The following is a 143152-nucleotide window of genomic DNA, read 5'->3' on the forward strand; positions in this document are numbered from 1 at the left end:
AGTGTTTTACTGGACCGGCCTCCTGCGAAATTCCGCCTAAAATCCACGTGAATTGGACCGGTCCACGTACAGTAACCCTCCGACACGGTAATGATCTAGCCGCACCCATCAAGTCGTGGACCATCGAACACTCTGTTCGGCAGCTAGCTCCAGCTCCAGTCCAACATTATTTTTCTCTCACACCATTCCAGTCACCAACTCCAGCTCCAGCCAGCCCAATAATATTTTTCTCTCACACCATTTCAGTTCCAGCCTCCGGTTTCACTCTACTGAACGTAGTGAAAATCGGCAGGACACCAGCAGCCAACGGCCCCTTGCACTGCCAGCCACTGAACCGCTGCTCCCCAACTACTACCCCCGATCCTCTCTTGAGGCCCCCCCCCCCCCCCCCACCGCTTGTCCGGTTTCCATCAATGGGTAAAAAAATATTATGCCATTCATGAGGCTGCTGTCCTTTGCACAGTTTAGTTGGTGATGCATTTGATGAATGTCAAACAATTTGTGCCAAGTCCTAGAAGGAAAGCAACGTGTGGTAGCAAAATCTTCTTAAAATTTTGAAATCACCGAGGATTTTAGCAGGATTTGTTGAATCATTGCTTTTCTTTGGGTTTGTGATAATGTTTCCACTTTGCCGTTTATGTAACTAGCCCACATGTGCTTCAATGTTTTTTTTCCCGTTGATTTAATATCGTATCAATTTTAAAAACTGAACCTACAAACTACTAGACCTAAACCTTCGAAATCTAATGTCAAGTGGTAATTTCAGAAACAGAAAAATGTCACTCTCAATCCTCTGCACTCAAGGGACCGGCACCATTACATACAATATGTAAAATGTGTTCCTAACAACTAACATAAACTCACCAAACTTGTACAAAATTCAAGGATACTACCATCTACACTAAATCATATCACTATACGAGGTTACCAGTTATTATTTTACAAGATTGAATCCGCTAATAAATCATTTGCGTTTTGTAGTCTTTACTCATTTAGCCATGATCGGACACTAAGGGTAACCAATTCACATCCCTATAAACATTCACGTTGAATTTCACAATTAAACTAAACACTAGTTGTCTACCCAACCTGCGTATATGTTAGATGAGTGTGAAACTACTATGGAAGCTCGTTATGCAATTAAACTCATGGGAAGTCATTCAAATTAGGAGTCTAGTTAGATGTGGGCAGCTACTTCCTCCGTTTCAAATAAAATGTGTACTTAGACATATGTTATATCTAGATGCATAGCAAACACAATGAATCTAAAAAAGTCAAAACGACCTACATTTTAGAACGGAGGAAGTATCTTTTATGGATGCTCATCGAATAGGATGTTGCTTGTGTGTTTAGAGGGGTGAGTATGCATGCACAGCATGTCTGCAATCTGCATTTGTATCTCTTTTAACAAAAGTGATTTAAAATTGGAAAGGAACTCTTTGCGTTTCCTAAGACGAGTTATCCAAACCAACCGCAAAAAGGCACTTGGGAGTTGGAAAATCACCCCCGGAGTTTGCCAAGGCTCGCACGGCCTCGTGGGTCCCGAACACGATCTCGATGTCGTGGCCGATCCCGGCAAGCCACCTGTCGCGGACGCGCCGAGCCACCTCGACGGCGACGCGGCCCCCCGGGCCCACCGCGCAGCGACCCGAGCCGCGCACGAGCCCGACGTCTCGGACCCAATAGCCGCCCGCCACGTACGCCCCCGCGCCCGCCACGTACCCTGTCACGTGCCCCGCGCGGCCTCAAAAAGATCTGCGCGCTGCGCGCACCTGCGTCCTCGGGTCCTAACGACACCGCACGAGCTGCGACCCGCGAGCACGAGTTCTTGGCGACCTCGCGGGCCGCGGCGTCGTTAGAACCAAGGATTGGGGTTGCCCTCGCCGAGGAGGAGGGAGTTGGTGGCGACGGGGGGGCTCGCGGGGATGGGGATCTCGAGGCCCCTCGCGGTGGCGCTGCTGCTGCTGATCGCCGTCGCCGCCGGGGCGGCCGCCGAGGAGCCGGTGGTGGCGGTGGACTCGGTGGCCATCGCGGTGGAGGCCGCCGCTGCTGCGGCGGCGGCGAAGGCGGAGGAGGCGGCGGCGCTCAGGGCCGAGCTGGAGCAGCTCAGGGCGAAGATCTCCAACTTAGGTCAGTGGCGGCCGGTTTGAAATCGACGGGGCGCGCTCGATTTACCCTCGGGGTGATTTGGCGGGGGGATGGGGGTTGGTTGAAACGTCGAGTTCACGCTTCGAAGCTAGGTTAATTCTTGCCGTTCCACTGGAATTGGAATTGATGCTGCTCTAGCGAGCTGCGGGGTTTAATTGGAGGCCGATTCGATGAGGTGATCTGGGATTTCAGAGATTGCCGGTGAGCTAGCGGGATCTGTTTGTTGGGGGTTTAGCATCTAGGTGTTTCCGGATGGTGCGCGCGTCAGTGCCAGGTTGATCAAGTAGCTCGGTGCCGCGAAATTTTGGTCTGATGTTTTCGTGCTGATTTTGGTCCTGAGTGAATGCAGAAGTGGGCACTTCTCTACTTTTTTAGGAAACTGCTCGTTGCAGGGGGGAAAATTCCGCTCGTTCTGTTATTTACACCACATAGATTCGTTTCTAGTTGTGGTTTTACTTTGCAAAAGCTGTCTTTTACTAGTTCTGTCATTTACTATAGTTGGCCACTGTGTAATAGCAGTTGCTGTGCGTCTGCCATGGCTGGTTATCCCCTGCCATAATTTTTGGGGCTTGAAAGAGATGTACTGAAACTTCCAACCAAACACACCTCACCCAGACAGTACATGCCCTTAAGTCTTAACTTGAATTGAATACAATGCTAATTGCTAACAATGTTAATTGCAGTAAAAATGTAAATTAATAGTGGCCTGAAGAAGCTTCTACTACTGAGGGTATAAATTCAAACTGTGTCCCGACCAGTAAGTGGTATCATTGATTGTGGTGCTGCTTCTGTCACAAGCAAAGCAATTTGCTTAACTTTGTCACTTTGGCATGCTGTGTTAGCTTATCTGACAAAATTTATTCGGTTTTCTAGTCATACGGTTGTAATGATCCTTACTGAACTACTGTTGGTTGTAACTATTGTTTGCACTCTACAGAGTCAGGCATAGCAGAGCGGTCCCAGGAATTGAAGAACAAGGATGATGGCATCACAAAGCTGGAGAAAGCCATTGAGGAGAGGTCAAAGAAGATTGCTTCTCTGCAGGCCGAGATTGCTTCCCTCCAAGTATGCAATCTAATATGTAGCACTAACTACAATACACTGTTCTGCAACTAAGAAATAATTATGGTCTTTTGTGTATCCATGTGCAGGCACAGGGATCTATAGCTGCTGAGGAGAAGGCAGGCAAGGCCAATGCCCGAGCTGTTGAGCTTGAGAAGCAGGTATGGAATACAAAAGTTCATGAACATTTAGAACGTGTCAACTATGTGTTTTGTGATTTCTCATTTTATTTTTCTTCTATTCCAGATCGAGAAGCTCAAAAAGGATATTGAAACACAAAGTAGCCAGAGAACAGCACTTGAGTCTAGGGCTAATGATGCAGAGAAGAAGGTAGAAGAGCTGACTGCGAAGCTTAATGCTGTAAGTGCACAGTCCTTGCCTATCTTGCAGTATTACTGTAACTAAGTGTATCTGTCAAGTGGCTATGCCAGCTGTTTTCCCCTTTTGGCTAACAGCAGTGACAGGATCCATTATCTATTCAGCTACAAGCCTGCAAACACATTCTTAAGACACTAGCAGAGAAAATTATCAAGTGATTTGTGGATCCTATTTCTATACCAGAGTTTAAAGTTCACCCAAAATTTAAAATTATATTGAAGGCTTCTCTCTGTAATGAAAAACATTCAATCGAATTAACATTTTAGATGTTGGATTACATTGCTCTTATTTATTGATTTTGTCCTTGTTAGATCCAAAAGCAAAGTGATGAGCAAAAGCGCAAAATCAAGAAGACAGAACGCGCTCTTAAAGTTGCTGAGGTTTGCAATGCATTTGTTTATTAGTAATTCACTTCTGTCCTGGGAGGCGTGAGGTACATGTTACATATTTGTTCTTTCACATTATAGGAGGAATTGATGAGGTTGCAGCTAGAAGCAACAGAGAAGGCAAAACAGCTGACAGAGGTAAATATATACCCTGTCACTATCACCTGTTGTACTGAATGCAAATCCAGAAATTTCAGCAACGTAATAGCATCCTCTAAGCATAGTTACATGCATATAGGACAGAATTGGGTATGTATTACTAGACAAAGCATGTCGAAATCCTGTACTATTAACTGGTCTATTCTGTCTTTTGTACTCTTTATTGCTGTTTAAAAAGCCATCTCAAGGTAGTACAAGAACATATGAGTTTAACCTACATAAACTCTTGTGGTACCCTAAATGTTAGTATATGCAGTCATCTATTAAGACACTGATTTCCTTCAGTTGGGTAGTTCCATTTTTTTGCTATCGGTTTTAGAGAAGTTTCAACAATTTTTTGTTCCACAATAGCTTCATCTGTTCAAGATGCACTTGGGGCACTATGTGTGATGTGGCACTTCTGCCACTTCACTAATGCATTGAAACTGTTGGAATATAAGTGAATTGAGGGAGCCTCCACGTGAGGGGAAGTGTTGGAATATAAGTGAATTGCCCACCTCTCTCCCTCAGCTTAAGCTTTTGGGTTGAATTGGTTGGTGCATGCAACTCAATAGAAACTTTTAACAGTTACCTGAAACTAGGCTGAGTAGAGGGTGCTTATTGTGATTCTAATGCCTTGGTTGCCATATGGTTGTTTTTTTTAATGGATTTTCTTCAAGACTCCATGTGCACTCTCATTTCCTTTTGCAGGTTCATGGAGCATGGTTGCCACCTTGGTTAGCTGCACAATATGCTCACTACCTGGTAAGGGTGGAACGACAAATGTACGGTTGCAATTTTCATTCTCATGCTCTCACACTGCTATCCTCATCAACATTTGTAGGAGGTGGTCTCAGGCCACTGGAATCAACATGGAAAACCTGCTATGCAGAATTTTTTGCAGAAGGTGCCTCTTTGTACTGCTTGCTTTTATTTTAATTCCAATATGCATTCCACAAATAAACCACCATTTATGTCTGCATATATAATATTTCAGGCATCGGAAAAATCAGCACAAGCTAAGAAATGGGCTGAACCTCATATTGAGACTGCTAAGACGGTAGTGTCCCACTACTCATTAACTCACATTCGTTCACGTACTTTAGTTCCTTTTGAGTTATCTTGCACTGACACTATGCTGACACGATTACATTCTATGGTTTAAGAAATGGATCCCTGTTAAGGAAAAATTGGTTGTCCTCAAGAAAAACGCTGAACCTTACGTACAGAAGGTCTCAACAAGATCAGTAGAGTTGTATGAGTCATCACGGGTCGCTGTGACCCCTCATGTTGTCAAAGTTAAGGAATTTATTCATCCCTACTACCAGGTACTTGTTTCAAGAATCTATACAATTCTGCCTGTCAGTATGAGTTCATCAGTTGTTTGATTACGATACTATGTTGATCCAGGAAGCCAAGAAGTTCTCCAAGCCTTACATAGATCAAGTTGCTGAGATCACAAAGCCGCATGTTGAGAAAGTTCGAACTTGTCTGAAGCTGTACACTAAAAGAGCAGTTCATGCATATGGTTCATTTCTTGAGTCGGCAACCACATACCATCGCCAGGTTTGTGGTTCTTTTCTACTTGCGTTCCAGTTCGTGGTGCGATTTTCAGTGCCTTCTTTGTGCCATAGGATATATAGCTCCAAAACCACACCTCAATCTAGTATCCAACTTCTGTGCTACTGCTGCTCCCCACAGCCTTACCTCTGCCTTTAAGGCTTTAAATGTAGCATGCTGTCTGTTTATGGTTATGGTTTATGCCCTTGTTTTAGTCTCCTTACCTAAAGGGTGCTCCTGGGTGGTTATTTAGCTACTTCTGCGATCTGCATTGTGCCTAGAGATAGCAGCCCGCTGGTGTGGATAGATTGTATGCTCCTCTATTTTTAGCAGCTTCATTAAGTTCATGATTTAGTTTGCATTCTGTCATACCTTTAGCTGATATGTTTAGTTTTTTCTATCATCTAAGACAACCTTTCTTTTTGTGAAGATTGATGTGAAAAATTTCAACATTTTCTTCTCCTTTCCAGGCTCAAGCAACCATCTTGGACTACCTTCACCAACATGAGATAACAAAATCACTCGCGACGAAGGAATTAGTTTGGTTCTTGGTAAGGAAACCTAAAATATTTTCTGAGAAACCGCAGCTTTGTGGTAATCTAACAAACTTATGACCTTTCTGTACAGGCTTCTGCTTTACTGGCTCTGCCTGTCTTCGTTATATACAGGCTTCTAATAGATACTTTCTGGTTAGTTTCTCAAATACTGACAGCTCATGTCAATTCTAATCATCGCACTGTGACCTTGAACTGAATTTATCTCCCATTGCTTCTATGTAGCACCAAAAAGCATAAAAGATCTCGTGGTGGTAACGGTAATCATGGCCACAGGAGACACAAGCGCCGGCACACTGATAAGTAGATCAATTATTGAACACTTTGGGGTGCAGATGTTCAAGCAGGGTTTGGATTGCTTTCCCTCCCTCCCTGGGGCTGTTCTGCTGAGCATGGAGGAAGGAGACTTGGGTCATTGGCCTCATGGGTATCCCTCTTAGCGTGAAAACATTGTACACCGCCAACAATCTCTTCTTTTTTACATTTTCGCCCCAGGTGTAATATGGACTTAAGTTGCAGCAGACCTTTTACCTGCACCTTGCTGGGGTTCAGGGGTTCAGCCTCGGCCTTTGTTTCATTGTTCATTATTGTTTATTGTAACTTGTGAATGCGTTTGGGTTTGCGTGCTTGTTCTTGTTGCTGACCTACATTCAAACTTATGTATACAAACTGGTTGTTTAGCTGCTGATCTGTGCATGGTTGGCGCCATGATCTGATTGAACGGTCGTTGACTGTCAGTGCTGCTGATCTGTTGCAGAAATCCAAGAAAGGCATGTCCAGTTATGAACTTATGATCTGCGCGAGACAGTTCAGTGACCGTATGTTCGTGATAGATCTCCATGCTATTGGACGGTATGCACACTTAAATTTCTGCTCATATCAGTTTCAGTATTCATTTGCTGCTTACAAACCAGCGGGCGGTTTTCTGCAAAATCATCATTTTCTCTTCTTGATGTTGAAATATTTTCGAGTGCAGAGAAGTTTACGCAAAAAAAAAAAAAACGAGCGCATTTACGGTGCAGGAGGGGCGTTCGTGGACCTCGGGATGATTCTGTCCAAGTTTTAGTTTTTTTTTCTTGAAAATTTTCATACACTCACTACAACACATATGGGCTTCTGCAACGTTTCATTTATGTCATTGAAAGTGGTATTTTCGTCGTCTTTCATAATTTGTGACACTTGTGTGACGAAAAATGATTCGTCGCCAATACCATGTCATAAAAGGTCTTCTACGATGAAAACACATTTTTTCGTCATAAATTTTATGACGATTATTCTATCGTCATTAATTTTCGTAGAAAACACATTTTTTCGTCATAAATTTTATGACGATTATTCTATCGTCATTAATTTGTGACGCTTATTTTCGTCATAATCAATACCAAGAAACGTCACAAAATTATATGCTTGGATGATTGTACATGTGCCACATAAGATAGAAAACGTCATAAAATTTTAACGTCATGCGATGTGACGATGACTAAGACATGACATGCAATGTAACGATGACTAAGACATGACGTGACACCTCTGTTATAACGATTTGATTCGTCATAAAATATTAAAATTATCTATTTCAGCCTATTTTTCAATATTCGATATTTCGATTTGGACTGAGATCAATTCAAAACATATTGATTCAAAATACCATGTCACATCACATAATATTTATTAAAGCACGATGTCACTTTTCTTAACACTACCAGATTCATATGCATATCACAGCCCAACATCACTTGTCAAGTCACTTCATAAAAAGCCCAAAAAAAAACAAGTTCACTGAACAGCCAAGACAGCCCTATGAACTCACAGCTAAAAAAATCTCTCCCCTTGCTTCTTCAAAGTTTCAAGCTCTCCCCTTTGGTTCTCCCTTGCTACTTCAGATTCCTGGAACTTCAGGTTCAAGTCTTCCAGCTCACTTTGCTAGTCACCCATTTTCTCACTTTGCTGTTGAACCCTGCTCACCTGTAAGAAAGGCAACAATTAAAAGTACCATAACACAACCATTAATCAAATATCAGACATACATATGTTTGTAACTTGTAGTTATACAAGTGCACATGCTATGTTATAGTATGAATGTGAAGCGTCCCCTCATAAGAGAAGACTTAAATGTGATACAAAACATCAGTCCCAGGAGGCTGATGCCACATTTATTACATCAGATGGTTCAAAACCTTACAAACCTTGGCGGACACTCGATACAGATGATAATAATAATTAACCAGGCTACGACATAACACCAGACTGCAAACCACATAGGGTCTACTACGGGCTCAGAGTACTGCGACAGCGGAGGCATCTCAACAGGGCCGGTTCCACAGGCAAGGTTGGGTGTAGAACGGCAACCCTACTCGGCGTCGTCTGGCACGAAGTCTGGATCCTCTTCTGTAAAAAGTAAGAGTGGGGTGAGTACAAATGTACTCAGCAAGTCCAACCACACCCACGGAGGGGTTAAATCAGAATGATATGCATAGGTAAATCAAGGATAAGGTTACGGTTTAATTTGCAGAAAAACAATATTTTAAGCATGGGTTGATTTGAAAGAAATACCCTTTTAGAAATCAGTTTTTGTAGCAACACGGAGTTCACGTTTTAAAACTGCTACCGGACTCCCCGTCCGTCGTAGCACACGGCACAACTGCCGGACATAATTCCAAAACAACTCACACCAGCCCATCCCAAGAAACACTAGTTGTGAGACCACACCGTAACTCGCCCAATACCGTGGGCACGGACTATTCGAATAGATTCTTAACTCTGCAGAGGCGTGCAACTTTACCCACAAGTAGGATGCCACAACTCGAACACCGTCGTGTCGGTGTAGATCCCAACATAGCCATTACCCACCATAGCTAAGCCCGACTAACCATCACGGGATGCACCAAGGGGTCATCGACCATTCACACAGGTATAACCGGGCATAAGTCACTCTGGGCTTATCCCTTTTCCTTAGTCACCCGTTGCTCTCAGCCCTCCTGATGGTTGTCACACCAACTAGTGGGATTTAAGCTACGCCGTTGCCCATTCAACGGTCGAGTGGTTTGCACGAGAGTGGAGTTAGGTGAGACGTCACACCAACTCGGTCCTTAGACACGACAAGATGGATATCTCCCTTCCTTGCCCTGCCACGTAGGCATAAGCACACCAATCGGCAATTCCCACAGAAATGCCGTCCATCCCGTCTGTACTCATCTTTCGAAAATCCACATTTTAACCCTTCCCACACGCACACATTTTCTTTATAAATCAAATAGTATTATGAGTAAAGTCCTAAGCATTCTAATATCGATTAACGTCCAAGCAAAATCAGACATTAATCTAGGTGGTCAAGGAATGGTCAACACAAATCAAGGGGTGGCTATCCAACCGTGTTTTCATGCAAGTAACACATACGCAACTTTATAAAACAGGCCATTGTGTTGTGTTTATAAAAACTAGGACAGAAACATGCATCAAAGGATGGGATTGAACTTGCCGTCTTCGTAGCCTTTGGGGAAGTCCTGTCCTTCGGGCTCGGGGTCGCGGAACTGATCCTCGTTCTCCTGCTCACCGTACTGCTCGCTAGCGGGCTCTCCTTCGTCCACACCGAGGTCTACAGCACGCACAAACAAGCCTCCAATCAATGCAAAGACCTATCGTTGAGCTCGAATCGGAAACACATAAAATATGGAGATAGAAGGGACATCTTTGGGTGGTTTGGTAATAGCGCGGCCCGAAACTATAATAGAAGTGACATGGTAAAGTTTGGGGTCAATCGGAGTTGTTTCGGCGCATGAAATAACAGGTTTTGAAAGGGTTCAGGGCTAGATCAGGAAGCGGGGGCCTATTTGTAATTATTTTCTTGAGAAGGGAGGGGTCTGATTGTAATTTCCAGAAATATTTGGGTTAAACTGGAATGGTCAAGGGTATACTTAGAATTATGTTTTTAAGTGAAAGGGTTTTCTTGAAAATAAAACAAAGGACAGGGTTCTTTTTGAAAAGAAAGATTATGAGGACAAGGGTCCTTTAATAGAATGGGAGGAGAGGGGGGGCCTAAATGCAAAACGGCCATTCATCCCCTTCCTCCCATTGCAAAACAGGGGAGGGGCGCCGGCTTGCCGGCGGCGGCCATCCCGGCCGCTCCAGGCTCCGGGGGTGGCCATGGACCGGGGAACAAGAGAGAGGGGGGTTCGGGGAATCGATCCCCGGCCTCACCTCGGGCTAGGGTGGCGTGTAGAAGCGGGGCGACGGGAGCAGGCGGCGGCGGGCTGGAGTAGCTGCGGTGGCGGCGCTGCGGGCTGAAAGAGGAGGCTAAGGTCGGCGGTGAGGTGGCGTGGATGGCCGTGGAGCTCGGGGGGGTGTCCTTTTATAGCCCAGCGAAGGCGGTGCGGCGGCGTGAGTAGGTGTGGCCGGTGAGGTGGCCCGGCGAGCGGCGCGGGGCGGAGTAAAGGCGCGCGGCCGTCCGCGTGCGTCGTGACGCGGCGTGCGGCGGGGGCGGCGAGGCCGTCGTCGAGCACGTGGGGCGGCGCTGTTCGGCACAGTGATGGCGCGAGCGGCGAGGCAAGGCACGGCGAGCGGCGCTGCGGGCGCACGTGGGCGCGTGCGGGCCGAGCAGGGCGCCAGCAGCGGGTGTCGCGGCGCCGAGCGGGGGCGGGGGCAGTGGCGTGTGCACGGACGCCACGGCGCGAGCAGCGCGCGCGTGTGCGGGGCCAGGGCAGCGCCAGCGGCGGGCGGCGCGCGGCGTGGCCGGGCGCGCTCGTGGGCTCGGCGGAGCTCACGTCGCTGCGGCCCGGCGCGTTCGCCCACGGTCCTGTGCTCCGTGCGCGCGTGCGCGCAAGCGGGGCGCTGTGCAGCGGGGTGGCGCGGGCGGCGAGGCGGCGGTGCGCGTGGAGCGGGCAGCCTGGCAGCGGCGGGTGGCGCGGCGGTGCTCCGAGCACGCGGTCCACGCGCGTGGACCGGCTCGGCGGGGCGTGCAGGACGAGCGGGGGAGGCGGGGTGCGGCTCGGGGCGGCCTGGCGCGTTCACGCGTGCGCAGCCGGGAGCGGAGATGCGCGCGCAGGAGGGAGGCCGGAGGCGGGCGGCGCGGCTTGGCGCGCGACAGGGGAGGGAGGAGAGGAGAGAGGGGAGGAGGAAAAGAAAGAAAAGAGAAAAAGGGTGAAGGGAAAAAGGAAAAGAAAATAGGAAAAAGAATTAAAGAAAAAGGAAATGGGGAAAGGGAGGGAGAGAAAGGAAAAAGGAGGGGGAGGGCGGTGCGCGCCAGCGGCGACCGCGGCCGCGGTCGGCCACGCGTGGCGTGCGGGCCGCGGGAGGTGGGGCACGCGGTCGGAGGGGAGAGAGGAAAAGGAGGGGGGGGCGGGATTCGCGGCGGCTGGTCACGACGCGTCGCGTCGGATGGGAAGGAGACGAGACGCGGATTGAATTCGGGTGTCGGATCAGATCTCCGGGGATCGGGAGATCGGAGCAGGAGGGTTTCCGGGAAGTTAGGGTTAGGGTTCAAGTCGAGCTCAACAAAAACAAATTTAGCGCATGATTTATTTTGGTGAATTTTCGGGATGTCACAGAATGTAGGTACCATAACACAACCATTAACCAAAAATTTCCATTAATTAGTAACCACTCTAATGAATGTAAGAAGAATAGCAGTACCAACTAACCCAATGTGCTGTAGCAAGCAAGAAAGGTAGACCTACCTTACAATGTGATGTAGATCTACACGAGAAGGCAGCAGTTGTAGCCATACAAATTTACTTGTGTCAAACAATTTATTCATGCTTCATGTGTTTTACTAGTAGAGAAAATGTACTTGTCACAGGTAATAAGAAAAGAAAAAATATCTGCTTGTTGGTAACACATTGTTTTGTGGCCAACTAGTATTGACAGGTCCTGAAGTAACATAATAGAGTGCAACAATTAAGAAACCAACTTGAATTCCATGTATTAATCATAGTAGGGGAGCTTACAGATAGACATGACAGTTTTTCACATCCAGTAAGCAATAACAAAATCATGTGAAGAGTTCCCTTCCAAACCAAAATGATACTGCTAAACCAGGCATATGATCAGTTTAATTAGTAGCTAATTTCACATCTCATCAATTTTGGGCCCATAACACATGCTAGGTAAAATAATAACAAAGGAGCATTTATCAAGATCAGTCTGCAACTTTAGATCAATATGAACCATAAATGCCAAAAACCAGTGCATCATCATAGTGAAATACCTGTTAGCAAAAGTGAAGGAAATTTAGAAGAAATACTATTTGCCACCTATCTTGAAACTGCAGAAAACAAATACACAAGCGAAGTATATGAAATAATGAATATTGAACAAAGTCGGACGTATGTTAAATAGTCTCAATGACAGCCTATCTTTTAAGAGGACCCTCGCAGCAATTTTTGTCATAAATAGTCACAACCTGACATGATAAGCTTAGCCAAATTCGACAAACACAAAAGTTATTAATGACAGGACAGGACACAGTGCCAAACATTTGGTTATTGAACAAAAATGGAATTAAAACACATGCATTGGTTCAGAGAAGTTACTTGATTTAGGAAGCCACACCACCATCAGTTTACCTGAATATGTAAGGCCATAAGATAGAGATTGGTGTCATAATGTGCATTCGGTTGAAATTTGGAGACAAAATATCTGTATAGCAAGAATCTTAGGAGCAGGAACATAACAATATAACCATTATTTAACCTGACCCTTTTTAGAACTGATTCAACCAGACACTAGGCAGAGCTATCCAAATTTATCCCCAATTTTCATCTTTAGTAACAATTCTTTCACAAAGCAAGGCATGATGTACTAAATTGTAGCAGAAAAATTTCTGAACTGCATAATGCACGTAGCTTCAGTTTTCTATATTAGCATGTACAAAGGGAAAGAACACAAGGGATTTACTGTGAATCAGTGAGAAGTGCGAAGGGGCAGCAGGCCACGAGTTCGACGCAGTGGCACAGCTTGCTGTCAACATTGCAGGGGCCTTGCGCTGTGTCGCTGTGGAGGAGCACGGGGATGGCAAGGCCGAGGCTGAATCCTTGTTCCTTTCGCCTCCCTCGCTGCCGTGACACAGCCCTCTTCCAGCTCCAGCACCGACTTGACACCGCAGCCGGGGACGCCGCTGAAGTTGCCCAGAGGCCGAGCCGCCCACGGAAACCGCCGTCGGGAGGCCCGGGTCCGACACAACCACGGCGGAGGGCGAGACGCGGCCGTGGTTAGCGCCTGCGTGGTGGCGGCGGCAAGCTCCTGGAACAGGTAGAGCACAGGCGAATCTGGGAGTGAAGCGCGTACCGCGGTGAGGGAGGCACGGTCGGAGGACGCAGACGAGGTGGCGCAGCGCTGCTGCCCGCTGGCTGTCCCTGCGCCGGAGGGCTGCACCGCCAAGTAGGAGGATGTGAAGGCGGTGGCGGAGGAGTTCCCGGCCGCGGTGAGGCGGAGGACGAGGTGGAGGAGGAGCGGAGCGGCGGCCAGCAGCATTGGGTGAAGTCGGGGCGTCGGGGGAACTATGGCAACGGGCGCATTATCCGCGGGTACAGCATATTCAAACCCGCACCCGCAAGACGATACTCGAACCCGTGCCCGTGCCCGCGACCCGCCACGGGTAATAAACTGTATCTGTGCCCGCGACCCGCGGGTGTGGTGTACCCGCGGGCACGCCCGCCAAGATCAGCTGGTAGCAGATCTGGCGAGCGGCGGCCGGCGAGGCGGTGACCGTCCGGCCGGGGCTTGATGGGTCGGGGCGACGAGCGAGAGCGCAAGGCCTCACCGTCTAAACCCGTCAACCGCTCTAGAGCCTCGGCGTCGTGGTTGGGGGGCGTTGCGCGGCGGACGGCAGCGGGCAGGTGGTCGCAACAGGGGGCGCCGGCGCGGGCTCCTGGCAGCGGCGGACAGCGAGCACTCGGCCGCAGCAGGGGCGCGCGTCCGCGTGAGCTCCGGGCAGCGGGCGAGCTGTGGACGGGCGGTGAGCAGCGACTGCGCTGGAGAATGGGGCGTGCGTTGGTGCGGGCTCCAAGAGACAGGAGATGGTGTGCAGCTGGAGGGGTGGTGCGTTGGTGCGGGCTCCAAGAGCCAGGAGATGGCGTGCAGCTGGAGGGGCGGGTGGGGTGGTCAGGTGGCGGCGGGGCACCACGGGTGGGATCACCTGGGAAGGACAAAAAAATAAGAGGAAGTTCTAGAATTCCAAATACTTTTATTTATTATATACTTGTATGGAAGATCCACGTATTAGAAGTTTTGCGGGTATACGAGCATAACGGGTACGGGTAGAGTTTTTTCAAACCCATCAAATTTTACCCGTCGGGCACAAATGCAAACCCATACCCGCACCCGAGGGCACAAATTAGAACCCGTATCCTTACCCTATTGGGTTTTTGCCCGCGGGCACGCGGGTAATTTGTACCCATTGCCATCCATAGGGGGAACGAAAACTCGCGAAGGGGAGGCCAGGAGGGAGGGGATCAGGGGAATCTGGAATTCTAGGGTTAGACGTGAGACGGACGGGAAAAGACACAACGTACTGGGCTGAGGAGGCACGATCTGGCGCATGAATAGTGTGTCTCGATTGAGACAATGTTTTTTTTGGTAATAACTTCTTTCCAACCGGCCATAATTTTGTTTACCGAAACGGCCGGCTCGATCCGTCGACCATCATTAATTAGAGGGCGCACCTCTGGCATCGTGCCGATTCATTTCTGCTGCTCCTCTCCACCCTTCTGTCGGTTGATTTCGACTCCCCCTCTCTCTAAATTTTCCACTCGCCCCTCCATCCTCCTGCCGCCCCCATTTCTCGTCCAGCTCCGGCCGCCGCGGACCGCCGCCGCCGGCCAGCCACCCCCTCCTCCCCTCTCTCTTCCCATCTCTCCCCTACCTCTCTACCTCCCACTCTACCCCCACAAACCCTAGGTCGCCATGGATTCTAGCTCGTCGCCGGTCGTGGTGACGGTCTTCGTCAGGTCGCCGGACGCTCCTCCCCCGCCTGATCCGCGCGCTCCCGAGTCGTGGTCGGCTTCGCCGCCCCACCCCCACCCCCTAGCCGCGCGTGCTTCCTGTTGGGGTGCATTGGCTTGCCGGGCTGCGGCCATCCCACCACCAGCCGTGGTCGCGGGGGGCCGGATCCGTCGTCCCTGGGTGCGGATCTGCGCATCCCGGCTCTAGGGGGCTTCCCCGTCGGCTGGTGGCTATCAGGGGGCGAGGTGTGGAAGCGCGGATCAGGACAAGGTGAGGCGACCTTGAATAGGTGGTGGAGGTGGTGCCTGCGCGGTGCGATGGGGACGGGCGAAGAGGGCAAGACCAGGACCCGAAGCACCAGGTGCGTGCGTCCCCCTCCCCGCCGTGGGATCCCGTGTGCTGGGCTCGCCGGTCAAGCGCCTGGCGCGGTGGGCGGCCAAGGGCCCGCTCGAGAGGGCCGGCCTGGCAAGGGTCGCCGTGGCGGCCGTTGCTCTGCACCGTCTCGCTCCGCTGCTCGGCCGACGCGTTGGCGGCCACGCCCTGAAGGCTTTGGGCCGGCGTGGTCTCCATCGCGGCCGAGGCGGCTCAAACGAGAAGGAAGGTAGCGGCGGCAGGCAATGAGGACGAGTGCGACCTGTTCGACGGGGAGTGGGTGCGGCCTGACGGCGGCGACCCGCTCTACGACTCCAGGGACTGCCCCTTCCTCTACGTCGGCTCCTGCTGCTCCGAGAATGGCTGCCCCGACGCGTCTTACACCAAGTGGCGCTGGCAGCCGGCGCGCTGCGATCTTCCGAGGTGGGTTGGTTCCGATTTGCTGCTTGTTACTTCTTTGTTTTCCTCCATTGACAGTTGCCACCCTTCCATGGTTCCATTGCCTGCTGGATTTGGGGGTTTAGTCTCCAGAACCTGCGGTAGATTTGGTAAGCTTGTCGAAGCTTGGTTGCCAATTTTCATGATGCACTGTTTGTTGAATCTGTCTAAACTTGACAGTGCTAGTTCAAACTTTCATCTTCCAACGAGGGGTCCTTTAGTACCCCGAAGGGCACTCCTTACATGTCATTAGTTAGTTTTGGATCGGTGGATGTGCAGTTGCCATTACATCATTGCAATCTGCTAACAGGTTCGTCGTCGATCGCCGATCCAGCACTTGTAGGATGGTCGGCGAGATGGGCACCGCCACCTCCGTGGTGCGCGTGAGGGGCGACTACGCCCTCACCCAATAGCACGACGCCATCGGCTACCTGTCGCGCTTCCTGCCGCCCGACAACGACGGGCGCCTGATGAGCGTTGAGGCCAAGTTCCTGCACCGCTTCCCACGTCGTCCACATGGACCTGGCCGGCATCCTTGCTGGCACTGAGCAAGGCGACACGCTCGCAGCCTACTTCTGCGACCGTCAGCCATGGCTTCCTCAGGATCCGCTACATCATGCTCACCACGCTCCACACGAAGTAACAACTCAGGTGCATACACAATATCTCATTTGTTTTCTTTGCCTGTCACAGGTTTGCATTTTTCAGTTTGCATTTCATATTCTTGTTTCTCGGATCAATGTATTATGTGACCCCCTTGACCTGAATCTAAACAAATACCACTTGCAATAGGGTCTCCCTGAGTTGGGAACTTGTTTGGCAAGCGGCCACCAACATCGTCAACAACTTGGTTCACCGGACCCCAGAGCTGAAATGCAGTGATAATACCATCCGGCACATTGAAGCCTTACAACGTACCTCCGATCCACTCCCGGTATGATAAACTGGACGGAAAAACTAGTTGTTCACTGTATTTTCTTTCTGTTAGTTTGTCTTTGAGTGATGCTCCTGCTTTTTATGAATGTTTGCAGTTTACTGATTGGTAGAATCTAGCCTTAGAAGGGTTATAACTGATGACTGATTCTAACTCTATGCTACCAGTTTACTGATGATAGTTTACTGTTAGTAGTTTTTACACATAGCTCAAATAGAAATGGCTGAGCTCTATGCTAGTTCGGAATTAGTGGGTAGTAGGATTTTTTTTCTGGTTGTGATGGGGGAGGTGATACATTCTCCATGCAGCAGTTTTTTTCTTCTACAAATATGTACCATAACGAACACCTCGTCTTTAAGCACCAGTCAGTCTCTCGTTAAGTACACCTTATATGTGTTCCTTTTTCATCACTTTTTTAGTTGTATGAATCTGTTTGTAAATAAAATAGTTATATAAATGCAGCATTCATGCTTTTTTAAGCACTCTTGGTTCCCACTCAGTACTAAAATCTCCCTAGGCAATAACATGGTTTTATATTGGCAAATTTCTATATTTCATTAGGCAAAATGTAAGGTTTCATTAGGCAATTTTACCAGGGAAAGAGGCTCTCAACCTTCTGTTCAGCATCAAGTTTAATCTTGAGGAAAAATTTAGAATCTTCCTGTTCTAGTTCCTTAAAGTATTCACATGTCTCTTTTTAGGGTAACATTGATTCTTTTTGGTGCAATTATCTCTTGCTAAGATAAGATGGTAGTATTTGCTGTTTTTTTCCTGTATGCACTGATAGCAATGATCCCATTTTTACTGACAGCAGCTTTTACTGATTTCAGTATTCTAATGATAGCATGATCCATTTTACTGATTTTTAGTTGTAGCATGATGATAGTTTTTTGCTGTTTATGCAGTAGTTGACACACAGTAGTTACTATTGCCTTCCAAACCTATAGCGCAAGGGCACTTTCAGCACATAAAACACAGCAGTTAGCCCTATTGGCCTCTGTGCAGTCCATTTTTGGATGACTTGTTACAGTGCCAAGGGGCTAGAAGCAGCAACAAGGGCGCCCTCCATCATCCAATGCGGGGTGCTTATGTGATCTTCTTTTTCATTGAGTTTGTTTTTATGCATTCATATTTTAGGCAATAACGTGGTTTATTATCGACAAATTAATGTTCTTCATTAGTCAAATAAACAAGGAACATTAGGCAACCCAATCCATGCAACTAAATTTTCACTGCTATGCGCATCAGCTTTCTTTTACTCGATTATTAGCAACTCATGCGGGTAATCAGCAGGGACAAGTGCAGGTATTACTTAACTTATTTTTGCAGCTCATCCAGCAACAATAGCTTTTGAATCAACTCAGCTTATCAGGTTTGTTCAGACATATTGAGGTACTTAACTGGATGAGCTATTATTTATTCCATTGCCACAGTGATCTGTTAAAGTAGTTGTCTTGCGGTCTTGCCTAGAAGTTGTCCGATTTTTTGTTTAACCCCATGTGTGGCCTGTAGCTTTTTTCCTTGCACTGTTAATTTAATCATCTATTGATTTGTTAGGTCGTCATGCTGTAGTTGTATTGTTCCAGTAGCTAGCAGCTCTATGTTTCCGTATCAGCTAATAACTCTAGTCACAGCCGCAACAGTTATGTGCTTTTTGTTCAGAGCTTGCCTCTTGTGAATTGGCTAATTAGTAAGTTGGTTAAACGGTGCATTATCAGCTGCTTGATTTGCTCATCTGGATTAGCTCTATTGTGCAGGCAGATTAATTCAGTAGTTGCAGCTACCGCTCGATCAACAACTGCAAGTGGACATAAGCAAAATGCTCGGGTTTCACTCAGGTTAGAAAGTAAGAACAGGCAAATAAATGTACTACCATCAAGCAATTTTATCGTAAGGTTAAGGCAAAATAGTGTAAATTGTTGGTCAATTTTTACAACATTCTTTCTTCTCTAATTTCTCTTTATTTTTTCTATTCTTACATTGCAGGTTCCCAAGTTATCCTCCAGGGGAGATCAAGTACAATGCATGAAGAAGACATGATATGCATGTGAACCAGCTCAAGTAAATAAGTATGTAGTGAGAGCAAGTACATTCATTACAATTTTTTTGTCTATATATATTTTCATTAGGCAATAATGTTATTCTAGATTAGGCAAATTATGCAATTATGTTAGGCAATAATATGGTTGTGCATTAGGTAATAATATGGCCAGAAATTTTAGGCAATAATGTGTTTATGTATTAGTAGAAATATGATCATAAATTAGGTTATATAGAACTAGCAATGTTTTGTTACCAGAGGTATTCAGCCTTGCTGATATTTTTACTCCTAATACTATCTGCACTTGTTATTCGTTTCAGTCATACAAAACAATGTTTAGGACCTGAAACCTGATGTGCCTTTTTTCTATCTGCAAGATTTCTCATCGAATCGGCACAATACATGCTCTTCATCTTGGTGTTTGGTGGCCTGAAAGTTCATCATATTGTCATTACCAGCAGTGTAGTTGTAGCTCAACCTCAATTTTTGATTCCTGAATAGCATCGTAGTAGTTGTAGTAGCTCTAATCTTTTTATTTGGTCAGTACAACTATGGAGGCAAGCAGGCAATCACATGTATGGTAGTAGTTTTGAAACTTTGTTAATGCTTAGAATTTAGATAGGTGAAATACGTTTATATATGTTCTAATTTGCTTGCTGTTTTTCAAAGCTTTGCTTATGGGAGAGTAAAAATGAGGTCTGCAGATTTATTTTCTGTATTTATTCTGCCAAGAAGTGCATAATTCTGTTTTATTTGCTTGTATATTTATTCTAATTTGCTTCAAATCAATTTATTCTATTTGCTTGTACATTTATTCTAAACTACCTTGAAGCTTATTATGATATGCTTTCAACTTTTAACAAAAGTACTTTTGGAACACTACGAGAAAAATATCATCGAAACATATTGAGGTGAGGTCTTGTTTTGATCTTTTAGTTAGGGGCAGCGCAATGGTGTGATTGGATTTTAATTTTGATGCTCGGTTGTAAAATTATAGTTTTTTTAAACCTAGGATTGATTTTGCATGTGTTGATGTCATCTATTTTGTCTTTATTGTGTTGTAGTGCAGATTTCACGTAGCAGTGGACCCGCCTTAGAGAAAAGTGGCAGTCTTTTTTGCCAAAAATGAAAAAAGCAGGCCACGTTGTTTCCAAAATAGGCTAGCCATAGCGAAAGATTAAATTACAGCCGGTTGTAATTTAGCCAAGTCCATGTTTTTTTTTTGCCAGCGAAGGGCTGGAAACTTTACAGAATTGTCATTGTCATTTTGTCCGACGTGGATCACCACTTCATTGCACCAGCTTATCGCTGACGTGGACCATTTGGCCGGCACACCTCTTCAGCCCGCTCATCTGGCCCCATGCCCCCTCAAGACACCCTAGCTTTGAGCACCACTAGTCCACTACCACGTCTACACACGGCTGCCACCCGCCGGACTACCTGCGCACCGGCCACGATGTCACCAACGAGCATGGGCGGGCCCAAGCGACCCTGGGCACAGCCTGGGCTCCTTGCGCTCCAGCCCAGTGCAATAATATCATAAGCCGTTGCCAGTCCAACTCAAAACACTCCACGGTCCATCCCAGTACATAAATCAGGTGGAGTTGTCCCAGGCTCAGAAAAGATGCCGACGAGGAGGACCCGTGCACAGTGTAACCCTACAAGTCTACAACACCGTCGCGCGCAAGTCCGGGTCGGGTCATGCGACCATCACCGCCAACAAGCACCCGCTCAGAACCCAGTCTCCTCCGCAGTCGCCGCCTACGCGCGCAGTCCTAGCTCGCGAAGATCCCGTTGGGCGCGGTCTGCATCGCAGGGCTCTCATGCTCCAAAGTGGCGCTACCCGCGCATGTCACGCGCACTCAGAAGGTCGCCAACAAGTTCACACTCTGCCTCCCGAGCAGCGACAGTGGTCGACATGGAGAAGCAACAATTCGGGTTCAGTAGCCTGCTTTTTGGTAGAAAAAAGATATTTATATGATAGAATAAATATGGAGAAAACTCTAGAAATGTATAAGAGTGTATAATGTGGACACATGACAACACCATATGATCCATGGAGTTCAATATGTATGGGGTCACTCCCCTCCCTCAAGCCATGCAAGTAGAAGCCATTTGGAGATGGCATAGGTAGCCACTATGGAGAGTTGAGTGACATGCCATTGAATAGCATGAGTAGAGTGTGATATATATATGATAGCCACATAAAAAGTGTACGTTGTTGCGTTGTACTAAGTTATGGCAAATAAACACTTGGTCTCTCGTATTAGTATCTAGGTGAAGGTATTCTTTATGTAGTGTGGGTATAGGGTCTACGAAAGAAATGATATCATACTATTTATTATACTATTTTGGTACCACTTTTTAGAAGTCGTTGTCAAGATTAGGGACACCGATTTCTCAATATGGACAATTCATCAGTTGAACCCGGTCTGACTTTTTGGTATGATGTGGTCATAGTTCGAACCACAAAAGATATTTTGCTCATTCAGTTCCTTTATGACCGGTGTGCCAATGGCGTGTAGCCATCAATACTGGGGGATGAAGAATGCCATGAGAGCAGAGATTGATCTCACATGCTGTTGGTTGTTCCCGCAGGAGAGAGAGAGCGCAAGGGAGAGAGGGCAGAGGGCAACCTTTTATATCCAGAGCACCTACTGTCTCCACACCTTCGCCCCTCGCCCCATTGGTGTGCTTTCACCGGTGGATGCGCCAGGACAATTTCACACCATGCGTGCGGTCTTGTCTTACCTACCCAATCAGTAATGCAGTTAGAATTTAATCCAAATCTCAGTGCCATCAATACCATAAGAAGCTGTGCAAATTAATACAGAATATGTGATCAATTCAGTAACTAACCATTCTTCTTCAATACATAAGGCCAGTCCCAACGTAAGATTTTATGGTGTTTCATGCACATCAAATAGGGTGCCACATAAGAAATTTGGATGACATGAAAATGATTTAAAGAAAAGAGAAGGAAGAAGCCCCACGTACACTGTTTCCAAGTCATTATATGTCTTACAATTAAAAGCAATAAGCACACATAGGAAGCATCAAAATTGAAGTCTTTGCTACCTGAACCTCAAACGATATTTTGGATTACCATTGTTCTGGTACCCTGCAGGACATTTGCATTCATAGGAACCCTCGGTGTCCTGGCAAACACCGTGGCACGAATATTCGGTGGGCCGGGCACACTCATTAATATCTGTATATATTATAGATGAGATGATGATGAGCCACCCAACAGTTCAAAATGAGTATATCAGTAAAAACTTGCAAGATTGCGGCAAATTGATGTAGTTTATGAACTGTTTTCGTTCAACTATTATGTCAAATCATTTAACGACTCGCTTGGGTCACAATAAGTTTGTCTGAAGTCAAATTCTCACTTTAACGACAATCATTATGTAAAAAGTATACATATATAGTCAAGTTGATGTAGTTTATGAACCATTTTTGTTCAACTATTATGTCAAATAATCATTTACCTACTCACTTGGATCACAATAAGTTTGTCCAAAGTCAAAATTCTCCCTTTAATGACAACCATTTTGTAAAAATTATACATAGTTTTACAGCATCAGACTGACACTATTAAGTCTATCATAAAAAGTAACATCATAATATATATAACTCTATTTTCCTATTTGAAACGATAAGCTTATGTAGAAATTCGAGGTTTCATCCTGTAGATTGCGCTAATGTTTTAGACCACTTATATTTTTTGAGGGAGTACCTCCAATTTTTTTAGTTTGTCTCCTTAATCTTTCCTTTTTTAAAAAATCATCTCATTGATCCCCAATTATTTAACATAGGCTAATAATGCATTTATTGCTTTTTATCGTTTTGTGTTCAATTTTAGTTAGATAATAGATTGTATATACTATGTCAGGAATCATTTTAAAAAATTCAGGATCGCACTTTTCATATGCTTCCAATCAATGAAAATAGTCACAAAATTGCTAACATAGTATGTACAATTGATAGAGTAAAGTACATAAGCGGTTCTCAAACTTGTAACAGTGTGTCATCCCAGTTCTCGAACTCATAAAATACAAATTTGGCTCCCTAAATTTAATTTTGAGTGTCATCCCGGTCCCCGAACTCACAAATTGTATATTTGGCTCCCTAAACTTAGTTTCGGATGTCATTTTGGTCTCTAAATAAAATTTATATTACCTGTAGCAACGCACAGGCACTATACTAGTGTGTATAGAGAGAGGGGTTGCTGTTGCTTACTTGTGCATCCGTTGACGATGTAGGGGTTGCCCTCGTATCCCTGTGTGCAGTTACAGAAATACCCCGGGCCATTGGTGGAGTTGACGCACTCACTGTGATCGCTCAGGCAAGCGTAATGGGGCTTGTTCTTGGCGGCAGCGCACGACACGGACGCGGAGCTGCTGCCGTTGCGAATGGCCCAGTCGAGCCGCAGCGGCATCCTCTTGCTCCGCGGCATGGTCGTCAGGTCAGACGCCCGGAACGAGTAGTTCCCCTTCTCTACGATGAAGCCATAGTCGCAGGGACTGAAATCCTGGTCGTCGTGCGACCAGGAATTAGGGTCCCCGAACTGCATCAAGTTGTCGGTGAGCCCCGGCGGGATGTCGACGTGGCAGCAGCCGACGCCGGCGCACTTGCCGTCCTGCGCGCTCTGGGAGTCGTTGCAGAAGGTCATGCGACCGGTGTAGGAGTAGGGGAGGCGGCCGGGCGGCCCGTTGTTGGTGTACGCCAGGGTGTTGCAGCCGAGGACGAAGAGCTCATTGTGGGTGTCGGAGATGCGGTACACGCCGGCCGGGTTGAACCTCACCGTGGCGTCGGAGTAGTTGGTGATGCCGCCGGAGGAGTTGAAGCACTGCCACGCCACGGGCAGCAGCACCCGGGCCTCCGGCCGCGGCATCACGGAAAGGCTCAGCACGGTGATGTTGGTGTCCGCCAGGACGGGCTCCACGACGGCGAGGCTACCGGCGCCGCTCCTGACGACGCACCTGATGATCTCGAAGCCCGGGAGGGAGCAGTTCACGCCCCAGGCGCCGGTGCCGGCGATGCCGAACGGGTAGGGGATGTCCACGTCGCCGCATCTCGTCTGGCAGCCTGGATGGCCGATGAGGCTCGCCGCCAGCCGGGCCGCCATAGCCAGCACGGCCAGCAGGAGCAATGCCGGCGACGACATTAGTTCAAGGATTGACGGGGCGGGGCTCCTCAGCTTCGCTTCTCCGACCGGCTACTAAGCTAGCATTGCATGCCAGCTGCTGAGCTGCATGCCTGCATGAGTCCACTCCTTTGGCTCTCGCCCTCATTAAATAGCACACAAGAGGCTTGCACCTATTGCATTGGTGACCTTCAATGAAAAAAATCTTAAGCTTTTATTTTTCTAGATAACCCCTCAACATTTTTCCGTATTCCAAGTCCGGTCAATGTAAGCCGTCTTTCAAAATCGAAATAAGAAAGCCTTCAAACATATAGTCTCTGTTCCAGAATATAAATATTTTTAAAATTTTCTCCTAGTGAAATATTTTAAACTTTGACCAAAGATGATAAAAAAACTATAAAGATTGACAACATAAAAACTGCTACTCCCTCCGTACCAAAATATAGCTATACGCATATACTTTTTCAAAGTCAAATATTTTTAATTTTGATTATAGATAGTAAAATAATCATAGAGACTAATAAAATAAGGTTTATGTTAGTAGATTTATCGTGAAATCAGCTATTATAATATGTAACATTTTTTGTTTGAAATAATTTATTTGTAGAGATATTGTTAGTCAAAGTTTAAAAAAATTGACTTTGTAAAAATCTAAACATTGCTATATTCTGGGACAGAGGGAGTGTCAATTTATTCATAATGAAATCAATTATCATAACATGCAATATTTTTTATCTAAAATAATTATTTTTGGAGATAGTATTGGTCAAAGATGAAAGTATTTGAATTTGACCAAATCTAAAAGTTGTTATATTATGGAAAGTATTATTATTTTGATGATTAATTTCTTATAGTATATTATTGCTGCCAATCCAACATCAATTTAAAAGTATATTGAATATATGAATCTAATGATACAATTTTTGTGTATTGCTAGGCTGGATTTTTTTATCTCTTCTCTGAACGGTTTTGGACCGATTCAGCTTGCTGGGTGGAATGCCACTCGTCATTGGGCATGTACGCAACTTTTTCGCACTTTCTACTTAATATAAAAATACGCAGCTCTCTTACGTGTTTGAGAGAAAAAAGATACGATTTTTATTTATTAATTCACCTATTGGTTTTGTTAATTCTTATACAAGCAAGCGATGCTATAAAGAATGATGCGAGTTTGAATAAAAAATATTCCCTACTAAAACATATTATTAATTACTTCACTTGCTGGCAACACTTGTTTTGTTTATTCTTACACAAGCCATGCTTTAGAGAATGACGTACACCCTAGCTAGTGGGATTTCTAGGTCCTTGGTCAATGGCGCCATCTTCATCTCAACAGAAACTGATGTGCATTGGTCAATGGCGCCATCTCCATCTCAACAGAAACTGATGCGTATTGCAATTTGCAAGTAACTAATACAAAGAGCAAGCCCCAGATCAATGGGCTTACGTCGACCGACAGGTCAGCACTCAGCCAGGATGACATGGAAGAGAAAGAGAGAGAAAGAGACCCATGAAGGAAAAAAAATGATCTTATAGGCAATGAGAGGAGAGAAGCAGAAGCCAGCTACTCTACGCGCAAGGATGAAGTCAGAGCAAACTACACGAGGGTCATTGAGGCCTTGTTTGTTTTTACGGATTTTTTTAGTTCATGTCACATCAATTTTTTTTTTATTATTTTAGAGTATCAAATAAAATCTGTTTATAAATATTTTTTAATACCAGAGTGCTAATTCACGAGACGAATTTAATGAACATAATTAATCCATAATTTGCTACAGTGATACTACAGTAACCATTTGTTAATCATAAATTAATATATCTCATTAGATTTGTCGCGCAGTTTAGCCCCAGAGTTCCGCAGTTAGTTTTATAATTAACTTTTATTTAATACTTCTAAATATTAAGATTCTCTTTGATGTGATATAAACTAAAGTTTAGCGGCTCAAACCAAACAACCCCTGTTACTCTGAGCTTGCTTGTGGATGCATGGCTTACTTTAGAGGGTTAGTAAATATCCACAAAATTTATACTAAAAAATATCACATAGAATGTTTAAACACATGCATGGAGTGTTAAATAAAATATACTTACAAATTTTTTTTTGCAGGAATGGGTTGTAAATCGCGAGACGACTAATGAGCCTATTTAATTCATGATTTGCAACAGTGATGCTACAGTAACCATCCACTAATTATGAATTAATTAGACTCATTAGATCCATCTCGTGATTACAATCCATTTGTGTAAAATTTTTTGAGATTTTATTTAGTACTCGAAATAATAAGATTCCATTTCAAAAAATTTACCCTAAACACGGCCTTAGCTATCCATTGAGTACCATCAATGTCGTGCAGTGGTTAAGACATGTAATAAATAGCACGACCTAGCTATGAAATCGGTCAAGGCCGATCAGCCAAGAAAATGCTACAAGTGCTCACCGGAAACTTACTGTTACGCCCGCATCAGCTCAAGCAGTGATGCCGTGGTGGTGGCCCCATGTATCTGGAGCGGCTTCACGAGCGGCTCCAGGTGAAGCCCTCCCAAACATTTGTTTTGTAACCGGTTTTACGTGTGAAGCCGGTCCTGAAGCCATCGGCGGCTTACACAGGCAAGGTGAAGCCATGAAATCGTGGCTTCACGCGGCTTACACATCAATCTAACAAGTGAAGCTGTTTTGCCAAACATTTTCTAAAATGGCTCCAACTCCACCAGAGAAGCTGCTCCATTTGAGGAGCCGGAGCCGGAGCTATTTTTGGAAGAGCCGGAACCGGAGCTGTTTTTGGAAGAGCCAGAGCCCTGCCAAACAGACGCTCAATGTTGTGCAGAGTCCAGCAGCGACGTGGAGCCAGCGGAAGGTCGTTGGCAAGCGCACGTTGCCGCACAGTGCAAATCGCCCGCTCCAGCCGGCGCCGAACGAATCGCCCATTTCATTCTCTCTCTTTCTTTTTCTCTCTCCCACGTCGAATCCGGACGTGCATATGCATTTCGCCGGCTGAGGCGGCTCCATAATATCTGGAGTAAATTCCCTGTATGCCATTGAAAAATGTAACACATCCCTTCTATGCCATTGAAAATTACCTCATCCCTTCTATGCCATCATTTATAATTTTCCATCCCTTCCATGCCATTGTCGTTAATTTCTCTAACAGATCCGTTAAAAGGTACAGGGGAAAAGACAATAATACCCATCCGTTTCCTCACCGCAATTTTTTCCCCCGAGCGCCCAGCCCCTCGACGCAGTTCACCCGGCCGCCATCCCGGCACGCCTCGACGCGCTCCGCCCGCCGCCTTCCGCCGCGCACGCACGCGGGCCGCCTTCCGCTCGCCGCTCGTGCACGCCCACGGCTGCGCCCGCGCGTGCTCGCCGCCTCGATTCACTGCGCATGAGGCCGCCGCCGGCCGCAGGGGAGGTAGCGGCCATCGAGCTCCGCCGCCGCGCGGATCTGCGGCCATGGCGAGGCGCGCGCAGGCTCAAGGAGCTCGGCGGAGCTCGCCGCCGCCGGGGTCCCCCGCGGCGAGGGAGGAGGACAAGGAGGGGCGGCAGCACGAGCTCGCCCAACGGCGAGGGAGGAGGGGCGTGCTTGCCCGGCCCACAGCTCGCCCGCCCGCGCGGCGGCGTGGAGCTCGCCTAGCGGCGAGGGAGGAGGGCCGCACTCGCCCGCCCGGCAGCAAGGGAGGAGGCGATGCTGCTCCTCCCTCCCCTCCGCCTCTTCTCTCCCTCTCCGTCCTCCCTCTCCTCTCCTTCCCTGCTCCCTCGCCGGCGAGCGCGAGGCGGGGCGAAGGTGGCTGGCGAGCGCCTCCTCCTTCCTTCCTCCCACACGCACGGCGCCGCTCCTCCTCCTTCCTTCCTTCCACCCGCGCGGCATGGCCCTCTCCTCCTCCCCCCTCGATTCGGCCCTCGACGGCGCGGTGGCCCCCTCCCAAGCCGAGCCTCGTCGCCGCCCCCCTCCCCTGCCTGGCCTCTCGGAGAGCCGCGGGCCCGCGTGCCGCCCCCTCCCCTGCTCGGGGACGGAGCCGCGCGTGGCCTTGGCGAGCTGCGGGGATGGCGGCGGCGGCCAGAGCCATGCGTGGCCATGGCTGGTCCGGCCACGCCTCCCGCCGGCGCGCTGCCGTCCTCCTCGGAGCGCTGCCGGCCTGCGCGAGCACGCCTGCCCCCGGCTATTCGCCTCCCCTCCCCCGGCCGCGGCATGGGGCCGCTGTGGCGGCGGTTAGCGGGACGGCGGCGGACGGCCTCCCCTTCTTTGCTCCCTCCCGCTGGCCGGCCGCGCGCGCCCCCTCCTCCCTCCCTCCCTCCGCTCGCGCCGCCCATGGCGAGCTACGGCGGGCTTGCACGGCGGCTGCGGTCCCTGCTTCCTCTGCCGGCGGCCGGAGCTCGGCGGGCATGCGGAGGGGCAGGGCGCGGTGCCGGGTCCTCCGCCTCTTCCCATCGCGGCGAGCAGGACCGGGCGCGCGCGGCCCGCGGCGGAGGACGCGGCGTGGCCCGCGGCAGAGGACGCAGCGCGTGACGGCGCCGGAGCAGGGATGCGGCGGAGGGTGCGGCCGGTGGCGAAGGACGCGGCGCGCGTGGTGGCCCGCTTGACGGCGGCCGCGGCAGGGGCCCGACGGAGGGCGCGACGCGTGCGGCGGCTCGCGCGACGGGCCTCCTCCGATGGGTTCAAGGTTGAAGATGAATCTGACGTGTGGGTCCCACACGTCAGTGGTAGTAGAGAGAGGGTAAGGAATAGGAGCCATGGGTATTATTGTCCTTTTGTCTTTCAGTTTAACTGCTCCGTTAGTATTTTTGACACCAATGGTATAGAGGGAATGGAAAATTAAAAACAATGGCATTGAAGGGATGAGGTAATTTTCAATGGCATAGAAGGGATGAGTTACATTTTTCAATGGCATAAGGGAATTTACTCTAATATCTGCTCTAACAATGCAAGTACAGCAGAGCTGTCTGCTGTGGCGGTACTCTGTGTCTGTGTCTGTGTCTTAAACACACCGTACCATTGGCCGGCTGCTCACTCTGCCAAAAAAAAAGTCAAAAGAAAGCTGCCGCCACTTCAGTTTAACATGCTGTCAACGTTGACGTCTTGACGAGATAGCAATCAACCTAAGACTGTCCACAACGGCAAGAGCAAATTTGCTCCTCTCCCTCCTTGATTCCCACGCCCCCTTATATATTTACTGTCTACAGTGCGTCTACAGTGTCAAACAGTGCATCTACAGTACAAATGCTCCTCCATTTGCTCCATTCACTGTGGATAGCCTCCCTATGTATTGGCTATTGCGGTATTAAGATTTTCCAAGAACGAAGCGTGAACGAAAAGAAGATTGAAGTTTTAGTTTTTTTATTTTAGAATTTTCTTTCAAGTGATTTTATGTTTCTCTTTTCAGATTTATAGAGTCTAAAACCTTGTATAACCTTTGGTTGTATATATCTACTGTATAAATATAGAGGCTAACTAATCACTTATTAAAAATAACAATATTAGAACCGAAGCTCAGTGTTATCAAAATATGGATGGCCCTTCATTTTGTATATTGATCTTTAATTTTAAACACAATGTGGTTTAAACTCTAAGTGTGCGATTGTAATAATTGCAAACCGATACCTCTCTCTCTGGAGCAGTTTGAATCCGGAAGGTTTTCCATTATCTAAAAAATCAAATCATGGAGTTTTCCACGCACTCTCGTTCAGACGATAGGTCGTAGCGCACTTGGGAATCTCCCTGTTGGGCCTTAACCCATTCGCAAAAGTAGTAATCCATTACCTGTAACGTATAAATATCGTGTGTGGAGTTTGTATCGAACCTATCTGTAATATATAAATATTACGCGTCCAGTTTGTATGAAACATACATGTATCTATGTGTTCTCATATATTTTTAAATGCAGGTATGGAGATGGATTCCTTGCTAGACCCAGTTATCGACTCGAGCCACAAGTCTTATTTTGCAGCAGTTGAGCACCGAGCCCTAGAGGTGCTACGTCCTCGTCCACCCGGGGAGGCGATCTCTATACACCACGATTGGTGTGACAGGTATGTAATGAAATATTATTGTTTATCACTTATGTATTCGTCGGTATTCCTTTGTTTCGACAATTTTATTTATTGCTGGTTACGTGAGGCCGGTCTACTGACTCTGGACCATCTTGTCGAGGGTGGGCCTATTCAACTCAACCGATCCCTCCTGACGGCGCTCGTTGACAGATGGAGGCTGGACACACACACGTTCCACCTCCCATGTGGGGAGATGACTCCTACGCTGCAGGACGTGGCCTACCTCCTCGGCCTCCCTATCGTCGGGGAGGCTGTAGGTCCGCGTGTGGTGGCGGCCTCGTGGAAGGATGATCTGGAGGCCCGTTTTGCCCTGGTTGACCGCGTGGAAGAAGTAGGTCCGATCAACCTGCACCCGCGAGCAGCAGGTCCTTCGAAGACCTGGTTCCTATAGTTTACAGTACGTATTCATTGCATATTTAAATTTAATTGTTACAATTCAGATGTTGCATTGTCAGTTGAAACCATTAATCTTAATTGTTTATGCAGCCTGCCCTGTTGGCTGCGGATGCCGACGAGTACAGTGTGACCAGATCGCTGGAGGCGTACGTACTTTAGTTGTTAACTCGGTCGATAGGATTCTCCTTCCGTATGCACGGGAGATTGTGGATGGAGACGAGGACGTACCGGCCTACAGCTGGGGTGAGGCGGTACTTGCAGCCACTTACCGTGGACTCTGCAACGGCTGCATGAAGACACATAGGAACGTTATCCTGGCAGTGTGCCCACTACTGCTACAACTTTGGTCGTACGAGAGGCTAGCCATTGGTCGGCCCATCGTCAGCCACGAGCCTTACCACGGGGCCATGTACGGCGACGAGAAGGACGACAGGCCCACTATGGGAACTCTCTAGATCTGGCGTCAGGTACGTTCGCAACAAATCTAATTTTGTTATTCATTGTTACATGATGCATTAGCGCACTTTTAATTTTACTTATTCGGACTGCAGAGGTCCTGGGCGCATGCGCAGGTTAGACGCGCATATCTTGAGTTTGTTTCGGAGCTCGACATGCTGAAGCCCGAGGACGTTGTCTGGGAGCCTTACAGCCTAGAGGCTGTGGCTACTCGTGCACCAGCAGGCCTGTCTTCGCACTGCTCCGCGAATGCGAGCCTGTGGCTTACTACAGCCGTCCTGGTTTATGACATCGCGGTTGAGTCATATTGCCCCTGGAGAGTCAGGAGACAGTTTGGGCATCGCCAGGAGTTTCCGGTGCCCTCCGCGTTGGAGCGTGTCAGTCGCCAGGACCACAGGTAATTATGAATGAACTTGGCTCATACATTCGTGTCGAATCTAACGATTCTTCGTGGTCCACTTTTGTAGGTTGTCAAGGAGTGGCTTGCCGTGCTCTGATGATTGGCTCACCAAGATGCAGCCGTGGGTGGACCAATGGGAACAGGCTGACGAGCACTTGGTCCATCCAACAGGACCACACACAGACAGCTCTTTTAGGGCTTACCTCACCTGGTACTGAAGCGTCCCCTCATAAGAGGGGACTTAAATGTGATACAAAACACCAGTCCCAGGAGGCTGATGCCACATTTATTACATCAGATGGTTCAAAACCGTACAAACCTTGGAGGACACTCGATACAGATAATGATAATAATTAACCAAGCTACAACATAACACCAGACTGCAAACCACATGGGGTCTAGCACGGGCTCAGAGTATTGCGTCAGCGGAGGCATCTCGACAGGGCCGGTACCACAGGCAAGGTTGGGTGCAGAACGATAACCCTACTCGGCGTCGTTTGGTATGAAGTCTGGATCTTCTTCTGTAAAAAGTAAGAATGGGGTGAGTACAAACGTACTCAGCAAGTCCAACCACACCCACGGGGGGGGGGGAATTATATCAGAATAACATGCATGGGTAAATCAAGGGTAAGGTTGCGGTTTAATTTGCAGAAAAACAATATTTTATGCAGGGGTCTATTTCACAGAAAACCTTTTTGAAATCAGTTTTTGTAGTAATACGGAGTTCAAGTTTTAAACTGCTACCGGACTCCCCGTCCGTCGTAGCACACGGCACAACTGCCAGACACAAATCCAAAACAACTCACACCAGCCCATCCCAAGAAACACTAGTTATGTGACCACACCGTAACTCGCTAAATACCGTGGGCACGGACTATTCGAATAGATTCTTAACTCTGCAGAGGTGTGCAACTTTACCCACAAGTAGGATACCACAACTCGAACACCGTCGTGTCAGTGTAGATCCCAACATAGCCATTACCCACCTTAGCTAAGCCTGACTAGCCATCACGGGAATTACCAAGGGGTCATCGACCTAACTCTGAGGTATAACCAGGGCATAAGTCACACTGAGCATATCCCTTCTCCTTGGTCACCCGTTGCTCTCAGCCCTCCTGATGGCTATCACACCAACTAGTGGGATTTATGCTACGCCGTTGCCCATTCAACGGTCGAGTGGTTTGCACGATAATGGAGTTAGGTGAGATGACACACCAACTCGGTCCTTAGACACGACAAGATGGATATCTCCCTTCTTTGCCCTGCCACAATGGCACGAGCACACCAAATGGCAAATCCGCAGAAATGCCATCCATCCCGTCTACACTTTCTTTACAAAAACACCACATTTATCCCATCCCACACGCACACATTTTCTTTATAAAATAAATAGTATTATGAGTAAAGTCCTAAGCGTTCTAATATCGATTAACGTCCAAGCAAAATCAGACATTAATCTAGGTGGTCAAGGAATGGTCATCACAAATCAAGGGGTGGCTATCCAACCGTGTTTTCATACAAACAAAACATATGCAATTTTATAACGTAGGCCTTTGGGTTGTGTTTATAAAACTAGGATAGAAACATGCATCAAAGGATGGGATTGAACTTGCCGTCTTCGTAGCCTTCGGGGAAGTCCTGTCCTTCGGGCTCGGGGTCGTGGAACTGATCCTCGTTCCCTTGCTCGCAGTACAGCTCGTTAGCGGGATCTCCTTCGTTCACACCGTGATCTACGACGCAAACAAACAAGCACACAATCAAGACATAGAAATAAAAATTTTATCGTTGAGCTCGAATCGGGAACACATAAAATATGGAGTACAGAATAATGTTTTCATTTGGTCTCCTAACATCATGACCGGAACTAGGTTAAGAAAGGCGTGGTAAAGTTTCGGGCCTATCAGAGTTCGTTTGGTACATGAAATGATAGGTTTTATAAAGGTTCGTGGGTTGGTTAAGGGGCCAGGGGCCTGGTTGTAAATAATCTTGAGTAGGCAGGGGTCTGTTTGTAATTTTTGGAAGCTTTTGGGTTATTCTGGAGAGATCAGGGGTCTATTTGGAATTAAGTTTATACTAGAAGAGGGTTTATTTGCAAATGTATTAAGGATGGGGGTGTTTCTGCAAAAAGGCTAAAAGGGTGGAGGGTTTCTTTAAGAAATAAAGGAAAGGGGAGGGGCTTTTGGGCTAAACGCCCTTTCCTTCCCCTTCCTTCATCCCGCAGAGCAGGGGAGGCGGCCTAGGGCACCGGCGGCGCCGATTCCGGCGGCCCTGGGCCTCGGGGAGGGGCGGAGAGGAGGGGGAAAGGGGCTCGGGTGTGCGGGGGATCGATTCCCCAGCTCACCTCGGCTCGTGGCGCGGCGAGGGAGCGGGGCGACGCGGGCCGGCGGCGGCGGCGTTAATGGAGTGCGGCGGCGGCGCTGGCGCTGAGGGGAGAGGGCGGCGGTGCTGTGGCGGCTTGGGTGTGGAGAAGCGGTGCTAGGGGGGCTTTTATAGCCGTGGAGAGGCGGTGGCGCGGTGGAGGTGGGTGGCCGGCTCAGCGAGGTCCGCGGGTGGCCATTAATGGTTTAACTTAGTGGATTTTCGGGATGTTACAGGTACTTATCCCGGACTCGGGCTCGTCTAGTTTATGTTGACACTCACCCGCAGCCACACCAGGCGAGACCTCAGGATGGCTATGCCCGGCACCACGTGGAGGCACTAGCTGGTGCGGTGAGTCTCTTGATCATATTTGCATATATATATATATATATATATATATATATATATATATATATATATATATATATATTAATATTCATAAGATAATTCATGTGTTTCTAACTGTTCCTTTACTGAATGGATGCAGTTTCGCCTTTGCAATATGATGGAGACGGAATGCTCGACTTACCGACGAGGGTACGTGCCGGATCCCCAATGACCCAGTTTGAGCAGACAGAGGTATGGTCGAGGCAGCATGACCAGTTGCGTCAGGTAGTGCACAACATGGGAAGCCGTGTGCAGTACGAAGACAGCCACGGGTCGTCCCAGGCCTCGTCGTCGTTCCCGTGTCCGTCGACCGTGCACGAGCCGACGTCGCAGTTCTTCACAACTGCAGGTAACGTAGATATCTCTTTAAAATTAGATCAAGTGTTTCTACATATTTATTAATATCACAAACAGGATACGATCCAGCTACTGCATTCGACCATACTGAAATGTTTAGAGGGACAATACCAGTTGGCGGACCGTATCCAGGGATGGTACCGGGGCCACAGATACCGGCCTACACAGGTTAGTTTATGTTTCGTATTTCGGTTTCTACATGTCATGACGAAAGACACGAGCGTACGCTAACATCCGCATTTTATGCGTAGAATTCTACCCCGATGCGGGCGCCTGACCTTCTTCTTCCTCCTTTCGACCTAGTACATAACACTCTCTCAATGCAATCACTAATTTACCACGCAACATATGTTGGTTTATGTTTATATGTTACGCAGGGTTTGTTTCGAGTACGTTCGTTCCAGATAACGAGGGTTTCACCTTAGACGAACTCGACAGCCTGACTCCAGATTCACCTGGCGCGCACGGTGACCCCGATGTCTTGGGGTATTCACAGCTAGGAGGAGCACTACTTGGGATCTCTCAGCAGCAGACACCACAGCCCCTTTTGCGTCCTGAGCGACAGGTGAGGTCTCCGGATCGTCACACCTACTCCGAGGGCCATGTCCGTGCCCAGCAGAGGGCTAAGAGGGTCCGACGCCCTAGGGGTGGTTAGATATATCCGATGTTTATATCTCTGATGTTTATTTGTAATGAGATAGCTATGGACCGCTTATTTGTACCCGATGTTTATGATTGTGGTAGTTTACTTATCATTTGTTTCTATAGATACTATAGATGTGAACTTGTTATGTTTGTGGGTTCCATAATACTCGTGAAATAAGGGAAGTTCTTGCGAATTTTTTCCGTGATTTAATGAAGGACAAGTTAGGCACGGTAGGAGTTAGCGGCCGAGATCCCGCCGACGATGATGACGACTATCACATACAGTGTAAACTTCGTGACACACTCGAATAGCTCAAAATAGGACCATAGTGTATCTAGCTGCGAGGACGAGATCACAGGTTGCCACTGCTCAGCACGGCGATCACGGGTTTCCCACATGTCGCATTGTTTGCCCAAACATACGTGACAAAAGACAACAACCTAATAGCAGTGCCCTTTCCCCATTTCAAAATGGTGTGACAACACGGCAACCACACAAGCTCACCTTCAAAGCAGTCTCTCTGGCGAGAACGACAGACCTGTCATTCTACAGCGAAGGTCTGTGGCGTGTAGTGGGGAAGGCGGCATCTAGGCGCGATCGACCGAGCGGCAGCAATGCAGTGCTGTGAGTCTGCATGCACTTAGATGCTCTACATGCACAGAGATGCATCGAGTAGTCATTTCGAGAATCGAATCTAGCCTTTTCAGTGTTAGGTCAGCTAGCATCTTCACTGTGTTGTCATGTAGGCTTTTTAGGTGCATTTACACTCCACACTCCGGGTATCAGACTTTGGTGCACCTATAAATACTCCGAAGTTTGTGAACTCCCAGCAGCACACAAACACCAAAGCTCATTGTATACCCAATGTCTGGAGGTGGGTCTAGTGGGAAGAATTACTACGGTTTTGGAAAAAGAAAAGGGGGAAGAAAGGGAGACCCCATAATATGGGAGGGGCCTCTTGGACCTGATTCTTTCCGGAACGAGTGTTTGAGTTTCCGCCACAGCACAAGAGTGAATTTACCAATGAAACTCTTCTTCGACAATACGATAACCATAGAGAACCGTTGCCAAAATGCAGACATGGTGAGGACTGCTTAGTGCAGATGTGCACTGACGGGATGGATGGCGGTCGGCGTTTCTTTAAATGTCCACACGCATGGGTAATACTCGGTTGTTTCATTTCTTTATCTTCGAAGAGACACCTTACATGAAATTTGTTTTGTAGTCTTCCGATGCTCCAGAAAACTGTGGTTTTATTAGGTGGGTAGATCCTGCACCAATTGATTCTGTTCAGGAGTTCATCGAGTACCTCCAGATAAAGATCTTTGATCTGGAATGCAAGGTGAACCATTATGAGGAAGTGAGCGAGGGTAACAAAGACAACGAAGATGATGATACCAGCAATGCTGCCGGTTCACAGGATGAACCATGCACTATTCCTTACTGCAACTGCCCTTGTCACAAGAAGAAGGGCCCTGCGCCTCCGGCACCACCGCCTGCACCACCTGTAATGAGTGGATACTGCGGAGAAGGCTCAACACAGTTTGCTACGTGGGGGTACGGCTATTAGGACTACCCTAGTGCTAGTGACATGCTGCATCGTTGTATTTGTTGTGTTTTTTTAAATTACCTAAGGCATGTTAGGTTAGTCCAGAATCTGTTTACCGTAGTTTGCAACGGGTTCTGCCATGCCACTGCATGTGTGATGTGTGTTTCATTACCGTTGTATTATGATGTAAACTTGATGGTTCACATTATGTAATGCATTCTTAGTTCTTATTTCTTCTCGTTATATTAATTAAATATCTGCTTTTTAGTATTCTAGTGACATGAAAAGCTCTGAAAATATTAAGGACGAGTTCAAAGATTTCATAGATTCCCGGTTACAACTGTAAATTAATGGTAAAAGTTACAACACACAGAGTCAAGCTCTCAACTGAAAACATAAACAACTAATTGCAGTGGCATGTGCACGCGACAAGGTAATTTCTTGTTGCATCTAAACCTACCATGCCTTATGGAATATAAAATGCCGGGATTACATGGTACTACTCTACTAAGTGCACCGAGGATATTTGCCCTTCCTAATTGCTTCGGGCCCGGCTTCCTTCGCACGGCGTGCCCTCTCTCGCTTTCTCTCCCTGTCAGCTTCACGTTCCGCCGCCGCCTTACGATCCACCTCCTCTATCCTCTTGCGGATCTCTTTTTACTCTTTCTTGCGCTTCTCCTCTTGCTGTTCCTCGTGCTTCATTCGGCGCCAACGTTCTGCAGCCCACCTTGCTTGTTGTTCCACAAAGTCCTTTGCCTACTGCGACTACACGGTGTCGAACCACTGCATAAAATCACAAAGAGGCGGAGGAGACTTTGTTCAACAAAAGTTAGAATCATAACTCAATGTTAGGTCACAAAGAAAAATAGCGTCTGTTGTCCTGCTACCTTGGTCCGGTCTTTGCCGTATCGCTTAGGTGGATCATATTCGTAGTTCTCACACATAAATAACCTCATGCCGTAGTCATCTCCTAAAACCTCAGATTGCATGAACTTGCATAATGAACCGCAGAAGCACATTGGCACATCAATTCCTTCAGGTACGGTGGCTTCACACTTGCTCCACGGAATGTAGGTTGATCCTGACGAAGACATTGTCGCTATAGTGTGGTGCGCCAAATGACGAACAATGATTTCAATAATGCACATATCGTATACCAAATCGATGCGTGAAAATATAGATACTATCATAATTCTATTGTCTTATACTGCAATATCAATAAGGTACTGTCATAATTCTATTCTAATTCATAATTAATTTAAAAACAAGTCTGTAATAGAACTCAAATTGTAATACTAAACGAGTGTTCTAAAGCACCAAATCTAATTCAGCTAATCCGCTAATTAAATTAAATTGTTATACAATATCAACGGATTCATACGGAAGTTACCGGTAGATCACAAGTGCGGAATTCGGTAGAGCTTCGCCGCTTTTCTTCTCCTCATCCCTCTCTTTTTTTCTGAATTTTTAGGCTCAAATGAGAAGGGAATGGCGGCCAGGGCTTATATAGGGTGGGAGAACCCTGTCGCCCTGGGGGGCGACAGGCCCCCTCCCCCGAGCCAGGGACCTCTTTGCAAATTCCAAAAAAAATACATTAGGGTCCTGTCGCCCGTGGCTTGGGCGACAGGGGGTATTTTTGAAATATTTCAAAACAAACATATATTTTTGAAATTTTGATTTTTTAAATATAAAAAAGAAAAAAGCGCCCTACTCTGCCGGGTGCGTTGCAATTGCAAAATGGGCCTAATCATGCAGACCTAAGCCGGTTCGGCCGGGCACTTCCGTCTACCTTGCCTGATCGAATCTCTGCGTGCCCGCGACGCGTTCGGCTCGGCCGATTCGGCGATGCCTGCCGCTGGGCTCGCGGCGGCGCCCCCACCCCCCGAGGTCCAGGCAAACCGCCCGTCGTAGCAGCAGCTCGACCGTACCGGCCCATCCGCCGGCCGCCCCTCGCGTGCGGCGTCGCTGGCCTCTGCCTTCTTTTCCAGAGACGCCGGCGCTGGCCGCTTCTTTCGGCTGGCGGGCACGACGATGGCGGCTGGCCACCCGGTCATGGCAACCTGCAGGCCGCAGCGCGAAGGATGGCGCGTGTCGGTACGCCGACCTGAGAGCAATTCCAACATATTAATCTTTCTCTTTATCCTTTCCACCGGAGCACGCTAATCAGCGCGCGCCAACACGCCCCTAGCGATCGATCTCCGACACAGCATTGCGTTTCCCTTTTAGGAAACTTTTCCCATCCCTAATTTTCTAGTTTTGGAAATTTATAATTTATGCATATAAATTGTATGTATAAATTTTATTTCCAAATAACTTCCTAGCGAATATTTTTCAGCACAATTTTTATGAAACACGCAAATTTTACTAATAACTTGATCACATTTTTACACAATATTTTTTAGCATAAGTTTTCTCAACATACAACTTACTCGTGGATAACTTTTTTTTCAAAAATTTATCAGAAGATTTTATTAACGTAACTCCCATGATAAGTTCTCGTGCAACTTTTACGAATAAGTTCACTATCCAACTTCCCGAGAAATATTATCTAGAAAACTTCTTGCGCAACATCTACGCATAAGTTCACTATCCAACTTTCTAAGAAATATTTTTTAGCATAACTTTGATGAAACAATTATCAAAACAAAAACTTCATAGGAGACAACATAATAGAAGGCTAAAATACTGAAAAGGGGAAAATATAACACTTCATTTAATAGAACTCAACTTAGAAAGAGAAAAAAAAAAGAATATTAACTAGTACATGATGCCTATCACTCTGCACCACGTGTGTACCTAAACTAGTCTCTGCCTCAGCAGAGCGCCTCGTGCGCCAAGAAAAGGGTAGAAGCGCTCGGCGCCGAATAAAAAAAAAAGAAAGAGAAGGAACACTCCAAGGCGGTCTGATCCGTTGTTAGGAAGGTAAGTAGCGCGCGATTGCAGAAATGGAATTGCGCTTTCCACCTTTTCTTAATATAGAAAATTGATGTTGAAAAAATCTACTCCAGCACATTGATTTTTCATCTCTCTTTTCTCTTTATTTTTTCTCAATTCTTAATAATTTCTCTCCAATCTCCAATAGAAAGGGGAGACATCGCGTCTCCCTTTCCATATAGAAAGGAGAAAAATCAATCTGCTGAAACACTTCTTTCATATATTGAGATTAAGAAAAAAGGGAAAGCTATCACTCACCTGAGTGATTTGAGCCATCTCCTCACTCGAATTTTTCTCTCTCCAAATCCTCTCTTCCTCCCTTTGTTCTCTAACTCCGACGAGCAACTCTGACGAGGTTAGGGTTCGGGGTTGCTGGGGGTGCCGCTGCCCACCGACAGCCTTAGAAGGAGGGCCAGCGGCGGCAGGCCGGCCCGACGGTGGTCGTGGGCGCTGGGCGGCGAGGCCGGCGGCGGTGGCGCCGCCGGCCCGGGCGGTGGAGGAAGGCGGTTGGGCCGGTGCCGGGGCGGGGGCGTCAACAGCGGGGGGCGGCGGCGGGAGACAGCAGCAGGAGGGGCCGGCGCGGCGGCCGGCGCGGGCGGGCTAGGGCCGCGCCGGAGCTCCGGCGTCGCCCTAGCCCGCCCGCACCGGAGGGGTGGCGGCGGGTGGGAGGCCGACGCTAGAACGGCAGGAGCGCTGGGGAAGAAGAATGTCGGGAGGTAGAAGATGAAGGGAGAGGCGTTGGATTTTGATCTAACGGTGGAAAAAATCGAGTGAGCAGTGAAAGCATTTCACTCGGGTGACGGATAGACACTCCCAAGAAAAAAATTTCCCTATATAATGGAAGCGCCGCGCTCGGTGGGGCCAGGCCGAGTGGTCCCGGCTGGCACCAGGCATGGGTCCGGTGAGAGGATAGAATCGGTGACTGGGCAATGGGCACACCACACGGACTCGAGCGGACCGCCGCGGCGTCACCGCCGTGCCAGCGCTGGTCCTAGGATGCACGGCCACGGCCGTGTCGGGCCAGGTCAGCCAGGGTCAGCTCGCCGAGCTTCGTCTTCGTGGAGGACCACCGCCGACAGCGACGCGGCGGGCAGCAGCACATGCCACTTCCGCAGCCCGGCCGCTGCGTGCGTGTGCCACCTCATTCCCATCTCGCGCGCGCTCTCCGCCGCAGGCGCCGCCGGAGAGGGAGAGGGGAGAGCCACTCGCTCAAACCTGCAGCGTCTGACGGGCCGGCCCCACCTGGATCTGGAGTTCCATTCACACAAAGCCTTCACATTGATTCAACGCAAACCGGCATAAAAATGGAGCCAGCAGCAGCGGCGATTGCTTCTCAGCTCAAGTTTTCAGCTGTTTAATTTTAAATTATAGATCATTTAATTTTTTTACACCATATTTGACCACTTATCTTATTTAAAAAATATAATCAAATTTAAATTAATTTTAAAGAATTTGTATTGATAAAACAAGCAACAATAAAAAATAATATTTTGTACAAATTTTTAAATAAAATGAGTGATCAAACTTGAATAATTGAATTTAAAAAAAACCAAACAACCTATAATTTAGAATGGAGGGGTATCTACCTCGAGGGCACTTTTACAGCCCTTGTGCATTCTCAACCAACAAGGGATTTTTATACCCCCAATCCTCTTGGGCAGGAGATTAACCCAACAAGTAGCTGAGACCCAACCAGTCTCGATCAATGCCGTCTCATTCGGACAACAACGACGACGACGGGAGAAAGAACCCCACGGGAATGATTGTGCAGCACAGCAGCTGCCGCCGTGTCCAAGAGGCGTTCACGAACGAGCAGCCAGTACCCTGTACTACTCATGCCAAAATCCTTTCTCCTTGATTAGCACGGCGTCAACCCGACCCAACCCGTCATTGTCTTCCTCGTTCCCCTAATGCGGCACACGCAAATCATGCGTGATAAGCCAGCAGGAGGCCGCCCCGGCTAACCAAGCACCAGGAACATCTCCGGCGGCTTCGACGGCTGCTGTGGGCGTGGATCAACTCGGACCTGGAACTCATCAGCAGATCCGCTGAATTGTGTCATGATTGATATGATATCCTCAGAAACACACACTGGCAACAGAAAGCAGCGCACCTGGGCGGGTGGGTGGGTATCCAAAGACTTGATGCCTTTTTGCTCATTGCCAAAGACAAACAATGATTCTGAATGAGATCTGCAGTGACGCACATGGGGTACAAGAATACATGTTGAGCAGACAATCAAGCTGGCACCACGGATCCACAGCTAAATCATGACCAGCTAGCTAATAAGCTCAGTAGGAAAAGGGATACATGCACATTGGACATAGCTTATTCCATTGGTTTATTCTACCTTGGAAATCTTTGTACGCGGAAAAAATTGTTCTTCCATCAAAAAGTTGCTTCCTAACGCCCGAGAGAGTTTTACTCCCTCATCAAGCGCAACTCAATTGACAGCCGATCCTTTAGGTACAGCAGAGCCTCTACGTACCGGGCTCTCAATGGAATGGAATCGAATCTATATATACAGAGGGGCCTAGGCGCCTTAATTTTAACTACAGGGGGGCCTTCCTTATCCGAGGAGCTAATGAATCGGGAAAGAATGGGGGCGTGGGCCTTGGGTGTGTTTACATTACATCTCGCGGAGCAGGTTGCTGATCTTGCGGAGCTCGGTCAGAGCTGCCATGGCTGTCACCTGCCCTTTTCCTCCAAGGATGTTGTTTGAGAAGTTCTCCATGGCGCTTGGCTGGCCACGGTCTTGCTGGAACGCTGACTCGATCACCTGCACATCGCATCCAGGTACCGTTTATTCCCATGCATTGGATTGGACAGCATTCTACATTTGCAAAAAATTTAGCTATGCAATAGACAACTTCAAAGCACGAGCTGTGTAAAACAAATGAATGGTGACCAGATAGAACGTACCATCAGTAATATAGGGACTAACAGTAAGCAGTACGTAGCAAATAAGCAATCATCGAATGATAACACCAGAGCTCGAATAAAATACCTGTATATTTTCAAGCATGTTCTGTCCAATGTTCTTGAGTGTGCCCATGACCTTTTTATCACCAGAAGCCAAGTTTACGCCACCACGGGAGTTATCTAAACTCACATCAGGAGGGCAAGCGCTGGGAGGAACAACACCATGTTTATCATCCGATATCTCGACACTGCCCTTCTCCACATTGCCTTCACCTGAAGGTCTGCCAAACCTCAAGAACCATTGTAGCTTATTTATGAATGGCTTTCTTTCATTAGATACCACACTTCTCTCGGATGGTCCAACAGGATCTGCATTGTTTTCAGATGTCGTTGCTTCTAAGGCGACTTTGTTCTCGCAGCTACCACTGAATGACTCGTCTTGCAAAACTTCATCCCTATCATCATCACCAGCACATGAATTTGAAGTGATGCTACTTCTCTCAGAATCATTGTCAGGACAATTCTCAGGCTCATTACCAGCAGTGGCCGCATAAAATACAGGAGAACTCTCACCACTTGAACAATTTTCTACTTTTTTTGTTGAACTCTCATCAGCAGATTTTGACGGTGAGTCAATAAGAGGATTGACATTTGTCACACTTGATTGACTTACTGTTAAAATCTCACTTGCTGGCTTTACCTTTAGATGTGAAGGCCTTTCAGCACTTGCAACAGGCTCCTTATGAATTGAGATGATAGGGAATTCATCATGCTGAATTTTTCCAGCAACTTCAGAGTCTGAATAGGAATTCAAAAGACAACGTCTCACTGAACTCTTGGTGTCATTCTTCACATTGAATACCTTAACTGGAGAAGGATCCGACTCTGTCCTAGATAAACCAAGCCTCTGGCTCAAAGATTTCTTTAATGACCTCTTGTAGGATTGAACCTTTTCAATCTCCTTGGGAGCTGCTCCATCCTTATGCAGGTTTCTCCACTGCTCTTCCCAGTAACTCTCAGGTAATGGATGCAATGGGGTCCTTGGAGGAGTTGAAGTAGCAAGATTACTGTAAACCCTATCATAATCATAGCTATCCTTCTTTGATAGGAAAGATGGAGATGTCGTGCTTGCATCAATAGCAATAGACTGCAGAGATTTGGCTTTCTCAATTAGCTTATGCACGTCAACATTGTTTGGAAAGTTCAGTAATCTCTGAAGACATGATGTATTGATTTCAGTAGCCAATAAAGATGATCTAAGGTGAAGAATCATAGAGACTGCCATGGCTGCAATGAATGCCCCTCTAGATGAGCACAAGATCTTGAAGTTGTATTCTTCATTTTCTCTAAGCAGCATATCATTGGAACAAGCAAAAACCTCATCCCACACGAATAAAAGATCGTTGAGGCAGAACTCTCGTCCAAACAAGACCCGCAGCCAACGAAGAGCAAAATATTGTGGTTCCACATCTAGCTCAATGAAATGGCTATGAAGAGATGGCTCAACAATGGAAAGCAAATGAAATAAAGATGATGAGGCTTCAATAACAGGTGGAAGGCTTGAGCTAGATCCAACATTGGGTGCTGAGAAAAACTCTGCCATGCGAACCACTCCGCTACCTCCATCCATCAAACCATCAAATATCGAATAGGCGTCATGTTCCATGAACCTTTCAGATAATACAACACCTAGTTCACCCTCAGCCCCATACGCATCACTAAGTAAAATTATTTCTTTTGTATCCCTGTCAAGCTCATCAAGACTGTTAACTTTGGAAGTTCTTTCAGAATCATTGCCATTGTCATCTCTAGAATGCCATTTTGAGTCCTTTCTTGGTTTATAACTGAAAACCATATCGGTATCTGGGAAAGGCACTCCATCAAAATCATCATTGAAACAGTCCTCATGGAGCTTCCGTACTTGAGACAGTTTATCAATGTCAACTTGAAGAACATACACTAGAGGAGCTAGTAGTTCGTGCATTCCTGTGAAATAATAGTCCATAAGTCATTGCATATTTGGCAATCAAAATTAAAAAAAAAACATGGGGAAAGCTAGTTGATAATAATGTGGCCAAACTAATTCGTGAAACTTCAACAAAACTATAGTGCTATTTATCACTGATTTATAGAATTACAGCTTATTAGTGTGCCCCAAAGAGTTCATCTAAAAACAAGATTCAACTTATTAGATGGTAACTGCTACCAATTTAATGAAACGTGAAAAGAAGGTTTCAGCCCCATGGGCAATTTTCAGAGAATGCAAAGCTAACCAGATACGCTGCAAACGCTAGATATTGTCAATTATGTATGTAAAAGTGTTTCTTACCTTGGCGATATCCACACTCCGGGTGCTGAAGGCACCACATTAACAGTATTCTTCTCAGCATGGACTGGCAATTGGGCGTTTGGAAGTAACTACCATCTTCTGGATACAATCGGGACAAGTCTTGGTCAACAGTCTTCTCCAGCTCAGCCCCTCTAAAAAAACGGCCCCAGCTGCTATCTGCACAAGTTAAATAAAAACATAAAATATATGATTTTCAGAATTTAGCACTAAGTATTGGCGCAGCAATGCAGCATTCTTGCATTTCACTATTGTAAAGCTGTAATCATATGGGAAGTACAGTTTTATCTGTTTATTCCATTTATAACATTGAACCACATGAGAATTGATTATCTAGCTGTAATAAAACCCTAGAGTCTGATTCAGGAAGCTGCTGCAATAAAAAAAATATAAACCTCATTATCCAGTAGTGTCCAGCATTTGAGCTTCACAGCCTTTAAGAAGAAAACAAACTTTTACCATATTTATTCTTGCTGGTTGTTTGGAATTAGGGGTTCCTTCGTACTGGTGTAATTATGTTACTATAACAAGCACAAAGACCAGTATGTTAAAGAACATTCAAGATACACATCCTAACACTTTTACATAGATTTCTTACTAATTGTGCTCAATACTACTGGAATTTGTTGCATAAAAGCTGATTCAGAAAACCTCATTGGAATATCCCCCCCCCCCAAAAAAAAAACTGATGACAGATGCAAAACAAATATTTCAGCTCCCACCTATATTAATTAGGGATTATTTCAGCGCCAGTAAACAGGTAGCGAACCTATGTTCCGAGCATATCATCATTGTAATTTCATGTTTACTGTTTGTCGTCATAAAATCTTGTCAATGACAGAATACCTGGGTTCTGAGAGAGCGGGTTATCAACGACGAGGTTGGATGATCTGTCTTCTTCCTTCGGAAGATGTGGGTCTACCATAAGGCGGCGCCTCAAACTAACATATCTACAAGAAACAGGAAACCAATACATCTTCATAAGTAGAAAGAACCAGTGATTCAATCATACAAAGATGACAGATGACTAGTTCGCAGCAATTTCTCTCATAATAAAATTCATAGCCATGTGCACAATCAAACAACGAACAGATACCAAATTTTTACGAGTCATTTCTTGAAAACGTAATCAAATTGCGGCATTAACTCTTAGTTATTGAATTGTTTCCTTAAGAAAAAGACATTTTTTTCTCATCTCAATCATTGGAGGATGAAAACAACACCCGATCCACACGAGAACCAAACCTAAAGAAAACGAACAGCATAACAGAATTGTAGAGCAAAAAACAAAACAGATTTCTGCTGACAAAAACATCCCAAACAAACACATGGTCGACGGGCACCATATAAAAGCCAATCAGCCTCACCTCCTCCGTGAATCGGCCGCCGCGCGGCGGAGCTCGTCGACGGAGGCCTCAGGCGACGCCGGCAGGATGCCGAGATCGACCCGCCACCGGACGCTTCGCAGATTTGCGAACCGCCGCCTCTCCTCCTCCGCCATGCGCCCCCCTTCAGCCGCAGGCGAATTTGACTCCCTCAAATCAACAGCCCCGCAGGGAAGCCCAAGAACGAGCGTATCCACGAGACCAGACGCTATAAATAGCTGCGTGTATCTGTATCGACCCAGAAAAGGAGGATCTTTTCTGGAATAAAGATCGGGATTTTGGAGGATTTTGGTAGAGAAGAGGGGACAGGTTGAATGATATGATTTTTCCTCCCCTCTTCTGTGCTCGCGAGAATGGCGTTCCTGGGTTTGTTGGGGGTGGATGATTTGGCTGCCAGGAGGCTGGGTGGGCAGTCACAGGCAGGGCAACGGAGCAACAGGAAGGGGGGATGTCTCCCTCGCTCTCTCTCTCCTCTTCTCTCTCTCTCTTATTATCTTGCTTTTTTCTATTTTCTGTTTATTATTATTAGGAGAGAGAATCTAGAAGATGTTAGGGATTTTGTTCTCTTTGGAAGGGAGAAGCTAAGTTGGTTAGACAGCCAAACGGAGTGCTGACTAGGATAACTAGTGAGTGATTGGCTTGGTGGCTTGGCTTATTGGCTTCATCTCTTGTTCTTGTCTATCTATCTTCTTAGAAGTATTTTAGAAAAAAAATATTGGAGTAGTTTTCATGGCATTGATTTCCATATCGCTCTTTTTCTTGTGTGGCTGTGTTCACTTCCCCAAACTCTTCTAAATTTTCCATCACATCGAAATCACATCGAAACATTAAATATAGAAAATGACCCATGCATGGAGTACTAAATATAGGTAAATAAAAAAACTAATTGCATAGTTTTGATGTACGTTGCGAGACGAATCTTTTGAGCCTAGTTAGGTCATGGTAGGACAATATTTACCACAAACAAACGAAAAGTGCTACAGTGCCACAATGACTACAATTAGTTGTGAATTCACGAAACATACCAGATCCCCGAAAACTCTGTGTGGAATAATATAACACAATTTGTGGTAAAGATATTATATCAAATATTTCTTCTCGCTTAGCTAAATTCGCTCATGGCATCCGGGTTTTCATTCAATGGAATTTCTTTACATTCTGATTTTCGCATAACACAAGGGCATGCCATTGTGCCAAGAAAAGGCACGTAGATAATATATAGGCCACAGAAAATGCCGTCCCCTTGATATTTCGAATTTTTCACATGTGAACACACATTGGTGAAACTAGCAAAGTTGCTAGAGAACATTGGGATGGAGATGATTTAGCGAGTTAACTTTTAGGAAGAGGGAAGCAAAATCGCTAGTGAATAGAACCAGTTTCAAATATTTTTGCATGAAATTCGTTCGAAAAGCTGACCAAATTCACGTGGTCGTTTGCATTTAAAACAATTAATGCATATTGGCTCGTGAAAAAGAATGACGAGCTTGACATACGCCATTGGTAGTTCATGCATTATTGTCACTGCAGTTGCTGCTGAAAGAACCCAAGACCGGGCGAATCTTGCATACTGTAACTCTCCAGAGCTGTAGCATGTAGATCCCAGCTTACTACACAACGTAAACAAATTGTCCGCTCTTTTTAGTGGTGTTATTGTAAGTGCATTCCATTTATCAATTCTTCAGTATTGTTTCATGTATAGAGATAGAGAACGAAGAAGGGTTCTTCAGTCTTGTTAAGTTGATTTTTAAAGAAAAGAAAATCAATCACGCTATACGTATCTGATAGCAAGTGTCCTCTAAACAAAACTAGCTAGTGACGTATATAAAATGGGTACACTCCACACCATCACAACGCTAACCTACCACCACCAGCCTTGATATTAGAACAAATCAACAGAGCAGCTGGACAAGATGAATGCCGATAAGCTAAGCAGCCATTGATTAGCATTCAGGTTGCTTAGGGTCTGTAAAACGACAGGAGAACTCTAGCACCAATATTTGATTTTTTTGGTATTGCGATCAAAAAAAATGTCAGCCACACGATGGTCAACCCACTACCCCAGCATCAGATCTCAGCCACACGATCGTCAACCGACCTGTCCAGACAAGACAACTAGCTATTGTCTTGATCAGAAATGCAGGGCGTACGAAACTGGCAGCAACCCATACCCAGCAAGTTCCGGCACGTTTCCGCTCCAGCTCCAGCTCCAGCTCATCGATGGCGACGCTCGAATCATGTTATTTTCTCTACATCTTGCCCAAAGTTTCGTTGTCTCGTGCAAGTAAATGTTAATTTGGAGTGTTCTATTAGTGTTTTCTTCCATCCACAAGTTGGAAGAGATCAGACCAGGCGACCAAACTTTGCGCGGTCAACGGTGTTGTCGCGCTAGGCAGATCAGACGGAGTTCAAATCCCGATGGGCGCGAATCGAATGAGCTATTCAAGTTGTTCGCGTAGATTTCATCCGATTCAAAGTTCTTCAACGAGCTTTTAAGATGACTATGCGAACCAAACACGCGTGAACAAAAAGGGTAAGAAATTAAGATGAGTTACAGTCGCGGTGAGATAATGATGCAATGACGCTGCCGCCTATTGCTTGCTTAATTTGCTAGGTTTTTGGTAGCTTGATGATGTACGATTGGACGTGTGCTAGTCGTACCTTCATGGAACTCAACATCAGTTCGTGCTTGTCCAGCACTGCACGTTTCGAGGTCAATTTCCTTCCACTTTCTTCTCGGACTGGGCGTTCTCGTTCCTGCGTGACCTGGTAAACGATAGCGTGCTTCAGCCGCCAAATCTCGTATTTAAACTGTTTATTTAATCGCTATCACTGCATTAAACTCACGATCTGGCTGTCAAGAAAAGGAGGCTACTAATGAGGATTAGAGAGCTGTCGGTGTCTGAATTTAACTTGGACGTTTCTTTCACCGGAGTACGAAGGGTAGTACCGTATTCAGAAGCAGAGCATGTCACGTTTGTACATGCTTGTCTGTCCATTTTCCCATCCGATTCAGCAGGGCCCAGCTGGCGCTGACTGTACCCATTGTAGACGCGTACCGGCGGCTGGTCTGACGGTTTGACTCGAATTTTAGCTCTGGTCGACGATGTCTGTGGCAGTCAATTTAGGCAGCGATTCATTTGGAGTACCGCTAGTAGGCATATTAGGCATATTCATTTTAGCCCTGTTGATGCAGCAATTAGGCATATTTAGGCCTTAACCACCGATTGTGCTGCAGATATGGTGTAGTACTGCGAAAGGCCGGGCGGCCAATTGGCTAGCCCGGTCCGGTAGTGTCGTGCCCCAACAAGTTTTGAGTTCGATTCTCATCAGAAGCGAATTTCTATCTGTTGGGGTAAAAAAAACCCCTCGCTGTGCTCGCCGCGAGGCTTGGCCCTCTCGGGCATGGGCCAGGGTTCAGGGGTTTTCTCTACCCGGATAAGCCGGTGTGGCTTCCTCTTAATGAAAAAACGGTGGGGCCGTTTCCTCCCGGGTAGAGTTTTTTTTTTATATGGTGTAGTACTTTTTCTCCGGGCTTCAGAAGCTGTTGAGCGGCAATGGTACTGCAGTGGTGGTGGTACTGCTCTCATGTGCCCATCACTACTATTTTCTAGTGCAATCATTTGTGCTGCTACCCTGTCTGGTTAGATGGATCCAATAGTGCGATGGATATGTCATGTACCCTGGTTGAAAATTTAAATTATTCCCCGGGATCATCTCAATCAGAAAGATTAAGAATTCATGCCAGGTCCACAAACCCATATTTAGTTGGCATTATCCTTAACCATGCATGTGCACTACGAAATATATGCGTCAATTACCTCAAAAAACATATATGCGTCAGAACTCAGAAGATCAACTTAACTATGCCTATTATACGACGATAAAACAACTTAACTATGCCTATTATACGACGATAAATATCAGTGCAAAAATGTTTTCTCAAGTAAATTACCCGCCGATAATCTAATCACTATTGTTTTCACTAAGAAATCACATATGCGCTTCTCATCTCCGATCCTGATCTTTTGCAGCGAACACTCTTAAATAGTTTTTTTTTCAAAAAAATGCTAAATAGTACCAATAATTATAATTCTACTTTTTAAAAATCTTTTCTTGCTGACGTAGCGGTCGGTGGGCAGGGGCGGCTCGACGGCGGGGCCAAAGCCCAAGCGGCCGTGCGTTGGCCGGCTGCCAAACAAGCCGCCGTCGCCACCGGCACCGGCACTGGCACCGGACAGGTTCGGTGAGACTCCGCTTTTAATTTGCTCGGTGTAATTATGTTCTGTTTGCTTTCAAACAAGTCACCTACTTATAAGCTAAAAAATAAAAAAAAGTGATTTAATTTACCAAACAATTCTAATTTATAAATCACCTCAACTTATAAGTTTTAAGCAGCTCCACCCCAATTCAAAACTTATAAGTCTCCCTTTTTTGCATGGAGCCCACACCTTTTAAGTCACTTAATAACCAAACATCCCTGACTTATAAATCATTGGTTTTATATTACCTGACTTATAAGTAGGTGACTTATTTCGAACCAAACAGGACCTTAACCTTGCTCATGTTGCAAGCCAATGGCGACTTCACACGCTGCGCCGGCTTGTGATTCTTTAATCGGCAAATTATATATGGCGCCAATAATTAGCGCGTAGCTTAGCTCCAAACTAAGAACAGTTCCCCGTCCTCAAATTTTGTCACCGGTCGCTTTCTGCCACCGGCTGAACATGCTGCTCACTTATACTGTATTACTAGCTAATTACTCCCTCCTTCCCCGTTTATAAGGCATGGTGGAACATGACACGGTCTTCTAAACAACACTTTGACCATTTATTTATCATATATTATATCACTTTTGATTATAAACTTATAATCATTGTAAACTATATTTGATTATGAATCCAATCATATGAAATTTGCATTATAAAAATAAAAATTTAATAGTCAAATTATTGGTCAAAGATGAGAAGGTTTGAATCTTGATATACGTGTATGCCTTATAAACGGGGAAGGAGGGAGTAGATTTATGCATGCCCTTGAAATAAATAGTGTTATGGCTTGCTATGTGTGCTCTACATCACAGTGGCGGTTTGGGTTCGTTTCAAAAAACAGTGGCGGTTTGGATTTCAGAGGGCTAGTATGGTCTCGAACACTCTAGAGATCGAGCTGCATGTCACCTCAAAGGAGGAAAGACAATTTTACAAAAGTAGTTAGTGGCTTGTTACACTTAGGTTCTACTTCTAGATAATAAAATCGTCAGAACTAATTTGAAGTATGTAACTTTGTGATAGCAGAGACATGAATAGCTTCAGGTCACTTGCTTCAATCATCATATCTATCATGCAGGGGTATGAATGATTCTAGGTTACTTGCTACACAAACACAACTTAGTGGTATTGGTCTTACATTATAAGTTGCAGTGCTAATAAGCAGCCTACCAAAGTGGAGCATCACTACTACTACTAACTCCTAGGTTGTAATGCAAACAAAAGTAGCCAGTGTGGACCAGATCGATTCTCCACCAATACTTGCATTATCAGCACTTAGAGTGGACCACTAGTGGAGCCGGAGATCTCGGCCACCAATTTTTTCTTTTAAAAGAATGCCGCTCCAGTTGAACAAAACCAAACTGAATTACTGAACCCAACTAGAGGTTCAACAGGAGCAGAAATTTCAGTTGCCAGTCCTTAACACTGTGCCATCGATCCAAGAAGCATGATTCTGAAAGAAATTCACACCCAGGTAGGCCGAACTGTGACAGAAAGTGCAAGAGAGTCGCACATGAAAATGCTGAACAGCAGGAGCAGAGAATTCAGTAGGCACCACATGTATCAAAGAAGCACGACTGGATCTGAAGATTATATTTTTTTCACATCGAGGTAGTTCGAGTTTGACAGAAAGCGCAGGAGAGTCGCTTATAAAAATGTTGAAGAATGTAACTCAGCTTGCACTGAATTACTGAGCCAACTAGAGATTGAACTGGAGCAGAAATTTCAGTATACCATGACTCTGAATGTTATTTCTTTTCACATCTAGGTAGTAGTTCGTCTGTGACAGAAAGTGGAGGACAGTACGTCAGTACCACATGAAAATGTTGAGGAATCTAATTCTGCCCAGGCACAACGCAACGAGGGAAAAGGATAACGAGGAAGACGACCTGCATCGACAGCCACGTATGCGTTCCGTGGACTGGACAGGCCGGTCAGGCTTTTATCGGTTTCTCACCACCTCCCTGTGAATTCGCAAATGGCCATCGCGTTCTTACAGCTTGCTCGTACGGCCAACGAAGGTGATGGCGTCGCTCTGAACAAGGACGAAAAGGGTCGGTTGTAAACTAGCATACAGTGGTTCATGTATTTTAACTTGACAACTGGTGCTAGACAAATAATGAAAGCATGCATACATTACTCTTGTCGGTGTCCCGACCCGGGGGGCTGGATCCCAACTAGTAAATGCTGCGTGTTTCCTCGTCTCAGATGATGGTGCAAGAGGCAATCACAATAACGCACAGTTTATCCTGGTTCCGGCCGTGGGGCCGTACGTCCAGCAGAGGGGGTGTGCAAGGGCACTGTATTATCTTGCACCCGGGGTGCTTGCAGTAGGGGATACAAGCGGGGCGAGAGTGGGAGGAAAGCTCCCAAGTCTCTGCTAGAAGTGGAGTTAGTTGAGATGAGTACTCAATCGTGCTGAAAGTTCTGAAAGGGGAAGTTCAGGGAGCCTGCTTCCACCCTTCGATTGGAGAGATCCGTCTCCCTGAAAGGGGAGCCCATCCTCTCCTTTTATAGTTGTAAGGAGAGGCGGTGTACATGAGTGTAGGGGCGCGGAAGTCGTCGTTCTCCCTTGAATCGCGGGGTACAGTGGTCGAACACCGTAGAAAGTGTACTGTGGGAAGGCGGCGCGTGTCGCTGTCGTCCTGGATTTTCGTCCTTGGTCCCGTGGAGATGGCGGCGGCCGTCCTGCAGTGTACCAGTGGTAGTAATGGCGTGGGACGGTCCCGGACCCCCTGGCCGGAGTGCGGGTGTGCACATTAGAAGGTCCGGGAGCGCGTAGAAGTCCCGGACCCCACGAGGGGGAGGTCCGGGGTCGCGCCCGTGCGTGCTGAGTGCCCCTCTTGGCAGGACACGTGACATCGTCGGACCCCTTCCCCAGCGGGAGATGGGTCCGGCGATGGATGTCGGCAGAACAGTAACGGGGGCGGCGCCAACCTGCCTTGTGCCGCATTGAATGCCCACAGTACTGCTACAGCGACTGAGGTGGCAGAGCGGTGACCGGGGTCGGTGGACGGGACGCCGGTCACATCCACTGTGGGAGTGGCAGTCTGACGCCGCCTGCCCTTTGAGCCGTGGTGGAGTGGCTGGCTTTTAATGCCTTCGTACGGCGGTTGGTTGGGCGGCGGGGCCATTTGTCTCTTGTGCCGAGAGATGGCCTCGAGCGAGGCGGAGATTGGCCACCCGCTCGAGGGCAGGTCCGCTGTCCTCGAGCGAGGCGGAGATTGGCCACCCGCTCGAGGGCAGGTCCGCTGTCCTCGAGCGAGGCGGAGATTGGCCACCCGCTCGAGGGCAGGTCCGCTGCCCTCGAGCGAGGCGGAAATGCGATTGCGCGGTCGAGGGTCCCGAGGGGAGCCCTCGAGCGAGGCGGAGATGAGTGACCCGCCTGAGGGTAGATCCGCTACCCTCGAGCGGGGCGGAGTTTGTTCGGTGGGCCTGAGAGGGGCCCTCGAGCGCGGCGGAGATTGGCCACCTGCCCGAGGGGGATGTGGCTGGGCCACATGCTGGACTTCTTTGAGTCCTTTCTTTTCCTCTGAGGGAGAAATAGGCCGTGGGCCTTCGTGGGCCCAGTTGACTTAACATATGTTTGTGTTTTTGAAAGTGGTTTTAGTACCCCGATTAGGGTGTCCCTAATTGTGGCACCCGACAACTCTAGATGTCATCACGAACAGCAACCGGGGATTAGTTTTTGGGCTCAAGGAATCAGTTTTTGTGCACAATAATCATCAATGTTAGTACATTCAGATTATTGAAGTGCGTCACATGAGCACTGTTGTCAATTACCTGCACATGCTGCATAGTTGTACTGGATCCAGAAGATAGAGAGAGATGAATAATAATTTAGTGCCGGAAATTGGGTGTGGCTGAGAAGACAAGAATCAGAAGAGACACCATAGCATATATTCCGAAGGGCGTGGTTCATAAGATAAGGATCGAAATGGTCCAACTAACATATATTCCGAGCATATCTCTGGGCTGTTTAGGTGGACTGGTTCTGAGCCACTGGTGGCACCTCGCTGCATTTTCTGTGGCTGAGGATTGCTGCAACTGCCTCCTGTCAACCTTATTGATTTGATATCCATGGTTATACTGTCAGAAAACCAGTTAACTCTACTCTCTGTAACATACTAGAAGATTACCACTCGACATCTCGAGCTTAATTCGTATGTATAGAATTTTTTTTAAAAAAAATTGTCTCGGCAGTATTCCTATCTTTGTGCTCGATCAGTTAAGTTCCTTCGATTGATCAGTCCGGATGGTAGTGTTTCAGTTCCAGTCTGCCTAGCTAGTGCTTATCAGGCGGTTATCGGAAGCCACAGAATGGCTTCTGAAGTCCGGCCAAGGCCGTGGCGAGACGAGGAACACGAGCAGCGCGCGCATACAGACACCCCCGCGTCGTTCTTTCACCGGCGTCCCGCGAGCAGCATCAGGCGCCGGCCGGTGTGACTCAACCGCCAAATTAAAACTCTAATTAAGCGTAATGATCGTCATTTGAACACATCGGGCGCATTAGCTTAACAGCTTAATTTGGCGATCCTTTTTCAACCCACGACCCAATCGAAACATCACCGGTAGTCCCACGCGAAGGTGGGCGCAGATGGTACAAACACGACATATTACTTGAAAATATAAACTCCATGAAGACGAAACAATAAGTTTTACAAACCGAGTACAATTATATGCAATTAATTTACAAAACTTTACAATATATGGTCTGAAGTTCGAAAATCAAAAGGTCCTACATCTATTCTAACTATCACCAGTTCTGATCCTTCTCGACCGGTCGGACCGGTTCACCCAACCGGTCGGACCGGTCGGCACTATTCTGCCGCCTCCACCGGTCAGACCGGTCCCACGGGCCGGTCAGACCGGTCTGTGCAAAACAGAGAGGCTGAACACTCTGCCCTCGAGTGTACAACCTGACAATCCCTCAACCTAAGGGTCTCGCTCCACCACCTCCCACCCCTCTACATCCCGGCGGATGAACTTGACACAGCAGGGGCAGAAGTCGACGTCCGGGTGCCCTAAAATAATAATTGTGGCAACAAACCCTGAGTATACTAATACTCAGCAAGACTTACCCGACCAGTGGGTATAACCTAGCCCACATACATAGACATGCACGGCATTTTGCTGGTGGTTTGTTTTGCGGAAATGACATCTAGAGGTGTATCCTTACTTTCAATGTTTTAGCCGCATATTTTATATAGATAGACTCTCACTAATGTTTGCCTATCTACACACGCATGTTGGAGCATCCAATTAAGATTCAGAATAGTATCCATTTTTATATCTCTAATATCCTAACTCATTCGCTACGAGGTGACAAAGAGATCAAGGCCCTCATATCCGCGAGACACGACGAATCGATCCGATTTAATCTTGCAAGGTGGACCTAACCAACACGGCACGCAAAAGCCCCGTCGGACTCCACGCACCAACCTTTCCCCTCCCCGCCTCGAACTACAGGAACCAGCCCAACGACATATGGTCAACCGAGCTCAACGTGAGACCACCAAAAGTAAACATATGCATCCCAATTCTCCGCGACTACTCGACTCGCCCCAGGAGTTGGTTGCGGGTTCCTGTACTTTCGAAGCCAAGCAGTACTCAGCTTACCGGTTTCGACTACCTCCTACTCCCGGCATGCGGTTAGTACAATTCAATCCCCGACCAGCACTGCCACAACGACCGGCCCTTAATCGACACGGACGGGGCTAAGACACCCAGGAACCCTGTCCTGCTGCCAAACCTAATACCATCATCCCCGCCCGGTCTCACATCTCCATATCCATTTCAATCCATTTCTCAAATACTGAAGTACAAAGATAATAATGTATCTCATGACTAACCGGCAATTACTCGGCTTCTAAAGCTTCCTGTGTCTCGCGAGTGACACGAAGTCACCCGACTTCTACCGGACTTATTTAGCCTGGCACCGCTATCGACCTAGACATACCAGTAAAAACTCAAGGAAACCTAGGGACCATGCAGCTAGGGTTCCAATCAATTCCTAATACGTAATGCACAAGTAATAGATAAAACATATACATAGTGAATCATAATTTAAAATAATAGGACATGCAACGGGGCTTGCCTTGCATCTGCTGCTCAGTACTAGGGTGAGATGGGCCTTGAACTGACTCTTCGCGACCCTCCTGCTACGGGGCTTGCCCCTGGGGCTCCTGTGGCTCCGCAACCACCTCGTACACGACCTCCTCTGCCGCGGCTGCTACACGTATGCATATGCATATGATATGAGAATGCATGCATGGTTCATAAAAATTACCACTAACAATTAACCAAATAAATTTCCAACTAACCACACCAACAAACCCTAATTTACCCCTCTCAGCCACCGCTATACCGGTCAGACCGGTCCACCTGGCCGGTTAGACCGGTCCTACTTAACCTACCGTGACACCAGTCAGACCGGTCCCTTCGACCGGTCAGACCGGTCCTAACCAGACCAGAACCTAGAAACCTTGGCGTGGTGAAAATCGCCCACCAACTCCAAATACCTTCTAGGATCTAGTTCAGGGGTTCATGTGGATGCTTTTGACCAGAGGAATCCACTTAAAACCTTCTAGAACAAGAGATCGATCCAAACTCCTAAATTACCTTGAATGAGTACCTTTCACGTGAAGAACTTGAATCTCCTGCTCCCCAAGGATGGAATCGAGGAGAAGATGATCCCCCACACTGATTTGATCCTTCCCCGGCCTTGGAATCCGATGGAGAGGAAGGATTTGGGTTCTAGGGTTTGGGTGAGAGGTGAGGGGGAGAGAGCTCGGGAGGGCGAGCTGAGAGAGCTGGGGAGGGTGAATGGGTCGTTGGGAGAGAGAGGAGAGTGATTTAAATGTTGTGGGGCCCAAAACCGCCAACTCGGTTTAGACCGGTCGCCCATACCGGTCAGACCGGTCCGGGCTGAACTGGGCAGAAGTTATTAAAAAGTTTCCCTCCAGTGGTTTGTGGTGCTAATGACCGTAACTAGTCTTAATGATAGGTAATTAACACCTGAGGTGTTACAACCCTTCCCCCTAAAAGAAATCTCGTCCCGAGATTTAATGGAGGTGTTAATTGCAAGAAATATGGAAGGGTAGGTACCTTGGTAAGTTTGTAACAACTCCGGATATTTGGATTTAAGAAACTCTTCGGTTTCTCATGTGGCTTCTCGCTCGGAGTGATTGCTCCACTGAACTTTATAAAAATTGCTGGTTTGATTCCGAGTAACCCGGGTCTTGTGATCAACAATTTTGATTGGATACTCCGGATAGACCAGATCGGGTTCCAGTTGTAATTTCTCTATGTCAATCACCTTTTCTGGAACACGGAGACATTTCTGGAGCTGAGAGACATGAAAAATATTATGAACTGCGGATAATTGGGCAGGAAGTTCCAGGCGATACGCTACCGGCCCACATTGCTCAAGAATAGGAAAAGGCCCAACGTAGCGAGGTGCAAGTTTTCCTTTTACGCCGAATCGTCGAATCCCTTTCATTGGAGAGACCCGCAGGTAGACATGATCTCCCACTTGAAACAGGACGGATCGACGTTTCTTATCCGTGTAACTCTTTTGTCGGGATTTTGCAATCTTTAAATTTTCATGAATAACCCGAACTTGTTCTTCAGCCTCACAGACAATATCGGGTCCGAAAATGTTCCTTTCCCCGGCTTTTGACCAGTTCACTGGAGTTCTACACCTTCGTCCATACAATGCCTCAAAGGGATCCATTCTGATGCTCTCCTGATAGCTATTGTTATAAGCAAACTCGATTAAAAGGTAAGCATTTATCCCATTTCTGACTGTAGGTGAGTGCACACGCTCTGAGCATATCCTCCAGAATCTGATTGATTCTCTCTGTCTGGCCATCTGTCTGAGGATGATAGGCTAAACTGCGGATCAGTTGTGTACCAAGAGCGGCATGAAAATGTTCCCAAAACCGAGCTATGAATTGAGTACCCCGGTCCGTAATGATTGTCTTTGGAATTCCATGGAGACTCACAATACGGCCCATATACAATTGTGCATATTGTTTTGCCATATGTGTTGTCTTTACCGGCAGAAAATGAGCCGACTTGGTAAGGCGATTTACAATAACCCATATGGAATCATATCCTTTGGAAGTTTTGGGTAAGCCGACAATGAAATCCATACTGATGTCTTCCCACTTCCAGGATGGAATACTTAAGGGCTGTAAAGGGCCGGCTGATCTCAAATGGCTCGCTTTAACCCTCTGACAAGTGTCACATTCTGACATGTATCTGGCAATTTTCCGCTTCATCCTCGTCCACCAAAATCGTTGTTTCAGATCTTGATACATTTTGTTGCTGCCCGGGTGAATAGAATATCGGGAAAGATGAGCCTCATCAAGGATTTGTTTCCAAAGTTCAAAATTTTTAGGCACTACTAACCGATCTTGAAACCAAAGAACCCCCTCACTATCTCGATGGAAGCATTGCACCTGAGGATCATTCTCACTGAGCCGTTGCGTGATCTTATCCATGCCCGCATCATTTTTCTGAGCCTCCACAATTTGATCTCTGAGTGTAGGTGTGAGGGTAAGATTAGTAAGTGTGCCTTCAGATACAATAGCCAGATTTAATTTTTTCCATTTCTTGGCACAAGGTTTCATGCACCACTGAAGCTGAGGTGCAACTGCAACTTGCCTTGCGACTCAGTGCATCCGCAACGACATTCGCCTTTCCCGGGTGATAATGAATCTCCAAATCATAATCCTTTATCAACTCTAACCACCGCCTCTGGCGCAAATTGAGCTCACTCTGGGTAAAAATATACTTAAGACTCTTGTGGTCCGAGTATATGTGAACAGAATTGCCCAGAAGATAATGGTGCCAGATCTTTAATGCATGTACTACTGCTGCCAGCTCCAGATCATGAGTGGCATAATTCTCCTCATGTCGTCTGAGGGCTCTGGAGGCATAAGCAATCACCCACTGGTACTGCATAAGGACGCAGCCTAGGCCCGTACCTGATGCATTATAACAAGTATTAATGGCCGAATAATATCCGGCGAAAACAAACAAGGAAGAGAACGTAGTCGGGACCCGTACCTGATGCATCACAGTACACATCAAAAGGCCGGGTAATATCTGGCTGAGCGAGGACAGGGGCAGACATCAGAAGCTTTTTCAAAGTCTGGAAGGCCGGCTCGCATTTGTCGTCCCAACTAAATCTCACCCCTTTCTTGAGTAACTCAGTCACTGGCCTAGCAATTTTTGAGAACTCCGGTACAAACCGGCGATAATAGCCTGCTAGCCCAAGGAAACTCCGGATCTCTGAAACAGACTCTGGAGTCTTCCAATTCAGGACATCCTGAATCTTGCTAGGATCAACAGAAATCCCCTTGTCTGAGATGATGTGGCCCAAGAACTGGACTTCCTTGAGCTAGAAATCACATTTACTAAATTTGGCATACAACTTGTGCTCCCGCAGGTGCTGAAGCACAATGCGGAGATGCTCTGCATGTTCTTCTTCATTTTTGGAAAATATCAGGATGTCGTCAATGAAAATCACGACAAACTTATCTAGCTCGGGCATGAACACCGAGTTCATGAGATACATGAAATGAGCAGGGGCATTCGTTAGCCCGAAAGACATGACCAGATATTCAAAAAGTCCGTATCCGGTGGAAAAAGGCATCTTGGGAATATCCTCAGCTCTAATCTTTATATGATAATAGCCAGAGCGGAGATCAATCTTGGAAAATACTTTGGCCCCGAATAGCTGATCAAACAGAATATCAATCCGGGGAAGGGGATATTTATTTTTGATTGTGACGGCATTCAGAAGTCTATAGTCCACACACAACCTGAGGCTTTCATCTTTCTTTTTCACAAATAGTGCAGGACAGCCCCAAGGTGACGTGCTAGGACGGATATAGCCCTTATCAAGCAATTCCTGCAATTATTTCTTTAACTCTGCCAGCTCATTGGGTGGCATCCGGTAAGGCCTCCTAGAAATCGGTGCCGTACCTGGTTGCAATTCAATCGTAAACTCCACGTCATGATCAGGCGGCATTCCAGGCAAGTCATCCGGAAAGACGTCCGGATATTCACACACCACTGGTATATCTGCTAGCTTCTTACCCTCAACCTGATTCACCGTAGGTGTCAAAGACATATTATCTTTCAAATGTAAAGTCATACACCCATGAATGGAAGATTTGATGTGCACAGATTGTGAGGTCGTGTCCAGACTAACTCCTTGACCCTCCATCCAGTTCATACCCAATATCAAATCAATCCTTTGGGTTGGTAACATTATCAGGGCCGTTGGAAAATTTTTTCCTTGCAACTATAGGGGTACTTGCTTGACAAATTGATTGGTGATTAACTTTCCCCCAGGTGAGTGAATATGGTACGGCTTGGGCATGCTTTCTATCTTCAGCCCCAATCTAATAGCACACTCCTTGCTAATAAAAGTATGAGACACTCCAGAATCAAATAGGACAGTAACAGGATATTCATTTACTGAAAACGTACCCGCCATCACTGGAGCTCCCTCTGGAATACCCTCGAGGGTGGTGTAGTGCACTTACCCCGGCTTGAAGTGGGCCACACTCTGCTTCTGACCCTGCTGGCTCGACTGCTGGCCTTGCTTGGGTGGCATTGGGTAGTTCCGTGCAAAATGACCCGGCTGCCCGCAGTTGTAACACTGAAACAGATTGGGGCGCACCACCGGCTGCTGCACCCAGACCTTATGCTCATTCTGCTGAGGAGCAGGAGGCCTGACTGTCCCCAGTGGCTGAGTGTACTGAGGGGGCCTGTATCCCCACTGCTGTTGTGGCTGGTGCTGAAAGGGTGCTCGCTGTGGGCCCGACTGCACCAGACGGAACCTCTGAGGGGTACTGCTAGAAGATCCCGCTGCCGGCGCTTTTCTCTTCTTTTCTGCCTTGTGAGCTAAGTGGGTGTCCTCCTGTATGATAGCCCCATTGACCAGCTCACCGAAACTGTCAAACTTGACCATTACCAAGCGATCCTGGAGCTTACTACTAAGCCCCTGCCTGAAGCACGCCTGTTTCTTCTCATCAGTGTCTACATGATATCCCGCGTACTGCAATAAATTATTGAAGGCCTGGGAGTACTGTAGAACACTGTTGTTACCCTATTTCAGGGCCAAGAACTCGGTGAGCTTCCTGTGAATGACCCCTGCAGGAATATGATGCGCTCTGAAGGCGTTCTTGAACTCCGCCCAGGTGAACCGAGTGCCCGCAGGGAACATGGCCACGTGATTGTCCCACCACGTGCGTGCAGGACCCCTGAGCTGCTGGGCTGCAAATCCCGCCTTGTCCCCATCCTGGTACGGGTGCAGGGTGAACTTGGACTCTATAGTCCGGAGCCAACTATCCGCCTCCAATGGCTCATCCGCTTTATGAAAAAGCGGTGGTTGTGTACTCAGAAATTGCTCATATCCAGGGATAGGTGGCTGGTGGTGATGGTCAGGCTGCGACGCTCTGCCCTGCGCCACAAGCTCACGGAGGAGTGTCATCTGCTCATCGCACTCAGTGAGCATGGCCGCGATGTCCTGGGCCAACTCACGAGTGTTCGGTGGTTCTCCCATTCTGCATTCAACCATGATCGGGTTAGTTGTATTTTTTTGATTACTGAAGAAAAAATCTTGACTGCTACTAATATCCGAATCATGGAAGAAATCGCCGAAAATCAATTATTTGAACACAACTTAGGGGTCTCTGTCCGCGCTCAACCGGTCAGACCGGTCTGCATGGCTCTGCATGGGCTCTACGTAGATCAACCGGTCAGACCGGTGGTCAATACCGGTCAGACCGGTCCGTAACAGAAACGAACTTCTAAGCCCTAACTGTGTACCAACCCTTAAACCAAAATATTAACTGAAATTTGAAAACCATAATGCCATGATGCATGATACAATGCATGAACTCATATACCAACTTTCAAATGCTACCAAAAATCTTAAAAGCCATGATGCATGAACGTCGAACGTAATTCTCTCTATCAAAACTAAACATCTATTACTACTCGAACACAGACCATATACATACGGCTTAGTACAAACAACCCCCACTCATATTAGTAAACCAATCTCATCCTAATTCAGAAACTCATTTTTAATTTGTAATCTCTGAAAATTAGCCATGCTCGTACCACTCCCAGTGTGTTTCGGCTCTGATACCAGCTGTGACTGAACTGCCAAATTAAAACTCTAATTAAGCGTAATGGCCGTCATTTGAACACATCGGGCGCATTAGCTTAACGGCTTAATTTGGTGATCCTTTCTCAACCCACGACCCAATCGAAACATCACCGGTAGTCCCACGCGAAGGTGGGCACAGATGGTACAAGCACGACATATTACTTGAAAATATAAGCTCCTTGAAGACGAAATAATAAGTTTTACAAACCGAGTTCAATTATATGCATTTAATTTACAAAACTTTACAATAGATGGTCTGAAGTTCGAAAATCAAAAGGTCCTACATCTATTCTAACTATCACCAATTCTGATCCTTCTCGACCGGTCGGACCGGTTCACCCAACCGGTCGGACCGGTTCACCCAACCGGTCGGACCGGTCGGCACTATTCTGCCACCTCCACCGGTCAGAACGGTCCCACGGGCCGGTCAGACCGGTCTGTGCAAAACAGAGAGGCTGAACACTCTGCCTTCGAGTGTACAACCTGACAATCCCCCAACCTAAGGGTCTCGCTCCACCACCTCCCACCCCTCTGCATCCCGGCGGATGAAGTTGAAACAGCAGGGGCAGAAGTCGATGTCCGGGTGCCCTGAAATAATAATTGTGGCAACAAACCCTGAGTATACTAATACTCAGAAAGGCTTACCCGACCAGTGGGTATAACCTAACCCACATACATAGACATGCACGACATTTGGCTGGTGGTTTGTTTTGCGGAAATGGCATCTAGAGGTGTATCCTTACTTTCAATGTTTTAGACGCATATTTTATATAGATAGACTCTCACTAATGTTTGCCTATCTACACACGCATGTTGGAGCATCCAATTAAGATTCAGAATAGTATCCATTTTTATATCTCTAATATCCTAACTCATTCGCTACGAGGTGACAAAGAGATCAAGGCCCTCATATCCGCGAGACACGGCGAATCGATCCGATTTAACCTTGCAAGGTGGACCTAACCAACACGGCACGCAAAAGCCCCGTCGGACTCCACGCACCAACCTTTCCCCTCCCCGCCTCGAACTACAGGAAACAGCCCAACGACATATGGTCAGCCGAGCTCAACGTGAGACCAACAAAAGTAAACATATGCATCCCAATTCTCCGCGACTACTCGACTCGCCCAAGGAGTTGGGTGCGGATTCCTGTACTTTCGAAGCCAAGCAGTACTCAGCTTACCGGTTTCGACTACCTTCTACTCCCGGCATGCGGTTAGTATAATTCAATCCCCGATCCGCACTGCCACAACAACCGGTCCTTAATCGACACGGACGGGGCTAAGACACCCAGGAACCCTGTCCTGCTGCCAAACCTAATACCATCATCCCCGCCCGGTCTCACATCTCCATATCCATTTCAATCCATTTCTCAAATACTGAAGTACAAAAATAATAATGTATCTTGCGACTAACCGGCAATTACTCGGCTTCTAAAAGTTTCCTGTGTCTCGCGAGTGACACGAAGTCACCCGACTTCTACCGGACTTATTTAGCCTGGCACCGCTATCGACCTAGACATACTAGTAAAAACTCAAGGAAACCTAGGGACCATGCAGCTAGGGTTCCAATCAATTCCTAATACGTAATGCACAAGTAATAGATAAAATATATACATAGTAAATCATAATTTAAAATAATAGGACATGCACCGGGGCTTCCCTTGCGTCTGCTGCTCAGTATTAGGGTGAGATGGGCCTTGGGCCGATTCTTCGCGACCCTCCTGCTGAGGGGCTTGCTTCTGGGGCTCCTGTGGCTCCGCAACCACCTCGTACACGACTTCCTCTGCCACGGCTGCTACACGTATGCATATGCATATGATATGAGAATGCATGCATGATTCTTAAAAATTACCACTAACAATTAACCAAACAAATTTCCAACTAACCACACCAACAAACCCTAATTTACCCCTCTCAGCCACCGCTATACCTGTCAGACCGGTCCACCCGACCGGTCAGACCGGTCCTACTTAACCTACCGTGACACCGGTCAGACCGGTCCATTCGACCGGTCAGACCGGTCCTAACCAGACCAGAACCTAGAAACCTTGGCGCGGCGAAAATCGCCACCAACTCCAAATACCTTCTAGGATCTAGTTCAGGGGTTCATGTGGATGCTTTTGACCAGAGGAATCCACCTAAAACCTTCTAGAACAAGAGATCGATCCAAACTCCTAAATTACCTTGAATGAGTACTTTTCACGTGAAGAACTTGAATCTCCTGCTCCCCAAGGATGGAATCGAGGAGAAGATGACCCCCCACACTGATTTGATCCTTTCCCGGCCTTGGAATCCGATGGAGAGGAAGGATTTGTGTTCTAGGGTTTGGGTGAGAGGTGAGGGGGAGAGAGCTCGGGAGGGCGAGCTGAGAGAGCTGGGGAGGGTGAATGGGTTGTTGGGAGAGAGAGGTGAGGGATTTAAATGCTGTGGGGCCCAAAACCACCAACTCGGTTTAGATCGGTCGTCCATACTGGTCAGACCGGTCCGGGCTGAATTGGGCAGAAGTTATTAAAAATTTTCCCTCCAATAGTTTGTGGTGCTAATGATCGTAATTAGTTTTAATGATAGATAATTAACACCTGAGGTGTTACAGCCGGCCGGCGCGGTCGCCGCGTCAGAATCTGCTCCGCGGACGAGCGGAATTGAACGCGACGCGTGAAGCTGCGGTGCTCGCGACCGGAGCTCAGCGAGCCGAGGACATACAATTCCTTTTCAGAGATACGCTTCAGTCCTCAGTAGACTGCATCGATCACTCATACGGCGTGATTAGTTTTCTTTTCTTCTTTTGAATCACATGACAGACAACGGAATGATTAGGTTAGCGAAAGCCCGATGTGATTATTCCTGCATTATTCGGAGCATGGTCGGCGTGTGGCGGGCTGGCGGCGCCTGCATGCCGACGGGCACCGGCATGCCGTGAGCGCGCTCGTCGGACGGTCGGAGCACCAGCCGAGTGCTGACGAGAGCTTCGACTTCGAGTCCACTACCGGCCGGCGAGCTGGTATGGCCAGCACATGGTGATGTCAATGCCAGAATATAGCACGGCTGCTGCTGTTGTTTTTTTTTTCTTTCGAGTAAGACAACGCTGCTGCTGCCAAGTCCATTTTTTTTAGAGGAATTCCCAAGTCCATTTAGTTCAGCTAGTTGTGAGGATGGGCCTAGCTGCGTCGTGGTCGGCCCGCGTAACACAAACTCCCCTATTCCGGGCCAGTATGCAGCAGCCCATTTTTATAGATTTCTACGGTCCCATCCAGCAAAACGCAAAGCTCTCGCTCGTCTCGTCGGTCAGAGTGATTGCATTGCACTTTTAAATTCAATCATAGCTTGATCAGCCATATTGATTTAGTACTAATGCCAGTTTTATGCTGCTCAACTAGCACAAACCATATCTGGAATCGTTTTCCCCCCTTATCTGCTCAACTAGCACAAACCATATGCTGCTCAGCAAGACGTCGTCGTCGAGCACGCGGAGCCCCTGGATCCTCCCGAACACCTCAGGGAGCTGGCGATCCACGAGGCGCACGCTCTCCACCGGCTTGCCCTCCTCCTCAGCCTTCTTGAGCACCGCCACCACTGCACCTCCTCCCGCACCGCGGCGTCACCGCCGTCCTTCCCGCCCTCGGCCGCCTCTCCATCCACGTCCATCATGTCCGTCATCCCCTCCATGGCGGAGCGGTACACCCTGGAGTCGGCGAGTTCGTGGTCGGGCCGCGGGCCGAGCGCCTGGAGCGGTACACCCTCTCGACTCTCGAGCCAGGCCTCGGCCTCATGCATGCAGCGGGACCACGGAGGCGTCGTGCGCCTCCTCGAGCCGCGCCACCACCGCGTGGCACGCCTCGATGTCGACCCGCGAGCCCCCGGCAGCCGCCACGACGGCGCGGGAGGAGTCGGCGAGCTCGTGGTCGGGACGAGGGCCGAGCGCCTGGCCCATGGCGCGGAGCACGGGCGGGCGGCGCAGGCCCGGCATAAGCTCGACGAGCTCGAACTCGACCGCGGTGGGCGGGGCCCGCGGCGGCGGCAGCGGCTGCTCGATGTCGAACTCGGGGGCGGTGGGTTTGGGCCGCTTGGAGAGCGTGGGGATGCGGGAGAGCACGTAGTAGAGGATCGGGTGCGCCTGCGGCGCCGGGTCCATGGCTGCCGGATTGGCGGTGCGGAGATCGCTGTTGGTTCTCGGGAGATGCGCGGTGGTTTGGGAAAGAGAAGACGGCGGCTGCGGGGCTCGTTATGTTTTCATATTTTAACTCAGTGTCAGAATCGGATACAGATACCAGTCTTGGATGCAGATACGAATACGAATTTTCGCCAAATTGCCAGGCTCCTTAGCAGTTAGCACTACATATACTCCCAGCAGCAGGCTACTCGACTCGATCTGCAATCTCGTCCAACTAAACTAGTGCAAATTAAAGACGATGGGAGCCAGCATGTTCGACTACTGTAGCTTCACGCATCAGTTCATGCTCAACTACGAGGAGACGAGGAACGTCGCCATCGGGCACGCCGTCAGCTCCGGCGACATCTCTGCTGGGGGGCACCTCTGGAGGGTCAAATGCTACCCGCGTGGGGATAAAGAAGAGACCAAGGGCGAGTACCTGTCCATCTACCTCCATCATCTGAGCGAATCCAAAGACGCCATAGCTATCTTTAAGATGGACAGAGACGGTGCTCCGTCCTCGTACCATAGAAACAGGAGCGCGCGTATCTACGCATCAGAGGATAATTGGGGTTGGCGAAAGTTCGTGAACCGAAGCCTCCTCGAGTCGCTGTACGTGACGGATGGATCCTTCGTCGTCATGTGTGTAGTCAAGGTCGTGCCTGACAACCCCTTAGAAGACGACCCGCCCTCCGACATGCGGAGCCACCTTGGCGCCCTGCTGGATTCCGGGGACGGCTCCGACGTGTCGTTCGTCGTCGACGGCGAGGAGTTCCGCGCCCATCGGGCGGTGCTCGCCGCCCGCTCGCCGGTCTTCAAGGCGCAGCTCCTGGGATCCATGGCGGACGGCAAGATGGCATCCATCACCTTGCATGACCTCGCGCCCGCGACGTTCAAGCTCATGCTTCGGTTCATCTACACCGACTCAGGGTTTGTTGCCACATTTATTATTACAGGGCATTTGGACGTTGACTTCTGCCCCTGTTGTGTCAAGTTCATCCGCCAGGATGCAGAAGGGTGGCAGGTCGAGGAGAGAGACCCTTAGGCTAGGGCTTTGTCGGGTTGTACACTCGAGGGCAGAGTGTTCAGCCTTTCTATTTTTGCGCAGGCCGGTCGGACCAGTCATGGTTAGTCAGGGCTTTTGAAGGCTAGTGTAGTTGTAGAATTTAGTCTATTTGAATTTCAGTACATCGGATGTAAAGATTGTAAATTATGCAACTTTTGTAAATTATGTGTATATTTGAACACGGGTTGTAAAACCTAATGTTTCATCCTCCTATAGTGTATGAATTTCTAAGTATCATATTGTGCATGTACCATCTGCGCCCTCCTTCGCGGGGGACTACCGGTGTTGTTTCGATCGGGCCGTGGATTGAGAAAGGATCGTCAAATTAAGCCGTTAAACTAATGAGTCCGATATGTTCAAATGACGACCATTATGCTTAATTAGAGTTTTAATTTGACGGTTCCGTCACAACGTTCAAGCTCATGCTTCGGTTCATCTACACCGACGCATTCCCTGAAGACGGCTTGCTCACCTGGGATGCTCCAACTGCAACGGAGAAGCTCCAAGATCTGCTTGCCGTCGCCGACCGCTACGCGCTTGACCGCCTGAAGCTCATGTGTGCCAGGAGGTTGTGGGATGATGTGTCCGCTGATACGGTTGGTGCAGAAGTTCCCGTCGATTCTCGGCGAGCTCAGGCTCAGGGTGAAGGTCGGGGCATAGTGACATTCAATCATATGCGGACGATGCGTTCAATTCGAGACTCGTCGTTAGTAGGGCACGCGCAATGATTACTGAGATCAAGTCTCTATAGCATGTTCCATGTCATCTATAGGCAATATCATAGTAAACCATCTTAATGAAGTATTTATTTACATGTCTATATTTGCTTTCAATGCCTGCATGTCTATGTGACTAAGGTCGGTCTCAGTAGAAGTTTTATTGACACAGTTATCTAGATTGAGAACTAGATAACTATACCAGATGAGTTTCATACACGGTGATGAAACTCTCCTCACATATCATGAAACTCCATCATTCTCTCTTCTTGCCATGTCAGTAAAAGTCTCCTCACATCCCATGAAACTCCATCATTCTCTCTTTTTGCCATGTTAGTAAAAGTGTTCTATCTGTACATGATGAAGTCTTACCGTTATTGTATCGTCATCCTATCGTCCAAAATTACACGTTACAATTATTGTATCGTCGTCCTATCGTCCAAAATTACACGGCAAATCCTCGAGAAATCTCAAAATATTCGCTCTCATGGGGAGTCGAACACATAACCTCAGGTGTTATCGAGACTCTTGTAATCACTAGGCTACATGTCCTTTCGCACCTATTTACCTATTTAGCTATTTCTAAAGCAAGTATTGTTTCCTTGGTCTCTTTTGGGCTTGGGCTATATTTTATTTATGGGCCGAACTGATCTCTCTTACATCTGCTGTCCGTTTCTTTATTTTTTTTTCTCCCCATGTACGTTATCGTCTTCTCCTTTCATCATGAGGTGACGACGGTAGCTGCTAGTGCCTCCCATCGCATCAATCTGTTGCGAGTCAGAATCGAAGTGCTCGCTGACTGGATCGTTGTCGTTGCCGACTCAGAATTGATATGGCTTTCATGTTCCAGTAAGTAGCAGGGTTGTCCAAGGAATATTTCCAACTAAATTGCAGTTGGCCATCTCCGACGTGTTTCCACTGTGAAGCTCCTCACCGTCCAGGTAGATTCTCTCCATCCATTCCGCATCCACGATCAACAGGCGAACTCTGTAGATCGTCTCGTCAAGGTGTCGATCCGTATCCTTCTCTCTCTATTTGGCTGGATATGGTCGAGTCTCGTATGGAGTTGGGGTCGATTTTCACATATTTTGTTTGTTTCTGGCTGATCCATTTCGCTTGGCCCAACCGGTCCGATCTAGGCTGGGCCGGCCTAATTAGCGAACGCGCGCCAGGACGGATAGTGGCGAGCGATTTCAGACAGATGCTTATTTCCCTTTTCGGTTTCCGTGTCTAACGCGTCCCTTTCTTTTTTTTTTCTTCTAGCTCCGGTTTTTCTCTTTCCTATTTTTTCCTTTCTCGCCATTTCCTTTGTAGGCCATTTCTTTTGCATGTAATTATGTAACACAAATTTCCGTGTTACATAATTAATGACGCAACTTTTATATAATTTTTTCCAAACAAGTTATAAGAGTAATTATGTAATACAAACTTTCACGATTACATAACTTAAGCACACAACTTTTATATATAACTTTTGTCACACAACTTATATGAGTGTAATTTTGTAGCGCCACTTCCGCGATGCACATAACTTATACGCATAATTTAACTTCTTCTAGTCAACTTATACACAACTCGTACGTATAACTTTTTATTTACAAAGCTGTAACTTATACACAACTTATATGTATAACTTCTTTTTTATAATTTCTTCACTCGATAATTTTGTGCCACCACTTTCATGATATGAACAACTTATAAGCTACAACCTTCATAAAAGATAAAAGTTATAATGTAAAAGCTAATTAGGCCGGCCCCACCCAGACGTGGTTTGTGGACCCTGTTGGACGTTTGGAGTGGAGTTTTATCGCGCGTCAGGAGCGTTCCTGACAAGCGCGTGCCAAATTGGATTTGCGATCTAGGCTCCGTATTATTTTAGTTGAGTAGTATTCCATAAAATTTCCTCATCATTCAGGGTTTGTTTATTGAAAGGCTCACCTAGCCTCGGCCGGTTACTACTTGTGATTGTTCCCGTCCTGCAGGCATCAAACGAAATCCGATTGCAGGTCAGTGTACTATCAAAACTAAGAAGGTTGAATCATGCCCATGTTGCCTGTCTACCTATCTATCTATCTACCTACCTATCTATCTACCTACCTATCTATCTATACCTAACTAAGGATTCAAAGAAATTGAAATTGCCTCCCTACCCTCCCACAGAGGGCCCACTAATCAGAATTTTTTTGGTTGAACCCTGGCTCGACGAAACCATCTAACGGCAAAAACAGCGATTCCGCGACATTTCTGCCTTCACCGCACGCGTACCCATACCCGCCCACCACTGGCGGAGCTACATGTAGGCCAAAGTGGGCTATGGCCCCCTTGCTCCACGCTAGCTTCATTGCATATCTTTTTTTGTCTTAACTGCTGTAACTAATAATATAGAATATAGAGAAGAATAGCATGAGAAGTGACAGATCCATGAAAGGAAGAGGGGGTTCAAGTACTCCATACTAGTTGCCAGATAAGGGAGCACATCACTCCCGTCCAATTTCTATACATGGATGGGAATTTCAAAGATAGAAGAAGAGCCTCTATGCTCGTTTGGACTAAAATGACTGAAAAGGTAAAAGAACAATCGTCTATGCATGGTAAAGAGTGAAAGAATACTTGAGCCGTTGAACCAGTTCAGTCCACCACGTACTCAAGCCCCATCAAATAAATCATACTTCGAATACTTTAGTCCAGCATCAAATTAATCAAAGTTGTGTGTGAGCAGACGTTGAGGCGAGGCTTAGCGTTGTTGTGATTACTGTAGCACTTGCCCCCCTCTTACGTTTAATCCTAGCTCCGCCATTGCGCCCACGCCCATGGCCTTCCGTGATTGCAGCGGCGCGGTCGCTGGCGCGGGGGACGATTCCAACTCCAACACGCGGTGATCGCATGCCGGCAATGGGGGACAACGCCGTCCGCCCGTCCTCCTGGGATTGGCGGCACGCAGGTCGAGAAGTGGCAGGCGCTGCTCGGCGTCCATGGCGGAGACTTTGCTTCGCTTTGGTGGCGGTCAACCTGGAGGTCAGGAGGAGGCTATGTCGCGGGCGGGCACAGAGGGACTGCAGCGATGCGCCAGCGCTTCCATCTACTTCTAGCCTCGCCTCCCCATCCACGTCTCCCTTTTCTGGCCTCCGTGCTGCAGGGGTGGGGGGGTGGAGATCCACGAGGGCCAGCAGCACCGCTGCGCGCGTAAGGCGCTCTCCGAGCTCCTCGTCGACGACACTGCGGGGTCCAGCCGTCGCCTCCACGAGCGCAAGCATGAGGACATCACCAGTTCACCACGCGAGCAGGGAGCTGGGGCAGCAGGTTCTGGAGGTGTCTTCCATCGGTGGAGCAGAAGAAGCGGGGTCACAGTGGCATGTGCAGGTAAGCTGTTCGATGGAATGGCCCTGAAGAGGCACAAATATACGAAGCTATTTCTCTTCCTTGCTGCATTGAATAGGACCGTAGACGTTTGCACTTACAAATCTTTATTAGAGAAAAGATTTCACCTCCAACATTGATGCAAGTGGTATAAAAAATGGTCAGTTTTCTTCAGCAGATTGGTGTTGAGATAAATTGATCAAATTCAATTTTACCATGTAACTTACTAAATTTAGTTTTCTGGTGGGAGAAGTATCATATGCTAATTTTTTTTGTGTATCTGGGTTGGTTATTGCACAAAAAAATATCGCAACCTGATTAACTTATTTGTGTTAGTTTCTATTAGTACACCTATAAAGCTACTGATTTAGCATTCCAGGAATGTCAATAGATTCTATGAAGAGCAGCCCACGATGGAATAGACCGAATGGGCTTGTCATGCTGATAATTTTCTATGTTTTTCATGTACAGATCTTTGTGAAGGGAACAATTATGTTCTATTGATATTCATCGAAGCAATGGAGAGCATCAAGAAGGAATTTTTCAGGCTACCATATATAAGGATAGCAAGCAACTCAATTAAACATTACTGAAATGGTGAGTTTAGTGTTTTTTTTATTTGTAGTATGGGCCTCTTGAGAAGTTGACAGTAACATATTCGGCTTCCATTCCATTTAATTAGTACTAAATTAGGCTCTATTATCACAATATGGTGGATTTTTGCGACGATACTTATTTATTTGCTCACTTATTTTAGAAAGAAGTGGTTGGTTTCTACTGGAATAGAAATCTTAAGAACTATTAAATACCAGCAAGTTGTGTCTTATTTAAGAATGGTTACCTCTATCACTGAAAGCTAGCTGTTTTCAGCGAATTGGCTGTGTTTTGAAGAAAATGAGGTATGACTTTACAAACTGCAAGCACGCGAATAAAAATTGAACCATGGGAGGAGATATGCTCTCTCCATTGTGACCACTGATATTTTTTAGCCCGATGTAGGTGATTCATTTTTCATTCCAAGCATAAATGATCACCTATATAAGCTTAAATATTGTCTATTAATATTTAGAAAATATGTTTATTTCACCTCCAGATTCTGCTTTAGAGCTGCAAATCGTACTCTAATACCATGGACAGGAGCCTTTGAAACTTTTGCAGGTTTCCGACCGCCGGTCGGCCTCGTCGCTGGTAAAAACAGTGTGCCACCCTGCCGACCATGGCCCTGGATGGCCATAGCGTGCGTGGTCTAGACTAGCCTGCCCGAGCTCCCCCTGTGACCTTGGTTGCCGCCCGCTACATGTTTGATGGCCCTTCCGTGATTGCAGATCGACTCCCTCCTGGTTTGCTGCCTTTCCTCGATCGACATGGCGGACAGGCGGCGACCAGGCGGGTTCTGGTTCTGCTATGGATCGCCGGTGATGGATAATTGACGTCCATTATCTGAACTTCCGTGAACTCTGCTTCGCTGCTCCAACAAAGAACCAGCTCGATGGGACGACGCGGCGGCCAGGCAGGTTCTGATTCTTCTCGCCGGCCTGACAGGACCTGACCAACACCCCTATCAATAACTGGTGCTGGGTTAGATGATGATGTGAACACAAATCCTGGCTCACAAGGTAACTTGTTCCGTTCGTGCGTGATCGTTTTGTGTTTTGATTTGTTCAGATTCATCTGTTCCATACAAGGTGTGACTTCAGATTCATCTGTTCCATACAGGTGTGTCGTTTGGCGATGAAAACACTCCTTGCCCCCAATGATCTTTGGAGATCAAAGTCTAGGGAAAAGTATGCTTCCATGTATGAGGACAAAAGGGCCGCGCTTAATGCCAAACGCAGGGAGAACTACCATCATAAGAAGGCCGAACGACTTACGGCATCAGGTATCAATGTTACAATTTGCCTATGGCTTACGTGCACCAAGAGGATATTGATGTTTGGCAAATTTTGGCCACGGACATTCAAAAAACGATGTCTTTGCTGCAGCACACCGCCAACTACGTTTTTAGCCATGGCACATTAGCCTTTCACGTTAATTGGTTGTAGCACACCGTAGCCAAGAAACAATCAATTTCGCCGGATTTGGAGAGAGAGCGTTAAGTGTGTGGACAATTTTGCCCCTGGCTCCGTTAAGTGGTCTGACCCAACCGCTCGGTCGGTCGGTCTGCTTCTTCTTCCCCTAGCTCATCTTCCTCTCTCTTCCTCTCTCGTTCCTTTCCTCTCCTTGTGAAACCCTAGCAACCGAGGGCCCGATAGAAGAGGAGGATGGCTTGGAGCTGTCAGAACTCGGGTGCCCCTGCTTTGGACGCGTATAGGGACGGTGAAGGCAATCTCCCGTTGGTAGATTGCAAAAAGTGCGGCACTCAGATCATTGGCCTGGTGTCGAAGAAGGAGCACAGCTATGGTCAAAGGTTCTACAAGTGTCCACTAGTTAATCATGTAAGTTTATAGATTTGCTATTTTATCCGGCTGTTGTGTTTTTTGACCGATTTCATCTAAGAATCGGTCCTCTTCTTCTTTTGTTAGCTGTACATGTGGGAGGACCAATACGTTGAGTACCTCATCGACAGATCCAAGCTTCCATGATGCTTCTCAAAGATTGGTGGAGGGTCGTCGGCTCAGGCATTTCCGCAAGTCACTGATCCTAGGATGTCCTCTGTGGAGATAATTGCGTGTTTGAAGGAATCAATAGCAAGAGTGGATCGATGCACTTCCCTGTTAGAAAGCAGAACTGACTCTCTGAAGGATGCAGAAGCCGCTTTGAAGAAGATTGTCTATGGCAATAAGTCAATGGGGAGCAACATCGAGAAGATAGGCGATCGCCTGGTTGTTTTAGGTCTAGCAAATCTGTTTGTGGTAGTTGTACTGCTCCTGGTGGTGTTAGTGAAGTGAGCAGGGAATTGTGTAGTGCTTAGTTCTCCTGGTAGTGTTAGCAAATCAGTTACTAGGTGAGACTGTATGTTTTGAATGGTTTATGACTGGTTGTTCTGAATGAGACTGTATGTTTAGCTAACATCAATGAGACTGTATGTTGTGATGGTTCATAGTCTGAATGTATGTATGCATCGTTCATGACTGAATAAGTGACAGTCTGAATAAGTGACAGTCTGAATAAGTGACAGAACAAACAGATCACATAATTTAGGCCAGCAACTTGAGCTTACAGTCTGAATTAAGAAACAGTCTGAATAAGTAGGCCATCCACTTGAACAAACAGTCTAAATAAGTCTCTAACATCACAAGGCAGAATACACACGAGCATAGTTCTAGACATAACTGCCATCAAAGGCCACAAAAGCATAGTTGTAGACAACATGACAAGTCATCTCTCAAAAGCATCATTAGTACGTGAGAAACATAGAACTTCCACTTATTTCAGCACATCCATCAGTAGCTTCTTCTTGGCCTTGCCTTTGCCATGTCTTGCCATCCTGCAGCTCAGAAGCATGAATCCTCCACCTGCACTTTTTACTTTTGCTGTCTTTGCCCTTGCAGTTCCCTCTGTACCTTTTTGCCTCACTATAATGGGCATGAATTTCAAACTCATGGAGCACAGCATACTGTTTAATTGCCCTCTTAAATGTGTCTCCATCTTCAAATGTGACACCAACAGCAATGGTTGGGTTCTCCAAGTAAGTCACATGTTCAACTTTCTCACAACCAGCTGCATCGTCAACAAACAGGTCATCCATCTCACAAGAGTCACCATCAGTTGAGTGCCCATCATGTACTGCCTGATCTTCACCGTCAGATAAATATGGGTGCTCATCATTTAGACCAACATATTCCATCTCATCCTCATCCCATGGTTCTTCATCAGTTTGAACATTCCCTCTCTTACATTTCTTAGACTTAGTTTTGGATGTCCATGTCTTATCCTCATCAACGGACTCAGTCAAAGTTGGAGGAAGAGGCTCTGTGGCAACGGTAGCACCGACGACATGCTCTACAAAAGGTTCAACAGATTCACTTTGGCTATGGTCCATTGTCACTGTGTCATAAACTGACGCAAACAGAGCCAACCTTCTCATTTCCCAATACAGGTCCATTGCCTCCATCAAAATGGCATCAGAGGTAACATTCATGAAAACAGACACATTCCTGTTCCAAAAGCAAATTGATATTCCCTGATTCGTACCAAGCTTCACTCCCTCTGATATTTCCTCTATTAGGTCCTTCAAGTTGGTTGTATCACGATCCACAACTAGCTGAAGAACTGAGTCACGGTGTACTACAGAACTACCATCATTGCAAACCTCGACATACTGTGGAACGCGCACAGCAATTCTGCACGCCGAACTACTATCCATCCTAAAACAAAGGAAACAAAGATATGGAACAATGACAAGTGAGAAGATCCAAACCCTAAATCAACTTGACCGAGTTGGTATACCCAAATCCAACCACATTACGTAGTCTGAAACCATAAATCGAACGCTAGCAAAAAGATAATGTATAAATGCTTACCCTTCTGGGACCCAATCCAGATTCAAGCCCTTCGACGGTGATGCGTTCCTCGGCCACAAGCTCTTCTTCCCTTGCCTCGACCCCACGCGCTTCTTCCCTTTCTCTGGAGCCATCTTCTCCAACTCCTCTATGCTTCGACTAGCTACTCCTCTGGCCCCATAGCTGCGGAGAGCAGGGCAACGACGGAGGAGGGCACCGACGGTGCGGGGGTTCAGAGAGGAGGGCAGAGAGAGGAAGACGAGCCAGGGGAAGAAGAAGCAGACCGACCGACCGAGAGGTTGGGTCGGACTACTTAACGGAGCCAGGGGCAAAATTGTCCACACACTTAACGCTCTCTCTCCAAATCCGGCGAAATTGATTGTTTCTTAGCTGCGGTGTGCTACAACCAATTAACGTGAAAGGCTAATGTGCCATGGCTAAAAATGTAGTTGGCGGTGTGCTGCAGCAAAGACATCGTTTTTTGAATGTCCGTGGCCAAAATTTGCCATGTTTGTTTTTGGTTTTGCCGATGAGAAGATGTTTCACCCATGGGTGTCGTTCCGTTATCTACTCCGCTGTCCGGACAGTCGGCGGTATATTTGACCATCGGTGAACTGACAAACGGTTAGTACTTGTTTTATTTTTTAGAGCATTATTCATGTATATATATTGTGTGTATACGAAGTGCGTATGATGTTTATTTCTCTTCATGATTGGACAAGGTGCGTCGATCATGCTCGCAAATACTGAAAGCGGTCTGTTGTTCAACTTAACTGTACTGTCTACATTCTCTAATAATCCAGTGCAAATTTCAACCACAAACACCATCTTGCCACCAACAAATACTATCTACTTTTGATGTTAGGGTGCTCGTTTGCCTGTATCCTTGTAAAAGTTTTGCTATGTTGACATCCCATTTAAGAATCGAAGTTTTTGTATGCAGAGATGTTTTTGAGCATCACAAGCAGTATAGGACTCATTACTTAGTCAGGTATTTGATACCGACCAAGGGGTTCTTGATAAGGTCTTGGGCTCTTGGCTGAGATTTGAGCCTGATGCTGTGTGCTTTGCGCTTTGCCTTTGTGGTGGGCGTGCAGCTCCCGGAGCCACTCACCTGGAAGCTCTGGCCGTTGGATGGTTTCAAGGGCAACCCTGCACTTCTGGTCGGTCACTCTTTCTGTATATCTTGTGCTAAATGTATCTAATTGCAGCTTGTTACTTGACTGAAGAAACACTTCTGTAAGAACTTGGAAGAACTGGCCGAATGTTCTTCTATTCTTCTTATACTTGTGATTAACTCTAGATACAATGCAGAAAGGACTTGGTGTAGTTGCCATATCGTCGAACTCAATTAGGATGCATCCCCAGGTTAGAAGTTACTACCGATGAATGTCTTAATTAGTTTCTGCCTTTTCTGTAGCCAGTAGTTTCTCTTTGACAAAGCATATGAACCCAAAAAACAAAGCATAGGTGTTTGTATGATGTGAAGTGATTCTTTTACTAATAGATGAAATTGAGCCGGGACCTGGGAGCTCTATTTTTTGTTTCTTAAAGGCAGTAGTATCTGAAATAATGCTTTGCAGTATTCTATTGCAAAGCTAAATCCCCAGGAACAGGAACAGTTCACATCGGTAAGAAATTGATTTGTTTAGAGTTCAGGTGCGGACATGGATGGAATGTAGGATTAGTAAGGCTCATAAGTAACACACGTTTGAGGTAATTGTAAAGGAATACCAATTGCACATATCTTTATTATTCCATTTTCCTATATTTAAAGTGGGTACTAGGTGCTATGAAAAAATGGTTCACACATGAGCTAACCATTCTTCTAGGCAGAGATACTCGATGACCTAGCCCTGGAAAGGATAACTAGCCATGACAGTTCGATGCCTCCATTTTACATCGTCTGAGCTCAAACAAAGCTGGTTATATTCTTCTAACCTCAATGCTTCCATGAACTATATGATTTTCCTTTGACAGATTGTATTCAAACAAGTGATTTGAAATTCTTCTAACATGAATTATGTGTCTTGCAGGAGCTATCGTAGATGACTTGAACAGCATGTACCATGGTTACTCTAAATCATACTATCTAATCTGATTGGCAACATTCTGAATAAGTTACAAGCATAGTTATGGACAGTGCAGGTGCTATACAGATGACTTGAACTAAATGGACTAAAGACTAGGTAGTGCTACCGTGGTGCATTTTATTCAGATTAGATAATGCTATTTTAGTGCATTTTGTTCAGATTAGATAGTGCTACCATAGTGCATTTTATTTAGAATAGATAGTGCTATGGTAGTACGTTCCTGATAATCATTTAATGCTGCAGTGCATACGAAATACCCTAAATATGGGAATGTTGACAGTAAACTAATTTTAGACTGAACTAGAAAAGGCGCGCGGCATTGCCGCGCGAGGCCCGTGACGGGCCATTTGCGATTGAAGTTCTTGTTGCTATCTTTGAACAGCTTGTGCTTTGTGCTGGTTTTGAGTAAGGGATCATACAAGGATGAAACCATATCTTGTCATAGCCAAATGCAAAAAGGAAGATCTAGAGGTGCGCTTTCCTGCATCACATCATTGCAGCTATAGCTTAGCACCCTGTGAAGTAAATGGAAACATGCAATTCTCACTACAACATTGGTTATCACTATATGAATTCAATACCATGAATATGAAATCCTACTTCTCCAGGTTCCTTGTGAGAAAGTAGTTAGTGAGACAGAGAATATTGCTGGAGGACTTGAGGAACTCATTTGGGCATCATAACATTATGAAGCTTGTCGTGGAGCAGGTGCAGAGCAACACTTCTCAAAGTATGCAGCACACTGTCGAAATCAAGTGTTCCTCGTCGCCCTCTTTTCTAAAATTGGATGCACGCATAAGGTGACTATGTATCTCAAAATCAAGTGTTTCTTATCATCCTCTTTTCTAAAATTGGATACATGCATAAGGTGACTGTATACCATTTCTATGATTTTGAATGATTAGTGAGACATCACCATACTTTCAACAATGTAAGTGGCAAGCATGCTTAGACTGAGCAGTTTCTTAAGAGAATGTACCTCATGATTGCACACTCTAACAACTCTTAAAAACACCAAAATCAAAGACAGCACCCAAGCTGATGGAAACAGCAACTCCATCATGTAAAATATGGTTTACATGTAAGGAACATTGCACTACTGAGACTTGTTTATCTACTAATAGAGCATTCAAGTTTAGCTAGGAGCCCTACTCCTTAACACAAACTTTATCCATGATTTGTTGCAGCTCAAAATACCGTACCCACAAAAGTAAGTGAACTGGCGTTGCAAATGGCAGAAAAATTAGTGACCGTGCTTATTAAAACTTACAGAAGGAAATTTATTCACATGGCTCAAATTGTTGGACTGACCGAATGCATCTCAGTGTCCACAACTGCCATGTGCGTGGTTCAGCAATATGTAATTGTTCAGAGATGCAGTAATTAGATAATGCTTGCAGATATAGTTCTGCTGGAAAATTCATTCCTATTCAGATTTGTTTGGTTGGAAACTACAAATATTCGGGAAGTTCAGATACATAATGGTGATATTTCGGTATAATTATATAAAACAATTGAAACGTATGATCTTCGTTGCATATGTAAAATTTCCATGTTTCACTTGCTTTTGCATTCAATGATTGTTTGAGCAGGAACTGTTGTACAAAATAGAATATCAAGAACTGATGATACTGTCTGCTTCTCTGGTCCGGCTGTTGTACGTCTGATTATTGGTAATATATTTTATAGCACTTGGAAAATATCTGATAGATAAACTGTTTCTGTTATCTGGCCAACCTAGGTGAGTTAAGAGAATGGAATTCTTCCAACAAATAAAAACAATACCTTGAGTTCTCAGCTCTTCACACTCTCGCACTGCATCAGTTGCAAGACCAGCCTGCATTAGTGCAATCGTAGAGTGCTTATGGATAACAGAAAAGCATATCCGCCTGATCATCATTTCAAAGTATCATCAAAACACCATGGTGTTAGCTGCTTGGCCTTCTTATACTGACAAGTGAAGACATTAGCCATGCTAGGGAAAAAAACTTACAGGCAGGATCTGCAGAGCCCTTAAGCAGGTTTCAAAAGATTCATTTATTGGAATGCCCCTATTAAAAAATAGTTAGAAAAATCAGCTTGAATAAATATTTGTTCATAGCAGAGTATAGGAAATATTTTCATGAAATAAGGAGAAGGAATACCCAGATTGATGGTAGTTATCCGCTGAGGTTCTAGCCCATGGCAAGGTAAAGGAGGGATCAATGCTTCGAGCACAATCAAATACCATATTATAGAGCAAAAGAACATGATTTCAATTGAAATAAATACAATGGAAGAAACTGAATTGACAAAAAGCATTAATCAAACAATTTTAGCGCTGTTCGTCATATCTATTGTGACATTCTTAGCAAAGGTCTATAACTTTCCCCTTTACCATATGTTAATTCATGGACTACAGAGTATCAAGAAATAACTTGTTGCATATACCCAGTTATACACTATGTTACTCGGATACCGGTACGGATATTGGATACGATACATATCGGATACGCGGATACACACTTTCTCAAAAAACACCGATACGGGGATACGGCTAGAACAATTTAATATTAATAATTTTTATATAAAATATCACACTCATGAGTCATGAGAGAGTAGCATTTACAACAAACTAGTAGTATTACAGTAGCTGTCCTACTCAACCGGAGAGAATCAAATGCATCAGGACTCTCTGGAGAACCACCTCCACCTGTCCCCACATCACGTGAAGCAAGCTGCCACACCGAAGAAGTGAAATCAATAAAAAAAGTAACCTTATCTCAGCCCTCTCTGCTCTTCGTGCTTTTCTACGCGCTCTCTCTCTGCTCCCCTGCTCTATCTCTCTGTCCCTCTGCTGCCCAGCTCCCGCAGCCGCCTCTGGCTTGTGCGCTGCGCCATGCCTTCGCCGCCAGCAGCTCTCCATCCGCACCCCGCCGCCATGGAGGCCACCCAGCTGCCCACCTCCGGCTCACGCGCCGTCGTCCTGCCTCTGGACCCACCCCCGCGCCACGCCCTGCCTCCAATCCTCCACCGCACCCAGCTCCTTCATCCGCATCCCGCCGCCGTCGAGGCCGCCCAGCCGCTCGCCTCCGGCTCACGCGCTGCCTCCTCTCACTCTCTCGTCTCTCTCTTCCCATGGTTTCCCTCTCAAATACATGTCCCATACGTGTCGGATACACGTATCTGAGCCAATACGTATCCATCTTTTTGGGATACGGCTAAAAGCCTATCCAAGGCATATCCAAGGCGTATCCATATCCGATACGTGTCAGATACGGATACGTCACTCCCCAGGCGTATCCACGTAACATAGGTTATACAATTGTTCTCTTACATTTGAAAAACAAAGATCATGCAAGAAGCAACCACCACATTAGCTTAACATCACAGTAATTTTTTTAAAACAAAAGACATGTCTAGTTGGCAAGGAGAGGTCTCAAATTGGGCGCACTGCTGTGAGCAAGGCCATCATTGTAATCCAATTCAGGAAGAACATTGGAAACTATTCTTCTTCGTATGCAAAAGGTCAAAGAAGTAAGCTTGCAGAGCATTGAGACATTTGATCAAACAGTTTGTAGGCTACCAGGCGGCTGGGTTGGTGGGCGATGGGTTTGCCGCTACAAAGTCCGCAGAGGCTTGATATCGCCTGCAACGAGGCTGACAAATCTGGAGCTCGATGGAGAGAGGTTCGAGTTGAGTTGAGTTGAGGTTGACGACAACTCACCGGTGTCCTCGGCGGGCCGGGAGGCGAAGCCCTCACAGCGCTGCGACTGGCCCCACTGCATCCGATAGCAGCTGTTCATCTCGATGACGGGCCTCCGGCTGTAGTCCCCGCGGATCCTGGGGTTGAAGTGCAGGATCCTGGGCGGCACCTCCCCGTCGACGGCCTTGGTGCCGACAAGCTCGACCATGAACTGCGAGACCATGACGGCGGCCTCCCCGTCCTTGCGCTGGGCGATCTTGGGGTCGTACTCGGGGCGGGCGGGGCGGGGGTGGGCCACGACGGTGACGTGGGATCCCACCGCGAGGCCGCAGGGGAGCTCGACCACGCGGACGCCGTCATAGGGGAGCTGCTCCCGGTGCACGGAGACGGAGGCCGGGCAGGCCGGCGGCGGCGCCGGGGACGCGGACGCGGACGTGGGCGCGGAGGAGGCGGGGGCGGGGGCCGGGGCGGCCCGGAGGTGCGACCTGGCGGCGGCGGTGTCGAAGGGGGTGGCCATGGCGTTGGGCCGCGGGAGGAGGAGGAGGGAGGAGAAGATCGGGAGCGGGCGGGCGGCGCCCGCGGCCGAGTCCGGCGCGCCGGCAGGGAACGCCGGCTTGGCGGGGCGGGCGGGGGAGGTCGGGGACGCGAACGCCGCCGCCGCCGCAGCCTCCAGCTCCCGGCGGCGTGGGTGCGGGATAGGGAGCGAGGAGGAGGAGGAGGACGGGCCCGAGAAGGGCAGCAGGGGGAGCTCGAAGAGGAGGACGAAGGCGAGGTAGCCGCGATGAGGCCTGCGCGGGGCAGCCGCTTCTTTCGCGGGGCCGGTGCCGGAATCGGCATCGCGGAGGGCTCTAGAAGGCAGCGGGGGAGGGGAGGGTGGCTAGACCGAGCCCAAGCCAGGGCGACACTGCCGAATCTGCAGGCCGCCCGGACCGAGCCCGGGGTAGGCCGCACACACGGGACTCTCTGGCGGACGGGAAACTTCTAGTCGCTCGCGGCGACCCCAGCTTCGGTAGCCATGCCGGGGCTGGGTCTCCCTCGTGCTGGGCTGTGATGCCTACGTGGAGCTGGAGGTTGGAGGCGAAGGGCGGAGGTCTGCGGGAGGAGCAGCAGGTGGAGGGTGCGGCGGCGGCGGCTTGCGAGGCGGAGGGCTCGATCTAGAAGCTGCATTCGATGGCGAGCGCCGCAGCCTCTCGCCGGCGGATCTCCTGGTCGCGACCTCGCCCACACTCCCGTGCTGGGGCGTGCCGCCGGCCCGGAGTAGGAGGAAGAAGACGGCGGCAGCGAGCTCGCGACCCCACTCGCTCCCGTGGCCGTTGGATGGTCCGATCGGACGGCTGATTTTTTTCGGAGGACGTGGCGCAACGAGAGGCCAGGGAATGACCCACGAATTTTGTCAGTAAAAAAGGAGCAACCAGCACATGAGGTTTTGGCCTTAGCACATCAGAGATGAGAAAGTCAAGGTCCAATCTCTCTTTACTCTCTTCATGTTATTATAAATTGCAGCTCTACCAGTTCTCTTGCTGTGGTTTGATTTGAGTGCCTTGCCTTTGTCAACAACAAAGTTGTCTTCTGCAATTGAAGCTTTTGTTGCTCGGGGTCAGATTGGTATACAGCAGATCCAAGTCCAAGGATTGAAAGAAGAAAACTTCCAACTATATAGCTTGACTAGGATGGCAGGCGCGCTGCTGCCGCACCAGTAGAGCGGTCGCACATGCCAGTAGAGCGGTTGCACTTATCTTGTTATATGTCTGGAAGTACAAACCTGTAGTTAACCAACAACATCATTTTTGTGGACTGCAAAATACAGAAATAAACTTAAAGTTTCCACCGACAATACGGGGTTGGAAGGATGGAGGATCAACATTATGCAAGTGTAACACATATACTTTTGTCTGTCTTAACAAAGAATACGAATTGATTACAATAACCTTATCTACCTGAATGTCCGAAGCAAGGATAGTTAAAGATTATACATGTAGTATACTGTTGATCCTAACATCCCTATTTCAGAGCCTACTTTGGATGGCAAACAGCTCCAACTCATGACCAAAGTTCATCAGCACAAAAGCACCTCAAAAACGATTCAACCATGCTGATGACCTTCCATGTGCTTCCATTTGTCTTGTACACAATCACATACATTTTAAACAAATGAAAATATGCTATGAACATATTAATTTTGACAAAGAGGTGCACATTCTAAACACATAAATTTGGCAGCTAAAAAGCAGATGGAAATGGATATCTGAACTTATGTCTGTTGTCCACTTGTCCTTGATGTGGCCACAGAATTCGAAGAGGCGGGTGTCTTGCTCCAAGTTCCTACAATTGCATCACTCCACCCATCAGGAATCATATTGTGCTTTCAAGCACAATATAAGTTCCCCACAAATAAAAATCTTTTTAAGATGAACAAAACTGATACTGTGCTTTCAAGATTCGGTAATTTATACAGAAAATATAACCGATTCTTCTATTAAAAAATGCCATTCAAGGCCAAGGCTTCTGTACCTTTTACAACCTACAATCCAAATTCGACCAAAATAAGTCTTACCAAAGGAGGTAGTATGTTAGAAGAGAGAAATTCTAAGTTTTGGTACCGGATACTTTCCTCTCCCCCATTCTGGTAGCAAAGGTCAAACTTATTTTGTGTTGAGTCCCACCTAACCACGTTCATGGACAGAAGCCTTAGATGAAACGAAAAAAATACAGCTTCAGATTGTCAGGGAGTAAACTTGCAAGTGATCTTGTTTACATATGACACTAAAGGTATCACATAGTCCATATGCAATTTGAATTTTGAATAGGCATTCACATTTAGTATCGCTGTTTGGTGAAGAAATCCAAAGAGTGAGCGCAAGAATATATATCATGTACCTCTACCTCTGTTTGCCAAGTTATGCGCAAATCTAGAAGAAAAACTCTACCTCAGTTTGACAACCTTTGAGCTAATCAAGAAAACATAACACAAAGACTGAAAAAATTGAAGACAACCAAGAAGACTATTTGAATAATAGCTTTATCAAAATGGCTTCCTCTATAACTGAACAGAGCTGAAGGACTAAGCTAATTATTGATATTGAATAATCTAAAAGGTTGCATAAATTCCAAGCTACCTTTTTATAACATGGAGTTTTTTTGCAATGGATCTTTGTTTATTGAATGGTGAGAAACAATATTTCGAAATAGAAAACAAAGCAACTCAGGGCTGAGGCTTCTCTACCTTCTAACAAACTACAATCCCAAATCGGCAAACAATCTTACCAAGAGAATAGATCCAAGCGCAGGTGACTGTTCGGTGAAACCAAAGATGAAATATTGCATCAGGCCTTCAATGTCAAGGTGGGGAACGGTCAATTTGACAATATATGAAGGCAACAGGTAAGCAATCCTGGGAAGTTCAGACTCAAAGGTATAACTGTTGAGGTGGAAAAAAAAACTCCAAATGAGTGACCATGGTATTGTAAAGAAGAAGCGCAGAGGAGGCAGAGCGCACACAAATTTGCAGCATTACTATTGTTTCATGTTCGTGATTTGCCCCACGAACACGTGGAATGGCTCGCCCCCGCTGATGGCAGCGGCAGCAGCAAGGACGGCGACAGTGCCGATATGGCGAGGCTTCTTGGTCGTGTTCCTGATCCTGGTGTGCAGTCATGCTGGGGATCCACCTGCGGACTGCGGCTTCGATGAACTCGAGCAGGGACGCAGGGAGCGTGGCAGTACTGTCGGGCATGGCGCCATGGCTGCGGATGCGATGGGGCGAGGCGTCACTGTCAGACAATGGAGTAGGGATGACAGGATTGACGCCGTGAACTGGAGGGAGTAGAAGAGTCGATTCCTTTGAGAGAGACAGTCAAGTTACTGGGCCAAGCATTAGGAATGGCGGAGGAAGACCGGGCATAGAGGATGAGGAATCCCGGCGAGAGGAAAGAGGAGGACAACACAGCGGTGCAAAAGGGAGAGACGGGACGTTGAGATGGTAACCGCGAGTTCGTGACGAACCGCCGAAGGAGCGGTGCGGCCGCGGGGATCGATTTGGAGGAATAATGGTCAGGATTCGCTGGAAGAACATGGGTTGTGAAAAATATTCGTGGGGCAAGGACGACGCTTGAGCCGGTTGAGGAAAACACGACCAACCACCTACGACAGTCAAGGGCAGCTCTACCTGGAGGTGCCTCCTGCTTCCGCGTGGGTTGACGTTGCGTTGAGCCGATGCAATAGTGACCGCGCAGATAAGAGCCGGATGCTCAGCCACGACAGCGTGTAAGACACGCGGCGAGCGAGGAAGGAGTTAAATGTAGAGGCGCTGCATGTTCTCCCTTTCTTCCAGCGATATGGATTTACATATTCCGGAACCACTACGAGAAAGCATTTACAGGAAAACTGTTGAGGAGATATTTTAATCAGGCACAAGAGATCTTGATGAAGAGGAAGTGTATGTAAAGGTCCGAGCTGATCTCACCATAAGAGCTGAGAAGGCCAAGTCAATTGTTCAGGATATTGCAAAGGTTAGGTTGGAGAACTCCCTTGTTCAGGCTATTGCCTTGCTTTGGCAGAAGAGAGACAGCGTGAGATGTTGCCGGATCGGCGGACGGGTCATAGCAGAGAAGGTAGAAGAGCTAGACAGGGGTTTTGAGGATCTACAAATCCGTTCGCGGTGTCTGTTTTGCCGTTAGACGCGCGGAGCGGCCTGCCCACGGAGGATCAGTGGTGCCGGCCATGGTAGCACGTGGAAAGGGTGAATTTCTACAAGACGGTGTGGGAGGAGTCACTCGAGCATGACAGTCCGTGTCTTTTTTTTTGTTTATTGTTCATATGATTGGAGATCTGGAGTTGCAAAAGAGACTAACAATTTCGATTTATGTGAATCGCAGTTTGCCTTATTTATCACGTTCTTTCGTTTTTAAAGGCAAACAAATTGTCCATCACCTTACTTTTCCATGCATTCTTTCGTTGGATGCCAGACGACCAGCATGTTCATTTTCATGAAGTATTATCATGTTAGTAGCAATAGAACAGGATCTTTTGTAGCTCGCCAAGTTCTTGTGGTGCCATTAATGGGTACATATGATTTGTTTATCTCAAAATTATATTTTTCGGGTAAATTTGTATCGAACAGTGTACTAAATATTATAACATAATTTTTTTATTTAGTTTTTTATAATACGTGTGTGTCGCGCGTGCACCCTACTAGTTTTACATAAGTTGGATAGATCCATTTGTGATCACCTGGCCAATTATCCGAATGGATATGTGTAAATTTAGGAAGTGTTGCTAAGTGCTAACTGATTTATGTTGATACGCTCATCTATTTCAGGTTATACTGTTGAATCCTATCTATATATTTGCCGCCTCTGTATGTTCGATTGTCATATGTTATAAATTAGCATTGTAGTTATCATCATTATTGGCACCAGGCAATTGGCATACATTTATATAATAACCCGTAGCAACGCACGGGCATTTATGCTAGTTATCTTAATATTTGGCCAACAAACAGAGCCTCTACATTCACTCTCAAGGTCTAGAAATTTCCATGTTAATCGCAAAAATAAGAGAAATTTAAATTACCCACTACTGCTATTATAATACATTAGTCAAAAATGCCCCTTATCTTATTAGTCATGAATTGAAGGGGCCATCGTCAGCTCACAAAGTCTAAATGAAGGCAGAGCAAAAATCAGTATTTAGAAACAGAGTAAAACATTTCTTTCCGCAATTAAACTATAAACTTCATTTTTTGTGTAGCCACACATGGATTCCAATAATACATAATATGTAATATATTATGTTATAAATTCTTTGCAAACGGAAGCACCTTCCATATTTAAAACATCTTGGATGGTATGATGTTACAATAGGCTGGCCAGATAAATAGGCTCTTCCTCAGATTCCTAATATAGATGAGCTAACTACACTTCAGGAAATTCAACGACTACCATTGTAAAAAAAATAGGGGGTATCAATTGGGACAGCTAAGTGACATGAACGAGATTGCTGGTGGTTAAAAAATCAGAAATCTTAAAAATATTATGGAAAAAATGCTCGCTGGACCAAACAAATGCCATAGGTCGCAACAAAGAAGCTCCTCACGCCTGCTTGCCGCATCCAGATTCTCGGCCATGCTCCCTGCCCCTGCTTGCTGCGCTTCCAAGCCGCACGTGCTGCACCCGCTCGCCGCATCTTACATCACCCACTCAGCACAGAAGCCTTCTCGCCCGCAAACCAGCCTACCATTAATACTATTGGACTATGGGATGCTAACAGGATAAGATACTAGAAGACAAGGACAAATCGATGCTAATGCAGTACCGATTTGAAGTAAAATGAGCTGCAGCGGCATACTTCTCGATTTCTCTATCTGTAGTGGGGCAGAGGAGCTCCTCTATTTTCTGCGCGGCCCGCCCCGGCCGCTCGCCGCGCCGGCCGGCACGTACGCCGCATGACCCGATCGCCGCGTGTCCCGCCCCGGCTGCCCCTCGCCCTGACCGTCACCGGGGTCCTCCGCCGCTGCGTCCTGGGAGGAGCTTCAACCGTTGGGCCTCCAACGCTGCCACCGTGCTGCTCGGAGCTACCGTCGCGATGGATTGGGTGAAGAGGGAGAAGAGAAGAAAGCAGGGGAGGAGAAAACGAGAGGAGAGGAGAATGCCGGGGAGAGGAAATGAGGTGAGGAGAAAACAGGAAAAGAAAAAAGAAATAAAGGACAATAGAAAAAAAGAAAAACAGAGAAAAGAGAAAGAAACTATTATTATTTAATTAAAAAGTTGTATTACTAAACCATTGTAAAATATACTGAAAAAAGAAGAGGAGGGGAGAAGAAAGAAGATGGTAGTTGCAGATGGTTGAATATAATATGTGATAGTTGGTACAGAGGATGATATAGAGTATGGATGGGTGTGGGAGAACGGGATATAGATGAGAAAAATCTTGATAAATAGAATAGAATATTCCTTCTAGAGGATGAAAATATAGAGTATCGCGAGTGCGGATAGCCTAAAATAATGAAAGACAAGGACAAATTGAATGGGAAATAGATAAGACTAATAAGATTATTAAGGTCGTTTCTCTATCTCATGCGAACTGTCCACGCTATTTTATTGACATTTCAGAGTTTACACATATCCTCAATAAATGTTGGGATCTTTGCTTCTTAGATGCCCAAACAGAGAGCATGAACAATATGAAAATGGTAATGAAAGTAGGCACTTAATTCTCCAGTAAATAACCAGAAAATTCAACCCTTTACATTGTGGAGGGGGGAGGCTATTTATACCCTTAGCCATCGGCCAGATATCCCCAAATTTCCATCTTCCAACCCATTTACAGCTCACTTACAAACGATTTCAGGGTAAAATTACAAGGTGAGAGGTGTACAAATCCGACCTTCTCACGTATTCACGTTTTACACGCATGCCTACTCCCGACGAAGGTTCTGCAGACGTTCGCCCGGGTTGCATTCTGTATTTGATATCCTTCGGGTGTCGAGAACCTTCGCAGGTTCTGGTCTTCAAGCTTGTTCTTCTGAGTGATCAATCATCACCTTCGGTCCCCCGAAGGTGGTCTCCTCGATGCTTCGCAGGTCTTGATCCCTGGGCTTGTGCTTCTGAGTGATCAATCGTCGCCTTCGGTCTCCCGAAGGTGATCTCCTCGACGCATCACAGGTCTTGATCCCTGGGCTTGTGCTTCCGAGTGGTCAATCGTCACCCTCGGCCTCCCGAAGGTGATCTCCTCGACGCTTCACAGGTCCCGAAAGAAGCCAATCATCCTTCGGGCGCATTCATTACCCATACATCAGGGCCCTGCAGACAGGTTAGGAGATGTTTTTGAGGTCGGGATTAACCTCCGGGTCTATTCCCGAAGGTCCAATCCCCAACAGTAGCCCCTCGAGGGCGAGGTCCGAAGCCGATGGTCCGAACCCGCGTTAGTGAAGAAGATTGCGTGTAACCTTCGGGAAGCTTCCGAGGAAAAATGTCTCCCGAACCGTCGGCTGCAACGGTCGGTTTTGGTTGTGTACATGTCAGGCTCCGATTGCGTCGCTTGGTTGGCCGACTCCTCGATTTTACCGTTCGTTCTGTTGCTTTCCCCCGCCTATATAAGTGGAGGGGGGGTAAACCTATGCCCTCTTGAGCTTTGCTTACCTTCGACGCTTTTTGCTATAAAGAGCTTCTTCCGAAGGTTCCGCTTCGTGCGAGATCAAGCTGCTCATTTTTCTCGGTGAAAGTAGATTAGCGGTTCATGGCTCGCACTAGTGTAGCGAAAATGGCCTCTCATGCCATATTTCAATATAATGTTTTGGTGATTGATATATACAACACAACACTTGGACTAATATGTTTGTTAAGATGACCATTCTCAGGCTTTTAGGTTCAAGTGATGATAAAGAGAAGATAGGCGTAGCTAGGCCCGAAGGGCTGCCCCTACGGTGGTTCCGCAGAACAAAGAATTGAAGAGACCGTGAAGAAATCAAGTCAAAACAAACAAGACAGAGACATTTTGCTATCACCGGTTAAACCGATGATGAGCAAATTGTACTCACCGGTGCAATGAACCCAGAAGCTAAGGCTAGGGTTTAGCATTGGTTCAACCGACGATGCCTGAAGACAATACGTCGGTGCAACGGCAGAAGAAGACCAAGGAAAATGCATACATCGGTTGAACCGATGATACACCGGTCAATTGCGTCGGTGCAGTTGTCCAGAGACTCCATTTTTCGGAGGGTTTTTGAACTTGCACTCACCGGTTAAACCGACGATGAATTCAAGAGCATCGGTGCAATTGATCAAGTAGTCGTTGGAGCTGTAACGGCTAGTAGCAGGGAAAGTACACTCACCGGTTGAACCAGTGTTGGCAAAACTGGAGCGTCGGTTTAACCAGCGTTAAGGAATTTTTTACCCTTTCCCAACGGCTCTTTTGGGGTGTGTGGGCTATATATACCCCCCCAAGGCCGGTTGCTGCATATGGTTGGACGCCAGAAAAGTTGAAGGAAGTGTTGCCCAAGCAAACTAACATCTCCAACCTTCCTGGCAAAGCTTAGTGTCATATCTAGCTTGTGAGAAGCTTTGAGAGAGTGCTTTGTGCACTTGTATAGGGATTAGTTCTTGCGAGAGCTCCCTTGAGTAAAGTTTTGCTGCGGCAAGCAACCGTGTACTCGTTGTGTGACCCTCCGACTTGGTGTGGAGCGGCAACGACACTTTGTGCGGGGAAGGAGACCCCTCTTGGTGAGAAGCTCTGATAGTGAAGACGGTGCCGTTGATGATGCTTCGAGAGAGACGGTGGCGGTGGCCTTGTCTTGGTGACTTGGCGCCACTTAGCCTTTGCTTGCCGGAAGCCTTGGTGGCGAACGCAAAACAGTGATCAAGCGAAGAGACTCGGCATCACACTTGTTCTTGTTGGACAAGTGGCCGTGGACGTAGGGAGGGACTTGGTGTCCTAACCAAACCACGTTAAATCGTGTGTCTTGGTGTCTTCATAGGAGTTTGCATATTCTCTCCCTTACCTCTTTACTTACCATATTACGTTTCCGCATTTACTCTATCTTGCGTGCCTTTACTTTCCTAGTTAGTTTGATTAGGTTTGGCTATAGGTTGCAAGTCTTTTAGGGGTAAGTAGAGAGTAGCATAGATAAACCTTAGTCATAACTAGCAAGTGTATGACGTGTTAGGTTTATCTTAAGCAAATAGATTGAGCCCTTGGATAGAAAGCGATTAGCGACCCTATTCACCCTCTCCCCCTCTAGGGTCGGACACCCCGGTGATCCTTACAACTAGGCAAACATCGAGGTTAATCGAAGGTTCGTTTGAACCCTTTTTTTCTAATTTGCCTTTCTTCGCTTTTATGTAGATATGACGTTCATTAAGAGGGCGGTTCTCCGCGCAGACTCTGATCCCGTTGAACATCCCGAAGGGTCCGAGGCCTCGCGTCCACCAGCCCAACAAGAACAGGCCAGCGGCAGTCTTTCGGGGGTTTCAGTGAGTGTTTCTGACCTAATGGTTCTTGAGAAGCGTAAGACTTTGCTCTTCGAGCCATCTATCGTCTCTCAGAGTACGGTCGATTTCTATGTTTCAAAAGGATATTTTCCCGAAGGTGTGTGTCGCCCTCCTAGCCCAGAGGTTTTCCCGGTGCCTCGGTCTGGAGAGGTGGTGGTGTTTAAGGATTTTTTTACCGCTGGGTTGCGCATACTGATGGATCCAGTAGTTTCGAAGCTGCTGGAGCCATTCAATGTGAAGCTTCACCATTTTACCACGAACGGGACAGCAGCATTGTCCAAATTTTTGTGGGTTGCGAGGACGTTCGGTGGTGGGGTGTCCGTTGATGCCTTTTGCAGGCTCTTTCAGTTGCACTGTTAGCCTCGGATGGTTTTTGTGGATGATGATGATGAAGAGAGTGAGGTGCAGAATGGGTGTTGCACCTTCGTCCCTCGCAAGTCCAACAAGAAGACAGGCTTGACGAAGATTGTGCTTGCCGCAGCCCAGAAAAACAAATGGGAGGGGAATTGGCTGGAGTACTGGTTTTATGCCAAGATTGGTTTTCCGGATCCCGAGGGCTCGAGCGAGGAGAGGTTTTTGTTAGCTTCGGATATCGAGGCGTTCGATCACACTTATCAACCTGTGTACAACAAGCGTGCGTCGGGTTTTAAGCCGTGTGTGGAAGCCTTCATGATAGCTTGCCAGGTTTGCGGCGGTAGAGATGTGGTGGAAGAGTTTTTGGCCGCGGGGATTTGGCCTTTGTCCGGTGGTTGGGCTCCTCGAGGGTTCGAGCGAAAGCGTTTTGCTAGGATGGAGTATGACTTGACCTCTCCAGTTTTTGGGCTTCGGAGGCTCGAAGGTTCAAGCGATGAGGTGATTGTTGCCGAGTTGGAGCGGGAGGCGTTAGACATCTTGGGGTCTTAGAACAGGAAGGAATATCTTTCCTTGGTCGAGGTTTGCAAGAGGAACCTTTGTTTGAACAGATGCTTGGCGGAGATGGGCGTGGAGTATGGCCTTCGGCCGGTTCCTGCGGGTGTGGTTCCGAGGATGACACCTCCGGGCAATGTTGGCTCCGAGGTGGTGTCGAAGAAGTCCAAGGGTAAGGCTAAAAAAGAGGAGGTGGGGACTTCGGGCGAAGGTGACGGAGGGGGTGGTCGGGGTCGCGGAAGGGGGAGGAAACCTTCGAGCTCGAAGGCTTCGGTTGCGAGGGCCGAGAGCGCTAAGAGGAAGGTGCGGGACGAGGAGGTTTCTTCGGGAGATAGTGGTACGTCCTCATTTATGGAAGAGCTCATGGGGACGGTGGGCGGGGAGATTGTAGTTCCCGAAGGGAGGCTTTTTAGATCCCGTTATGATCTTAGCGATTAGTACGGGACCATGCTTTTTGGTTCCGGCCGTCGGGTTGAGGTGGCGAAGGCACTGATTAACCTTTATTGTTCCCCCGAAGGTATAACGAAACGCCGGAGGATTCAGAGTCTTGTTAAGACTGGCGCCAAGCCTTCGGACATTCTGAAGCCGCCTGAGCCGAGGCCCACCGGTCCTACGGCCGGTGCTCTGAAGGCTCCGGCGCCGATGACGGTGGTCGCCACACCTACCCTTGCAGCGGGTGTCGAGGAGGGGGGGTTTGGTTGGTGAGACGCTGCTCTCTCTCAGGGGCGGAGATGTTGGAGGGATTGAATTTCAACGAAACCGGTAAGCTTTGTTTCCTTGTTTTTATGAGCCCTTGGTTTGTTTGTGACCTTAGAGGATCCCTCTTTTTATTTCCTTCGCAACTGTGTCTGCGTCGATGAAGCAGCTTTTGGCTGTGATGCACGGGCCTGGCACGACGGGATTCTTCCCCCGGAAAAAGGTAAGTTGGCGCAGGGTTCGGTTTAGTTTTCGCTTAAGTTTTGTGATAACCGAAGGTGACCTTGTGTTTGGTGCAGAATTTAATGCAGCGGTGGCGGAGACGTCTACCTCCGATGCTGCCTTCATTGAGGCGGAACTGAGCAAAAAACTTGCCTTCGCTAGCCAAGCTTTGGTGAAGAAGGCTAAGGCTGACGAGGACCTACGGGTTAAACGAGCCAACGAGAGGCTGAGCCTGGCAGAGAAGCTGAAGCAGGCCGAGGCGGAGGTTCAGTCTCTGAGGGATGAGAACCGGCAATTAAAGGTCAAGTGTTCGAAGCTAGAGACAACTACCTCGGACAATGAGAAGGTTCTAGAGAGCCTTCGGAAAACTGTTGAAAGGGACGCAAATGAGAAGGCTGCCCTCAAAGGGAGGATCACCGAGTTGGAGAAAGTTTGCTCCAAGGTGGATGAGCTCAACCAGGTCTTTATGGAGGTCGCTGCCCGGGCCGAAGGAGTGTACCAGGAGTATAGGAAGGCTCTTGCGGCGCTCGGTACGGAGCCTCTGCCCTTGCCTGAGTCGGCTGAAGGTTCTCAAGTGATCTTTCAGCTTTTGGATTGGATGATTTCTGAATTTGAGGGGCGTGGAGAGGTGATGAGTGTTGCCAACGATAACGTTGCGTCTGTCTCATTCGAGGGACTTGTGGGTAACCTACTACGTGTCAGCGCCGTTGACCTCTCCAAACTTGAAGGGGACTTTCAGTACGTCCCCTGTGAGGGTTTGTCCGAGGAGTTGGCCAAGATCCGGGAAGTCAAGATTGCATATTTTGAGCGGTTTTGGGAGCCTTCGGGCAAGGTCGCCGTTCGGACTCTTGCAGCCGCAGCTACTGTGGTAGGGTTGTTTCCATGGGCCCGCCCTCCGTTTTTTTCTCTGGTTGTTTTTTATTAAGCTTTTCTGTTTGCGCAGGAGCCGATTCCTGATCAACCTTCGGAGATCAATCAAACGTTCGAAGTCCGACGGTCTCCTTCGGGGCATGACGCTGGCGACTTATCGGGGGCTCAGGTTTAGAGATTAGTTTGTAGGTGTTTGTTTTGGGAGCTTATGTACTTGGTTTGTAAATATTCCCATGATGCAGGATGTGAACAGCGCTGTGCCATTGATGAGCTGGGAGGCTTTCAGCCTTGCTCATCCCGGATGCAGCGTGGCAGAGTACTTGTGCTGGTCCGGTCGTGATTCGTTGTAACTTTACCGTGCTGATCTTCGTTGTGACTCGACTCAACCCTCGCGCTGTTCTAGCAATTGTTTCTGACAATGCTTTGTTTTGGGTATCCTTCAAGGTGCATTTTGGTGTGCATCCTTCTTGATGTTTTTCTCTGTGCATCCTTCAGGTTGTTTTTGTGCATCCTTCGAGATACCTTTCTCTGTGCATTCTTTGAGATGTTTTTGGTGTGTGATAAAAATGTCTCCCGCGAGTTTGGGGACTGCGAGTCGAGTTAGGCCTTGGTGAGGGATGTGCAAGGGGAGTTTCAGGAAAAACGTCACCCCCTTCCTTGCGGGTGGCTCATCGAGGCTCGTTTTCCAAAGCCTTTGGTGTGCTTCGGGTGATATGTGTTTAGGGTTTTTTAGAAAAATGTCCCCCCCTTTCTAGCACATTTCTCCCGAAGGTTCGTTGGGGGGAGAGAGCCTGGGAGATACACGCAGGGTTTTCGGTTTTGGAGAAAGACGTCTCCCCCCTTCCTTGCGTGTCGTCGTCCCGGACGATCCTTGTGATTGTTGTGTTTGGTAAGGAAAAGTAACTTCGGGAGAAGATTTGTCAGTCTTGAATAAGAATGTCTCCTCATTTTGTTGGATGCTGGCTGTGTCCTTCGGGAAGCAGGTTACTGCCACCCAAAGCGACGTTCGTCCTGGCGAATCGTTGCCTGCGAGGCAGTTTAAGTTCCTTTTTGTGGAACTTTGAAAGATAATTTGTTCACTTTCGAGGCAATCGTGCGCAAATTTTGTGTTTTAGGAAAAAAAATGTCTCCCCCCTTTCTACGAACACTTTTGCCTCGAAGGGTTGACTTCCTCGTTGTATTTTGTTTAGGTTGAATGATGGATGCCGAGAGTTCGAAGAGAAAAACATCTCCCCCCTTTCTGGCATCCATCTTTCGGTTTTTCGAGGGTGTTTTCGTTTCGTACCTTCGGCAGATCAAGTTTCCTTGGTACTTGGTGCACTCTTCCCTTCATTTAGAGCTGAGGGTTTTTGGATTTCTTTTGATAGGGTTGAAGCCTTTTTGGTGTTTGTTTGGTACTTATTGCTTTTTGGTGCCGAAGGTTTTTTGGTTCGGGCCTTTTGAAAGGTCGAAGGCCCTCGGCGTTTATTTTGTACCTGTTGTGCCGAAGGTTTTTGGTTCGGACCTTCTGAAAGGTCGGAGCCCCTTGGCGTTGATTTTGCACTTGTTGTGCCTTTTGTGCCGAAGGTTTTTGGTTCGGACCTTCTGAAAGGTCGGAGCCCCTTGGCGTTGATTTTGCACTTGTTGTACCTTCTATGCCGAAGGTTTTTGGTTCGGACCTTCTGAAAGGTCGGGGCCCCTTGGCGTTGATTTTGCACTTGTTGTGCCTTCTGTGCCGAAGGTTTTTGGTTCGGACCTTCTGAAAGGTCGGAGCCCCTTGGTGTTGATTTTGCACTTGTTGTGCCTTTTGGTGCCGAAGGTTTTCAGGTTAGGACCTTTTAATAGGTCGAAGCCCCTTGGCGTTTATTTAGCAAGCACTTATTGTGCCTTTGGGTGCCAAAGGTTTTTTGGTTCGTACCTATTAAAAAGGTCGAAGCCCCTTGGCTGTTGTTTAGCAAGCACCTATTATGCCTTTGGGTGCCGAAGGTTTTTTGGTTCGGACCTATTAAAAAAGTCGAAGCCACTTGGCTGTTGTTTAGCAAGCACTTATTGTGCCTTTGGGTGCCGAAGGTTTTTTGGTTCGGACCTATTAAAAGGTCGAAATCCCTTGGCGTTTATTTAGCAAGCACTTATTGTGGCTTTGGGTGCCGAAGGTTTTTTGGTTTGGACCTTTTAATAGGTTGAAGCCCCTTGGTGTTTGTTTAGATAAGTATGCAAAGTTTGCGGATTCTGCATACTTTGCTAACTTACTGTTTTAAGGAGCATGTAGATGCTTGCCGAAGCTTGCCATTTGGGCTGCTTAGGCGAAGGGGACACTTTTCTTGGGGGGAATTCATTGTATTGAATTAGCTTACAACGGGTCCGCCGCGTCAAAAACCTCACCTCCGGTGTGGAGTTCCCCCCTGTGAGGAAAAGAGTAAGACTCTTTACAATGTAAAGAAAAAATAAGAACAGCTACGGAGGTCCGCAATCGCTTATAGTCTTGCGATGCGGCCTTTTTATATGCTCATATGTAGTACTTCTTGAGGCTGTCAGCATTCCACGGATGTTGCAGCTGGTTGCCTTCGGCGTCAGACAGGTGGTAAGACCCTGACCTGTTGCTTTTGGTCACTAGGAAAGGCCCTTCCCACTTTGAGTTAAACTTGCCGGAGGTTTCGCCGTTTGGCTTTCTTTTTAGGACCCAGTCCCCGACTGTGATGTTCTTTTTCATGAATTTTTTGTCTCTCCACTTTGTGGTTTCTTGTTGATATTTCTCAAGCTTCTCCGAAGCTTGAAGGATATCTAGTTCCATAAGGTCCTTGCCGCTCGATGGTATGGCCTCGACCTGGTGAGTCACCCTTAGGCTTCGGTTTTTAAGCTCCTCTGGTGTCATTGCTTCAGCACAATAGAGTAGCCTGAATGGGGTGAACTTTGTTGTCCTTGATCCTGAAGTGTTGTGGGACCAGATGACCTTCGGGAGTTCATCGGCCCATTTGCCTTTTTTCTGATCAAACAGGCACTTTTTGATGCTGTCGAAGATGATGCCGTTGGCTCTTTCGATGGCCCCGTTGGATTGTGGGTGGTACACCGAGGTGAAGATTACCTTCGTGCCCACACTGTAACAGAATTCTCTGAAGAGCTGTGAATCAAACTGTTTGCCGTTACCGACAGTGATCTCCCTTGGGACCCCGAACCTGCAGATGATGTTCTACCAGAAAAATTTTCTGATTGTTTCTGATGTGATGTTGATGAGTGGCTTGGCTTCGATCCACTTTGTGAAGTACTCAACAGCAACTGCTGCGTACTTGTAATTGCCCTGAGCTGTGGGTAGAGGTTCCACTAGGTCAATTCCCCATCTTTGAAGAGGCCAGGTCGGAGTTATCAGCTGAGTTGACTCCGAAGGTTTAGAGGACTTCGGGCCCATCATTTGGCATGCTTGACATGTTTTCACTATGTGTTGAGCGTCCTTCAGCTTCGTTGGCCAGAAGAATTCTTGCCTGAAGACTTTGGAGACAAGTTGTCTGAAGCCAATGTGGGATCCGCAAAACCCGGAGTGAATTTCTTGAGGAGCTCAATTCCTTCGGTTGTCGCGATGCACTTTAACCATGGGCTGGTGACGCCTGACTTGAACAACTCGCCCTCAGAGATGACATAGCCCCTCGCTCTCTGGAACATTTTCTTCTCTTCTTTCTCATTTGGCAGCTCGATGTTTCCCCGAAGGTACTCCATTATAGGTGTTCTCCAATCTTCGGCTGAGATGACTGAAACTTGTTTTTCTTTTTTCGGCTTGACCGAAGGTTCCGTAATCTCTTCGAAGAATACGTCCGGAGGTAATTGCTCCTTTCTAGATGCTGCTTTTGCCAGTTTGTTAGCTTCGTCATTCATATGCCTTGGGATATGGACGATATCGAAGCCCTTGACATGCTTCTCCATGGCTCTAATGGCATCGAGGTACTCGATGAGTTCTGGTTTTTTTTGCTTCTGAGTCTTTTTCAATGTGGTCTCTGACAACCTTTGAATCTGTTCTAACTATGAAGTTTTTATGGCCGAGGGCTTTCATTTTGCGAAGGCCCAGGAGCAAAACTTCATACTCGGCAGGTGTTGTTGGTTGATGATTCTATGTTGCCGAAGCTTAGGCGCGCTGCATATCTTATTTTTGCTCCCAAGGGAGATTCTATGATTGCAGCGATGCCTACTCCATCGATGCACCAGGCTCCATCGTAGTGCACGATCCAAGTTTCGGTAGAAGGTTCCTCCTTAAAGATTGGGGATGTCCAATCAATGATGAAATCTGTCAATACTTGTGATTTGATTGCCGTTCTCCTCTCGAAGTGAATGTAGAACTCGGAGAGCTCCGAAGCCCATTTGGCGATTCTGACTAATGCTTCTCTGTTCGTGAACAAATCATGTAGATGTTGATCTGTAACTAAGATTATCTTGTGAGCTTCGAAATAATGTCGAAGCTTCCGAGCAGACATGACTACTGCATATGCAATCTTCTCTAGCTCTGAGTACAGAAGCTTCGAGCCTGCAAGAGCTTCGGATACGAAGTAGACAGGTAGTTGTTTCTTCTTTCTCTCAACTTCTCTCTCGAGCACAAGCGCTGCACTGACAGCAGAGTAGGATGCTGTGATGTACAGGAGCAACACATCCTTCGGATCAGGCGAGGTCATTTTGACCATGTTCTGGAGATGATTTTTGAGTGCCTGAAGAGCTTTGCTTTGCTCGAGGCCCCACTCGAATTTGTTCGCATTGCGAAGGACCTTGAAGAATGGTAGGCTTCGGTCAGCGGAGCGAGGGATGAATCTATTTAGTGCTGCTATCCTCCCTGTGAGTTTCTGAACGTCCCTGATGGACCTGGGCTCCTCCATATTCCAGAGCGCCTTCACTTTGTCAGGATTTGCTTCGATGCCTTTTGTTGATACGAGACATCCTAGCACATTTCCTTTGTGAACTCCGAAGATGCACTTGTTGGGGTTTAAGGATAATCTGCCACATGGTTGCTCCTTATTGAGCTGGTCACAACAATATCATCAACATAAGCCAAGACATTTCTTCTGATTTGGTGCTCTAAAACCACTGAAGACATTTTTGAAAAAGATTGTCCTGCATTCTTCAATCCTTCGGGCATCCTCACGAAGCAGTAGGTGCCGAAGGGTGTTATGAAGCTTGTTTTCTCTTCATCTTCTTTTCTCATCCATATCTGATGGTATCCGGAGATGCAATCCAGCAGAGACATCAGTTGACTGTTTGCCGCATCATCAACGACTCTGTCGATTCTTGGCAGCGGGAAGTCATCCTTCGGGCAGGCTTTATTGAGGTCAGTGAAATCATTGCACATGCGCCACTTGTCATTCTTCTTTTTGACCGGCACGATGTTTGCCAACCATGTTGGGTACTTGACTTCTCGAATAACATTTGCATCTAACAGTATCTGGACTTCGGCTTTGACTGCCGCAACATTCTCATCTTCCATTTTGCGAAGTTTCTGCTTCTTCGGCTTGATGTTGGGGTTGATATCCAAGCAATGCTCAATGATATCTCTGCTGACACCCCGAAGGTCACTGGCGGACCATGCAAAAACATCTTGATTTTTGCGTAGGAACTCGAGAAGCTCTTTTTCTTCCTCGGGCTCGAGGGTTGCATTGATAGTTACCATTTTGTCAGGAAGGTGCTCGTCTAGGGGGATTTTCTTGACTTTGCAATCTTCTTCGAAGGTTGCTTTTTCTTTGTCTTTCTGCTGCTCTTTGAAGTTATGGGACTTGGATTCGGTCCGAAGGTTGTGGACATTTTTCTGGCCTGGGGTGTAGCCCCGCTCTATGTCTCTTGCAAGCTGCTGGTCGCCACGGACAGTGATGACCCCCGCAGGTGCTGGAATCTTCATGCATAAGTACAGTTGGCGAACAACAGCTTCAAACTTGTTGATGGTCCCCCTTCCTAGGATTGCTCGATAGAGATAGGGCATCTCTACCACATCGAAGGTGATATGTTCTGTTCTTGCGTTGGCTGTGTCACCGAAGGACACAGAGAGTGACAATTTGCCGATTGCGTTCACTCTTTTTCCTCCGAGTCCCATTAAAGGGATTTCCGAAGGCTGAAGCAGGCTTCGGTCGATGCCCATTTTGTCGAATGTGTCAGAAAAGATGATATCTGCAGAACTACCAGTGTCAACTAGTATTTTGCCAATCCTCCAGCCCTGAATATTTGACTCGATGGCAAGAGCATTTGTGTGTGGGTAGCTGATGAGGTTGACATCTTCTTCGGAGAAGGTGATCAGAGAGTGTGACCACTGGGTTCTCTTGGTTGGACCTTCGGAGATGATGCAATGGATTTGCCTGAAGTAGTCTCTGCGTTGTCTCTTGTTTTCGAAGTCCAGGGTGGAACCTCCGGAGATGGGCATGATCATCCCGAAGGTTGGTAGTGCCGCGGGTTGGCTATTTGTGGTTTGGTTTTCTTGTTTTGGTGGATGGATTGGGGGTAGTGGTAGCTGCTCTTGTGTTGGCTGAGCTTGGGTGGTGTGTTGACTGGGTTGCATTTGAGGGTTTGGCTGCGGCTGCCAGTTGTGGTTGTGGTTGTAGTTGAACGTGGGTGGGCGGTATGCTTGGGTAAATAGGGGGGTGGGACGAACGAAGGTTGTGTGTACTATATTTATTGAGGTTGAGTTTGTGGAGTCTGATGCTATGTAGTATGCCCAACTAGCTTGGCTTTTTTCTCGGACTCCATTATCTAAAGGGTCTTCTTCTTATCTGGGCACTGGTTTGTTCTATGATCAGAGTCAGACCCGTGGAAGTAATAGAAGAGTTTTTAGGCTCACGCGAAGGTCCGCGATCTCGGCCTCTACCTCTGCCGCGACCTCTGCCCGGTGCTCCGGACGAAGATTGCTTGTTATTTGTGTGTTGAGGTTCCGACTCTGGTGGTATCACGAAGAGATCAAAGGTTAACTGTTCCTCATCATCTTGTGAGGGTTCCACAGGTAAAATGAGTTGCTGAGCTGGCTGCTTCTCTTGCTGCCATGTTTGATGATTGTATTTTTCTGCCTGATGCATAATTCTTCTTTGCTCTACCCTTCTGCGGTGGTCGGCATCTGACTTCGCGTACTTCTCTGCTTCTGTATAGAGCTCCTCCAGGGTTCTCGGGGGCTCTCTTGTGAGATGAGAAGCAAGCTGGCTAGGCAGGAGACCTTCGATGCATTTCTCAATCGCATCTTTCTCTGGGAAGTTTGGGATTTGAGTCTTCTTCTGAACGAACCTCCAGAAATAGTCATAGAGAGGCTCGCGGTCATGCTGTGGGCACTTGAAGTCTTTCACAGTATTGGTATTTAGCCTTCTGAAACCCTGGAAGTCCTGGAGGAGCCTTCCTTTCAGTTGGTACCAGTTTTTGATTGATTGTGGGGGAAGGTATGAGTACCAGTTGGCCACAGAACCTTCGCAAGCCATGACGAAGGACTTGACCATGGTTGAGTCATCACATCCGACCGAAGCAATGGTTGCTTCGTAGGCCATGAGAAACTGGGTTGGATCAATTGTAGTATTGTACTTGGGGAGCTGTGTGGGCTTGAAGCCGAGCGGCCATGAAGTTCGTTGCAGAGTGACTGAGAGTGGCGAGGTCGGGTCAAATGGGAGGTTGACCGGTGGTAGCCTTCGGTCTTCATTGTGAGCGAAGGTTGTCTGGTGGATGACGCGGTTTTCTTGTTGGGCAGAACCTTCGGGCATTTCTTCGTATGTCCTCTACAGATTGTCAACTTCTGCCTCCATTTCTGCTAGTTTGCGCCTGGCCTAGGCTAGCTTGTTTGTCTGGTCCAGTGCCCTCTTTTTTGTGGCGAGCTGAGCTTCGATGTTTCTTTTTCTCATTTCAAGGGCATTGAGCTGGAGTGCTGCTTCTGTGAGCTCCGCGGATTGAGTTTGATGAGCTTCGGTGTCTTCGCTGCTTTCAACCGGATCTCCATGAAGACCAGCTTCGGTGGTGATGTCTTCAATTTGTGGGTTGGCTTCTTCGTGCTGCGGTGGAGAGCCGTTGAGGACAAGGCCAGGCTGAGTGGAGTTGCTAGTGGTGCCGACTGGGGTTTTACTCTTCGCTGGGGCCATCGAAGGTTGTTTTTCGAGCTGGAACGGTGGGCGTCGCTGTTGGAATCTTTGCTTCTTAGATGCCCAAACAGGGAGTATGAACAATATGAAAATGGCAATGAAAGTAGTCACTTAATTCTCCAGTAAATAACCAGAAAATTCAATCTTTTACACTGTGGAGAGGGGGGGCTATTTATACCCTTAGCCCTCGGCCAAATATCCCCAAATTGCCCTCTTCCAATTCATTTACAGCTCACTTACAAACGGTTTCAGGATAAAATTACAAAGTGAGAGGTGTACAAATCCGACATTCACACGTATTCACATTTTACACGCACGCCTACTCCCGACGAAGGTTTTGCAGACCTTCGTCCGGGTTGCATTCTGTATTTGATATCCTTCGGGTGTCGAGAACCTTCACAGGTTCTGGTCTTCTAGCTTGTGCTTCTGAGTGATCAATCGTCACATTCGGTCCCCCGAAGGTGATCTCCTTTATGCTTCGCAGGTCTTGATCCCTGGGCTTGTGCTCCTGAGTGATTAATCGTCACCTTCAGTCTCCCGAAGGTGATCTCCTCAACGCCTCGCAGGTCTTGATCCCTGGGCTTGTGCTTCCAAGTGGTCAATCGTCACCCTCGGCCTCCTGAAGGTGATCTCCTCGACGCTTCGCAGGTCCCGAAAGGCGCCAATCATCCTTCGGCCGCATTCATTACCCATACATTAGGGCCCTGCAGACAGGTTAGGAGATGTTTTTGAGGTTGTGATTAACCTCCGGGTCTATTCCCGAAGGTCCAATTTCCAACAATAAACAACTTTGTATACTACTTTTATCTACGAAATGTCAAAACAAATTAAAATTAAAAAATTACACGTAAACAATATAGTTTGTACTAAAAGGTTAAAAAAACACAAAGTTAGAATACAAAATAAAAATATAACCTTATATAATATCTAGCGAACACAGGTAGGCCCGGAGGAAGTCGTGGAGTAAGAATTTTTGCCGAAAATTCCATTGCGCCGGACCGGGGAGCCGGCGGAGATAGCATTCGTGGTCGTTCTTGTGTATGCCGGCGGCCTCCTACGTTACCGGCCAGGTCATCTGCGTCGATGGCGGCACAACCATAGGCGGTTGAGCTGTTCCATGGGAGTGACATGTTGTATCAAAATGAGCACTTTTTTTTTTTTGGCAAAAGACATGCTGCTCTCCATGCCGAGGGCTCCGATCAGTATGGAAGATATATATATATATATATATGGGCGGTGCACCGCTTCCCTGCTGGAAATTTCATAGCTGCATCTGCACATGTTGTTTGCACATCTCATGCAAGGGCTCGACATCTGAAACCTCCTCCCTTTCTTTGCTCGCATGTGGGATCTCCTGCAGATCTCTGGCTGAATCTGTCAAACTGAATTCCATGCCTGTACATGGTTGATTTAGTTTTGAAACTGAATTCCATGGCTGAATCTGTCAAACTCAATCTATTACTTTCTTAAATATTTGAAACTGTCGTTTAAATTCTGCAGAAGATCTGACGACTGTATATAAGGGCAGCCACTCAGTTTTCTTGTTCTGAACTTGCGAGGACCCTGCTGCACTCTGCTTTTCAGCAGGAGGTGTCCAAGTCCGACAGCAACGGCTTGTATCGAAACATGGCGGACCACGCCGCCGGCTAGCCCACGCAGGCCCTCTTCGAGGACCTCGCCTCCGACCCCACGCTGCCGCGCACCCAAGTCCATCCGCTGCGCCGCCTGCGGCCGCGGTGAGGCCGTCCCGTCTTCCTTGCAGGTTTTCAGACTTGAGAGTTAAGGGCTGTCAGTGCTTGGATCGTTCGTGATGGACTGCTGGTGACGGCGAGGGGCGAGGAAGAAGGCGTGACGCTCTTCTTCATCTGCTGCAACGAACAGAGCAAGGCAGATCCTCGTCTCCCGTCTCCGTCCGGCATACAGCTGCAGATGGCAGATGCATTGGCCATTGGGAAGGGAAGGCGCAGCCGCAGCAGAGCTGCAGCCGAGTCGCAGCGGAGATACTGGGCAAGCTGGGCGGCAAGGAGGACGAGGAAGGAAGCGGGAGACGACCGGAGCTCGGCGGCGCTCCGGCGAGCCACTGTGCGAGGCGGAGGCAGCGCTCCTCGCCGGCCCAGGGGGTGGACGGTGTCTCAGATACCGTCCGGGGGTGGACGGTATTTCAAGCACCGTCCACCCCGGACGCCTACCAGCCGTCCGATGCGGCGCGTGCGGTGCAGATGGACTGAATCTCGGAAGGAGGTCGCGGCACTCTGCCTCGTCAGAGTCACACGGTCAAGGCTCCGGCGCCATGCCGGACTGCCGGCCGGCGTTCCGGAGCGAGCAGGGACGAACGCGCGGCATTAGCGAGCCCCTGAGCAAGAGGAGCTCACCATCAAACCATTTGTGGGGATGGATCGGACGACGTGGAAGGAGGCCGGAGGTGTGCCGGAGGCATTGAGGCCCAAGGGCGGCAGTAATGGTGGTCGGTGGCTCGGGATTTGAAAAAATCCCCGGCGAGGAGCAGGAATGCAGGATACGGTGGTCGAAGGGGAGGTTGAGGAGCAGTCTAGGGAGGTGGAGAAGCCATGCATGGCCGGAAGGGATTTGATTTTGGTGGGGCGAGGGAGGAGGACGAGGCCGTCCGGGCTGATTGAAACGTGAGGCAGGTGAGGTGAGCGAGGGACATGATCTCTGACGGGCACGAACACAACGAGTCGATTGATCGATTCAGATACCGTTCGTCAACTCCAAAACGACAGTTTGGCCAGCCAAAACTCGCATAAATCGTGTACGACGATCTACCTAAATGATATGTACAAAAGTTGTAGCCCTAAGAAGCCTTTACATTTTTTTTATCAAGGATACATTGATAAAACACGCACGTTTTGAAAGATGTTTAGCTCCAAATCTGGGCAAAAATATGCCTTTTGCTGAAATTCAGAGATGTGAAGAATGACTTTTTGCAAACTTTGGGCTGGATTTCGAGGGCCAATATGCTATATATTATTATGGTCAAACTTGCTGTGAATTTCAAGTTTGAACATAGAAGTATAAGTTATAGGGAGAAATTTTGGAAAGTATATGAGCAAAGTTTGGAGAAAAAAACTAGTGTCTACGGGGTGGGTTCAGGCTGTTCTCCTGACTCGGACATATTTCAGGTTAAGGTTGAATACATGGGTTTTGACCAGATTTTGACTGCGTTTTTGAATATCTAAACTAACTTCTCACACGTACACAGCAGAAGTAGATCAGAGCATATATGTTGGGAGACAAACTTTATATTGGCCAAGAGTGAAGTGTTTAGGGAAAAATAAATTTTATTAATAAGCACTCAAACATGACTAGTTTTTCAGCACATTAACACTTGGAATTAGTAGTAGCCAAGATTGGAGATAATTCCCATCCAAACTTGAGACCCATGCATCTGGCGTCTTTCCGTTCGTCCACTTTTGGACCGCCAGCCCGTCTGCTAACCAGCTCAACCCTACCAAAACCAACAACGTCCGTGCTTGTTCCGACACGAACTCCTGTCTCCCGCGCGTGGCTCGGAACTCCAAGCGTCGGCCAAGCTCCTTCTATACACGGCACGCACATTGGCCATCGTCCTAGCAGAACCTAGCATTATATATAGATGTACTTGTAGGATCCGAGTACTACTGCGAGGCCACCAATTCTCATGATCTGCAATCCAATCCCGTCCAACTACTGCAGGCAAAGATGAGAGCCAGCATGTAAAACTCCTGTAGCTTCACACACCAGTTCAAGATGAGACCCAGCATGTTCGACTCTTGTAACTACAGAGGGACGAACAAGGTCGCCATCAGGCACGTCGTTAGCTCCGGCGACATCTCCGCTGGGAGGCACCTCTGGAAGATCAGATGCTACCCCCGTGGGGATAGAGAAGTGAAAGTAATCGGATGCTCTAATTTAAGAGGGGGAGGGAATGAATTAGGCACTAATAAAACTTAGACCTATGGCTCCAACTTCGGGTCTTGCTACGCCTATCTTCTCTTTTTTTTGTCATCACTTGAACCTAAAAGCCTGAGAATTGTCATCTTAACAATCATATTAGTCCAATTGTTGTGTTGTCATTTGATCACCAAAATCACTCGAAATGGCATAAATGGTGCCATGTTCGTTTCAATCTCCCCCTTTTTGGTGATTGATGACAACACAATTAAAGCAAACATAAATTTGTAAAATTTGACAAATTAACCACTTGATACCAATAGAAATCAATTGAAAACCGCTTACGCTTGCTTGGATGTTTACCACTATCCAATGATGACTTGGCCTCCCCCTAAAACCATGATTTCCCCCTTTGTTCCTCCCCTTTTTTGCTACTTCTCGCTCATGACTTGATTCACTTTAGATATTTCTCCCCCTTTAGGATATGCTTCTTTTCCTTAAGAAAATACTTTGTTTTGATCCATATTTCTTTCCCTTTGGAATCAAATCACCTAAAAGGTCTTGCTCCCTAAAAAAAAGTCTTGCAAAACAATATTGCTCAAGAAAAGATTAGTAGACTAGGGAGTTAGTTCCATGACTCATGATCCAATTATATGATATCAATGAAGATACCAATTGAAAAATTACTATGGTGGATCACAAAATCACAAAACTAGCATGGCATGAGCTAAGCTTTCCATAAGTATGTGCACAAAATGATAATGTGAAAATCAAGTGCACAACTAGATGTATTAACTAGAAAGCTTAGATCATATCATGCACGGAGGTAGCTCTAAAGTAAATAGGATATGACAAAGATACCAATTGAATCAATTTAGAACCTTGCATACCTCCGGGGGTATTTGTTTACCTTGCATGTACCAATTGAAAGTGAATTGCAACCAATTGAAAGTCTTTTAAAAGAAGAGCTCTTGGTACACTAAAGTTAAGCAAATGTATGAGCGCATAGCTTATGAACTTAGATATGAGCATTTAAGTTCAATAGAGCATGGCTCAATATGCATGAAGCACAATTTATCTAATCACTCTTATAGAGTTGTTTGTTCACATTGATCATGAGAAACATTCTCTTAGAGTGGTAACTCCAAGTGAGACTACAAAAGATAAACTTATAAACATGTTAGTCTCAAAATCACAAGCCATAGGATGAACTCCCCCTAAATGTATGCATTTAGTGTTTGAATCACCAAGCAAATGTATGCACATTGATTTTGACACAATTGGGAAGTTTACCCTATAGCTTGTGTTCATGGTACACATATGAAATACTTACCTCATGAAGTCCATGTACCATGAAGAGTAATCTTGTGTAGCTTTCTACACACTTATCAAACCATGTAGGTTGCTCATGGGTTAGAGTCATGACACAAGCAACCCACCATATATAATACTAGGTGATGCAATGTATGCAAACAACCTAGCAAGAAGTAATGGAGCTACATGATGCTTAAATTGAATTCTAGCTACCATTACCTTAACATGGGGGACTTGGGCAACGTATGTCCAAGTTGTGAACTTAGCTTCTTTGGCTTGAACCTTCACTTTAACTTGTGAGCTAAGCCTCAAAATCCCCCGAAGCCATTCTTGGGCTTCAAGTTTCCTTTGGAACCCACACCATTTGAGGCCCCTTCATATTGATGATGACATCCTTGTGCACCCAAATGGGGCGGTTCCAACTCCTTTCTTGCTTCCCAAACTTGTGAGCAACCACCTTGCCATTTGTTTTCTTCTTGATCACATAGGAGGTGCTATTGATTTTGTTCCTCCGGTTGGGCTTGCTGTAGATGAGAGAACTTTTGATTGTAAGCTTCTTCTTGTTCTTCTCATCCGAAAGCTTCTTACTTGGTTGAGGACACTTGTTGAACTTGTGGCCTTCTTTGTGGCACTTTGAGCAAGTCACAGTGGACCCCTTCTCAAGCTTCTTCACCATGTTCTCACGGTTATCTTGAGAAGGTTGGATATTACTCTCCATGCCTTTGCCCTTCAATCTATACAAGTCATTCATGAGCCTTTCCACTTCTTACTTGAGCTCATCATTCTCCTTGGCAATGAGATCATCACATGATTCTACAACAACATTCTCATTGCATTTCTCATTGCAAGGGTTAGAACAAGATTCATCAATTAAATCAATGCAAGAAGTTGAAGCATCTACCCTAGAGATAGAAATTGCACAGGGGATAGCTTGCTCCATTTCCAAAGAGTCATTTGTATTATTAATGCTCTCAAATTTTAATTTGAGCTCTTCATGCTCCTTACTAAGCAAATTGAATTTGCACATCAAATCTTCAAAGTTTGTAGCAAGAGAAGCATTTAGATCTTTGAGAGCACTAAGGTTTTTAATTTCTTTTGATTGTTTCTTAATGACTTTTTGGTGCTCATGAACAAGGTCAAGAAGTTCATCAATTGAAGGAGAATCGGAGTCATCATCACTTACATCGCTATTCATACCTTTGGCCATAAGGCAAGTGTTTGATGATGATCTGAAGTTGGTGCGGGTGGTGAATCTCTTGCTTGATTCATCGCTTGAGCTAGCACTTGATTCTTCATCACCACTAACCCATTCACCAAATATGGCAAATGATTCATGCTTGAGCTTCTTCTCCTTCTTTTGCTTGTTCTTCTTGAACTTCTTCTCAACCTTCATAAGTTGATGGTGAGGACCATCTTTGAGGAAGACCATATACCCCATTGAGTTGATTTCCTTTAAGCACTTGTTCATCTTCTTTACTTGCTTGTAGAGATTGGGGTGCATTGGCTCTTGATCATCACTTGAGGAGCTTTTTGCATCCTCTTCTTCCTCATCACTTGAGCTACTTTTGATGGCCATCTTCTTCAACTTTTTGACTTGATTGCATGCAAGTGCGTTATGTGTTGGTGAAGAGGGTGGCGCTCTTGGCTTGATATCATGGCGTAGCGCATGGGCGATCACCTTATTTAGGACTTTGTTTGGTGTCATTGTGTTGAGATCTTTCTCATATAGAATTGTTGTCACCAAATCATAGTCCGGCCTTCGAAGCGAATGAAGGATTTTGCGAATGAGTTCCAAATCTTCAATTTTCTTCACATCTAAAGAATTGATCTCATTCACAAGAATATTCAACCGTGAGTACATAGATTTGGCATTTTCATGATCAAATTGCTTGAAACTATTAAGTTTATCAATGAGAACATGATATTTTTCATTTGCAACATCTTTTGTGGCTTCATGGTTCTCACTAATAGTTTTCCCTAAAACATTAGCATTTTCGCAAGCAAACACACGGTTGAACACATTTTCACCAAGAGAGTTTAAAATAGCACACTTGGCTATAGCATCATATTGCCTCTCTTGTTGACTATTGCTTTTAGTTCCTTCACTCGTAACTCTCCAAATATTTAGGCTCTTTGCTTGGAGGTGTGATTGCATTAGAATCTTCCATCGTTGGAAGCCCGTGCCATCGAAACGTGGAGGAGGTCCTAGAGAATCCATCCCTTCCCCTAAAAGAGCTAACTCACTAGGCGGTGAAGCCTACCGATCTAATGAGCCGGTAAACACAAATTTGCCAATAGAATTGGCTTTGTTTGTGAGACAAGTGAGTCCCGGCTTTAATACCAATTGAAAGTAATCGGATGCTCTAGCCTAAGAGGTGGAGGGGGTGAATTAGGCACTAATAAAAACTTACACCTATGGCTCCAACTAGTTTGCACAAAACTTAAACTAAAACATGCTATCTAGATGTGCAACTAGGTTGTTCTAATGTGAAACCCCTATCCCAAAAGAGTTTAGCAACCTATAGTATTTCCTATCAAGAAACTATTCTATGAAAGAAGGCACACAAATTGCTAGTATGAAATACGAAAGCTTAAAGAACGGGATAGGAGATAGCAAACTCTTGACGCGGGTGTTTATCCCGTGGTTCGGTTAGTCACAAAGGCACACCTACATCTACATTGTAGTAGCACTCACTAAGAGTATTGCTACTTGGCCACCAAGTCTCTTTCGTGAACACAATCACGATCACCTTGGCCCCGGGGTTCCACTAAGGAGCTTCTCCACAAAGGATGTGGGTCTCCACGTCCCCCGCACAAAGATGTCGTCGCCGCTCCACACCAAATCGGAGGGTCGATGACGTTGCCGGCGAGCTTCACGCTCCAAGGTGCCGGTGCACCACGCTCTTGTTTTGGTTCGCTAATGAACCACAGCACAAAGGCTCGAAGCCTTGCAATCTCACTCACTAAGAGCTAATCCTTTACACAACACTCTCAAAGTGTGCTAAGGGCTAAGGATATGATCTTGATACTTTTGTATGGCTTGGAGATGTTCTTGGGTGTGTGTTGGATGTCCAGCAACTCCAACAAACTTCAAATGGCCGGGTGAGGCATATATATAGGCCACCAAGTCTTGTAGCCGTTGCTCCAACGGTCAGCAGAAAATATGCGTATCACCGGAAGAACCGATGCCTCTGGCAGGGGTAGCGTCGGTTCATCCGGTCACTCTAAGACACGAAGTAGCCGTTAAACTTCTGACTGCTGCTACAGTGACCACCGGTTGAATCGATGCTTGCCCGTCGGTTAAACCGGTCACTCACAGTCTTCTTCTCTTCTGCTGACGTCAATGCACCGACACAATACTCCGATGCATCGTCGGTTGAACCGGTGCTAAAGAAACTTTTCCTGGGCACTTGAAATTGTCTCTGGTACACAGTACGCCCAATGCACTGATGCCCTTTCTTGGACCGTCGGTTCAACCGGTGCCTATAGGCTGACTTGGCTTCGACTTCTTCCTGCACCAAACATCATAGCGTCGGTTCTTCCGACAAGCGTTGGATGCACCGATGCTTAGGCATCGGTTCTTCCGGTGCTCCTGATCCAAAGCCTATCTTTCAGGGCGCTGCCCTGAGACCCGCGAGGGGCGACTCCCCCTCGCCCCCCGTCCGCTAACCGGGTAGCGGAACCCCCGTAGGGGCAGCCCTTCGGGCCTTGCTACGCCTATCCTCTCTTTCTCTTTGTCATCACTTGAATCTAAAAGCCTGAGAATGGTCATCTTAACAATCATATTAGTCCAAGTGTTGTGTTGTCATTTGATCACCAAAATCACTCGAAATGACATAAATGGTACCATGTTCGTTTCAAGAAGCGGGCAAGGGCGAGTTGTACCTATCTATCTTCCTCCGTCATGAGAGCAGATCCAAAGACGCCAAGGCTATCTTCGAGGCCTTCGTGATGGACAGAGACGGTGCTCCGTCCTCGTCCTACAGAAGCAGGTTCGTGCATGTCTTCCCACCAAATGCCTCCCATGGTTGGCCGCAGTTCGTGCAGCGAAGTGTCCTGGAGTCGCTCTGCTTGACGGATGGCTCGTTCATCATCATGTGTGGGGTGAAGGTCGTGCCTGAGCATGACGGCCAGTCCTCCGACATAGGGAGCCACCCAGGGTTTTAAAAACCGGTGACACTGTTCAAAACCGAAACAGTAGCACAAACAAATTACTTTTGTATTTTTGGATTTAGAAGCATAAAATATAAAAAACCGAACCCGGTTTACCGTCCCGGACCGGACCGGGAACGAAAAAAACCCGGAAACCGGCGGTTCCCGGCCGAGATTTGAAACCCTGGAGCCACCTTGACATCCTGCTGGACTCCGCGGATGGCTCCGATGTGTCGTTCATCGTCGACGGCGAGGAGTTTACCGCCCACCGGGCGGTGCTCGCCGCCCGCTCGCCGGTCTTCAAGGCGCAACTCCTGGGCTCCATGGCGGATGCCAATATGTCATCCATCACCTTGAACGACATCACGCCCGCAATGTTCAAGGTCATGCTTAGGTTCATCTACACTGACGATTTGCTTGAAAATGAAGCCGAAGCCCAAGATGAAGATGAAGATGAAGGCGAAGATGAAAAGGACGATTAGGATTCGGATTCGGAGTCGGAGTCGGATTCAGATGAAGACAAAGATGATGGCAAGCTTCAGGATCTAATTGCCGACAAAGATGATGACGAGTTTGGAGGCTCTGCATCAAAGAAGCTTCAAGATCTGCTCGCCGCGGCCGACCACTACGCACTAGACCGTCTGAAGCTTCTGTGTGCTAGCAAGCTGCAGAAAAAAATCTCGGGGGATATAGTTGCTAGTACTCTGGCTTGTGCTCAAATGTACAATTGCCCGGAGCTGAAGAAGAGATGCATCGACTTCTTCGCGGACGAGAAGAACTTCAAGAAGGCCGTGTTGACCCATGATTTTGCTCAGATGGTGTTGCAGTTCCCGTCGATCCTTGATGAGCTGAAGGTGAAGGTCAGGGTGTAGGGGCATGCATACGCGGTGCATGTAGTTCTATTTTGAGACTCGTCAGTAGTAGTTCTTCTTTTTGTACCTGATGAAGTCCTCGTAGTTTCAAACTACAACTGTATTGTCGTCCAATCGGCCGAACTTTTTACTATCTATCCTTTTAAGAATTAGATTTGGTTAATGATGAAGTTGTCATGCATCTGATGGTTCTCTTTGTGACACTACCATACTGAATGTCCACAGCTTTCGATCGTATTATACTTGTGTCTATTTTCTCATGAATTTTTTTGCAGGCTCGCACGCAGTCAGAGTCTGAAAAAAGGGAGTTTGCTATGTATCACCCGAATGATTTTCCGTTCAGTTATCAATCACTTTTCAGTCCAATAGAATTGTGACATGTCACAAAAAAAACAGCAAAACAAAAGAAAAACTGATTGATACAGCAAGTAATATCACTCAAAACAAACAACATACGACACCAATAAAGAACTGAATGGGAATGAAATCCGTGGCAGCCTCTCCCCTCCCTTTCACCTCCGTCGCCGGCCGGCCTCGAGTACAACGTCTGTGGGCGTTGCTGCCCTGACTAGGGGTAGCAAAGGACCTTAACACATTTGACTTAGAGGAACTAAGGGTTCTAATTTTATATAATGGGAACATATTAGGTGTAAACTATAGAAATTTCAATCTGGGCCATCAGATCTCATCTAAGGGGAGGGGCGCAGAGAGGTGGGAGGAGGGATTTGCAAAAGTGTGATTATCCAATCCAAGAGCGGGTCTAGATTGTAAAATTACACAATCCCCCATACCCCTTAGATGTTGATCCAATGACTCAGATTGAAGATTCCATAGTTTGTATGAAAATGTTGGTTTGCACCTGATACGTTGCCTTATATAATTTATGTTAAAAATACTTAAGAGCTAAGTTGAATTGTAAAGAGATTATTTGTTACCACCTCTAGTCCACGTCAGCTTGACATTACTATAACACCACCTCCCTCAGTGCACAATGTCATTGCACAGTTTTATAGATATGTTACAATATTAAATTGTAAATGGTTGTGTAATCAAATGTGTCACGTGAACTATGTAACCATTTGTAATTTCTAGTGCACCATATTTTAAGAACAAATTCAAGTAATTTCTAACCACCAGATAGCATGTGTGCATAAAAAATTCCAAACAAATTATGTGCCATTTGTGCTAACCTGAGTTGCATCGCAAGAGACAAGATGCAGATGTACTAGATAGGAAGAAACAGAGACTTGGATCGGCGCAGGGGTGATTTGGGCGCAGGAGAGAAGGGGGTTTGGGGCCAGGCGCAGGAGCGACGGGGCTGAGCGCGGCGGCGGCAGCAGATGAAGGGCGCGGCCGCGCGGGGCTGGGATTTGGAAGCAGCGGTTGGGGGATTTGGTCGCGGGAGTGAAGGGATTTGGGGCTAGGCACGGGAGTGGCATGGGTGAGCACGGGAGCAGGGCGACTGTGCGAGCATGGAGGATGGGGCTGGCGGCGAAGCGAGGCGCAGCAGATCCTGTATGAACCGAGGAACGGTCTCAGTCGGAGTTTCGTGCCCGTGTCATCAGTTTGAGAACCGTGCCACTGCTGTGTCATAGTGATGACCCGGCTGCCCTCTCTCTCATCTTTAACTTTTTTTGCCAAATTAGCAAAAATGCTGATGTGTCATAATATTTAATAACTATAATAATTTCATGACTCCAGCACTGAGACTGGTCTTAAGAACTCTAGCTAAAATTAAATTGTATCCTTACAAAGTTTTTCACGTCAGTGGAACTTTTGCAATTAATGATGATGAAGTTTCTATAGCCTTCATATTGTACTTCTATGTCTCTTTTCCAATTAATTTGTTTTCATACGATTTTTTATTTACAATAATTACATGAGTGAAGCGTACGTGCTTGCAAACTCACGGTCAGAGTCTGGACAAAGAAACACAGACTGGAATAGGCAGGCGGCATAACAGGCCGGGACCTTCCGTGACTTTCCACAGATTTTCTTGGCGTTTTTTTCTTTTTTATTAAAAAAAATTAAAATTTCAAAAATATATGTCCATTTTGGAAAATAACAAAAATACCCCCGGTCGCCCCCCATAGGGCGACAGGTCCTAAGTGTAATTTTTTTTCAAATTTGCAATGAGGTCCCTGCACAAAAAAAATGCAAGGGGGCATGTCGCCCCCCTCGGGCGACCACTGGGCCCCGCCCGCAGGCGCGGCAGGGGGGACTGTCACCCCCCCTCGGGCGACCAGGGTACCCACCCCTTTATATGCCTCCGACCTCCTTTCCCTCCTCATTTGAGCCCGAAAATTTCACAAAAAATCTAGAAAAAAAGAGAGGGGTGAGGAGAAGGGAAGCGGCGAAGCTCTGCCGGATTCAGCACTTGTGATCTAGAGGTTAGTACATTTAGTTTATGTATTTTTCCATTGGTATTGTAGAGTAATTTAATTTAATTAGTGCTATAGTAGAACCATTTAAGTAGGAGTTTAATGATACTTTAGTTTTTAGTTACGTAGTAGTAAATTAGTTTAGAAAATTAGTCTACGCATTTATTATTACAATTGCAGTACTATTAGAGACGTGTTTATAAATTAATTATGATTTAGAATAGAATTTGACATATGCAGTATAGAATTTGAGTGTCATCACGTAGTTATGAATACTTATACGTTGTAGTTGAATTTCATACTTAGTTTTTACGGATTATTGAATAAGGTAGTGAAGTAAAGAGTATAACTCGATAAGTATTCTGTGATATACAGATATGTCGAGCAAGATGCAATTTTATGTATTTTATGGTGACTACAATGTTTTGTATGAGCCAAATGGAGTAGATCTTTCTGCCTTTAAGTGTACATCTAGCGCCATAGATAAACTTCTGGAATGGAGTTTTGGTTCCTTATGTAAGTGGCTGCAGCGTGGGTTCGGTGTTGATCCGTTGACACATGTGATCACCATCCAGTCTCTTGTTAATTGGGAGGTAGAAAATGATTCATGGGAATTGATGATGATACACAGCACTGATGACTGGCAGAAGTACATGCAAGCAGCTCTAGAGCGTGGGTGGCCTCTGACCATTCTTGTTCAAATCCGGGAGAAGACACAAAATGAAATCCAACATGGTGCAGATCAAGCAACTCCGAGTATTCGAAGAGAGACCAATTATGTTGAGCAAGATGAGTCAGAAGAGACAGAGAACCAAAACATGGGACCACAGGGCCTTGCTGATGAGGGAGAGAGGATACATAGCATTGTGGACGAGATGGAGGCAGAAGACCAATCCGCAATAGAGATGGAAGAATATGAGGGCTCATATGATGACGAGCAGTACTCATTGCCAAAAGAGTGAAAGGAGCATGGTTTTGGCAGTCATGTCGCAGAAGACGTACGAAATCAGGAGTGGGAGTAGAGAGGGAATGAGGTAGTGCAAGGTGCAACATATCCAAACATTGAAGCCGTAAAAGATGCTGTGAGACTATGGGCAATATCATTGAAACGAGAATTCAGAGTCGTAAAGTCTGGCAGTAAAGAATATGAGGTGAAGTGTGTGAATGATGGATGTTCATGGCGAGTACATGGATTCAAGGGAAAATTGAAGTCGAACTGGAAATGTTCCATTGTGACAGAGCACACTTGTTTGCTGTCAGAAGTTCTTCCCTCGCATCGCAATATATCATGTGACATTGTTGCAAAGCAAATATATGGGTTGATTATGGACAACCTAAATTATGAGCCAAAAATGATTGTTCGACACATTGAGCAGACTTACCAGTACACCATTAGTTATTTGAAGGCATGGCGGGCTAAACAAAGGGTGTTCGAGATGCGGTTTGGCATATACGAGGCATCATATGATAACCTATCTCGTATGTTATCCCAGGTTGCTGCTAGAAATCCTGGAAGCTTTTATGACACATACCTCGTACCAGCCGTGACTAGGGGGCAAAGAATTATGCAACGAGCCTTCTTTTGCATAGGTGCTTGTGTTAGAGCATTTCAGTGTTGTCTTCCGGTGATCTGCATTGATGGCACATTTCTGACTGGAAGGTATAAATGTCAGATACTCACCGCAATCGGGGTAGATTGCAACAACCAAATAGTTCCGCTCGCATTTGCATTTGTTGAGAATGAGAACTTAGACAGTTGGTATTGGTTTTTTGAACGAGTGAAGGTTCATGTTGTTGCTGCACGTCCAGATGTGTGCCTTATTAGTGATAGGCATGCAGGTCTGCTGCAATCAATACTGAAATTGCAACATGAAACTGCGACAACGCCTCCATTGTGGCCCGATGTCCAAAACAGGTGGTGTATTAGGCATATGAGTGCAAACTTCTATGACCACTTCAAGAACAAGGATCTTAATAACCTATTTAAAAGGTTGTGCACCCAAAATCAACAGAAAAAATTCAATGCATTATGGCAGATGCTTGATCAGTTGACTGCAGAGCTAGTGAAGGTAAGGACATCAGGAACAGACACGAGTCAGGCTGTAGAGGCTAGGGATTCAATTGAGAAGCCATTTTCACACTAGATTCGAGGTGCACCTAAGGAGAAATGGTCATTCCTTTATGATACCAACAGAATACGGTATGGTATTCAGACAACGAACCATGTAGAGTGTTTCAATATGGTTATGTGTTCTTGTCGTGCCTTTCCTCTTGTGGGAATTGTTGAGTTCATCATGTATGGGTGCATGAAGTATTTCAGAGAGCATTACATGGCTGCAAGCATAAACATCAGCAACTCCCAAATTCAGTTTTGCAGAAGAGTGACACAATATATGCAAGAGAAGATTGAAAAGGCCAAACTGCACCGCGTCATATCGACAGGTACAATGGAGCATAGATTTGAGGTTCTATGCAAGGATAGAACTGGTTGTGGTATCCGTAGAGATAGGGTGGTACAGGAGAGTTTGATTACAGTAGATGGCAAAGCCTTCTGCACCTGCATGAAGCCTAAGTTATTGCATTTGCCATGCTTGCATCTCATTGCGGCATGTGCAGAGTCTGGGTTGCAGCCAGGAGTATTTGTTTCACCTTACTTCAGCAAGGAAGCAGCTGTATCCACCTGGGGACATGAGGTATACGGGATTGGAATAGTGGGGCCTTTCATTCAGTATAATGAGAATAAGATGTTTATTCCTGATCCAGCCACTAAGAAAGGCAAAGGCCGCCGTCAGACACGTCGTATTCGGAATGGTATGGACGAGTCCGAAGCAAGCAAGGCACAAAAGCGTTGCAGCCAATATGGAGCATTGGGTCACAACTACAAGAAGTGTCCTCAGAATGCAGTTCACGATGCTGCTGACGCCGGTCCTTCTGGAAATCCCAGAGATGGAGCACCTCCTACGTTCAGACGACCATCGGCGAGAATTGCTCGTGGAAGGCATTCGGTGTCATGATCCACAATTGTATCGAACATATTTGTAATATGTAGTAATCGTGCGTCCAGTTTGTATGGAACATATCTGTAATGTATAAATATCGTGCGTGGAGTTTGTATCGAACCTATCTGTAATATATAGTAATCGTGCGTGGAGTTTGTATCGAACCTATCTGTAATGTATAAATATTACGCGTCCAGTTTGTATGAAACATATATGTACCTATGTGTTCTCATATATTTTTGAATGCAGGTATGGAGATGGACTCCTTGCTAGACCCAGTTATCGACTCGAGCCACAGGTCTTACTTTGCAGCTGTTGAGCACCGAGCCCTAGAGGTGCTATGTCCTTGTCCACCCGGGGAGGCGAGCTCTATACACCACGATTGGTGTGACAGGTATGTAATGAAATATTATTGTTTATCACTTATGTATTCGTCGATATTCCTTTGTTTCGACAATTTTGTTTATTGCAGGTTACGTGAGGCCGGTCTACTGACTCTGAGCCGTCTTGTCGAGGTTGGGCCTATTCAGCTCGACCGATCCCTCCTGACGGCGCTCGTTGACAGATGGAGGCCGGAGACACACACGTTCCACCTCCCGTGTGGGGAGATGACTCCTACGTTGCAGCACGTGGCCTACCTCCTCGGCCTCCCTATCGTCGGGGAGGCTGTAGGTCCGCGTGTGGTGGCGGCCTCGTGGAAGGATGACCTGGAGGCCCGTTTTGCCCTGGTTGACCGCGTGGAAGAAGCAGGTCCGATCAACCCGCACCCGCGAGCAGCAGGTCCTTCGAAGACCTGGTTCCTACAGTTTATAGTACGTATTCATTCCATATATAAATTTAATTGTTACAATTCACATGTTCCATTGTCAGTTGAAACCATTAATCTTAATTGTTTATGCAGCCTGCCCTGTTGGCTGCGGATGCCGATGAGTACAGTGTGACCAGATCGCTGGAGGTGTACCTACTTTGGTTGTTTGGTTACATCATGTTCAACAACACTCATGGCAACTCGGTCGATAGGATTCTCCTTCCGTATGCACAGGAGATTGCGGATGGGTACGAGGACGTACCGCCTTACAGCTGGGGTGAGGCGGTACTTGCAGCCACTTACCGTGAACTTTGCGACGGCTGCATGAAGACACATGGGAACGCTATCCTGGCAGGGTGCCCACTACTGCTACAGCTTTGGTCGTACGAGAGGCTAGCCGTTGGTCGGCCCATGGTCAGCCACGAGCCTTACCACGGGGGCATGTACGGCGACGAGGAGGACGAGAGGCCCACTATGGGAACTATCTGGATATGGCGTCAGGTACGTTCGCAACAAATCTAATTTTGTTATTCATTGTTACATGATGCATTGGCGCACTTTTAATTTTACTTATTCGGAATTCAGAGGTCCTGGGCGCATGCGCAGGTTAGACGTGTATATCCTGAGTTTGTTTCGGAGCTCGACATGCTGACACCCGAGGACGTTGTCTGGGAGCCTTACAGCCCAGAGGCTGTGGCTACCCGTGCACCAGCAGGCCTGTCTTCGCACTGCTCCGAGAATGCGAGCCTGTGGCTTACTACCGCCGTCCTGGTTTATGACATCACGGTTGAGGCATATTGCCCCTGGAGAGTCAGGAGATAGTTTGGGCAGCGCCAAGAGTTTCCGGTGCCCACCGCGTTGGAGCGTGTCAGTCGCCAGGACCACAGGTAATTATGAATGAACTTGGCTCATACATTCGTGTCGAATCTAACGATTCTTCGTTGTCCACTTTTGTAGGTTGTCAAGGAGTGGCTTGTCGTGCTCTGATGATTGGCTCACCAAGATGCAGCCGTGGGTGGACCAATGGGAATAGGCAGACGAGCACTTGGTCCATCCAATAGGACCACACACAGACAGCTCCTTCAGGGCTTACCTCACCTGGTACTTACCCCGGACTCGGGCTCGTCTGGTTTATGTTGACACTCACCCGCAGCCACACCAGGCGAGGCCTCAGGATGGGTATGCCCGGCACCACGTGGAGGCACTAGCTGGCGCGGTGAGTCTCTTGATCATATTTGCATATATATATATATTCATATTCATAAGATAATTCATGTGTTTCTAACTGTACCTTTACTGAATGGATGCAGTTTCGCCTTTGCAACATGATGGAGACGGACTGCTCGACTTACCTGATGAGGGTACGTGCCAGATCCCTAATGACCCAGTTTGAGCAGACAGAGGCATGGTCGAGGCAGCGTGATCAGTTGCGTCAGGTAGTGCACAACTTGGGAAGCCGTGTGCAGTACGAAGACAGCCACGGGTCGTCCCAGGCCTCGTCATCGTTCCCGTGTCTGTCGACCGTGCACGGGCCGACGTCGCAGTTCTTCCCAAGTGCAGGTAACGTACATATCTCTTTAAAATTAGATCAGGTGTTCCTACATATTTACTAATATCACATACGGGATACGATCCAGCTACTGCGTTCGGCCATACTGGAATGTTTAGAGGGACAGCACCAGTTGGCGGACCGTATCCAGGGATGGTACCGGGGCCACAGATACCGGTCTACACAGGTTAGTTTATGTTTCGTATTTTGGTTTCTACATGTCATGACGAAATACACGAGCGTACGCTAACATCCACATTTTATGCGTAGGATTCTACCCCGATGCGGGTGCCGGACCTTCTTCTTCCTCCTTTCGACCAGATAACGAGGGCTTCACCTTAGACGACCTCGACAGCTTGACTCCAGAAGAGCCTGCCGCGCAAGGTGACCCCGATGTCTTGGGGTATTCACAGCTAGGAGGAGCACTACTTGGGATCTCTCAGCAGCAGACACCGCAGCCCCTTGCGCGTCCTGAGCGACAGGTGAGGTCTCCGGATGTTCTCACCTACTCCGAGGGCCATGTCCGTGCCCAGCAGAGGGCTAAGAGGGTCCAACGCCCTAGGGGTGGTTAGATATATCTGATATTTGTATCTCTGATGTTTATTTGTAATGAGATAGCTGTGGGCCGCTTATTTGTATCTGATGTTTATGATTGTGCTAGTTTACTTGTCATTTGTTTCTATAGATACTATTGATGTGAACTTGTTATGTTTATGGGTTCCATAATTCTCGTGAAATAAGGGAAGTTCTTGCGAATTTTTTCTGTGATTTAATGAAGGACAAGTTAGATGCGGTAGGAGTTAGCGGCCGAGATCCTGCCGACAATGATGACGACTACACGCTCGAATAGCTCAAAATAGGAACCATAGTGTATCTAGCTGCGAGTACGAGATCAGAGGTTGCCACTGCTCAGCACGGCGATCACGGGTTTCCCAAATGTCGCATTCTTTGCCCAGACATACGTGACCCAATAGCAGTGCCCTTCCATCATTTCCAAAAGATGTGACAACACGACAACCACACCAGCTCACCTTCAAAGCAGTCTCTCTGGCGAGGACGACAGACCTGTCATTCTACAGCGAAGGCCTGTGGCGTGTAGTGGGGAAGGCGGCATCTAGGCGCAATCGACCGAGCGGCAGCAATGCAGCGCTGTGAGTCTGCATGCACAGAGATGCATCGAGTAGTCATTTCGAGAATCGAATCTAGCCTTTTCAGTGTTAGGTCAGCTAGCCTCTTCACTGTGTTGTCATGTAGGCTTTTTAGGTGCATTTACACTCCACGCTCTGGGTATCAGACCTTTGTGCGCCTATAAATACTCCGAAGTTTGTGAACTCCCAGCAGCACTTAAACACCAAAGCTCATTGTATACCCAATGTCTGGAGGTGGGTCTAGCGGGAAGAATTACTACGGTTTTGGGAAAGGAAAAGGGGGAAGAAAGGGAGACCCATAATATGGGAGGGGCCTCTTGGACCTGATTCCTTTCCGGAACCAGTGTTTGAGTTTCCGCCACAGCACAAGAGTGAATTTACCAATGAAACTCCTCTTTGACAATACGATAACCGTAGAGAACCGTGGCCAAAATGCAGACATGATGAGGACTGCCTAGTGCAGATGTGCACCGACGGGATGGATGGTGGTCGGCGTTTCTTTAAATGTCCACACGCATGGGTAATACTCGGTTGTTTCATTTCTTTATCTTCAATGAGACACCTTACATGAAATTTGTTTTGCAGTCTTCCGATGCTCCAGAAAACTGTGGTTTTACTAGGTGGGTCGATCCTACACCAATTGATTCTGTTCAGGAGTTCATCGAGTACCTCCAGATAAAGATCTTTGATCTGGAATGCAAGGTGAACCATTCTGAGGAAGTGAGCGAGGGTAACAAAGACGACGAAGTTGATGATACCAGTAATGCTGTCGGTTCACAGGATGAACCATGCACTATTCCTTACTGCAACTGACCTTGTCACAAGAAGAAGGGCCCTGCGCCTCCGGCACCACCGCCTGCACCACCTGCAATGGGTGGATACTGCGGAGAAGGCTCAATGCAGTTTGCTACGTGGGGATACGGCTACTAGGACTACCCTAGTGCTAGTGACATGCTGCATCGTTGTGTTTGTTCTATTTTTTTTTAAATTACTTAAGGCATGTTAGGATAGTGCGGAATCTGTTTACCGTAGTTTGCAACGGGTTCTGCCATGCCACTGCATGTGTGATGTGTGTTTCATTATCGTTGTATTATGATGTAAAATTTGATGGTTCACATTATGTAATGTATTTCTTAGTTCTTATTTCTTATCGTTATATTAATTAAATGTGTGCTTTTTAGTATTCCAGTGACATGAAAAGCTCCGAGGGCCATGTCCGTGCCCAGCAGAGGGCTAAGAGGGTCCGACGCCCTAGGGATGGTTAGATATATCTGATGTTTGTATCTCTGATGTTTATTTGTAATGACATAGCTGTGGACCGCTTATTTATACACTTCAACGTTCGCCTCTGATCACTCTTGTATTTTCCATTACATACAATAGATCGTATGTTTATACTTCGATGCTCCATTACGACTAAGTACGATTCAAACTCGACATTATGTACATGTCCAGTGAATGCAAGTTAGGTACGAGACATACATACAAGCATAATATAACATTAATAATACTAAATGCGAATACATCTTAAACCGATGAACATCATATGTTATAAATCATGGCATGAAATCATCTAGGTCATCATCCCAGTTGACAAATGGTGGTGCTGCAGGTGGTGTAGTATGGCTCGACGAACCTCTTGGCTTTCCCTTTCTCTCTTTTCTGGATCTACGTTCATGTACAGGGGGAGGAACATCATGTGTTGGAGGCCATGGTTTGGGGGGTATGAAGTCATCCATGTCATCATCCCAGTTAACACAAGTTTGTGCTGCAGGTGGTGCAACATGACTTGACGAACCTCTTGTCTTTCCCTTTGTCTCTTTTCTGATTCTAGGTTCATGTAAAGGGGGAGGAACATCATGTGTTGGAGGCCATGGTTTGGGGGGCATGAAGTCATCCATGTCGTCATCCCAGTTAACACAAGTTGGTGGTTGAGGTACTGAAGCATGACTCGACGAACCTCCCTATCACCCGAAGATCTTATCCACCTCCTTCGTCTAGTTTGCGGCATAAGTCCACCGAAGATACATACCAATTTACGGAAATTTGATATCGTTTTGTTAATGAACTCCGTGTCCTCGGGGTAATCCTAGCATATAATTAAAAAACAATGTTACTGTTTCATAAATATGGATTCGAAATGACGGACGGGATTACAACTGAATGAGAGTTACCTTAATGTGCATCTCATACACCTCTGGCCGCATCCATATCTTACAAGAACTTTGTAAGAATCCAATGATATTAGGATGATTCGCTAGTTCACATACTCTCATGTATATCTTCCGACGTTCTAGCAGGTGTCCCTTTACATCTTGCGTCGTAATACCTCGAAATAATGTGAAATCTTTAAACTCTACTACTTTGGACAACACCATCTCTATCGTACCATCCGCTAACGGATCTAACTTATTACTGATAACAAGATGGGTCATGATATCAAGTATTATACTAGATTTTTCTTCGGTTCATGAAAATCCTCCACAATTGGAGGCAGTCATTGCCTTATGCTGCAATATCAATAAGGTACTTTCATAATTCTATTCTAATTCATAATTAATTTAAAAACAAGTCTGTAATAGTACTGAAATTGTAATACTAAATGAGTGTTCTAAAGCACCAAATCTAATTCAGCTAATTAAAATAAATGTTTATACAATATCAATGGATCCATACGGAAGTTACCGGTAGATCACAAGTACGCAATTCGGCAGAGCTTCGCCGCTTTTCTTCTCCTCACCCCTCTCTTTTTTCCTGAATTTTTAGGCTCAAATGACAAAGGGAATGGCGGCGAATGGCGGCCAGGGCTTATATAGGGGGGAGGGACCCTGTCGCCCCCCCCCAACGGGCGACAGGCCCCCTTGCATTTTTTTTGCCCAGGGACCTCGTTGCGAATTTGAAAAAAATTACACTTAGGGCCTGTCGCCCTATTGGGGGGCGACCGGGGGGTATTTTTGAAAATTTTCAAAACGGACATATATTTTTGAAATTTTGATTTTTTAAAAATATAAAAAAGAAAAAAGCGCATTTTCTTGGGCCTCAAACGCCTCGACAGAGAAGCTGGGTCGCACCGTGGCTACCACGAACATTCAGAACACATTAGGATTCGTCACTCTCGTTTTGCCTACAAGTCAGCAGGCGACGCACGAGCTAGTGATGAGAGAGGCATCAGGCATGGCGGGGTATGGGTGCGGAGCGGCGGGCCCCACGATGCCACCTGGCTCGGCACAAGCCAGGCCACCACAAATCGCCTCGCCGGCCGCCAGTACGGTCGATCGTCGTGATCGGGCGGCGGAGATCCCGGCGTGAGGAGGCTGCCAGAGCCGACGTGTATGAGTGCGGAAACTAGCGTGCAGGTGCAGGTGCAACGCCGACGAATTCAACGCGACGGCGTTGGCATATGTTCCGTCCATAAAGCTCTAGCAATCAGTTCGATTTGACAAAGGAGGGCCATGGCCCTCTATGACCCGCCGGTATATGGCCATATGCGATCCGGTGTGGATTCATAGCAGGAGCTTGTTTGGCGGAGCTTCTCAACTGGCTCTAGCCGGAGCACTGCCAAATGGTAGTTTTTGGTGCAGCTCCACATGAGAAGCCGGACCTGGAGCCACTTACAGCTTCCATAAGGGAGGCGGAGCCACGAAAATGTGACTCCACCCCCCACCGTCCCAGAATGCCCCTCCCCCGCACTCCCCCCCCCCCCCCGGCAGAACCCCAGTTCCTAGCGCCGGGCGGCCGGCCGGCCATAGCGTAGCACACGCGCAGCAGCATCCGAGAGCGGGCCTATGGCACGAGCCACTTCGCGCACTCCACCTCCTTCACGACGCTACGATAGTGGGAGCCCGAGCGGCAACGGGAGCGGCCGGCTGCGGGAGGCCGAGACCGTGGCGGAGCTTCAGGCGGCCAGATGCAGAGCTCGAGACTACGACAGAGCTCCAGGCGGCCAGTTGCGGGAGCTTGAGAGGCAGTTGGGGACGGTCGGCTGCGGTTGGCGGTGGGCGGCAGCTGCAGGCAGTAGTTGAGAGAGTTGCCCGCGTGGGAGCAGCAGCGGCCTGACCGTGTGACAATTTGCATAAGATCTTCTTCAATTTTACTCAAAAGGTCCAATAGTGTATGTATATTGGCCCTTTTGAGACAATTATACGTTCTAGAAGGCAATTCTAATTGATCAAGCTGATAGCTCTCTTCCATCTAAAAAACTAATGACCGAAGAAATTACCAATCTTCAATGCCTAAAACATTTCTATCTACCACATATTGCGCTTAACTCTTTTCTTTTTTCTTCCTTCCAAAAGATTATCCGTAGGACACCTTATATGTATCAAAATTGATATTAAAATAAAAAAGATGTACAATCCAATTTTTCGATTCAATAGAAGCCCAAAGAGGTGCGGGTTCAATTCCTATCGTTCACCCATCGCATTATTGCAAATTCCAAAAATGCAATTTTCCACACTCCTAGTTACGTATTTACTTACGGCGACAAAAAAATAAAACTATCACTGTATTTTTTCTTTTTCTATTTCTTCTTCCAAGCGCAGGATAACCTCATTTTCTACCAATGGGGGGCTTTCGCTTCACGGCCCCATGGGGGTGGTCCACATGATTCATAACTACCCTCTTACTACGGGACGTTTACCTAGCCAACACTTAGATCTGGCTCTACCCAAACTTTTTTGGTTCCAAATGGAACAGATTCAATAGAAGAACTCACAGCCAAAACAAGCGAATGGAGCAACCAACCGAATGGATAAGGAGAGAGAGAGTGGGATGGAGGAAGAAAAGTAAAAGAAATGGGAAGAAAATATAAGGGTAATAATATGGACATTTCATCGCTATAAACAACCAGAGGAGTCATTTTGCCAAACGTTTTCCAAAATAGTTCAGTTCCACCAGAAAAGCCACTCCATCAGAAGAGCCAGAGCCAGAGCTGTTTTTGGAGGAGCCGGAGTCCTGCCAAATAGACCCTACGGGCTCACTTCAAGGCCGGATCCGGGTGCCGCACAGGAACTAGACATGGCCTACCATTGGCCACGCCCCATCCGACCAGCGTGTGTGGACGGACCAGTGGTGACCAGAACAAGAAGACACAAGACGGCTAGGGCATGCATTCGGATGTACGCACCGCAGGCCCGGCATCGGACGATAGAGTGAGGCCGGAGCAGAGGATGACAATGACGTGGCTGGGGCGCCGTGGACGCTTGTCCATCCGGACGGTGGTGCCCTCTCATTCCACTTTCACGCGGGGCGCCTGCAGATGTGGGTACAGCCATACAGCTGAATAGTTCTGAATGTTGGATGAGTAGCCATACTGTTTGGCTCCTCAGGAGCTAGGCAGCCATCACAAGCATCGATTGCGTGCACAAGATGGAAAAAATTGGACCTAGACGGGAGATTTCAAGGTTTGCACAACAAATTTGGAAACAAAATGAAACTGGCATTAACATTAACCAAAAATTGGATTTCAACTTGGGATACATTGACACCCACACTACAAACTAGTCAGTAACTCTATGTTATCCTTATTCATCCACAACAAGATCATTCTCGACCATTCTATGGTCCTAGCAGGGGTCCGCACACAATTGACTCACACGATGCGCTAACACTCACATGAACACAGGAAAGACATCTAGTACTAATACATTCTTGTGGATACTGTTCAAAGACTCGATTCATGGTAGAGGTTGCTCACGAACAATATCTCGCCAGTTACCAGATCTCAGTGGAGGAGGATATCCGATCCTTCTTCACCACAATCCACCTGAAACTTGCGCCAGCGAAATCGATGGGCCTCTCAAAGCCACAGAAGTCAAGATACATCCACTGCTAATCAGCACACTCAATCTTCACCTACACTCTCCCTCACCCAAACAGACAGAACCGCATCCATGGCTACCACCTTGAACCCATAGCTTTCCTAGCCACTGACATCGAAAGTACCATTGAGAAACGATGCTTCGAACTTGGCACCGACTTTCTAGAAACGATACAAAGTAATATGCTACCACTTCTTCTGTGACCGTATACCCACATTGCACCAAGAAGACTTTCACTTAGGCACAAATATGGAGACCAACTCTAAATGGAAATCAATTCTTTATTTATCATAACTTAGTACAATAGACTCTTGCACTCTTTATGTGGCCATCCTACCATAACACTACTACACTATATGGCAACGTTGTCATCTCCTACCTGGGGACCCCTTATGCCATGGTATAGAAAGAGGGGAGGGGAGCACCCCTACTTATAGGTGCTCATGGGTGTTGTGCTGTTGCCATGTGGCAACTTCCACACTATTCTTTACAAAATATCTATCTCTAGAATTTTTCTCATTCTTATCTAACTATACAAAATATCTAATTATAGGGAACTTTGTCTTGCCATGAAGCATGTCAACTTCTCTATCATGCAATTTCCAAATTATTCTAGAACTTTCTCATACGAATTGTCCACTGCTGGTTCTCATCCACTCCTTACCCAACCCACCCTAATGTTTATGGAAATTAAATGGCAACCCGCCCCAATCCAAATGCTCAATAAATAAATCAACCAGCACCACCCCATTTGATGCTTAAACCCATAGGTTGGCTAGACCTACTAACTAAAATCCTCCAATCCATATTTAACTATATACATAGAAATTTAGTGGCTCCGCTATTGACATGGGACCCACGTGTAGGTCTAACCACATTGCTTTGCACAAAGTAGTTGCTAGTCATATTGAGTCATCTCCAATAAATTTCAGTCAATTTTGATAAAATTTTATAGTGTGAACGCGAGGTTTTATTTCCAGCATCCGGCTCTTAACATGAAGTCCAAGTATAGTTTTATTGACATGGAGTCCACACGAGTCACATTGCTTTGCATAGAGTAGCTGTTAGTCATATTGAGACATCTCCAAAAAAATTCTAATCATCAGTTTCAATAAATTTTATAGTGTGAACGTAATGTTTTATTTCTGTAATCTGGCTCTTTGACTTGGGCCCATGTTTAGATCTAACCACACTACTTTGTACAGTGTGGTTGTCAGTCATCTTGAGTCATCTCCAACAAATTTCAATCAATTTTAATAAAATTTCATAGTGTCAATGCATGGTTTTAATTTTAGGGTCCGGCTTTCAACGTGGGACTGATATTTATATATAGTCATATTGTTTTGCATGAAATATCCATTTCAACCTACCACAACCCACTCCAATCCACATTTATATATAACCCGCTCCGCCCCGTCCCATTACCTAATACAACCCATTTTAACCCAGCCAAACACATCAAAACCCAACGCATTGAACCTATTTCAACCCACACCATTAGTACGGTAAAGTGGTTCCCAAAGAACTTCTGGCATGCCTAAGATAGACTTCCGCCACCTGCGGCTCCACGATCACTGAGACTTGCACAACGATGAGCTCATAGCATATGACGGCACCACACATCCTGCTCTTCCTAAAGAGGCACTAGCAGCATAGATGCCTGGCCTGACACCATCATCACCGAGAAATAAATTAAGCGGCTTCGTGCTCCAGCCAGCTGGCCTGCTCCTATGAGTAGAGCTTCACTGCAAGCTAGCTCTCGCCGAGGCGCATGAGGACGGGGACCATGAAATGCATCAGGCCCGTCGCCACTTCAAGTGTTACTGAAGTGCTTTGGCCATGTCGTGCAACACGTGTTGGGGAGCAGGATCTTGACCGAGCGATCCTTCTCCAGGCTACAGATGTAGAAGGTGGCCGAACTATGGCCGTACAGTAGGCACTCGTATAAGTCCACGATGTCGAGGTCGCGCACCACTTCTCGAAAAGCTCAGTACTGGCACCGCGACAGACATGACGTTTGGGTCGTGGAGGTGGAAGTCGTAGACTCCGTCGTTGGTCCGAGCCGAAGGGTGTCATAGATGTTGTGACCATTGAAGATGGAAATGTGGGTGTAGCCTTCGGCCTCCCGCTTCGCCGGCTACAGGAACAAGGCGTCGGCGATGTTGTTCACGAATGCAGCCCTTGGCATCGGATGGCGATTCAGAAAGGGAGATTTCGGGAGCTGGTTGTGGACGAGCCTGGACAGCACAGAGCAGCGGTTGAGGTTTGACGTCGGCTCTGCCTCCTCGGGCTTGAGAGCCACCTCCTTCTCCCCGCAGAGCGGCGCCTCGTTCACCGTATCCTCCTAGTGCTGCATGCCGTTGCCACGCAACGCCTACTTCGGGAGCTCCATGTTGGCCTCCACCGGTAAGGCCAAGATGGACTTTGACTCCGCGCCATGCCCTCATTCCCTCACGAGCAAGTGATAGACTGGAAGGGGTGGTTGTTTTTTTGTTAGAAATAAAGCATCCCATCCGCTTTTAAAAAGAAAGACAAACAGGAGCTTTCTTGAATGCCAAGTTTAGTTTTTTTTTACCAAAGTGAAAATATATACATGGAGTTATAATTATGCTCTTTCTGAAACACATGCGCCTCCACAGTATCATTGTCAGCATCGTTGCTTGCATATGTTTATGGATGCTGAGATTGTTAATGACCATTATGGGAAGAGGGTAATTACCAAGGATTCCTGTAGGCCTGTTCGGGTGGACGTAATTGGCTGGGTTGAAGAGCTGCACCCAGTATCCAGTCGCAGCTTATACACCAGCCAACCTTTATATTTCTACTAGCAGCCAGTAAAGGCCGAACGGCCCGGCTGCTCCGCCCAGCCAGAACCAGCCCAGCCGGTGGCTTTTCCCACCAGCCGAATAGGATGAATATCTCCATCAGATGATATTATACTTCCATTAAGATTTTTGAGAAACAATTTGCAATTAGATTAAGTTTTGCAATAATGACAGTCAATAACACACATGGACAGCTGTATGTTGCTTTGTCAAGGGGTGTATCACACAATACAACATGGGTCTTATCAAAGCACCCAGGAGCACTGGGGAATCATGTAAGATTTCGAGCGTCCACGTTGACCGGACTCAACACAGACGAGACTGTCCGAGTAGTCTCGAAACACGCCATACTGCAGCACTCACCCCACTACACACGCACACACACTCCACGCATGCTACAGTACCTGGTGGAAATCCTGGGCCGAGCGACGCTCGAATCCAGGACCGGTGGCCTCCACACCTGGAGTGCCAACCGCCCGAGCTAACGCTCGGTTCCAATTTTTACCTACTGGTACAACAAAAAAGAACATGGATCAGCTGTGTAACACGGTAGCCACCACCACCCCTGCCTGTTTGAGAGGTCGCCGGGGTGTGTGTATCGTTCCTCTTCTCTGTATCGTTCCTCTTCTTTCTCCTTCTCCCTCTCTACTCTACCCTGCATGCCGCCCCCACACCCATGGTGCATCCTCTCTGCAAGCCATACGAAGGTTGATTTGAGCTTCCCTCTAATGTTTGGTTGAAATCGATCGAGACCCAAATCAAAGCCTCAAATAATCGAGACCCATCCAAGTAGCCTTATAAAAAAAGAAAGAAAACAGGAAGCATGCAGGCCCCGTGGAGCAAGAGCAGAATGAACCCACTTTGGGTCTCGATTTGTTTGCGCCGGAGGTTGATTTGAGGCTTTCTGCTCTCTACTGTTTGTTTTCTTTACCATTTGTGCTCAATTGGATCTCGAATTGCTTCCTGTTTTCTTTCCTAGCACTATTGTGCAAGGGATGCGGATGGAGAGGACCTGGGCACGCCGAAATACAGCTCCTTCTCCGGCGCCGGCTAGCGCTGCTCCTCACTGGCACGGTCGTGAAGAAGTACTTCGAGGTCTGTCACGCTGAGGTAGGTTCGCATATATAGAACGTGCAGGCTGACGGGTTCTTCTTGCTGGCTGTTGGTCACGGTTCGGCATTCGAACCTGGGTTCGCAGTGCAGATGACCCAAGAACGCACACCTTTGGGCGCTAGACGGTGCAGCGGAGCACCTCACGATGCTGCAGGTGGAACTGCTTGAGCAGGCCAGCCTCCGCGCCGCCTTGGACGGCTACGACGGCGTCATCCATGCTGCCTCACCGATGCACGACACCCCCATGAGTGTCGCCGATGATGCTAGGATGAGACTGGGAAAGTGCAGGGTGGATTTGGTGCGGTAGCGGCCTGGCGGGTGTCGGAACAATGCATCCGAGGGGAAAGTGCCGGAAACGAGTAGTGTCTCCCCAACGCCAAATAGCCGGTTTTTTTCTGTCTTGATTCTAAAGAGGACTCGGTTCCGTGAACAAGAAATGGTTTCTCTCTTTTCTACTCTTTTTCTTCGTTAATTTGCTTACCACATCAGCAAAATGATGAGCTGTTAATGTATTTAAGAGAGATTAGAAACTACAATCAATATCTCATTGGGAGTGCTCTAAGGGCATCAGCAATGTATCTTGCCAACATCGGTAGAAATGTAGGGCGAAGATGGTATAATTTTCCAACTCACACAACCTCGGTAGGAATGTAGGGCCAAGATGGAAGCAGTGATTTTCCAACTCACACAGTGTGCATCCGATAAAGAAGGTGGGCCCTGCAAGAGAAAAATCGGCAATCCAAACCTCCTCCTCTAGTTCCGCGTCTATCTGTTCGGTTATCACGATGATGGATGCTCAAATAAAGAATTTTTAGTTCATCTTACCGGACAGTAGCGTTGTTGCCAATATCAACTATTACCTGCTCTTCTCCTACCCTTGACAATGTATCTTACGACTACTAAAGTTTACTACCCTCTTCATATATACTTCCCATTGTGGACGCCCTAAGGGCCATGTCGATCAGAATATGCGGCATGGTGGACATCCAGGAAGGTTTGGTTTCGCAGCGGTGGAAGCGAAACTATGTCCATTTGAACAAGTCGTTGTGGTGTGTCAGGTCTCCAACAGAAAAAAAAACAATGGAAATGGAGAGAGAGGGAGAGAGAGAGAGAGAATCTAGAGAGGAGAGCAAGCTTTGTTCATTATATTTTGGACTACAAAAAAATTGAAAGGATAAAAAGTAAAAAAAAACAACGGCAAGTCCCATGGGCATGGTCATGGTCATGGCCATGGCTGGTCGCCACCAGCCCACCAGCTGGTGGGGATGGATCCCTAGGTTGATGTGGTTTGGCCGTGTTTGGTTGCCCTCTAATTTTTTTTCTTCAAAAAAGACCAATGCATGCATAGAGTACTAAACTATTGAGATAGGTGCAACTTTGCGAGCTGGATCTATTGAGCCTAATTAATCCATAATTTGCAACAGTAATGCTACAGTGACCTTCTTCTAATTACTCTCTATTGGTATGGTCAAAGGCTTCATTAGCTATATCAACTGCTACAATATTATAGTTGTGGAGGTAGTTTTATAATTAGACTTCATTTAATACCTCTAATTAGTGGTCAAAAGGGTGAAAAGTTTTGCGAAATTTTTTTCACGACAAACCAAACACTGCCAAATAGATGGCTCACTCGCTAGGACACCTCCTAGTGTCAGCGGTCCCGCCGCTCCCGCAGTTTTAGCGCCAAATAGGGATGGACCCACCGTACCACAATAGATGACCGAGGAGGTTTCGGTGTGGGTCCCATAGTCAGCACCAAGTGGAGCTTCGCTACGATGCGATGTGGCATGGTGGTGCTGGCCTGGGGGGGGGCGTACGCGCCCCGGCGATCAAGACTCAAGAACCGACAATGCGGCAGAGGCACTGTCTGGCAACCCGAATTTCTAAGGCCTGCCGCCGCCCCCACGGTGGCGGAATCGGATGGGTATCGACCCCTATGGTGATGAGAACATTTGGTCTGAGCGAGAGGCAGCTAGGGTTGACATTGTCGGTATCTAAAAGGAGGTCAACTTCATCAAGGCGCTACGACATCGATGGCCGCCCGAGTAGGCGGCCCTGCCCGCAGTCGTGCCGGCATTGGAGCCGGCCCGGCAAGGCAGGGCTGGGCACGGCGGCTCTGCCCGCGGATGCACCAGCTGGGCATGGCGGACCTACCCGGGGCCGAGGCAGCGTCGGGGGCCGGTTGGGCAAGGAGGGCCCGATGGCCCTACCCGCGACCACGGCGGCCTCGGTGGCCGGCAGGACAAGGCGACCCGACCTCTTGCTGCTCCCGTCGCAGGCGCGGGACGGCAGCGTCGAGCGCGTGGATGCGCATGGCTACAGCCGGAGGCAGAGATTAGCGAGGGGAAGAGAATGAGAGAGGAGGGAGGACGACGGAGACCGAAACAGTGATGGCTGTCGCTGGATTAAGTTTACGAGCCGATGGTGTACACGGCATTGAAGCTTTTTGGGTGACTTCCATGGGATTAGAAATTTAGCCAATGGCATTGAAGGAATTTATCCTCTCTTTTTTTCAGTGGATTCTCTTCTCTGCTGAGTCTGCCCGCTCCTTGCATGCAGCCATACCCACCATAAACAAAAGGAATCGGGGGTGGTGCAATCTCTGTACGGATTCTTAGCCCAATGTACAAAAGGCCTGCAATTTTCTACAATTTATCTTAAATTTTCATAAACTTTTCTAACATTTTTGTGCATTTCCTACAGTTTTTTATAATATATTTTTATAAATATATTTTTCTAACATTTTCTAAATTTTTCTGCATTTTCTACAATTTATCTGAATGTTTCATATACTTTTCTAACATTTTCTACAATTTCTGACTATTTCTCGAAATTTTTTCTCGTATTAAACAACTAATCAATACCACAAAATTTGTTGGTAAACCTAATTGGTTTTTCTAAAAACTAATCTTAATTCTACCTAAATTATATTAAAAACATTACCTAAATCGCTAAAATATCATTACTGTTGCATACACTAATTATAGAATTAAACATAAAAAAAATTAGATCGAGAAAGTTGAGAAATATTTATTACCTGCTGTTAGGATCCAAAATGCGGTTTCTCTCACCCCTCCTCTCTTTCTCCCGCTCTCTGGATGTCGTGGGAAGCAAATGAGGGAGATGGGGGGAGAGAAACCTTTTATACAATATGGGGGAGCCTGCCGCCCCCTGCCGGGCGGCAGGCCGGGCCTGCCGCCCAGTGGAGTGGCGGCAGGGGGCCTGCCGCCCGACAGGGGGCGGCAGGCTCCCGCCGAGGGCTTCCGCGCAAATAATTTTTTTAATTTACATATAAGTCCCTGCCGCTCCCCTGCCGGGCGGTAGGGGTACAAAACTGTAAATTGTGATATTGAAAATATATTTCTGTAAAAAATATTTTCCAAAAATATAAAAATAAAAAAACGCCACAACTCAGCTCGCAAGACCGGATAGGCCCAAATTCCCTTTTCGCACCGGATTAAGGCCCGTGAGGCCGTGACCAACTATCCAGATTCGCCACTGTTTTTTTCTCATGGCTTTTCGCTCGAAAATAAAAAGGACAGAATTACTGGAGAGCTCAAACGTGGAAACTGAACAGCAAAAAAAAGTGACAGGTCAGTGATTACTTATCTTATTATCCTCTCCGATTCGCTCTTCCTCGATTCCGCCCTCGCTTCCCCCCTCGTCTCCCTCCCGCGCGGCCGCCGCCCGCTCTCTCCTGCCGCTTCTGAGCCGGGGCGGCGGAGCTCCAGGCCGCACCGGTCCCCTCTGCGTCCAACCAAGCAAACCCAAACCAGCATGAAGAAGAAAGCCACGGCATTTCGCGGCAGGTTTTGAACTCCTGCTCCCGCTTCCATGCCGACGCCTCCGCTCCCCGCCATTTCCACCCACCACCGCGCCCCGCCGCCATGGCCGCCTCCCAAGACCGCCACCAACCCACGGGTGAAAATCCGGTGCGGCGTGCTCGCGCCGCCGGCCGGTCAAGCCCTGCAGACGGCCGCTGCTGCTCCAGGTCCAAGGAGCACCAATTACCCGCCCAACCGGGTCCCGAGCTCCGACGTGAACCTGCACATTCAGCGCCTCTGTCGGGCGGGCGACCTCGCGGAGGCTGCGAGGCTTCTGGGCTCTGAAGGCGTTGATGTGCGTAGCTACTGCGCGGTAATCCAACTCTGCGGGGAGGAGAGGTCTCTGGAGGCTGGGAGGAGAGCGCATGCCGCGGTGCGCGCATCCAGTGGTGGAACGGGTGGGATTGGGAGCGTTCTTGGGAAGAGGCTAGTGCTAATGTACCTCAAATGCGGCGATCTGGGGAGTGCAAGAGGGGTGTTTGATGAAATGCCACCTCAGGTCGCTGATGTCCGTGTCTGGACTTTGCTGATGAGCGCGTACGCCAAGGCTGGTGATTTTGGAGAAGGCGTTCTGCTGTTTAGGCAGATGCACTGCTGCAGGGTTAGTCCGGATGCGCACGCCATTTCCTGTGTTCTGAAGTGCATTGCCAGTTTGGGCAGCATCATGGACGGTGAGGTGGTTCATGGGTTACTTGAAAAGTTGGGTCTTGGGGAAGAATGTGCGGTTGCTAATGCTCTGATCGCGTTGTACTCAAGGTGTGGCTGGATGGAGGATGCGATGCAGGTATTTGAGAGTATGCATCCCCGGGATGCCATTTCTTGGAATTCTATGATTAGCGGTTGCTTTTCAAATGGATGGCATGGAAGGGCTGTTGATCTTTTCAGAAAAATGTGGTCCGAGGGTTTGGAGATCAGTTCGGTGACAGTGGTTAGTGTTTTGCCTGCTTGTGCGGAGTTAGGTTATGACCTTGTTGGGAAAGTCGTGCATGGATACTCTGTGAAATCTGGATTACTTTGGGAGCTTGAATCTTTAGACAGAAGAATAGATGATGTTCTTGGATCCAAACTGGTATTCTTGTATGTGAAATGTGGTGATATTGCCTCTGCAAGAAGGGTGTTTGATGTGATGTCATCAAAAAGTAACTTGCACGTGTGGAATCTGTTAATCGGTGGCTATTCAAAGGCTGGTGAATTTCAAGAAAGCCTATTACTTTTTGAGCAAATGCATGGACTTGGCATTACCCCAGATGAACACACCATTTCGTGCCTTCTGAAGTGTATCACTAGTTTGTCTCGTGTCAGGGATGGCTTGGTGGCTCATGGGTATCTCGTAAAGTTGGGTTTTGGGGCACAGTGTGCAGTTTGCAACGCACTGATATCGTTCTATGCAAAATCAAACAGGATTGGGGATGCACTCGAGGTGTTTGATGGAATGCTTCATCCGAATATCATTTCTTGGAATTCAATAATTAGCGGATGCACTTCCAATGGCTTAAAGAGCGAAGCTATTCAGCTGTTCATAACAATGTGGATACAAGGACAGGAGCTGGACTCAGCTACGTTGCTAGGTGTTTTGCCAGCTTGTTCTCAGTCATGCTATTGGCTTTTAGGAAGGGGGCTTCATGGCTATTCAGTGAAAACTGGATTGATTGGGGAAACACCTCTTGCTAATGCACTTCTTGATATGTACTCAAATTGCTCAGATTGGCATAGCACGAATCAGATATTCAGAAGCATGGATCAGAAAAATGTGGTGTCATGGACAGCAATGATCACAAGTTATACTAGGGCAGGGCTGTTTGACAAAGTGGCTGGGTTACTCCAAGAGATGGTATTGGATGGTATCAGGCCAGACGTCTTTGCAGTCACCAGTGCCCTTCATGCATTTGCTGGTGATGAATCCTTGAAACATGGCAAATCTGTCCATGGATATGTCATCAGAAATGGAATGGAGAAACTTCTTCCTGTTGCCAATGCACTTATGGAAATGTATGTGAGATGTGGGAATATCGAAGAAGCACGGTTGATTTTTGATCGTGTGACGAACAAGGATATAATCTCATGGAATACACTGATAGGAAGTTACTCCAAGAATAATCTTGCCAATGAATCCTTCATTTTGTTCAGTGATATGTTGCTCCAATTCAAACCTAATGCAGTGACCATGACCTGCATCCTTCCTGCTGCTGCAAGCCTTTCATCCTTGGAGCGAGGCAGGGAGATACATGCTTATGCATTACGAAGAGGATATCTGGAAGATAATTATACATACAATGCGCTGGTGGACATGTATGTTAAGTGTGGTGCATTACTGGTAGCTCGACTTTTGTTTGACCGGTTGACTAAGAAGAACCTCATATCTTGGACCATCATGATAGCTGGATATGGCATGCATGGTTGTGGAAGAGATGCAATTGCCCTGTTTGAAGAGATGAGAAGCAGTGGTGTTGAGCCAGATTCGGCCTCTTTCAGTGCCATACTGTATGCTTGCTGCCATTCAGGTCTTAGAAATGAGACATGGAGATTCTTCAATGCTATGCGAAATGAACACAAAATAGAGCCCAAATTGAAGCACTATGCCTGCATTGTTGACCTGCTTAGCCATACCGGAAATCTTAAGGAGGCTTTTGAGTTCATTGAGTCAATGCCAATTGAACCTGATTCAAGCATCTGGGTCTCATTACTGCACGGATGTAGAATTCACAGGGATGTCAAGCTTGCAGAGAAGGTGGCAGATAGGGTATTCAAGCTGGAACCAGAGAACACAGGATACTATGTTCTTCTTGCCAACATCTACGCTGAGGCTGAGAGATGGGAGGCTGTCAAGAAGCTTAAAAGCAAGATTGGTGGTCGAGGGCTCCGCGAGAATTCTGGCTGCAGTTGGATTGAGGTCGGAGGCAAGGTTCATGTCTTTGCCACGGATAACCGGAATCACCCACAGGGGAGCAGGATCGCAGGGTTCCTGGATGATGTTACCACAAGGATGAAAGAAGAAGGCCATGATCCTAAGAAAAAGTATGCTCTCATGGGTGCCAACGATGCGGTGCATGACGAGGCACTTTGTGGGCACAGCTCGAAGCTCGCCATCGCATTCGGCATGCTGAATTTGTCAGAAGGTCAGCCAATCCGTGTGACGAAGAACTCACGGGTTTGTAGCCACTGCCATGAGGCTGCCAAGTTCATATCCAAGATGTGCAACAGAGAAATCATTTTGAGAGATTCAAGCAGGTTTCATCGTTTTGAAGGCGGCAGGTGTTCTTGCAGAGGGTACTGCTGAAAGAAAAACCAATCATGTAAAAATAAATTTTGTCTGTTGATAGCAGAGAGTACATATTTTGCTACTAGCTGCACCATATGATCTTGCGTATACATTGATTTGCCTTCAAAAGTTTTAGAGGTGACTTTAGAATGGTGTGGGAAGATTCATCTGTAAGAAACAACAGTTTCTGTGTGCTCAAGAAACACAGTTACAATTCCTACTATGTACATATGTGTCTCCATTTGGCAATAGAATTCAGGCAACTTTGTTTCTTTCCAAAAAGCAAAGTTACAATCCCTAGAAATGTATAGAGAGATAAAAAGGGTGAATACATTTCAACATGTAAAATGTCGAACTCGAGATTTTGTAAAAAGTTTTGAAAAGACACACGATTGTGAGATGGGCAGCCGTCGTCCCCTACCTCTGGGACGCTCTCTCGGCGACACCATCTGCTTCCCCATTGATACTTCCTCTCGAGCTTTCCACCGTGCGAGATTTGATTCCCGCTTCCCTATTGAGCGGATTGATCAGAACTCGGTGCGGGTTAAAGATTTCCCAATCCAATTTCGATGGGGACAGGAAACCACGTCGCAGGAGAACGCAAGGGAGAGCACGCGGGATCCTCAGGTCTCTGATGCTGGGGTCAGAAGCAGGCCTCCATTGGTAGGGACACAGGTGAGGTTCGACCCACATCGCTCTGGGTTTGGGCGGAATCCGACCAAACCCATACAGGTGCGATTACCTCCGCCATGTCCGGATTGTCGTGGGATTCTGGGCGTTGATCCCCATTGCGGGACACGCGGCAGCAATCGCAGGGGAGGTGACCATGGCAAGGGGGGCCATGGCGGTTATGGAATCCATCCCACCTCGGGTTATCCCACCGACGCCTCCCTGGGCAGTGGCGGAATCCACCCTGCCCTAGGGTTACCCCCCCCCCTCCGGCTGAAGCCCCCCTCCCCCCAATTTTCCTCCATCGATGAATTTGTGAGCCACTTCTACTCAATCAAGCCTAAAACCTACGCGCAAATTGTGTGTGCTTCTATCGATCGAAGAGCTATGGTGAATCCTGATGCTGGAAGAGGTGGTACTAGGCGCGAAGGCTTCGGATCGAGTCGAGATGGTCGCGGGGCTGGTAGAACCAACGCTCGAACCAATGTTTGGCAGAGAATTGATGATCGGGATCGGCGGGAGCTTGGAGATGCCCGGCGAGGTGAAGATTCTCAGGTTGCTGGTACTGGATCTGGAGGTGGCGGCCCCCAACCTGAGGAAGATGATAGGAGATCATATGAGCACAGTGGGAAGCCCGCTGAGCGCGGATGGAGACATGCTGGGGCTGGCTCCTCGTCCAACACCTGGGATCGGGCTGCAGGTAACACATCCTCCAACCGGGAACTCTGATGGTGGTAGTGAGGGAGTAAAATGGAATAGATCGTCTGAAAATGAAACAAGAGATGAATCTCGTGGCAAAACTGATATGCAATCTCATCAGCTTAGAATTGATGTCGACCCTAGAAAATCTCAAGAATATGTGAAGCCCAAACCTAAAGATCAGGGAAACTTCAGAACCTTTGGGGGTAATTCTGCTTGTGATGTTTGTGGTCTTAAAAATCATTCTACTGCTGAGTGTAGAAGGAAACTGTTATGTGAACTGTGTGGATTTGCAAATCATATCACTCTAGATTGTAAGAGAGAGCCTTTATGGAATTGTGGTCCTGAATTCTGTGCTGTTCAAGTCCCCAAGCAAAGCTTCTTTTATATAGAAGAGAATATTGACCCCAAGAATACCAAAGAAAAAGCCAGCACTGCTCTTATCAATGTAGTGAGAGGGGAGTTATCTGGAAAAATGATTGAAAATGAATTCAAGAGGCTGGTGAGCAGCACCCACTGGAAGTGGTCTGCCAAGAGGATAGCAGATAACAAATATACCATGAAGTTTCCAATAGCTAAAATAGTGCTTGACTACAGCAACTTCAGTCTGGGCAGCAAAGGTGTGGATGCCCAGTTCACCATTGAACCCTGGTCATCCTACATGGGGGCCAAAGGACAACTACAACAGGCTTGGTTCAGGGTCAAGGGGATACCTGTGGAACAAAGAGGGCTGAGGACTATTGCCAAAATTGGAGGTCTTGTTGGTAAAACCTTGGTGATTGATGAAAATACCAGATTCAATAGGGATTATGTGAGGGTGAAGATAGCATGTAGGAATATAGACCTGGTCCCTCCTTCTGCTGAATGCTCTCTGGGTTTGTTCTTATATGACTTCTATTTTGAAAGGGAGGTTCCTAATGAGGAAAATCAAGACAAATTACAAACTGAAGTGGGTGTGCAAGATGATGGGCAGCCTAGCCCAAAGAAACCTAGGACTGTCTTTAACTCTGGCAATTCTGGGGATGCTGGCCAAAGTAGCTCCAAACCTCAGATTGCTGATGGGAGTGGGAGCTTTGGTTGGAAAGCTAGTGGTGGCTCCCCAATCAAGTCAGCAAAATCTGTACCTAGCAAACTCAACACAACCTCACACTCTATTGCTACCAAGTTGGGGATCAACACCAAATCTGTTGTTGGAAAACATCAAGATGATGCACCAAATGAAAAACTGTCCCAAGATGAGGCAATTCCTGCTGCTACTTATGAACCAAGTGGGGATCTAGTGGCAAGTGACTCTGACAAAGAAAGTGATACCAGTTGTGACTATGAAACTGAAGTGTTGAAAGTTATTGGTGCTGGGGCTGAGTCCTCAAAGGGGAAAGAGAATGTTTTCATGGCTAGATGCACCCAGCTCGAGCTATCTGAATTATTGATGAAGATGTATACTGAGAAATCTACCCCAACACTTCCAACTTCCCTCCTGACTGAGCAGCTAAACGGAGAGACTGATCCTATAAGCAAGACAAATGAGGCCCCCCAAATGGGACCTGATTTCAATGTGGAGAATTTGACCAACCCATGTCAAGAAATCAAAGCTCAAAGGGTGGAAAGAAGGACTTCAGACAGGATCCAGAAGGCCTTGCTGAGGGGTGATGACCTACCACTGGAATCATCCCACAAGAGAACCCTGGAAGGTAACCCATGTCCCCCACCTAATTCCTTTTCTGCTCTAGATAATGATGAACTGCTTAATAGATCTAATGCTATGGGTGTCAAAATTGATGAAAATGATTTTGCCTCCTTGAATCTTATTAAAGACCTAGAAGCTGCTAGAATTGCTCTGGCTAACACTCAGCCACAGCAAAAAATAGATACCCATTCCAGTGAGAATATTATGTTGGATAGCGAATCTGAAGTTGACACTGACAATGGAGTATCTGAACTTGATGACTTCATTCTTGTTCCATCTAAACATAACAGGAAACCTGTTACTAGACTAAGCATATCAGGGAGGAAACCTCCCAGATCCAAAAGCAAGGAAAATCCTTGCTTGAAGACTAGCAAGACCAAAAAACAACCCAAAACATCATGAAAGGTCTTTTCTGGAATTGTAGGGGCATAAAAAAATGGTGTCTCCTCCTTTCTGAAAGATCTAATTCTTGAACACAATTTTCACTTCATTGCCCTCCAAGAAACTATGGTGGAGAACATTGAAGATAAAATCCTGAGGAAAATTGACCCCAAGGAAACTTACCTCTGGAAGTGGCTCCCATTTAGGGGCAAATCTGGTGGCATTCTAAGTGGTGTTAACCTTGAAGTGCTAGATGTGGGGAGCTTCCATGAAGAAAAATATTTACTACAGTTGACCCTATGGGACAAACAGATGAAGCAAAAGTGGGACTTCATAAATATGTATGGTGCTGCCCATGAGGAAAATAAACTGGAATTTCTGACTGAGCTTGCTAGAGTGTGCAGTGGGATCACAATACCATATATGTTGGGGTGACTTCAACATAATCAGATATGCTTCTGAAAAAAAAACAAAGATTCTGGTGTGCATAGGCACACTGGCCTGTTCAATAGCATCATTTCTACTCTTGATCTCCTAGATATACATATGACTGGAGGGAAATTCACATGGTCCAACAACCATAGTGACCCCACTCTTGAGAGACTTGACAGAGTCTTAGTCAACAAAGACTGGGAATCCATCTTTCCAACTGTCTTTGTCTACAAACTTCCCAGAGAGGTGTCTGACCACAACCCTCTGATCCTCTCTACACAAACCTCCCCACCTCCAAAAAAAAATCCCTTTCAGATTTGAGTTGACATGGCTCAAAGATCAAAATTTTA

At 47.0% G+C, this 143152-nt stretch overlaps 6 protein-coding genes and 5 long non-coding RNA genes across 12 annotated transcripts; 7 read left to right on the forward strand and 4 right to left on the reverse strand.

Annotated features, from left to right (window-relative positions):
- The first annotated feature begins 1727 nt into the window (after positions 1-1727).
- On the forward strand, positions 1728-6915 carry LOC120712885. Its single transcript, XM_039998813.1, has 14 exons — positions 1728-2130; positions 3086-3213; positions 3300-3371; positions 3457-3570; positions 3900-3968; positions 4056-4112; positions 4824-4877; positions 4957-5019; positions 5110-5172; positions 5279-5440; positions 5523-5678; positions 6143-6223; positions 6300-6361; positions 6452-6915. The coding sequence occupies exons 1-14, from the start codon at positions 1926-1928 to the stop codon at positions 6531-6533; spliced, it is 1368 nt and encodes a 455-aa protein (XP_039854747.1). The 5' UTR covers positions 1728-1925; the 3' UTR covers positions 6534-6915.
- Positions 6916-7860: 945 nt separating this feature from the next.
- On the reverse strand, positions 7861-13718 carry LOC120712886. Its single transcript, XR_005691083.1, has 2 exons — positions 12429-13718; positions 7861-8183 (listed from the first exon to the last, which is right to left on the reverse strand). It is a non-coding gene; the product is annotated as an uncharacterized LOC120712886 (long non-coding RNA).
- A 2672-nt stretch (positions 13719-16390) lies between these two features.
- LOC120712887 lies at positions 16391-18806 on the forward strand. Its single transcript, XR_005691084.1, has 3 exons — positions 16391-16624; positions 16766-16907; positions 18652-18806. It is a non-coding gene; the product is annotated as an uncharacterized LOC120712887 (long non-coding RNA).
- A 43-nt stretch (positions 18807-18849) lies between these two features.
- Positions 18850-19588, forward strand: LOC120639258. The gene is made up of 2 exons (XR_005661340.1): positions 18850-18976; positions 19326-19588. It is a non-coding gene; the product is annotated as an uncharacterized LOC120639258 (long non-coding RNA).
- Positions 19589-21719: 2131 nt separating this feature from the next.
- LOC120713534 (wall-associated receptor kinase 2-like) lies at positions 21720-24121 on the reverse strand. Its single transcript, XM_039999472.1, has 2 exons — positions 23194-24121; positions 21720-21763 (listed from the first exon to the last, which is right to left on the reverse strand). The coding sequence occupies exons 1-2, from the start codon at positions 24119-24121 to the stop codon at positions 21720-21722; spliced, it is 972 nt and encodes a 323-aa protein (XP_039855406.1).
- Positions 24122-41924: 17803 nt separating this feature from the next.
- On the reverse strand, positions 41925-46752 carry LOC120712888. 2 transcript variants are annotated; one of them, XM_039998815.1, is made up of 5 exons: positions 46266-46752; positions 45745-45848; positions 44881-45057; positions 42637-44537; positions 41925-42462 (listed from the first exon to the last, which is right to left on the reverse strand). In XM_039998815.1, the coding sequence occupies exons 1-5, from the start codon at positions 46397-46399 to the stop codon at positions 42433-42435; spliced, it is 2346 nt and encodes a 781-aa protein (XP_039854749.1). In that variant the 5' UTR covers positions 46400-46752; the 3' UTR covers positions 41925-42432. The 2 variants fall into 2 exon arrangements, with proteins under 2 accessions (XP_039854749.1, XP_039854748.1); XM_039998814.1 differs by having other exon boundaries at positions 41925-42408; positions 46266-46750.
- A 20406-nt stretch (positions 46753-67158) lies between these two features.
- Positions 67159-68693, forward strand: LOC120713535 (BTB/POZ and MATH domain-containing protein 1-like). Its single transcript, XM_039999473.1, has 2 exons — positions 67159-67828; positions 68416-68693. Exons 1-2 carry the CDS (start codon positions 67159-67161, stop codon positions 68691-68693), a joined length of 948 nt encoding a protein of 315 aa, XP_039855407.1.
- Positions 68694-72520: 3827 nt separating this feature from the next.
- Positions 72521-76719, forward strand: LOC120639259. The gene is made up of 3 exons (XR_005661341.1): positions 72521-73654; positions 73755-74473; positions 74561-76719. It is a non-coding gene; the product is annotated as an uncharacterized LOC120639259 (long non-coding RNA).
- A 7389-nt stretch (positions 76720-84108) lies between these two features.
- LOC120712890 lies at positions 84109-86029 on the reverse strand. Its single transcript, XR_005691085.1, has 2 exons — positions 85523-86029; positions 84109-84580 (listed from the first exon to the last, which is right to left on the reverse strand). It is a non-coding gene; the product is annotated as an uncharacterized LOC120712890 (long non-coding RNA).
- A 25996-nt stretch (positions 86030-112025) lies between these two features.
- On the forward strand, positions 112026-113209 carry LOC120713536 (BTB/POZ and MATH domain-containing protein 1-like). Its single transcript, XM_039999474.1, has 3 exons — positions 112026-112345; positions 112528-112818; positions 112921-113209. Exons 1-3 carry the CDS (start codon positions 112026-112028, stop codon positions 113207-113209), a joined length of 900 nt encoding a protein of 299 aa, XP_039855408.1.
- A 22206-nt stretch (positions 113210-135415) lies between these two features.
- On the forward strand, positions 135416-139206 carry LOC120712891 (pentatricopeptide repeat-containing protein DOT4, chloroplastic-like). The gene has a single exon (XM_039998816.1). The coding sequence runs from the start codon at positions 135686-135688 to the stop codon at positions 138950-138952; it is 3267 nt and encodes a 1088-aa protein (XP_039854750.1). The 5' UTR covers positions 135416-135685; the 3' UTR covers positions 138953-139206.
- Positions 139207-143152: the final 3946 nt, after the last annotated feature.

The sequence above is a fragment of the Panicum virgatum genome, chromosome 6K, assembly GCF_016808335.1.
Source record: "Panicum virgatum strain AP13 chromosome 6K, P.virgatum_v5, whole genome shotgun sequence".
Taxonomy (NCBI): domain Eukaryota; kingdom Viridiplantae; phylum Streptophyta; class Magnoliopsida; order Poales; family Poaceae; genus Panicum; species Panicum virgatum.

Bases quoted from the DNA above. Each gene is read 5' to 3' on its own strand.
- LOC120713536 (XM_039999474.1), top strand. From the start codon at position 112,026: ATGGTACCATGTTCGTTTCAAGAAGCGGGCAAGGGCGAGTTGTACCTA. The intron at 112,346-112,527 runs GTTTTAAAAACC...GAAACCCTGGAG, and splicing joins GACATAGGGAGCCACCCAGG to CCACCTTGACATCCTGCTGG. The intron at 112,819-112,920 runs GGATTCGGATTC...GTTTGGAGGCTC, and splicing joins GAAGATGAAAAGGACGATTA to TGCATCAAAGAAGCTTCAAG.
- LOC120713534 (XM_039999472.1), bottom strand. From the start codon at position 24,121: ATGTCGTCGCCGGCATTGCTCCTGCTGGCCGTGCTGGCTATGGCGGCC. The intron at 21,764-23,193 runs GTAAGCAACAGC...TAATTTGCACAG, and splicing joins CATCGTCAACGGATGCACAA to CTTCTTATGGTATTGATGGC.
- LOC120712885 (XM_039998813.1), top strand. From the start codon at position 1,926: ATGGGGATCTCGAGGCCCCTCGCGGTGGCGCTGCTGCTGCTGATCGCC. The intron at 5,441-5,522 runs GTACTTGTTTCA...ATGTTGATCCAG, and splicing joins TTATTCATCCCTACTACCAG to GAAGCCAAGAAGTTCTCCAA. The intron at 5,679-6,142 runs GTTTGTGGTTCT...TCTCCTTTCCAG, and splicing joins CAACCACATACCATCGCCAG to GCTCAAGCAACCATCTTGGA.
- LOC120712888 (XM_039998814.1), bottom strand. From the start codon at position 46,399: ATGGCGGAGGAGGAGAGGCGGCGGTTCGCAAATCTGCGAAGCGTCCGG. The intron at 45,058-45,744 runs GTATTCTGTCAT...TAACTTGTGCAG, and splicing joins CCCGCTCTCTCAGAACCCAG to ATAGCAGCTGGGGCCGTTTT. The intron at 44,538-44,880 runs GTAAGAAACACT...ATTATTTCACAG, and splicing joins GGAGTGTGGATATCGCCAAG to GAATGCACGAACTACTAGCT.
- LOC120713535 (XM_039999473.1), top strand. From the start codon at position 67,159: ATGGGAGCCAGCATGTTCGACTACTGTAGCTTCACGCATCAGTTCATG. The intron at 67,829-68,415 runs GGTTTGTTGCCA...ACACCGACGCAT, and splicing joins GTTCATCTACACCGACTCAG to TCCCTGAAGACGGCTTGCTC.
- LOC120712891 (XM_039998816.1), top strand. From the start codon at position 135,686: ATGCCGACGCCTCCGCTCCCCGCCATTTCCACCCACCACCGCGCCCCG.